General features: G+C 35.1%; 7 protein-coding genes across 11 annotated transcripts; 3 read left to right on the top strand and 4 right to left on the bottom strand.

Moving 5' to 3' along the window:
* The first annotated feature begins 34,900 nt into the window (after positions 1 to 34,900).
* Positions 34,901 to 37,807, top strand: LOC110672788 (glucan endo-1,3-beta-glucosidase 5). Of its 3 annotated transcripts, none has more exons than XM_021835662.2 (3): positions 34,901 to 35,257; positions 35,582 to 35,921; positions 36,585 to 37,807. In XM_021835662.2, the coding sequence occupies exons 2-3, from the start codon at positions 35,638 to 35,640 to the stop codon at positions 37,696 to 37,698; spliced, it is 1,398 nt and encodes a 465-aa protein (XP_021691354.1). In that variant the 5' UTR covers positions 34,901 to 35,257; positions 35,582 to 35,637; the 3' UTR covers positions 37,699 to 37,807. The 3 variants fall into 3 exon arrangements, with proteins under 3 accessions (XP_021691354.1, XP_021691353.1, XP_021691351.1); XM_021835661.2 differs by having other exon boundaries at positions 35,468 to 35,921; XM_021835659.2 differs by having other exon boundaries at positions 35,428 to 35,921.
* Positions 37,808 to 38,090: 283 nt separating this feature from the next.
* On the bottom strand, positions 38,091 to 49,238 carry LOC110672787 (DDB1- and CUL4-associated factor homolog 1). Its single transcript, XM_021835657.2, has 14 exons — positions 48,685 to 49,238; positions 47,606 to 47,687; positions 47,347 to 47,463; positions 47,075 to 47,253; positions 46,156 to 46,957; positions 45,951 to 46,048; positions 45,440 to 45,860; positions 44,731 to 45,333; positions 44,461 to 44,643; positions 43,751 to 44,287; positions 43,239 to 43,349; positions 41,283 to 41,401; positions 39,574 to 41,170; positions 38,091 to 39,027 (listed from the first exon to the last, which is right to left on the bottom strand). Exons 1-14 carry the CDS (start codon positions 48,945 to 48,947, stop codon positions 38,323 to 38,325), a joined length of 5,817 nt encoding a protein of 1,938 aa, XP_021691349.2. The 5' UTR covers positions 48,948 to 49,238; the 3' UTR covers positions 38,091 to 38,322.
* A 1,652-nt stretch (positions 49,239 to 50,890) lies between these two features.
* Positions 50,891 to 53,167, bottom strand: LOC110672785 (beta-amyrin 28-monooxygenase-like). The gene is made up of 3 exons (XM_021835656.2): positions 51,738 to 53,167; positions 51,443 to 51,630; positions 50,891 to 51,335 (listed from the first exon to the last, which is right to left on the bottom strand). The coding sequence occupies exons 1-3, from the start codon at positions 52,681 to 52,683 to the stop codon at positions 51,036 to 51,038; spliced, it is 1,434 nt and encodes a 477-aa protein (XP_021691348.2). The 5' UTR covers positions 52,684 to 53,167; the 3' UTR covers positions 50,891 to 51,035.
* A 670-nt stretch (positions 53,168 to 53,837) lies between these two features.
* LOC110672784 (uncharacterized) lies at positions 53,838 to 61,849 on the bottom strand. 2 transcript variants are annotated; one of them, XM_021835655.2, is made up of 4 exons: positions 61,613 to 61,849; positions 59,728 to 60,752; positions 55,058 to 55,341; positions 53,838 to 54,927 (listed from the first exon to the last, which is right to left on the bottom strand). In XM_021835655.2, the coding sequence occupies exons 2-4, from the start codon at positions 60,720 to 60,722 to the stop codon at positions 54,173 to 54,175; spliced, it is 2,034 nt and encodes a 677-aa protein (XP_021691347.2). In that variant the 5' UTR covers positions 60,723 to 60,752; positions 61,613 to 61,849; the 3' UTR covers positions 53,838 to 54,172. The 2 variants fall into 2 exon arrangements, with proteins under 2 accessions (XP_021691347.2, XP_021691346.2); XM_021835654.2 differs by having other exon boundaries at positions 59,728 to 60,742.
* A 4,851-nt stretch (positions 61,850 to 66,700) lies between these two features.
* LOC110672779 (uncharacterized) lies at positions 66,701 to 113,115 on the top strand. The gene is made up of 22 exons (XM_021835648.2): positions 66,701 to 66,993; positions 67,406 to 68,074; positions 68,160 to 68,581; positions 68,859 to 69,498; positions 69,755 to 69,841; positions 81,959 to 82,005; positions 88,277 to 88,386; positions 88,512 to 88,612; positions 89,046 to 89,138; positions 89,287 to 89,370; positions 89,562 to 89,645; positions 90,829 to 90,897; positions 91,631 to 91,690; positions 92,327 to 92,398; positions 97,211 to 97,318; positions 97,437 to 97,513; positions 98,203 to 98,286; positions 100,331 to 100,445; positions 100,543 to 100,632; positions 100,981 to 101,046; positions 101,133 to 101,228; positions 112,498 to 113,115. The coding sequence occupies exons 1-22, from the start codon at positions 66,892 to 66,894 to the stop codon at positions 112,618 to 112,620; spliced, it is 3,399 nt and encodes a 1,132-aa protein (XP_021691340.1). The 5' UTR covers positions 66,701 to 66,891; the 3' UTR covers positions 112,621 to 113,115.
* A 998-nt stretch (positions 113,116 to 114,113) lies between these two features.
* Positions 114,114 to 122,624, top strand: LOC110672783 (RNA-binding protein 208). 2 transcript variants are annotated; one of them, XM_021835653.2, is made up of 13 exons: positions 114,114 to 114,266; positions 114,426 to 114,580; positions 115,078 to 115,139; positions 115,394 to 115,496; positions 115,938 to 116,014; positions 116,471 to 116,532; positions 116,640 to 116,727; positions 117,558 to 117,633; positions 119,130 to 119,160; positions 119,256 to 119,375; positions 120,267 to 120,349; positions 121,489 to 121,662; positions 122,102 to 122,624. In XM_021835653.2, exons 2-13 carry the CDS (start codon positions 114,512 to 114,514, stop codon positions 122,411 to 122,413), a joined length of 1,257 nt encoding a protein of 418 aa, XP_021691345.1. In that variant the 5' UTR covers positions 114,114 to 114,266; positions 114,426 to 114,511; the 3' UTR covers positions 122,414 to 122,624. The 2 variants fall into 2 exon arrangements, with proteins under 2 accessions (XP_021691345.1, XP_021691344.1); XM_021835652.2 differs by having other exon boundaries at positions 120,264 to 120,349.
* Positions 122,625 to 123,667: 1,043 nt separating this feature from the next.
* Positions 123,668 to 127,650, bottom strand: LOC110672796 (U-box domain-containing protein 52-like). The gene is made up of 8 exons (XM_021835683.2): positions 127,276 to 127,650; positions 127,086 to 127,198; positions 126,420 to 126,541; positions 126,113 to 126,327; positions 125,542 to 126,005; positions 125,046 to 125,474; positions 124,189 to 124,947; positions 123,668 to 124,104 (listed from the first exon to the last, which is right to left on the bottom strand). Exons 1-8 carry the CDS (start codon positions 127,478 to 127,480, stop codon positions 124,039 to 124,041), a joined length of 2,373 nt encoding a protein of 790 aa, XP_021691375.1. The 5' UTR covers positions 127,481 to 127,650; the 3' UTR covers positions 123,668 to 124,038.
* Positions 127,651 to 140,105: the final 12,455 nt, after the last annotated feature.

The raw sequence follows: 140,105 nt of genomic DNA, 5'->3' as shown, positions 1-140,105 counted from the left end.
TAGTGAGATATGATTTTCTTCATGAAGAAGAACAAGAGTTGTCTACTCATGAAGAAGTAGATCATGGAGATGATCCACTTACCTATGAAGAAGCTATATCAGATATAGACTCTTCAAAATGGATTGATGCTATGAAATCCGAGATTGATTCCATGTATAAGAATCAAGTTTGGGATCTTGTTGACCCACCTGAAGGTATTGTACCTATAGGGAACAAATGGGTTTTCAAGAAGAAAATTGGTTCTTATGGAAAGGTAGAGACCTATAAGGTAAGGCTAGTAATGAAAGGGTTTCGCCAAAGGCAAGGAATCGACTATGAGGAGACTTTCTCGCCTGTTGCCATGCTTAAATCAATTAGGATTTTACTAGCAATAGTTGCATACTATGATTATGAGATTTGGCAGATAGATGTCAAAACAGCTTTTCTCAATGGATACATTGAAGAAAACATTTTCATGGAACAACCTAGGGGATTTGAATCCCAAGATGGTTCCAAGGTATGCAAGCTAAAGCGATCTATTTATGGGTTGAAACAAGCTTCGAGGAGTTGGAACATCCGTTTTTGATGAAGCCATTAAATCCTTTGGTTTTATCAAAAATGAGGATGAGCCATGTGTATATAAGAAGGTCAGTGACAGTGCTATCACTTTCCTTGTCTTATAGGTGGATGACATACTATTGATGGGTAATGACACAGGTATGTTGACGACTATAAAGGTATGGTTATCAAATACATTCTCCATGAAAGACTTAGGGGAGGCAACCTATATTCTTGGGATTCGCATCTATAGAGATAGAGCAAAAAGAATAATTGGTTTATCCCAAAGTCTATACTTGGAAAAAGGTGTTAAAGAGGTTTAACATGCTTGATTCCAAGAGAGGATTGTTACCAATGAGACATGGTATCCACCTTTCTAAAGAGATGTCTCCAAAGACACCTGAAGAAAGAGATAAGATGGCCAGGATTCCATATGCTTCGGCTATTGGAAGTTTAATGTATGCAATGTTGTGTACTAGGCCGGATATCGCATATGCTGTTAGTTTGACTAGCAGGTATCAATCCAATCCAGGTTTGGAACATCGATAGTATCAAGAATATCCTTAAGTACTTGAGAAGAACTAAGGATTTATTCTTGATTTATGGAGTGGAGACTTGCAATTGGATAGTTATACCGATTACGATTTCCAATCGGATATCGATGATAGAAAGTCTACCTCTGGATATGTGTTCATTTGTAATGGAGGTGCGATCGGTTGGAAGAGTTCCAAGCGAGCACAACCGCAGATTCCACTACAGGTGAGTATATTCTTGCATCGGATGTTGCAAAGGAAGTCATTTGGATAAAGAAGTTCGTGTGAGAACTTACAGTAGTTCCTTCCATTGAGTCAACAGTTCCACTACCTTTGTGACAATAATGGAGCGATCATCTGAGCTAAGGAACCAAGGTCTCACTAGAAATCCAAACACATAGAAAGGCGCTACCACATTATCAGAGAAATAGTTGGGCGAGGTGATGTAGCCATGCAGAAAATAGCATCAGCTGAAAATCCAGCTGATCCATTCACTAAGCCTATGTCACAGACTCAGTTAGACCGACATCTTGAGAAGATAGGTCTAAGATATTGTAATGAATGGCTCTAGTGCTAGTGGGAGATTGTTAGTAGTATGCCCTAGAGCATATCATTTAGTATGTATCTTGTACATATTTTTATTAATAAAAGGCATTTCCACTTTTCCGTTTACATAATATATTTATGTGTAATAGAAAAGGTCCATTAATATTTTGTTAGAAATATTATTCTTAAGTTGTTAAGAATATGAGTGACAATATTTCTAGCATGAAGTATCATAAATAGGTTCACAATCGAGGATACTTCATAATAAGGACATGACTTATCCAGAAAGATTGTATTCATGTTTGTTCCCAAGTTATTTATATGAGATATAAATAAGATGGAATGGTGAGTCTCATGCCATATAACAAACATGATAGGCACTTATAAATGATAAGTAGGCCGAACCAGTGACACTTATGACAAGCACATGGAGTTTACTCTTGTCAATATTTTGTCATAAATCATATCAGTGCATATAATCTTTAGACCTGAGATAGCACAGTTATCTTGTATATAGGTAGTTTGAGTTTGATACTGCTTTCATACTTGTACTGTGTATTGGTATATGGGCATGTGTTGGCTCCTACTAGTTATATATGGAGGTAGGTGTTGATCAAGATAGAATCTGTTCCTCTAAGTAAATAGAGATAAAATCTTATGTTCATTTAATTGTTCTTGATGTTTCAAGTTCCTGGCCAGGACAGATAGATTTATTCAGAAAAGAGTTTCTGATGAAAAAAATCTTTTTAATCAAGAACTGGAATTAAAAGAGAACATAATATTCATAGCAAATGGAGTTTGACATAAACCATGACTCTAGCTTGAGTTGGGATTTTGTAACAGAGAGATTCTAGTGCATGGTAACATATGATTATAGGTTCATTTAAGGTAAACCTTATTACTAATTGGGTGGCCATGGCATGCTATGCTAGGTGTTAACCATGGTCTATGAGGTTCATAAAATGATTTAGAGAAATCATTTATGGTAAGAAAGAGTTCTGATGATATTAAGAGTTGATATCATGTCTCATTGCCAATTAGTGATGAGCCTAGTAAGTCACACACATACACAAGTTATCACCTAATTAAATATGATTTAATTAATTAATTAAAGAGTTTAATTGATTAATTAAATAGGTTTGATTTGCAATTAGATTGCAAAGTCCCTAGCATGACTTGAAACCAAATCTAGATTATTGGATGTATAATATAAGTTAAATTTATATTTAAAGTGTTTAAATATGAATTTAATTAATGAGAAATTAATTAACACAGATTAATTAATTAATTTATATTTGATATAAATTAATTAGAAGAAGAAAAATAATTATTTTAGGTTGAGAACTTAAAATTAAGACACAAAGGCATTTTGGTCATTTTGCAGTGTGACACGTGGCACCATGAGATGGTGACACATGGCATAACACATAAGCTTGCCAAATATTTTTTTTTAATCATGTAAGATGATTAAAATCAAGATTAAATATAGGTTTGACACTTAGCACAATGTGATTGGGTCACTTAAACCTAGAGCTAATCAAAGAGTGACATGTGGCAAGGGTTTAATGTGTTAACCTAGCTATTTAAGTGTTGTTATGAGAAAATAAAATACAACCAGCAGCCACACTCCTTGGTCATGCCATTTTGCAGCCCTCCCTCTATTCTTCTTCATCTCTCATCAATTCAAAGAGATTAGCCATCAATCTCTTGAATTAAGAACACTAGAAATTGTTTCTAGTGTCCTGTTTACATCTTTAATCTCTTAAAAGGCAGAACTTGAATTTCTAATTAATAGAAAAGGCTTTAGAAGCTGTTCAAGGGCTGCCATAGGTGTTCTTGGTGTGGACAAGCTAGAGGGACAACATCTGGTGTCCTGAAGATGAATCTCAAAGGCGCAGACATTGCGATTGCATCAAGAGGTTAGTGTAATCGTTCTTGATTTAATCTCGGGTTCTAAAATTAATCTGATTAATTTTAAAATCTTAAATGGCAAATACAGATCCAAAAACATATTAAAAGAGTTTTAATATGTTGTTTATCATTGAAATCAAATAGATAAAAATAAATCTTGCATGATGCATGTGACCCTAGGTGAAAATTTTTGAATTCAATGGTATAAACTTGTGTTTTTCACGCTTCCGTTCCTTCAAGATAAACTTCGGGTAAGACAATTTCTATTATTTCTCTGTCTGTGGAGCATAAATACAGTGTTTCTTAAACAGGAAAAATTGGAGAAAAATTCTAAGAAAAATATATGATGAAAGTAAAATTATTTGGAGATATTCTATGGTGTTTGTTGAATTTTTGAGTGATTGTAGAATATTTTTGAAAAATATAGATGGATTTTAGTTAGATTTTTAGCATATGGGCATATAAGATTATTTGAAATTAAGATAATTAAATTTTATATAATTGGTTGAAGCTTGAGGATGGAGGTCTAAATATGTGAATATTGAATTGGGTTGAATTAAAAATATGTTAGCTGTTGGAAACTTATGGAATCGAGTAAAATTCTTGAATAAAATATTCATGGGTGACTAGAAAATTTCAATTCATTTTGCAATAGCCTTATAATATTATTAAGGACCGCGGGGCAAAATTTTAGAATTTTTAGAGCATGTTTGAGTGGATTTTTGAAAAATGTCAATTATAGGGACTAAAACGTAATTTTTAAGATTTTGAGTATTGTCTGATTTGGAGGGCCCAGGAGGGGCCATGTGATATTGATGAGATGTGATTGTGGAAATTGAGAATTTAGAAGTGTTATTTGAGCCTTTTTGCAGGTTGGGTAGGTCCCAGGTATAGGGGAAACTCTGCCGGATTTTCGGCATGAATTAGGCTGTCTATTGCCTCTTTAGAGTTTTATCTTAACTTAGTACTAATAAATTTATAATTTAATTATTAGGTGATCGAGGTCAGCTATTTTTCTGCATCCAGCAGCCACAATAGTCATCGGTGTACTGTGAGTAAAATATTAATTTTAATTGTAATTTCGATATTATTATATGTCCAAGCATGCCCATGCATCACTTATATGCATATATTTATGTAGTTAAACTCTAGGCACGATTTATGTTGCATTCATAACTGTTAAAAGTGCCATGGATGTTGTTGTGGTAATTTGGAGCAGTGTGCGTGCGTTGGCGTGCGTGTGATGTGGTGTGGACTATGGATAGGACGGGTAGTCACGGCTTGAGTTCTTCGCTGGGACCCGATCCTTCGAGAGGTACTCACGGCTTGAGTTCTTCGCTGGGACCCCCGATTTGGTTTATTAAGCGAAAGTCCGGCTTGAGTTCTTCGCTGGCACCAGGTTGGATTTAAGAGAGCTGTACAGGGGATCAGCTCCCATATATTATTATTGATATTACTGGGTGTGTGAGTGCTCCAAATTACCTTTTTGCTGTTATGATGTGAAAATATTGTTGATGTTGTATTTCACTCCACAGGGTGCATTAGTTTTAGATAGTTATAGAGATTATGGTTAAAATTAATATTTTACTCTCTGAGTCGAACGCTCACTCCTGTTCAATATTTTTTCCAGGCCACAGGAGGAGTTATTTTACATAGCAACCTGTTTTCTTCCTCGCAGGTTTAACATAGATTATTTAATTATTTTACTATCTTTTCAAAATTTAAAATCTAGAACTCCGCATGTGTTAGTAATAGTGTGGACCTTGATAGAAATTGTGTTAATTTAAATTTTTGAAATTAACAAATAAAGATTTGTATGGTATTTAAAATGTTTGTAAATGAGGTAACAGGGTTGAGCTGGGCTCCCCCGAATCTTAGTTTCTGAAAATTTCTGGGTTAAGTTGGCTCAAAATATAATTAGAACAGTTTAATTTAAATTATTTTATATGCATATTGGGCCTGGTTATGGATTTGAGGAATAGTTAGGTTTACTACAGGCCTCGGGGGCTTTAAGCTGGCCCAGGTCCTAGTGCCGGTCCGGCCCATAGGTTGGGTCGTGACATTTTCAAAGTATAATATCACTTATTTTTAGTGGACATTGAGGTCAAAAGTCAACTCTATGTGTCAATTGACCAAAATGCCCCTCTTCGGGTTGTATTCCTGATTTTTTGGTAACACCGATTTTTGTCTGTTTTTTGATTTTTTGTTATTTTCTTTATACTAATTTATTAATTTTCTTTGGCATTCTAATATCAATTACACCTCAATAAACCTTTAATTATGTCTCCAAATTTAATTTCGAGGGTTCCCTGCGGTCCTGGGGTTGGCAATTGCCTTCGCTGTAACTTCTCGGTGCGGTTACCCATCACTACAGTGCCAGCTCGTTTAACCTAGTTTCATTTTCTCTCTTTTATTTTTCTTTAATTTTTCTTGTATTTTCTTTTTATTCATTTCATCATTATATGTCTGTTCACTATCACCAAAGTGTAGTTCCAGACATCCTGACTTGCCCGGACTGACATTAGGTCACTGGAACAACAGAACATACAGAATACGTATAGGGAGGATGTTACAACTCTTTCCCTCTAAGTAAAAATTTCGTCTTCGAAATTTACCTAATGTGAAGAGCTGAGGGAACTGTTGCCTCATTGTCTCCTCGCTCTCCCATGTTGCCTCTTCCGTATTGTGGTGCCTCCATATGATTTTCACTAGTGAAATTGTCTTGTTCTGAGCTCTTTTACCTCTCGTGCCAAGATTTTAATTGGTTCTTCTTCATATGTCAGGTCAGGTTGTACAACAATTTCTTCAGTTGAGATGACATGTGAAGGATCTAATCTGTATCTTCTGAGCATCGAGACATGGAACACGTTATGTATCTTGTTAAGCTCAGGTGGTAAAGCTAATCTGTAGGCTATTGGTCCCACACGTTCAATTACTTCATATGGGCCAATGAACCTAGGGCTTAATTTTCCCTTTTTCCCGAATCTGAACACTTTTTTCCATGGTGATACTTTGACAAATACCTTCTCCCCAACTTCATACTCAATGTCCTTTCTTTTCAAGTCAGCATAAGATTTCTGTCGATCCGAGACAACTTTCAAATTGGCCTTTATCAGTTTCACCTTTTCCTCTGTCTGTTTTACCAGGTCTAGTCCCACTAGCTTATATTCACCCAATTCAATCCAACATACAGGTGTTCTGCATTTTCTCCCATACAGTGCTTCATACGGTGCCATTTGTATGCTAGCTTGATAGCTATTGTTGTATGCAAATTCTGCCAATGGAAGGTATCTGTCCCAGCTTCCCTCAAACTCAATAATACACAACTCCTCAGCATATCCTTGAGGACCTATCACATATGTTCGGTTATTATTATCATTATCAGTTCAATTTATTATTTGCAATAACTCAATGAGTTTCAAAAATTACCTGGATTATTCTTTGTGACTGTCCATCCATCTGAGGATGAAAAGTCATACTAAAATGGAGTTGTGTGCCCAAGGATTCTTGTAATTTCTTTCAAAATCTAGATGTAAACCTCGGGTCTCTATCAGATATAATGGAAAGCAGAATTCCATGTAATCTAACTATCTCACTAATGTACAACTCTGCTAGCTTTTCCAGTGAGTAGTCAATTCTGACTGGCAGAAAATGTACTGAATTAGTCAACCTATCCACAATTACCCATACTGCATCATGCTTCTTCTGAGTGAGAGGTAGACCATTAACAAAGTCTATAGTGACTCGGTCCCATTTCCATTCAGGTATGTTTATAGGTTGTAACAAACCTGATGAAACTTGATGTTTTTCTTTGACTTACTGACATGTCAAGCATCTAGTTACATAGTCAGCTATGTCCTTCTTCATACCCGACCACCAGTATCGAAGTTTTAGGTCATGGTACATTTTTGTGCTTCATGGGTGCATAGCATACATACTATTATGTCCTTCTCTCAAATTACTGGTTTTCAATTCTTTATCATCTGGTACACACACTCTTTCTTTATAGTATAGGCACCCGTTTTCTTTCACTTCATATTCAGTTTCCTTTCCCTCGGTGATTTTTCCCATAACAGCTATTAATTTCTCATATGTCTTCTGCCCATCTTGTATCTATTGTAACAGATTCGGCTTTACTTGCAACTCAGCCAAAATAACTCCGTCAGGAGTTAAAGACAGTCTGGCATTAAGAGATTTTAATGCTACAATAGATTTTTTGCTTAAGGCATCAGCGACTACGTTTGCCTTCCCAGAGTGGTAGTCAATCACACAATCATAATCTTTCAGGAATTCAACCCATTGCCTCTGTCTCAAATTAAGTTCCTTCTTGGTTGGCAGATACTTCAGACTCTTATGGTCTGTGTATATGTCGCATTTTTCTTTGTACAAGTAATGCCTCCATATCTTCAATGCGAAGATAATTGCTACTAACTCCAAATTATGAGTAGGGTAATTCTTTTTATGTAGCCTTAACTGCCTGGAAGCATATGCGACCACTTTCCCTTCTTGCATAAGTACACTCCCTAACCCATTATGTGAGGCATCACTGTAGACTACGAAGTCTTTTCCTGACACTGGCTATGTTAACACTGGTGCCTCTGTCAACATAGTCTTCAGCCTCTCAAAACTGGCTTGACACTTGTCATTCCAGTCATATTTCATATTCTTGTGTAGTAATTTGGTCATTGGAGCAGCTATCAGGGAAAATTCCCTTACAAATCTTCTATAATATCCAGCTAACCTCAAGAAACTTCTGATCTCAGTTGTATTTCTAGGAGGCTTCCATTGCATCACTGCTTTAATTTTCTTGGGATCCACTCTAATCCCTTCAGCTGATACTACATGTCTAAGGAATGCAATCTCATTCAACCAGAACTCACACTTGGACAATTTAGCATACGGTTTCTTCTTTTTTAGAGTCTGCAGAACAATTCTCAAATGTTCATCTTGTTCTGCTTTATCCTTGGAATACACCAGGATATCATCAATGAAGACCACTACGAACCGATCTAAGTATGGATGGAAGATACGGTTCATAAGGTCCATGAATGCTGCTGGAGCATTTGTTAACCCAAATGGCATCACCAGGAATTCATAATGCCCATACTAGGTTCTAAATGCAATCTTAGGCACATCTGCATCCCTAACCCTCAGCTGACGATACCTTGATCTGAGATCAACCTTAGAAAACACACCGGCTCTCTTCAACTGATCAAACAGATGCGGGCATGAGTGCGGGCATAAAGCCATGAGTGCAGGCATAAAACCTTTCGCAGTACTGCTAAAATAATACCTTATTAGCATGCCAATCTATCCAATCTGACACACGTGTCTAGGCAATACATGGGCACATAGTACTATTAAATGTTAATATATTGTATTTTATGACTTTATTATTTCATGACAAATTTCATAATTTACACATTCATTTGATAATTCATATGATCACAATTCTCATCAATAGTTCTCATGCACCATTGTACTTAAAACATTCTTCTATGTTTTAGGGTCACTCAAATTCAAAAATCACAATTCACTAATCATATTATATATTATCAATCATAATGGCTTCTTTAATTTCTTTTATTATTCTTTATATTTTTAGGGTTACTATTCACACATTACTATTCACTCAATTTGTTAACTTTTTCATAAATAATATATATACAAATTATAGATACATAATTATACCATATTTTGGGTTCTAGATTTGTTGGTATTGATTGCCAATACCATTTCAAAGCTTATTTTATTTTATTCAAAATTTTCAGATTTTATGCCTTAAGTTTACTATTCTATTGGTCATTATTACAGTAGAATTTTGACAAAACTTTTTTCATGAAAGTTGTTCCTTTATGTGTCTTCTTTAATTCCCTTTTTGAATCACTCCATTTGGAGTTTTGTAGCTTAAGTTATGGCCTAAATACCATAACTGGCCGGATTGATCTTGTCCAGAAATTCTGGACAGAATTTGGTTCTGCCAGATTTAGTGTCCTAATTTGGGCTAGAAATTTCAATTGGTTAGGTTCAAAATTTAAGTTTGTGTTCTTCATAAAAGTTTTTCTAAATTTTCTAAGCTTTCCATTGATATAAATTTCAGGTCAATTGGACATTTCTACAGTGAGTTATGACTAAATGAATGAATACTATTTATTTGGTCCTTTTGCCCAAGCAGAATGTGTGTTACCCGGATTTGGTCAATTTTTAGGGCATCCTAAGTTCATTTTCTGAATAGGATTCCTTCATCAAAGTTGTGCCATTATGTGCATAATTTCATATCCAATTAGCCTTACACCAATTGAACCTACATAACTCAAGTTATAACTGCCCAAATTTGCTGGACTCACATCCAGCCCTGCAGGTCACTCAAGGCAGCACACCCAACCTCAATTCCAAAGCCATAATTCACTTCATTTCCTCATCATACATAGCCAAATGGTCACTAATTGACCATTAAAACTTCTATTCACCAACACATAAGCAAACCCTAGGTTTTCCCCAAACCCTAACTCCAAAATTTCAATTTGCTCAAATAACAAACATTCAAGTGTTCTAATAATTAAAACCATGTTCAATGACATCAATACATAATTATAATTCACTTGAATCATGGAAACCCTATAGTACCTTAGGGTTGCCAAAATTTAGTGTAGCTATAACATGCATATTTTGCTTTCTTTTTCCAAAATTCTTAGTTGAATTTGATGTTTTAGCATGAAACAATAAGATGGAGAGAGAGATATAGCACTAACCTCTTGAGTTTAGAATTTTTCCAAGGTATAACTTCACTTTTTCCTCTTTAAATTGCTGCCCAAATATTGTGCTAATGGTAAGGATAAATTTTTGTGAAGGGATGATAGGATTTTATAGTGAAATGGTGGGTGAAATCAAGCTCACAAGGGAGCTTTAATGGAGGTCAAGAGAGAAAAGAGAGAGAAAATGAAGGCTACCGAAAATGGAGAAGAAAGTGAGCAAAATTTGTATTTCATTTTTGAATCATTTTACCCTTTTTAAATGAATTTAATGGTGTTATTAAATGGTGATTGGTGGAAAGCACACTAATGACATCATGTGATGTCATAATTCCAAATTTTCTTTCATTTTCTTTTCTTTTCTTTTCTACTCATTTTTAATTAAATTTTTAGCAATATTTATTCATATTTTATGTCACATAAATTATTTATTTAACTGGACAAGTTAGCCAAAAATTATTTCTAAAGACAAAATGACCAAAATGCCCTCCGTTTAGCTTATTGAGCCAAAATCATCTATATTAATCTAAAAATTTTTCTAAGCATTTTCTTGGCATTCTAATGCCATCAGAACCTCAATGACTCTTCTCTAGAATTCCTAAAATTATTTCTTGAATTTTCTCCTTGGTTTAGGGCTCCTAGCTTCGAAGACCGCAACTTCCCACTGAGTTACCCATCGCTAGGGCACCGGCTCATTTAACTTGGTTATATTTTATTTCTAGAATTTTTTCTAAATTTTTCTTACCATTATTTGAGTTATTTATGACTCCTCACTCTAGTCTAAATATTTTTTCAGACGTTCTAGCTGTCCAGACCGACACCGATCACCGAAATAGTAGAATATACGAAATTGCTACAGTGAGGGTGTTACAGGGATCATATTTGTTCTAAGTTTTTCATTTTCTAAGGGTATCCCAAAATCCCTAAACAAACTATTGAGAAGATGGGCATAGGGTAGTTTATAAGGTAGTTTCCACTTCATGATTTGTTTCAACATAAAGTAGGCAAGGTTAAACTCAATTTCATTTACAATATGTCATATTATGCAGAGATCAAGTGTGCTCAGATAATTAAGACTACCTGTTCTAGGGTTAATCACATAAACGACAAAACTATGCAGAATCTTGATGTGTTGGTGAGCATGTGTGATGCTAGTTTTTTCTTTGACTTCCCCTTTAAACACTTTATCCTCAAAATCTCTTCTATTGAAGCCTCCTACAGTAATCACTTCTTTGTGGAAACAAATTCTGTTACCACAATTTGGGATTCCTAAGGCTCTAGCCAACCTTTCCACTATTACTTCATAAACCTTTCCTCTCAACTTCACTTTAAATGAGTTATCATTTTCAGCATCTTCAACTCTTAAATTTGTATAGAACTCTTGAACTAAATCCACATAAATTCCTTCAGTATTTTAACATAACTTATCCCATTTTTAGTATTCAAATAGAGACTGTAAAGGGATTGAGTCTTCATTAAAAGCAAGCCAATGGATGTGCCTTGGTTCATGAAAGGCTCTTTCCATAAGCACAATAAGGCGTTTGAAAGTTTTTCTCTATTTAGCACTCTTCTCCTGAACAGGTTCACTGACCCTTTTCTTAGACTTTTCTGGTACTTTTTTAATGACCAGTGGTTTTTCTTTTTATGTAGGAGGTGAAGATGGAGGAGCATCCTCACTGTTAGAATCTGTAGTTGAATAATGGTAAGAGATTTTGCTTTCCCTTTCGACATAGCCATAGCCAACCAAACCAGAAATTATAGGACAACAGGGATGGATAGTGCTAGGATGACAAAAGATGCAATGTGAGCATCCAATAAAAGTATGAAGAACATCAGATATAAAGTAGGTTAAAAATCATATACCCATGTGAAAATTAAAAAAAACAACAACTATTTTAAAAAAAATTTTGAAACATTATCATGGATCATTCAATTTGCCAGATAGACAATAAAGAAAAGTTAGGGTTTTTGAGAATCAACAACAAATTCGTAACTTTGACGTGTAACACATATTGTTGTCATGAGAACACTAAGTATATGGAAACCCATTAAATTGATTTTAAAAAGAATCTAAGAAATATTATATAAGGCAAGAAAGTTCGTAAAACCGATATCTAGTATAGAGTAGGAAGAAATACCCGATACTATAGAATAGATAAAAATCGATGAAAACTAGAGAAAATGCGATGAACAACTAAAGCCAAAAAGAAATTACCTTGAGAAATTTCACTCCGAAATGAAAAATATCAAAACTCAGGCGAGAATGGTTTGAGGATGTTTTGTAAATGCAAAAAGATGGGTTTGTTGCAGAGAAAATGAACTTTGGCCATTTTTAAGAGAGATTAAGAGTGATGATGGTTGAGAGAGTTATAAATGAATCAGGTTAAGTGTGAGAGAAATAGACAAGGGTTTTGGTTTTGATCTTTTTAAGCAACATTCAGAGAGAGAGAGAGAGAGATGCATTGATTTAAAAAAAAATTGAAATTTAAACTTGAAAAGATAGAAATGGAGGCTTTGTAGAGAGATGGATTTCGTGTATCAGTAGAGAAACAGAAAAGATTGATGGTTCTGTAGGATTTTTGAGTCTCGTGCTAGTAATTATGTTCATTAATATACAAAAAGACTATTTTGCCCTTTAAACAAATAATAAAGCATATTTTTAAATAAAAAAGGTATTTTAGTAAATATGACTCTTAAAAATGCAAAGGAGGCGTTCAGGAAAGAAAAAATAATTTTAGAATTTTAGTACAATCAGACCTGAGTACCAGTATGCCAATGTAAAATTGGGAGCAGTGGCAAAGCACTTAGCAAATAAAGAAATTAGCAAATAGATTAGTATGCCATTGTGATTAAATTCTGCACAACACTGTTCACGTCAGTTCAGACCTAGAAAATTTCAAATTGCACTAGAACCTTGAAAATGCATTATCAGAAAAACAAATCAACACATATCACCCGATTAATCATTTAAACACATATAAATGCATCAAATATCAAGCAAGAACATCAGTCATTCCTATTTCTCTTCTTATTCTATAAAAGGTTTCCTCATTGAGTGGCTTTGTAAAGATATCAGCAAGTTGTTTTTCTGAAGGGACAAATTCAATTTGTATATCACCATTTTGCCAATGTAAAATTGGGAGCAGTAGCAAAGCACTTAGCAAATAAAAAAATTAGCAAATAAATTAGTATGCCACTGTGATTAAATTCTGCACAACACTGTTCACGTCAGTTCAGACCTAGAAAATTTCAAATTGCACTAGAACCTTGAAAATGCATTATCAGCAAAACAAATCAACACATATCACCCAATTAATCATTTAAACACATATGAATGCATCAAATATCAAGCAAGAACATAAGTCATTCATATTTGTCTTCTTATTCTATAAAAAGTTTCCTCATTGAGTGGCTTTGTAAATATAACAGCAAGCTATTTTTTTGAAGGGACGAATTCAATTTGTATATCACCATTTTGAACATGATCCCTTATGAAATGATGCCTTATCTCAATGTGCTTGCTTCTAGAGTGTTGGACAAGATTTTTTAACAGATTTATAGCACTAGTGTTGTCACATTTTATGAGACTGGGTTCAATTTTGATTTCAAAATCTTCAAGCTGTTGTTTTATCCAAAAAATCTGTGCAACACAACTTTCAGCTGTAATATATTCAGCTTCTGCTGTAGAAAGGGCAACGGAAGTTTGCTTTTTTACTATACCATGAAACTAATCCACGCCCTAAAAATTGATAAGTTCCAGATGTGCTTTTTATGTTTAATTTACTACCAGCAAAATTTGAATCATTATAACCAATAAGGTCAAATGATTCACATTTTGGATGCCATAAGCTAATGTTATGTGTGCCAATGAGGTATTTAAAAATGCTTTTTACAGCTACAAGATGAGATACTTTTAAACATAATTGAAATCTTGCACATAAGCAATCACTAAAATGAATATCCAGTCTAGATGCAATTAAATAGAGTAAAGAACCAATCATACCTTTATAAAGTTTTTGATCTACCTCTTTACCTTTTTCAGTTTTCTCCAATTTGATTGTTGAGCTCATGAGAGTTCCAATACTTTTCATATCTTCTATTTTGAATTTCTTTAGCATGTCTCTTATGTACTTGGACTGATTTATAAAAATTTCATCTTTCATTTACTTAATTTGCAATTCAAGGAAGAAAGTAAGTTCACTCATCATACTCATTTCAAATTCACTTCTCATCACGTTGGAAAATTTCTTACAAAGAAAATTGTTAGTTGCACCAAAAATAATGTCATCTACATAAATTTGCACAACAAGCATGTCTTCTCCTTGTTTCTTGATAAAAAGAGTAGTATCAACTTTTCCTCTTCTAAAACTATTTTTAAGCAAAAATTTATTAAGTCTCTCTTACCATGCTCTAGGAGCTTGCTTTAAACTATAGAGAGCTTTAGTAAGTTTATAAACATGATTTGGAAAATGTGGATCTTCCAAACCAAGGGTTTGTGTAACATAAACTTCTTCATCAATATAACCATTCAAGAATATACTTTTAATATCCATTTGATAAAGCATAGAATTTTTAAAACATGCAAATGCACACAATATTATAATAACTTCAATTCTAATAGCTAGAGCAAAAGTTTCATCAAAATCAATTCCTTCCTCATGGTTGTATCCTTGAGCTACTAGTCTAACTTTATTTTTCATTACATGCCCTTTTTCATCCATTTTATTCTCAAACACCCATTTAGTTCCAATGATAGAATGCTTTTTAGGTCTAGGAACAAGTATCCATACTTTATTTCTCTCAAATTGATTGAGTTCCTCTTACATATCAAGAAGCCAACTCTCATCATTTTGAGCATCATCATATGTTTTGGGTTCAAATTGAGATACAAAAGCAACATTACCAAAATATAGTTCTTCCACATTTGTTAGACTCTTCTTGAATTTCATCATTTGTAGAATAAGAAAGTTCTTATTCTTTGTCATTTTGGTCATTCTCTACTAAATGTTTTGGATCAAGCTCATCTTCATTTTTATTTTTGATGTCAAGTATCTGCTCATTTTCATCATCACAAAAATCTTTCCTTTGCAAGGAAGAGTCAGCATCATCAAAAAGTGTCACACCTTACCCCTCTATAAGGTATAACATGATCCCATAGTATACTTAATGATTCACCGAACTTCACCAACGATAACCCATTAAATACACTGCAAAAAATTTTAAAAACAATTTTATCTTCTTTGAAGGTGGTGAGTACTTTTGACAGGTATTAAAAACTTTTATTTTAAATATAAAAGCTAAGTAAAATTTTTTACCATTTTTATTTTTTCGCAAATTTTATAAAAATTTCAGCAGAGTGCCGTCTATAATTGAGAAAAACCAAAAATTTAAAACCTATAAAAAGCACTTCCAATAATATGCAATCTAAATCCCCAACCTCCAATATATCTCAACACAATCAATTTCACAATCTCAGTTCATAAAAAGACAACTCTCAAGATGAAGAAAATATTTGAGCATTTCATAAATTCAAACGTAAGGTTTATATTACAACCATTTTACATACAACATTTATGTACAACTACTCAAGACCAATTACAATATATACATACAGTCATATACATTAAAATCAATATGTACAAAAGGGGTATCTTTTAATACCCGATAAAAATCTCAAAATGTAGTATTGTTGGTCCTTAGCAGCTTACTTGGCTGCTTTACTAGTCTTTGTACCTGCGACAGCAACGAAAAGCTATCGCAGAGTACAAATACTCAGTGGTGCACAACATAATAAAATACCAATTTATGCAAGTATTAAATCACAATTATTCCAAATACAATACTGAAATTGTTAAACATATACAAAACACAATTTAACATTTTAGTCAAAGAAATTTTTACTTCAGAAGTCACAAAACAATTTTCATAAATTACACATTCATATCATGTCATCAATATTTTTTTTCATCTCAACAGCCAAAGGCTTATGAGGAATACCAAGGCTAGCTAGCTCAAATCTATGGGTACCCATTCAAATTTCTTCTCCTACTGGCACACACCTCAATACTTCAGCCAGAGAGGGAATACAAAACTATTTCCTCCCACTAGTCAAGCTAGTGAGGAATTCAAACCTTTGGTCATGATACTGTGGTTTTAAACTATTTTTAACAATTTTCTAAACATTAAAATGCCATCCATACACATACAATTTTATTTTCTCAACAATTTGTATCAATAGTACATTTTTTTTAATCAAAATTTTCAATACAAATAAAGTCATAATTTAATTTTGACAATTCATTCAATACAAATTGTAAAAGAAAATTCAAAGAAAGTTTATATGTTGTGGACAAACCTCTCACGAGTCGCCTCTTGACTTTGACTCAGTGTTTCTTTCTCCTTTTCAGTGTCTTTTCTAACTGAAACATATAATTTACAGTGTTTCAGTATCAAGTCTAATAATAATTCCAATAATTTATTGCATAATTATTTAATTATATCCCTACATAGGCTTAAAATGGCATTTTTCTAGACTTTGCATTTTAGAGTTACTATTTATGGTACTATTCAAGTCAAAATATTGACTTTCTCATGCTTAATAGGTATGTGAATTTCAATTACACCCACATACCACATTTTAAATCACATTTATGATGGCATTGATTGCCAATTGAATTTCTAAGCTCCTTAGGTAAAATTCTAAAAATTCACTTTTGGGTCACTTATTTCTACTGTTCCATTGGACCTTCTACAGTGCCAATTTAGTTGATTTCACTTCATCAAAGTTGTTCCTTAGTGTTCTAGCTTTAATTCCCTTTTTGAATCACTCCATTTGGAGTTTTTTAGCTCAAGTTATGACCAAAACAGTAGTTACTGTTCACGTGACTGTTCACATGACTCTTCCAGTTCTGTCAGATTTATTGATCCAACTTTGCTCAGCAATTTGATCAAGTTAAGTCCATAATTTGGCCTAAAGTTCTTCATATGAAATATTCTTCTATGTTTAAGGTTTCCACCGGTTTAAGAATCACCTAAATTGGAGTTTTATAGAGAGAGTTATGGCCTTAAAAAATTTACTGTTCACGTTAGCACACTGCAGACTCTAGGATTTTATCTTCAGATTCAAGCCAAATTTTAGGCAATTTCTGGGTAGTTTCTGATTTAGGTCTCTTCACAAAGATTCTAGCTCTATGTCTTAAGTTTCATTTCCAATTAGTTTCACACCAATTGGAGTCGTGTAGCTCAACTTATGGGCTGCCAAACACACTAGACTCAGTGTGTAAATTCTGCCTTAGGTTCAAATTTTAATTCCTTCAATTACTCTCACTAACTAACATAAATTATTCACATTTAACTCATCCCAAATGACTATAATTTAACATTAATACTTTTATAGTACTCATAGCACAAAAACTCCTAATTTTTCAAACCCCTAGTTTTTTCCAAATTGGCCAAAATCACTCCTCTTCATTCTTGCATGATTTTCATGCTTTCTCATTTAATTTTTCCCATAATCAACCTTAATTCAAAGCTTGTACAACTAATCTAGCATGAAAAGAAACTTATCTCAATTGTCCAATTTCAAATCTTTAATTTTCTCTTCCAAATTCCTTATTCTTCTTGCTTAAATCCTTCGATCAAAGAGCACTTTGAGTTTTTCTACTTTTTAGATAGAGAATCCATGTAAGAAAAGTGGGGAAATCAAGAGTGGAAGAAGGTTACAAATGGGGGAAATGAAAGAAAAGAGAGACAATGGGAAGAAAGTGGCGACAATGAGAAGAGGAAGAGAGAAAATGAGCTTTTAAAAAGTCACTTTCGGCTGCCGAAGCGCTCACTTTCGGCTGCCAAATTTCTCTCTGGACAAAATTGCTTTTAACGCTTAAAAACCATGATTGAAAGAATAAACTTCAGTAGCCGAACTTCCCACTTTCGGCTGCCTAAATGCTCTTTGGACAGAAAGTGCCAAAAGGGCACTTAGGCTTCAGAATTGCGTAACTTTTTTACTAGAACTTAAATTTTCGATCCTTTTGAACCATTGGAAAGGTAATTTGATTGTCACACCTTACCCCTCTGCAAGGCATAACATGATCCCGTAGAATACCTAATGAACTACCGAACTTCACCTACCGATAACTCATTAAGTACCCTATAAGGGATTTTAAAACAATTTTCTTATTTTTGATAAGTGGTGAGCATTTTCTAATAAGTATTTAAACATTTAGTTAAAATTTAAAACTAGTTAATATTTTTGGTCTATTTTAGTTTTTCGCAAATTTTATAAAAATTTTGACAGAGTTCTGTCTGTATTTTGAGAAACCAGTTCTTCAAATACCTGTAAAAAACACTTCTAAAAATTTTTCTCAACAACTGCTTCAATTTCATACTCAATCTCAATTAATTTCTCAACACATTTATCAACTTTTAAATTTCAAATCCACTATCCAATGATCATCAAAATACTAACAATCCTTTTCATTCAATTAAAATAAAATAGTTCTATTCATATTTCATTAGAGACAAAATAATTTAGATACATCATTATAAAATTTACATTAAAAGAATTTCAAACTACAATATATATTACAACTTTATACAAATTTTATACAAATTGCTCAAGACCCATTTTTACATGTCCATACATTTATGTGCAATATATACATCAAAAGAAATATTTACAATTAGGGTATAAATTATACCCGATGACTTTAAGCTAATATCTCCTCACACCTCAGCAGCTCAGTCTGCTGCTCCTCTAGTCTCTGTATCTGCGATAGCAATAGAAGCTATCGCTGAGTACTAGGACTCAGTGGTGCACAACATACTAAAATAATCTTTATGCAAAACTTAAATCACATTTATTCAAAAATTTGGCTGAACATGAGAATTAAGTACAAATCATGCATTATGAGATTTTAATCCCAAAAAATTTTATTTTGAAATATCAAATCACATTTCATAAAACCCACAGTTAGATCATGCCATTTGAAACAAATAGAATCTCAATAGCTAGATGCTAAAGAGAAATCACATCACAAGGCTAGCTAGCTCAAAAATATATCCATTCACATCTTTTCTACTGGCACACCTCAACACTTCTCCAGAGAAGGAATCAAAATTCGAAACTAATTACCCCCACTAATCATGCTAGCGAGGTGTTCAAATATATGTTCATGACACTGTGGTTTCAAAACTTATCTTAACAATTTGCTAAACATTGTCATTTCAATATACATAATAAATTTCAACAATTTAAATCAAAACAACATAAGAATGCCATAGTTCAATATTTCACATTATTCAAAACAGTATGCAAAAGATGATTATAAAAAGTATACATTGTGCACAAACCTCAAGCGAGTCGCCTCTTTGCCTCGACTCGGTTCCTCGGGTTCCTTCCCAGTATTCTTTTTAACTGAAACACAAAATTTTACAATGTTTCAGTACTAGAACTTAACATAAATCCAAAACAAACTTAGCCTCATTTTTACTTAGCTCTAACGTGCTAAACTCGATGTTCTCGAAATTTTGTGTTTCGGGTTACTATTCACTACACTATTCAACTCAAATTGTTGACTTTCTAAGGCTTACTAGGTATGGAAACTCCAAATTCATCCACATACCACATTTTGGTTACAAAACTTGTTGGTTTTAGTCATTTTCTCAAAACTTAGGTCTTTTAGGCAAAATTCTTAAATTTTCGGTTTTGGAGTCCTAAGTTGTATTGTTTCATTGGTCATTTTACTGTTAGAATTTGGCAAAACTTCCTTCATAGAAAATGTTTCCTATTGTCTTAAGTTTATTCTCCTTTTTGAATCACCCCAATTGGAGTTTTGTAGCTCAAGTTATAAGCAAAATTACATTTTTTGTTCATGCTGCAGAATTTTGGTTCTACAGATTTGTTGATCCAACTTTGTTTAGCAATTTGATCAAGTTAAGTCCATAATTTGGTCTAATTTTCTTCATATGAAATGTTATACTATGTCTTAGGTTTCCATCGGTTCAAGAATCGCCTAAATCGGAGTTTTCTAGAGAGAGTTATGGCCATTGAAACTTTACTATTCAAATGGCAAATCTGCAGTCTGCAGATTCAGTGACCCAGCTTGGCTCAGTAATTTGATTGGGTTAATGGCATAATTTGAGTTGGTGTTCTTCATGAAAGTTTTAGCTCTATATCTCATCTAACCACTGGTAAAATTTCAGGTCATTTTGACCTGCCTAGCTCGAGTTATGACTAAATAAATAAATACTATTCATTTGGTCAGGTTGTGCAGGGCAGCCTGCGATTTCTCAAATTCGGTCACTTTTTTCACTAGGTTTTAGTCACTTTTTGGGCAGGCTTCCGAAATAAAAATTATGTCATTTAGTGCCTATTTTCATTCCCAATTGGTCCCATATCCATTGGACTTGTAAAATTTCATTTTTGGTCCCTCAAAGGAAATTTTGGTCATGCTGCCAGCACATGACCTTATCCAATCCGAATTGGCTTTTAATTCCAACACTTCTAACACACCTCATTTGGTCACAAATGACTATTTTTCACTTCACATTAGGTCAAAGATATCATTTACAAGTTTTTCACATTTTTTGTCTCTAAACCCTAATGTCCAAACCCTAATTCACTAACCTCATGCATTTACTTGATTCCATGCCTCTAACCATAGTCATTCAACTAACTAAGGTTTATGTACCCAATTAAATCCATCAAACCATGCAAATATACTCCCATATACATGCTGGCTGAAAATCATTCATGGTCCCTCAACAAATTTTTATTTCATTTTAAGCATTTTTCTAAGTTAACTAAGTTATAAACACAAGTAATAAACTCATTTGCAACTTAAATCACTAACATTTGTGTAGTAACTTCTAACTCCCCTTTTCTCTAATTTTCTTTCTTCTTTTCTTCTTTCTTTGATGACCAATATTCTTCTCAAGTTGCCTAGACAAGCTTTAACTATGGTGACTTACTTTTCTATGGTGAAATCTTATAATATGCAAGCTCAAAATTGAGCTTTAATGGAGGTTTTGGTGTGGGAGAGGGAGAGTGACATTTTTTAAGAAGACTTTTGTGTTTTATTTATTTTTTCTTTTCTTTTATGTCTTAAGAAGACCAAAAATCAATTTAAGTAAATTTATTAATTATATTCTTTATGGCATCATGCATGATGTCATCTCCCTATACCTTTTTCATTTTCTTTTCTTTTTTTTTCTATTAGTTCTTTAATTTAATTCTCGATTACGAAATTTTCTTTTCTCCGATTTTATTTGACAATTAGGTCAGGAGTCAGCTCACGGGGTCAACTGACCAAATTGCCCCTCGCCGGTTCTTCCCGGTTTGCAATTAATTCAATATTTCTTCTGGCTCTTTGACCTAATTATTTGACTGGCTTAATAGTTCTTTTTCGTGATTTTCTCTTTTCCACTGTGTTCATAAGGGTCCTAAGGACCGCAGCGTCACATTTTACGGTTCGAAATTTGAGTTTAAATAGACTTCGCAGTTGTTCCCGAGAAGGTCACCCATCGTTGTGACTCTCAGCTCGTTTAACTTCTTATGTTCTATTTTTCTTGTTTATACTTAACTAATTGGACATTACTAATTATTTGTGTTTATAGCTTTCCTAGTTGTCTTAAGTGTGGTTCTAATCCCCTTAATTGTCCAGATCGACACTGGTCACCGGAACAGTGAAATCTACCAGGCTATGCAAACGGGGGTGTTACATCGATAAAGTTTTCAATGAAGACACTTTTAAAAACAAATTTTCACTTCTCAAATGTGAAAATTTCATTTTAGTCCCCCTTGATCAAGAAAAAGTTACAAGTAAAGACACTATTCAGAGCTCGGAGGTTCGGGGTGTTACAATTCTCCCCTCCTTAAAAATAAAATTTCATCCTAGAATTTTACCTGGTATCAGTCTCTGAACAGCTGTGGGTGTTGTTTCCTCATGTCCTCTTCTCGTTCCCAAGTAGTGTCCTAGCCTGAGTGATGGTTTTATAGCACTTTCACCAGTGGTATCTATTTATTTCTCAGCTGCTTCACCTCATGTGCCAGAATCTCTATAGGCTCTTCCTCATATGTGAGGTCTGGATTCACCTCAATCTCCTCAACAGGTAGAACATGAGATAGGTCTGATCTATACCTCCTCAACATAGATACATGGAAGACATTATGTGTCTTTTTCAACTCTGGAGGTAGTGTCAATCAGTATACCAGAGGACCCACTCTTTCCAGAACCTCATATGGTCCAATGAAACGAGGACTCAGTTTTCCTTTTCTATCAAATCTCATGATTTTCTTCCAAGGGGAAACCTTGAGGAATACCTTATCACCCACTGCATATTCAATATCTCTCCTATTCAGATCGATGTAAGACTTTTGACGGCCTGCTGTAGCCTTGAGTCGATCTCTAATTAGTCTGATTTCCTCCTCTGTTTGTTGAATAATCTCTGGCCCAATCATTTTTCTTTCACCTACTTCATCCCAATATAGGGGAGTTCTGCACTTTCTGCCATACAAAGCTTCATATGGAGGCATTCCAATGCTTGATTGATAGCTGTTATTGTAAGCAAACTCAACCAGAGGTAAGTGTGTATCCCAACTACCTTCAAACTCAATTACACAAGCCCGTAGCATATCCTCCAATATCTAAATCACCCTCTCAGACTGGCCATCTGTCTGTGGGTGGAATGCTGTACTGAAGTTCAATCTAGTTCCTAGGGCTTTTTGCAAACTACCCCAGAATCTAGAAGTGAACCTAGGATCTCTATCAGATACAATCGATACTGGCACTCCATGTAATCTCACAATCTCATCAAGGCACAGTTTGGCCAATCTCTCTCAGCTATAGTCCATCCGAACTAGCAGAAAATGAGCAGACTTGGTCAATCTATCCACTATAACCCATACTACATCGTGACTTTTCTATGTTCTCGAAAGCCCCATTACAAAATCCATAGTTATTCATTTCCATTTCCATTCAGGTACTGGCACTGGATGTAACAAACCAGCTGGGACTTGATGTTCTGCCTTCACTTGTTGACAAGTTAGGCATTTGCAGACAAAATCAGCTACATCACTTTTCATACCCATCCACTGGTAATGCTCTTTTGACCCTCTATACATCTTAGTGCCACCAGGGTGCATAGCAAAAGGAGACTCATGTGCTTCCTTCATAATGATCTGTTTCAAGTCAACATCATTAGGAATGTACATTCTACCCTGGTGTAGCAGTAAACCATCATCTCTCACTGAGAACTCAGGTTTCTTGCCCTGCCGGACTTCTCCCAATAGTTTCTGATATTTTTCATCATTCTGAGCAGCCATTCTAATCTGATCAGTCAACACTGGCTGTACATGCTATGCAATTACTGTCTGTCCCTCATCATTTACCTCCAAGCTGGCATGTAGTGCTTTCAACTCATGTACCATGGACAAAGGAGAAATTCTTAGACTTGCCATAGTCTTATGACTTAAGGCGTCAACCACCACATTAGCTTTTCCTGACTGATAGTCTATCAGACAATCATAGTCTTTAATTAATTCTAACCATCTCCTCTGTCTTAAATTTAACTCTTTCTGGGTGCCCAAGTATTTCAAACTCTTGTGATCTGTATAAATATAGCACTTCTCCCCATATAAATAGTGTCTCCAAATCTTAAGAGCAAATACAATGGCAGCAAGTTCCAAGTCATGTGTCGGATAATTCCTCTCATGTGGTTTCAGCTGGCGTGATGCATATGCAATGACATTTCGATCTTGCATTAGTACATAGCCTAACCCATTATGAGAAGCATCACTGTAAACAGTATACTCTTTACCCGGGGTAGGTAAAGTCAGGACTGGAGCTTCAGTCAAATACCTCTTCAACTCATCAAAACTCTGCTAGCATTTATCCGTCCACTGAAGTTTCACATCTTTTCGAAGCAGCTTGGTCAGTGGAGAAGCCAACATAGAGAACCCCTTCATAAATTGACGATAGTATCCAGCTAAACCCAGAAAACTACGAATTTTTGTGACATTCCTGGGTGGCTTCCAATTAAGGATAGCTTTAATTTTACTAGGATCTACCTTAATGCCCTCTGCCGATACTATGTGCCCCAAGAAAGAAATTTCTTTCAGCCAAAATTCACATATCGACAATTTGGCGTATAGTTATTTCTCCCAAAGTCTGTAGTACAATTCATAGATGTCTATCATGCTCCTCTTCACTCCTCGAATAGACCAATATATCATTAATAAATACCACCACAAACTGGTCAAGGTATGATCTGAAGATAATGTTCATCATATCCATAAATGCAGCTGGAGCATTGGTTAACCCGAATGGCATGACCAGGAACTCATAATGGCCATATTCGGTTCTAAAAGTAGTTTTAGGGATACTCTGCTCTTACACCTTCAACTGATAATAACCCGATCTCAGGTTAATTTTGGAGAACACAGCTGCACCCTTCAACTGATCAAACAGGTCATCAATGCGGGGCAATGGATATTTGTTCTTTATTGTCACCTTATTCAACTGCCGGTAATCAATACACAAGCAGAGAGTGCCATCTTTCTTCTTCACAAACAACATTGGCGCTCTCCAAGGTGACACACTAGGGCGAATAAAGCCCTTGTCAAGCAATTCTTGCAACTGCACCTTCAACTCCTTCAATTCAGCAGGTGCCATTCTATACAGTGTTATGGAGATTGAGTCCACACCAGGCATAACATCAATCTCAAACTGCATCTCTCTTTCCAAAGGTAGTCTTGGCAACTCATCAGGGAACACATCCGAAAAGTCACATACTGTAAGGATGTCCCTCCATTCTGGACTCCCCACATGGGTGTCTACCACATGGGCTAAATATGCTTCACACCCCTTTCTGATCATTTTTCTGGCTAGTGCAGTCAAAATTATGTTAGATGGCAATAATTGCCTCTCTCCATGTATTACCACATCATCATATTGAGGGAGACCAAAAGTGACTGTCTTCAGTCTATAATTAATCATCGCATGATGTCTGGCTAACCAATCCATGCCTAAGATGATATCATAATCTCTGAAGGGCATTTCAATCAAATCAGACAGAAAAATATTTCCTTGGATCACCAAAGGACAATCCCTATACACTCTGTTGACCCTAACTTCTTGTCCTAACGGACTAGTTACTAGCACCTCAAAACCCATTTTGACACACAGAATAGCAAGAGAACTAATGATGCTAGCTTTAACATACGAATGGGTAGAACCCGGATCAAATAGTACAAATATATCTTGATCAGAGATAGAGAAGGTACCGGCCACAATGTCAGAAATCTCAGCTTCTTCTCGCTGTCTCATCGTGTAGACTCTAACTGGAGCACTGCCTTGCTCTGACTGATTCACTGTGCCCTGGCTGCCTGAGGTACTACCCCTACCTCTGCCTCAGCTTCTGCTAGCTGGTTGTGAACCTCTAGTGGCAGGATTCTAAATAGACCCTTCTACAGTAGTAGGAGGTGGCCCAAATCTATGGGCACTGGTACAGTCTTTAGCGAGATGCCCCGTGCCCCCGCAGTTAAAACAGGCTCCTGAAGCTCAGTAACATATCCCATCATGGGTCTTGCCACATGTCTCATAAAAGCAGGGAGGGTGAGAACTTCTGGTTGTCTGCTGACCAGATAGAGGAGGTCTCTGTCTCGATAATCTTCCCCTACCAGACTTTTTACCCCTGCTTTGTCCCCTTAAAGTTCTTTCTCTTTCCAATATGGTCACTGGAACTTTGATCCACTGACTTTTCTCCTTTATCTTTTTTTGTCTTCTCTATTTTCTGTTTCTCTGGTGCCTCTTCTGCTTCAATCGTTTCTAGCTCTAATGCTTGAGAAATGAGTTTAAAAAAATTGTCATGTCAGAATCTGACCACTTGCATTCTTAAACTGAGCTTTAAGCCAGCTTCAAACCATTTACACCGGTCTCTGCTAGTTGTGAGTAGGCTCCCAGCATAGTGGCTCAGGCAGAAAAATCTCCTTTCATACTCTGCCACTGTTTTACTCCCTTGTTTCAGGGTTAAGAATTCCTGTAGCTTCATATCCACATAAGCATCTGGGATGTATTTCTATCGGAATTCCCTGAGGAAGTCGTCCCATGTCAGCACTGGGAGTTCTACCAGACTGTGGAGAATGGTTTTCCACCAGTTATACGCATCCCCCTGTAGAAATGAAACTGAGTACTCAAACTTCAGCTCATCGGTGCAGTGCAGCTTCTTAAAAACCTCTTTTCATTCTTTCCAACCACTGCTCTGCTTCTAACAGATCCACTGTCCCCTTAAACTCAATAGCCCCATATTTAATTAGCTTGCCATATTGCCTAGCTGAAAGCTGTGGTTGTACTGTTGGCGTTTGAATTGAGGCTTGGGTAGGCATGCTTCCAGCCATTTGTTGGAACATCGTAGCCATCTGCTGGGCAAATTGAGCAGGGAACTGCAGTATTTGAGAAGCTAAAGTGGCTGACCCACTCACATTTTGAAGAGCTGGGGCTTCCTCTTATGCCTCAGCCTCTACTGATTGTTCTACAGAATGATCCCTTTCTTCCATAGTCTATTAGAGGGTATTCTATCTCCTATACAAACAACACAGGGAGATTTCCCTCCGTTAGTTCATATTTATAATGTAATGCACTGTATGTATCAAATATTGACATTGAGCAATTGTACTTATCAAAGAAGCTGTGCAAATTCACAAGTCAAAACATACTTTAAAAACTTGCTCTGATACCACAAAAACATGTCACACCTTACCCCTCTGTAAGGCATAACATGATCTCGTAGTATACTTAATGAATCACCGAACTTCGCCTACCGATAACCCATTAAATACAGTATAAAGGATTTTAAAAACAATTTTATCTTCTTTGAAGGTGGTAAATACTTTTGACAGGTGTTAAAAACTTTTATTTGAAGTATAAAAGCTAAGTAAATTTTTTTACCATTTTTATTTTTTAGCAAATTTTGCAAAAATTTTGGCAGAGTACCGTCTATAATTGAGAAAAACCAAAAATTTAAAACTTGTAAAAAGCACTTCCAATAATATGCAATCTCAATCCCCAACCCCCAATATATCTCAACACAATCAATTTCACAATCTCAGTTCATAAAAAGACAACTCTCAAGATGAAGAAAATAGTTGAGCATTTCATAAATTCAAACATAAGGTTTATATTACAACCATTTTACATACAACATTTTTGTTCAACTGCTCAATACCAATTAAAAAATATACATACAGTTATATACATTAAAATCAATATGTACAAAAGGGGTATCTTTTAATACCTAACAAAAATCCCAAAATATAGTACTGTTGGTCCTTAGCAGCTTACTCAGCTGGTTTATCAGTCTCTGCACCTGCGACAACAACAAAAAGCCATTGCTGAGTATAAATACTCAGTGGTGCACATCATAACAAAATACCAATTTATGCAAGTATTAAATCACAATTATTCCAAATACAATACTGAAATTGTTAAACATATACAAAACACAATTTAACATTTTAGTCAAAGAAATTTTTACTTCAGTCACAAAACAATTTTTATAAATCAAACATTCATATCATGCCATCAATATTTTTTTTCATCTCAACAACCAAAGACTTATGAGGAATACCAAGGCTAGCTAGCTCAAATCTATGGTTACCCATTCAAATTTCTTCCCCTACTGGCACACACCTCAACACTTCAGCCAGAGAGAGAATACAAAACTATTTCCTTCCACTAGTCAAGTTAGTGAGGAATTCAAACCTTTGGTCATGATACTGTGGTTTCAAACTATTTTTAACAATTTTCTAAACATTAAAATGCCATCCATACACATACAATTTTATTTTCTCAATAGCTTGTGTCAATAGCACATTTTTCTTTTCAATCAAAATTTTTAATACAAATAAAGTCAATTTAATTTTCACAATTCATTCAATACAAATTGCAAAAGAAAATTCAAAGAAAGTTTATATGTTATCCACAAACCTCTCATGAGTCACCTCTTGGCCTTGACTCGGTGTTTCTTTCTCATTTTCAGTGTCTTTTCTAACTGAAACACACAATTTACAGTGTTTCGGTATCAAGTCTAATAATAATTCCAATAATTTATTACATATTTATTTAATTATATCCCTACATAGACTTAAAATGATATTTTTCTAGACTTTGCATTTTAGAGTTACTATTTATGGCACTATTCAAGTCAAAATATTGACTTTCTCATGCTTAATAGGTATGTGAATTTCAATTACACCCACATACCACATTTTAAATCACATTTATGTTGGCATTGGTTGCCAATTGAATTTCTAAGCTCCTTAGGTGAAATTCTAAAAATTCAGTTTTGGGTCACTTATTTCTACTGTTCCATTGGACCTTCTACAGTGAGAATTTAGCTGACTTCACTTATCAAAGTTGTTTCTTAGTGTTCTAGCTTTAATTCCTTTTTTGAATCACTCCATTTGGAGTTTTGTAACTCAAGTTATGATCAAAACAGTGGTTACTGTTCATGTGACTATTCACATGACTCTTCCAGTTCTGGCAGATTTATTGATCCAACTTCGCTCAGCAATTTGATCAAGTTAAGTCCATAATTTGGCTTAAAGTTCTTCATATGAAATGTTCTTCTATGTTTAAGGTTTCCATCGGTTTAAGAATCACCTAAATTGGAGTTTTCTAGAGAGAGTTATGGCCTTACAAAGTTTATTGTTCACGTCAGCACACTGCAGACTCCATGATTTCATCTTTAGATTCAAGCCAAATTTTAGGCAACTTCTGGGCAGTTTCTGATTTAGGTCTCTTCATGAAAATTCTACCTTATGTCTTAAGTTTCATTTTTAATTGGTTTCACACCAATTGGAGTCATGTAGCTCAACTTATGGGCTGCCAAACACACTGGACTTAGTATGTAAATTCTGCCTTAGGTTCAAATTTTAATTCCTTCAATTACTCTTACTAACCAACGTAAATTCATATTTAACTCACCCCAAATAACCATAATTTAACATTAATACTTTCATGGTACTCATAGCATAAAAACTCCAAATTTTTCAAATCCCTAGTTTTTCCCAAATTGGCCAAAATCACTCCTCTTCACTCTTGCATGATTTTCATGCTTTCTAATGTAATTTTTCTCATAATCAACCTTAATTCAAAGCTTGTACAAATAATCTAGCATGAAATTCTTACCTCAATTGTCCAACTTCAAATCTTCAATTTTCCCTTTCAAATTCCTTATTCTTCTTGCTTAAATCCTTCGATCAAAGAGCACTTTGATGTTTTCTACTTTTTAGATGGAGAATCCATGTAAGAAAAGTGGGGAAATCAAGAGTGGAGGAAGGTTACAAATGGGAGAAATGAAAGAAAAGAGAGAGAATGGGAAGAGAGTGGCGACAATGAGAAGAGGAAGAAAGAAAATGAGCTTTTAAAAAGTCACTTTCGGCTGTCGAAGTGCCCACTTTCGGCTACCGGATTCCTCTCTGGATAAAATGGCTTTTAAAGCTTAAAAACCATGATTTAAAGAATGAACTTCGGCAGCCGAACTTCCCACTTTCGGCTGCCTAAATGCTCTCTAGACAGAAAGTGTCAAAATGGCACTTAGGCTTCGGAATTGCGTAACTTTTCGACCGGAACTCGGATTTTCGATCCGTTTGAATCGTTGAAAATGTAATTTCATAAAGTTTTCAATGAAGACACTTTCAAAAATAAATTTGCATTTGTCAAATGTGAAAATTTCATTTTAATCCCCCCTGGTCAAGAAAAAGTTACAAGTAAAGGCACTGTTCAGAGCCCGGAGGTTCGGGGTGTTACAAAAAGTACATGCATTGATTTTTCTGTGGTCAAGGTTTTTCTATTAAAAATTCTATATGTTTTACCATTTATAGAATGACCAAGAAATATTCCTTCATAAGATTTAGCATCAAATTTCTTGAGATTACTATCTTTGTTATTCAAGATGTAACATTTACAACCAAAAACATAAAAATATGCAATGTTAGGTTTTCTTTCTTTTCAAAGCTCATAAAGAGTTTTCTTTAAAATTGCTCTTATGGAAACTCTGTTTAAAATATAGCATGCTGTATTCACAGCTTCTACCCAGAAATATTTTGATAAACTATTTTCATTCAGCATTGTTCTTGCTATTTCTTGCAAAGATCGATTTTTATTTTCTACAACCCTATTTTTTTGTGGAGTTCTAGGAGCAAAAAAAGTATGATAAATACTATTTTGGGAATAAAAATTTTCAAACAAATTATTTTCAAATTCCTTTCCATACTCACTTATCAAGGAAGTATTACAATATCCTTTTTCATTTTGAACTCTTTTACAAAAAGATTCAAACATATTAAAAGTTTAATCTTTATGAGCAAGAAAGAAAGTCCATGTAAATCTTGAAAAATCATCAACAATCACATGCTCAGTGGTAGTGACAATATTCTTAGATTTAAAAGATGATTTTGTATGCTTACCAAGTGCACATGCTTTGCATTGAAATTTTTTTTCAAAATTTAGCTTAGGAAGCCCTCTAACAAGATTTCTTCTAGAAAGTTTAGCAAGTGTGCTCATGCTAGCATGTCCTAATTTTCTATGTCATAACTGCGCACTATCATCAACAATCATAAAACAAGTTTCATAATTTTTTTCAAGACTCTTTAAATCAAGTGGGTAAATATTATCTACTCTAACACCAACAAACATAATATTATTTCCAAGAATTTCACAATGTGTAGGAGAAAAGATAACTTTAAAACCATTATTCAAAGTTGACTAACACTCAAAAGATTATATTTCAAACCTTGTACTAATGCAACTTTATCAATATAAGGATTCTTACCAATAGTTCCACATCCAATGATTTTAGCTTTACTTTTGTCACCAAATTTGACATGTCCTTCTTCTTTTATGGTAAGTGAGGAGAATTTGCTTTTGTGTTCAGTCATATGCCTAGAGCAGCCACTATCTATGTACTAAAGTTCTGTTTTTAGCATACTTCTTAGGCAGACCTATAATCAGTTAACTATTTTTAGGCACCCAAGCAACTTTGGGTCCTTGGGTGTTAGTAATATTAGGTAAGATTCATTTAGGCACCCAAACTTTCTTTGCCTTAAAGGTTCCTTTCCTAATAGGATAAGCATTAACTATATGACCTTTATGATTACAATAAAAACATGTAATACTCGGTTGAGAAGAAGATGAAGCTTTAACAAAATAATTTTTATATTTTCCATATTTCATAAACCCATCATAACCAATTTCAAATTTTTCATTTAAAAGTCTTTGATTTTCGAGAATAACATCAAGAGTTTCTTTACCTTTTGTAAATTTACCTAAATCTTTTGTTAAAGATTGAACTTTTGCTTCAAGAGCTTTGTTTTTCTCAAGAAGTTGCTCAAAACCTTCTTTTGACCTTTTAAGCTCATCGTTCACTTCATTAAACAACTTCATTTGTGATTTATAAAATTTAATTTCCTTTAAAATCATACTCAAAGAAATATTTTCTGATCTCAATTCACAATTTTCATATCTTAGAAGTTTGCATTTCTTTTTAAAAGATCTATATTTATCATATGTTTTCATAAATGTAAGTTCTAACTCATCAGCATTAGAGGGTTCAAGATTTACCTCATTATCACTATCTCCAATGTGAGAGCTTTCGGCTTTTTCTTCAATTGCCATCATACAAGTGTTTCTAGTATCTTTGTCACTTGTGTCATTATTTGATTAAGAGTCACTATCACTCCAAGTTGATGCCATTGCCTTTTTGATCTTATCCTTTCTAAATTTGTTCTTCTTTGGAGTAGGACACTTTGGCTTGATGTGACCTGGTTTGTTGCACTCATAACAAAAAATTTCACTTGAATCCTTTGGATATGGAGTCTTTGGAGTGTACTTCTTCATGAATATCTTATACTTGCTTCCACATTTCTTGATTGCTCTTTTGAATCTCTTGACTATCATAGCCATATCCTCATCATCATCACTTAACGCACTTGAATCATCACTTGAACTAGCTTTGAAAGCAACACCTTTCTTTTTCTCTTCAACTTTTTTCGGATTTGAAAGCTATGCCTTTCTTTTTCTTTTGATCACCTTCATTTTCATCTTTCCTGTAAATTATCTCATGTGCAATGAGAGAACCAATTAGCTCATCATAGGTGTATTTTCAAAAATCCTTGGTGTCTTAAATCACAGTAGTCTTTGCTTCCCATGATTTTGGAAATGATCTCCAGATTTTCTTCACAAGTTCTGGTTCTTTAAATTTCTTTCCAAGAGCTTTAAGAAGATTGACAAGATCTATAAATCTTGTACTCATTTCAGCTATTGTTTCACTAAGCTTCATTTCAAACAGCTCATAGTCACAGATGAGGAGGTTTGCCTTTGACTCTTTCACCACATCGGTTCCTTCATATGTCACTTCTAGTTTGTCCCATATCTCTTTAGCAATTTGACAACATGAAATACTATTATATTCATTAATATCAAGAGCACAGTGAAGAATATTAATAGCTTTAGCATTGACAGAAATTTTCTTTCAATCATTATCATCATATTCCACTTCAGCTTTAGATAATTGCACATTTCCTTTATCAGTTCTATAAGGAACGAAAGGACCATCCTTAATAATTCTCCAAGCATCAATGTCAAAAAATTGAATGAAGTTTCTCATTCTGGTTTTCTAAAAAGAGTAGTTTATGCTATTAAAAAGTGGTGGTCTACTAATGGAATAGCCTTCCGCTAAGGGAGTAGGTATGCTAGCAGAATTACTGAATGAACCAGTCATATGTATGGATCACTCTAAAGTGTTTAAGCCTCAAGCAAGAGAGATAAGCTCTGATACCAAATTGATGTCCCAAATATGTCTAGTGGGGGGGTGGGGGGTGTTGTGAATTGGACTAAAATAATTTTTTTGTTTTTGTTCAAAACCTTTTTGAAAATTGTGGCTTGGTTCAATAAAGTACTATAGTGTGAAGTGAGTGAATAAAATAACTCAAATAAACTATTGATACCCATTTAACACAAAGTATATTCATTATACTGATTATACAAAATATATCAGACTTAGTAAATAGAGCAGTAAACTGATTCAAGTCACAGTATAACAAACAGAGCAGTAAGCAGATTACATCAATGTTCAGCAGATAAATCAGTAAATCGTATCAGTTTCTAGCATAGCAAAGTTAACTCAACCAGAAAATAAATTGCATGAATTTAAAGAGTAAGGGTTGAGAAAATTGAACACTGAATTTTTATAGTGGTTCAGCCTAACTAGCCTACATCCACTCTCTCAAAGATCCCACTTTGAGTCTCCACTTCACTATTCTTTTCTTTTAAAGGCAAGAGACAAAAGTCTTTTACGAATCTTCACACCAAAGCTTTTACAAAGTAGCTTTCAACTTCTACCAAGTATTGTTCCAAATACTTTTACACCATTAAGCTTCAATAGGTGCTTGAAAAGACCTCTCATATATGCTAACAAGGTGTTTAAAACTCACTCTCACTTATTATGACAGAATCTAGAAAGAAGAGTTGAGTAGATATACCAATGATGAGCAATAAAAATAATTGGAGCACTTTAAATTAAAGCTTTAATAACTTCAAGAAGTTAGGAGCAGTAGAGCAACTTTCATTAAGTGCAAAATGAGAAAGAGTAAGTGTATTTATAGTCTTAAATCATTTTTTACCATTTGATAACTCATTTGAACGTTATAATTTCTAATTTCAAGAAAATAGTCGTTATTTTGTCATTTTCTATGATGTTGTATGATTGAGTCAATTAGCAAACCAGTTTGTTTACTAAGAAAAGTAGCAAACCAATTAGCATACCAGGAAAACTTTTTTGCTTAACTTCGAAAAATTAAAACTTTGCACCAAACCAAAATAAAATACTTTTAGGTCATTCAATGATTAAAAACAAGTTCTAAAAACTTAGAATAAAAATTTAAGAAAATAAAAAATGATTTCATTGGCTTTACTCCTCGATTCTTTTTACAAATATTCCTAAAATCTTTAAACTACACTCAAACTATATGTACTTTCAATTTAATCTTCAATGTAGCTTGAAATGTAACATTTTCTTTCTTTGTCTTTAATTTAATTCTTGTGTTATTTTAGAATGTCATCTTTTCTTTAAAGCACAAGTCCATCAACTCCATGAATCTTTTACTTTATTCTTAAAAAAATATAACACCTAGAGCAAGGTTAGTTTGATTCTAGTTGAGTTTTGCTATCATCAAAATTCATGTTCTTTTGAGCTCATAGGATCAACAATCTCGATTGTAAATTTATAAAAAAAAAATTAAAATCAATAAATCTAATAAATACAAATTAATTATAGATAAAAAAAAATTAGTAAACCCACAATAAAAAAAATCTCAAAAATCCATAATTTGTAAATTTAAAATTGAAATCAACAACTATTAAATAATGGAGGAAGAATCAAATCTCGATGACATAACAATACAATGATCAAAAGAAGAGCATTGGCTAATATATATTTACTCAAAAAATTTATATTCAATAAAAAATAGGAGGAGTAGATTGGCAAAAATACTTGAACAGTAAGTATGGGCGGGAACAAACTGTTGTTTATCGCCTCTAAATTGTACTTGCTCAGCTGTGCAAACTGCACAGCTTCAAAATAAAAATAAAGAAAAAAAAAACTCATTTATTGTTTTTACGCTATTCTTTTGAGTTCTGGTTGCAATTGCAATCGCCTTTTTTTCTTTAATTGTTTTAGACCAAAGAGACAACTTCGTGCTTTCTTATGTAAGCGGACATAAATTATGGATTTAATTAATCAATTCTCAAAATTATTAAAGAATTGATTGGCGTTTACGCCCAAAACGAAATTATTGTCTCAGGCTCAGCTTCCATTCATTTCCCTGTGTTTTGGATCTTTATTTTGCTCAATTTCACCAGTATTAAGGAAACATATCAGGCATCTTTCTTTGAGTCTCCTTGGCCCCTGTTCTTAATTATCTGGTAAGTGCTTTTTCTATTGGCTCTAATCGCCTTCGTTACTATCTGATTAGAGGTGTTGGTTTATAGCTTTAAACTCTACCTACTCTGTTTCTCTTTTCTTGTTCTTGTTGATTTTTATCTTATTAATTGGTTTCCAACTTCAATCCATATTTGAAACTTTTTCACCACAGCTACTGCTTCCGAGTTTAAAATCTTGAACCCTTGTTACAGTTTTCGGCAAGCTACTCTAGTAGCTCTATTCTCTTATTGCTTTAGTGGTGTTCATAAATAATTTAATACCAAGTAAAATCTTTGCCAATCGAGTACGTATGGGATCGATCCTAGGTTTGGTGTCTAGTGGGCATCTTGTTGCCTTGTGGTTGTTATGTATTCAAGTGAAGATGGGTTCAGTTGGTGGAATTGGTGTGAACTGGGGAACACAGGCAACGCACCCTTTGCCGCCTTCAACAGTGGTGGGAATGCTCAAGGACAATGGCTTTCAAAAGGTTAAGCTTTTTGATGCAGATTCGGATGCTTTGAATGCTCTCAGTAATACTGGGATTCAGGTGATGGTGGGCATTCCTAATGATCTGCTCAATACTCTGGCTAATAGTATGGAAGCTGCTGAGAATTGGGTTGCCAAGAATGTCTCCTCTCATATCTCCACCAATGGTGTAGACATCAGGTACTTCCTTTCTCCCCCTTTACAACTTGGTCCATTATTTATTTCAAGAATGATCTATTACTACCTTAGAATTCATGGAGAAAGATTTTTGCCTGTTAATTCAGTCTTTTCATTTTGATATTGTGGTGGATTAATCATTAATTGCCATACATGCTTCACTAATTAGGCTGCTTTTATTCTTGGAAAAATCATTTCTAAACTATGTGATTTATTCCAAAAAAATGTCTGGTTTGTTTATCATCTTTCCTTTCAAATACTCTACTGGCAAGGACCTAGACTCGCAGGATGATGAACTAAAAATAGCTGAACAGAAACAAAGAAAAATTTTCCTTTCTTAACATAAGTGAATAAACAAGCAAATGATTTTCAAAGTAAAGAAGAATGAAAGGAAGAGATTCCATTTAGACAGTCACAAGCAAACACTCGACTGGAAACCAATCTAGCCTCTCTTAGGATGGCGAATATGGTATTGCAAAGTGATGCTGGTTTTGATCTTTTGCAACCTTCAAACTTAACGCAGACATGCATCTTAACGCAGACATGCATCTTCTCTTAGTTCATATAAGTAGCATACAAATCATCTTCTTCTGTACATAATTAGAGTTGGCTTTTGGTTGTAATTCACTCTTCTACATCAAATTCACCAACTATCACTTTTGGTAGGTATGTTGCAGTTGGAAATGAACCATTCTTGTCTACATACAATGGAAGCTTTTTAGGAACAACTCTTCCTGCTCTTCAAAATATCCAAGCGGCTCTGATAAAAGCAGGATTAAGCACTCTGGTGAAAGTCACTGTTCCTCTCAATGCGGATGTATATGAGACTTCAACAGATCTGCCATCTGGTGGTGACTTCCGAGCAGATATCCACGACCTAATGTTATCAATCGTCAAGTTCTTGAGCGAAAATGGAGCTCCATTTACTGTGAACATCTATCCTTTTATAAGCCTATATGAGGATCCCAATTTCCCTATTGCCTATGCATTCTTCGACAGCAATTCATCTGCTATAAATGATGGTGGAACAATCTACAAGAATGTTTTTGATGCGAATCATGATACACTTGTGTGGGCATTACAGAAAAATGGATACGAAAACTTGTCCATTATCATTGGAGAAATCGGGTGGCCTACGGATGGAGACAAAAATGCCAACTTGAAGAATGCCCAGCAGTTCAACCAAGGATTTATGAACCGTATCATTGCCGGGCAGGGAACCCCACTGAGACCTGGTCCCCTGGATGCCTATTTATTTAGCCTCGTTGATGAAGATGCCAAGAGCATTCAACCAGGTAACTTTGAGCGCCATTGGGGATTATTTTACTTCGACGGACAGCCCAAGTACACACTAACTATGGGGACAACAAGTTCTAACAGTCTGGTACCAGCAAGGGGTGTACAATATTTAGCTCAACAATGGTGTATAATGTCGCCATCGGCAAGCCTTGATGACCCACAAGTTGAACCTAGTGTGAATTATGCTTGTGCTAATGCTGACTGCACTGCCTTAGGGTATGGGACTTCTTGTGGAAATCTGGATGCACGAGGGAATATCTCTTATGCATTTAACAGTTACTATCAACAGAACAATCAGCTTGAGAGTGCCTGCCAGTTCCCCAATGTCTCAGTTATCACTAATAAAGACCCATCTACTGGAGATTGCAAATTTAGGATCATGATCAAAACAGTGACCTCGGGAGTAGGTCTCAGATCAAAGCTTTTGATGCCTGCTGGTTTGGCGATGTCAGTGCCTGTGTTCCTATTCACGCTTGTGTGAATTTTTGGGATTGTGTATCGTTTGATTCTTTATCCCCACAATTTTCAAATGGTATGTGCAGGCTTGTTAGACTCAATCAAATTATATAGTTCGATTTGATTTCACTGAATTACTAGAAGGATAATAAAATTAAGAAAATCATAAACCATTATAAATATTGTTTATCGATTTATTTATTTTTATTTTATTACTATAATATTACATTAGTATGACTATTTTATTTTATACAACAATTATATCAAACCAGACATTAACCAAAAAATTCCTCATTGCAAATATAAATTAAAATTCATGTTAATATCAAATATGGTATTGAATTAGATCCGTCATTTGTTTGTCAAAACAACTGTTGCCGCCACGCATCTTTTTGTTTGGTATCATCCGTGCATTCGTCAAAGAAAATCTTGACCTGTAATCTCATTTCTTTCTGGTATTGGCAAAAAGATGAACAAAAAGGGACTGGAAAAAAATTCAGCTTCTAACTTAAATGGATCTCTCTCTCTCTCTCTCTCCCCAAACCAAAAAGCTAAAATAATTATAATTGCATTCGAAGGAGGAAAAATAAAATAATTACATCATCTGGACTCCTATTAGCACCAATATGAAGATTTCCAAAATGAACATTTAATAGTTAAAACCATTACCCACCAAGTCATCCTCCTCGCCACTGCTGTAAGATTCAACCACTTGACTGTCATCATCATCCTCATCACCCTCGGTCACAATCTCCAGTATCCCAGGCCCCCCATCAAAGTCTGCATCATCCATGATAAAGTCTCCGTCCTCTTCATCATCAAGCTCACTCAAACTATCATCATCATCCTCATTGCTCATATCATCAGTGTCACTCTCGCCATCCCCATCCAGGTCTGGACCCAGCATAGGATCTACATCACCATCATCTTCATCATCATCATCATCATCATCCTCAGTTTCAGCATCATCAGGATCAGAATCATCGTCAGTTGGCCTCCGCCGGCCAATCTCGTAGATCCTAGCAGACGAATACATCTCTTCTTGGTCATCCATTGTAATCAAACCAACAAAAGAATCAGTTGCCTCTGTTGCAAAATCAAGGACACAACGGTCTACTGGTATGGTGGCGATCTCTGAGTAATTGATGGCATCTACAGTGCGGAAAGCTGCAAATAGGGGGTGCTTAACTCGACGGGTGTGAACTGCTGACATTACATCGTCAAGATTTCTCCTCAAGATTGCATAAATGACATCACCACATGCATTAAATGTTATTGCTGTTTGGTCCAGTGAAGGTACACTTCGAAGGAGCCTAAATTTGCGGAGATCCCAAACCTCAGAGTTTATAATCACCTGTTATACAAAGAGAACTCTTCATGAAAGAAAACAGGCAAAAGTTTGGAGAAAAATATTATAAGCTTCTATCATACTTGGAAGAGCAACCTGTACAGAAGACAAGTGCAGAATTGTGGCGTTATCATTTGAAGACATTAGACCACTCAAGATGCATCTAAGAAAATATTTATACACAAAAGTAGCTCCAAAGGTAATTTATTCTATCAGCCAAAAACCTAGACCACATTTTACATCAAAATATTTATGCACTGGGTTTCTCTAAATTGTCTTTATCATAATTATGTCCTCCAAACAATCAATAAAAAAAAATTCCAAAAGCCCATGTCACAACCCTCATTTGAGAATTTCTCATCAGAAGTCGAGTGTATTAATAAACTAAATTTTAGTTTAATTTCACTCCAAACTTCTCCAGGTGTGCTGTTATCTTAGTCTTCAAATTGTAAACAAAGCAGATTTGCAAAGAACTAGGATTAACACTTGCATTCTGACCAAGTCAGCTTCAATTAGTATGAATTCACATGATAGTAACATGATTTTGCATACCTCATTCCCAGCAGGATGAAATCCCCCACCCCCATAATCCGTGAACTGATCAAAGCGGTGAACAGGACCAGACAGCCGCCTATCCCACAAGACCCCATTCCAAAGCAACATTGTGTCTGAAGGGCTGAAGTGTATAAGGGAATATACATGCCCCCGACCAGTAGAACTACCAATTGTATCTGACAGGGTTGATTCCACATGACAAGTTTGGACATCATAAAGGAGAATTTCTCGTCGAGCTATCTCAGTTGTCAAGGTGGCAAATATGCTCCCAGAATTACTAAACCTTGCAGCCTTGCATCCTTCAAGTGAATGCATAGGTCCACCTGAGATTGAAGAGGCATCCCACAAGCGCACATCCTGGGAGCTTGAAGAGAGCAGCAGTTGTGTTTCACCAGAAAGATATGACTGAATGAGTGTCAAAGGAGACTGGTGGCTTGTGCAGCTCTCCAGCACACTGTTGCTGTTGGAGTCAAAAATCTTAAGCTCTCCAGTATGACTGCCAACTGCAATATGAGAGGAATCCCCAAGAAAAGTTATGCATGTCAAAAGGGCATCAGCATCATCCCTGCAAGTTCTCAACAGCCTAAATCTGCTGTATATAAATTGACGATCCCGGCGATTTCCATGAACCCCACCATATATACTTCTGAATTCACGTGTACCAAGCCTAGCTGTTACATTTGATGGGGCATCGAGGCTCCTTTTTGGTTCAGGACATAAATGTGGGTGTAAGAGAGAGAGAGGAGGAAGAGTGGTTATGGGAGCTGGGCACTGGCGATGCTGGTGCTTCAGGTACTGAACAACAAGAGCATCAAGAGATAATCGCTCTGAGTTGCTTGGTTGGTGATCATTTGGAAGCCCGAGCTGGGTAGAGTTACCATATTGGTTGTCATCTCCATAATCTACAAAACTGCTTGATGTTGATCGACCATGTGAATCCCTCAAATTAGAACTAGGAGTTAAAAACCCAGCAGCATCGCCAAACAAACTGCTCTTACGCAAAGCATTGGGAGTCAAACAAACAGGAGACCGAAGTCCATGCTCACTAGTGTTGACTCGCTTCCCAGATGATGCCAATCCAACATCTTTCAGATCCAATAATTTCCGTTTCATTGGCAGTACAATTGGAGTTTTGCATAAAGACTCTGTATCAGGATTACTTTTTGGCAAGGATTCTGACGGTGCTTCTAACAAATTTCCAGGAGCGGCAGACTCTTTCGAACAACTTATGGTTTTCTTGGATAATGATTGATTAGAATCATGGAACTGAGAATGATTTCTTGACTGTAAACCAAAAGTTGGGGAGAAAACTAGTGGTTTCTTCTTTGAAGACAAAGCTGAATCACATTTCAAGCTGGAATCCTCATCACGTACACTTGCTTTTGATTTGTTGCAAAGAAATCCACAAGGTGATCGACCAGAGGGCCACTGAAGCTGCACTGCAGGAGTTTCTTGTGTGGAGGCTTGGTGCATGAGGGAAGATGCAGCCGCCAGTGAAGGCAAAGGTGTCAACTGAGCCTCTTTCAGCAGTGCAGCAGCAGTTTCAGCCAAACCAGAAGCCTGAAGGTGTTCATGTATGAGGAGCAGAAGTTCCCTGAGATTTTCCCACAAATGCAAATATAAAAGTTAATGCAAATCAACCAAGGTCAGGATAGAGCAATCACTGAATCCTATGAGTGCAATACTTCAAGGATTTACTAAAGTACCTAGAGTGATAAGAGATAGGTGTTGCAGCAGCAACTGCTGCTCTTTCTATGCGCCTAAGTGTAGGGGTAGCAGCATCAGTGGCAGCCAATGTACTGGCACGCCCTGAATTGGTCACAATCTGCAATATGAGTAAATGGTTGAACATAAATGTCACAGACTTAAAATATATATATATATATATATATATATATATATATATATATATATATATATAATTCTCAAGGAGAAAATTTTCTTTTCCAGCTCACAGTATTAAAGCAGCTTAGATTTGGCAAGTATAAGTTTTCTTTGTAACCAAAAGAAAACAGGTAAAAAATACAGCTGATGCAACAGACACTGTCCTTCTCAGAGAAACCTCACAAGATGACATTCAGAATTTATAATTATAAATATCTAATTTCTTCACTGCTTGTAACAAAACTAATATAGGTGCATGCAACACAATGCCACATATTGAATCAAATAAGAATAGTGTAGCAGAATATGTAAGCCCAATATCAAAAGACATGTTAAATGCAATGTGTGTCGCATACATCTCAAGTTATTTATATCATTTAATAAGAAAGCAAGCAAATTTATTGTCCTGAAATGTGAGCCTTCTTATCCTCATTGGTAGAATAAGAACATAGTATCTAGCAAAAGCACATCCAACCTTTTATCACTGGAGCCAAACCATACAAGCGTTGATAACACCATTGAGTTGCATGACCCAGATTACAAATGGCAAAAATGATAGATCCTCATATAAAATATCAAATAATATTAGGGTCCATTTTATACACGTGAATTTCAAATGATATTTGAATTTTACATTATGTTGAAATTTTACAATTTTTCACTTGAAACACAAATCCAAATTCTCATTCATTTCAAATGCACACATATCCAAATGGAGCCTTACTGAAGAGATACTAGTTTAGGCTTGATCAAATAAGATAACTCAACAAGGACACTCCAAACAGCACCTAAGATCCTCCAATCTGAGAAAGAATTGCCACTTCATTTTTATCCAACAGTTTAGAAAGAAAATAAAGTAATTGTATCAGTTCATTCCTCTGAAAAAAGAGATGCTGAAAGCTCTGGTCAAAATCTGTACAGTGTTGCTCAAAATCATTGCAACTGCCAGCACACTATGTACCTCTGAAGCACAGAAACACATCTGGAGCAGCTTTTCAATGCTTCTGATACATTTCCTAAATGGAAACTGTCAGACACATATGACACATTCCTAGGCCGTTTTTGAGATTTGTGAAAAAATGAAAATGCATTTTTGCATTGGCATCATCTGGTCGATCCCAATTCCCAACCCCAAACCCTGCTGAATGCAATGAGTTTTTGTTTTTTATCTATAACTGATTTCTGTTATTTCTTTTTCCTACTTTCTACTTTTGATCAGTTTGGTATTTGTATTTTCCCCTCTTTTTAAAGGATTATTGCTGTTTTTTTTTTTTTTCAACAAAAGAATTCTGATTAATTGATTTAATGATATTTGCATAATAATATTTACTTGAATATATGGTTTTTTAAAATTTTTATATAAAAAAAATTTATTTGCACAATTGATGACAATATTTACTTGAATAATTTTTTTTTTAATTTTTATTTAAAAATTTTATATTTGTAACTGCACCACTATATTTTTAATATTTGCACGTTTTTCCACATTTCCTTTTCCTATATTTTTGAGAAATGTTGTTTCCCATGTCCGTTTCAGCATATCAGCATTTCCATTTACATGCTAACTAGGTATGTACTATCAAACAAGTGCCACATTAAGTAAATTAAACCCATGAACACATACATCTAAAGGTTCAAACCATTCATTGACAGTTTCCACGTCAGCATGCTTTGCAGAGTGCGGAGGCCAAAGGCTATAGCATACACATAGAACAATTGCTGCAAAGGATATGATACAGATATTTAGTCTAAGCATGGTAGGAGAGAAGGATAAATACCGCAATTAGTTCAATTGCCACCTGAGCAAGTTCGGCTTGCCACCTGCCTTGGTCAGTTCCAGGTGTATGGCTACCCGAATCTCGAATTAGCTCTGACAACTTTTTTCCAACCTAAAAAAGGCAAATTGAACTTAGTGAGACAAATAACAAATTGTTTGAGATTTCCTGCATTTTCAGACAATATTTATCTTCTTAAACAATAAAATGGCACAAACAACATAGGACAAAATAACATGAAAGTAAAACTATTCTGCAAAAGGAACAAAACAAGTTTATCATAGGCCGGAAAAATTTCTGTATAAGTTAAACAATAAGGTTATCATAGGCTGGAAACAATTCCGCCTATGATAAACAAAAGGAACAAAAAAAAAAAAAAATTAACCTACATATGTCCCTGAAAAGAAAAATTAAAAGAAACAGCAAAAGCAGTGATATAAAGCTTTATCCAAATAAAATATACAATCTTTTCATACATGCAAAAAATTTGCTTATACAAGTAACTCAGTCTTTACCTGAAGTTTAGTCAATATGTGAGCAATTGTATCATCCCTAGCTAGACCAAGCAGTACTCGGCATGCAAGAGCTCGAATACAGTCAAGAGCAGCAGGAGGTGAATATATGCGTGGTTGTAGAAGGTGAAGAAGAACCTTTATGCCATTGTTGGCACGAACAGCCTCCCTTGCTTGACGATATCCTTGTTCCATTTGTGCAGCAAGGCCAGCACAACCTGCTCCAGTACCTAAAAATATTCTTCGATCTCCAACCAATCCTGAAGTTGCAGTAGGAACAGGTGTTTGTGAAGTGCTACTGATGGATCTAGAAGCAGAAACTGCTGCACTGCCTCGATCACCAACACTAGACTCTCCATTACGCTCTCTTAGTTCACTCTGGTTACGTTCTGTACTTCTATCTCTAGTTTCCATGGCAGAAGCATTTGCAAGTTGGCCAGAAACATTCTGCTGGCCTTGTGCAAGAACAGGGGGTTTGTTGCTAATTGAAGGGGGTGGACAAACAAGATTGATCAACACATTTAATGCTGGCTGTATAATCTGCAAATGTAGAGAAAATACTTATGTACATTTATGACTAAGTATGAGAGCCAAAAATAGTTAGATAGAGGTCTAATATTTTTCTTACAAATACATAAAAATATTATAATAGTTAGCATGATGACAATGGGATGGTAATAATAAAGGAAAAATATTAAAGAAAAGGTGTTTACCTCAGGGTCCACATAATTACCAGAAATATTTGCTGCATCCAAAATTACAGCTATACCAACACGATTATTACTTAATGTGGCATTTACAATCATTTTGCGGCTGTCATTTACCAACGTAACAATGTGCAGAACACCCAATGCATACTGAAGCAGGTCATGCAAATACCGCTCAACAGGTGGGGCCTACAAACATCAACAAATTCGATATAACTAAAGAAATGCATGCAGGCAATGGAAATGACAAATGAATTTGGAAATGAATAACCTAACCTGACACAATTCTAACATGGTAATGTGCCCATTAAAAGCCAGGAACTTGTCAACTGCTGGAAAACGAGTCTTCACAAATGCAGAACCCAGCTTTCTATCCTTCTGTAACTGCAGAAAGACTGCATCCATAGCCTCATTACTAATGTCAAGAGGCTTGTATGCAGCCCTTACACTTGGAATGCTTCGAGCCACACTCCGATTGTTTTTATTGGGACGAATGGAATCCAAGAGCAAAAGAAGATGTGCTCTGAAATACTGTCGTAAAGCCACACAGGTGTGATAAGCTATCTGCTTCTCTGATGATGTCAGTACATCAGCTGATGAGCGATCATTACGAAGAGCTGCTGAACCAGACATGTTTAATGCACCAGAATTAACACCAGATCTCACTGAGGCAGCATCGTTTAAAAGGGCCAGTAACTTCTGTAAACCATCCTGACCATCAAAAGCATCAATAACAGCTCTGAAGACAAATGCAGCACCAAAAAATAAGGCCGCATTTTTGCGGGCTTGATCCTGAGGGCAATCAAGAAGTTGAATAGCTAACTCGACCACTTGGTAGACAACATCTGAAGGTAGTGCACATACACGTTCCATTATCACCTGCAACAATATTAAAAATTTATAGATACACTAGATGTTACCTTACAAGAAAAAGCAAAAGCAATGTTCTAATATAAAAATTAAAAAAAAAAAGGTTTGTAATTACCTGAAGAGAACCAATAGTAAATAAGCATGAAGATAGACCAAAGAATGTTTGTTCTACCCTAGAGACAGCAAGCAATTTCTGCATTCCACTGCGATCCACAAATAAAGCAGCAAATTTCCGATGAGCAGCCAAAGCACAGATGAGCTTCATCACATCAGGCAAGAGCGTTGCTCCCTTTGATGCCTCCTTATGTTTAGAACTGCGCTGTAATAATGCAAGGCACACGTCTACTCCCTTTTCAAGCAGGACAGGCCCAAGAACTTCTACATATTCCCCTAATATCTCAAGGCACTGGATGCAGTATTTTTCCCTAATCTGTGCAAGTGATTCAGAATCAGGGATGAAATATTCTTCAGCATCCTCAGGTCCTTCTGTTTCTGTACCACGAAGAGCCACTGAGTCATCATTGCTGCTACTGTTCCTGTCAATAGCCCACAACATACATCAGCTATTGCACTAATTAACAATTCAAAATCTAAAAGGGACAAAACATTAATATGAAACAACCAACCGAGAAACTTCAATTGCATTAGCAGCATCAATAACAGTAGATGCAGCTCTGGAAGCAGCTAAAACTGCAGCTTCTTCTTTGTTGGAAGATTTAAATTCCTGAGTATATAAGTTAAATATAATTACGAAGTTACACAACTTCATATAATAGAAAGTTCACCTATTATAAAAAGAATAAAAGATAAGAGAAAAATAATGTTGGGCACCTCTAAGGCTGCACTCTTGACAACTTCAGCAGCAGCATCACCAACAGCTTTGATGGCTTCAGCAGGTGCATTTGCAGCTCTAGCTTCAGCTTCAGCAGCTCTAACTGCTTTCTTGACCAGATCAGATATGTCTTTTGTTCCAATTCTGCATTCCTGAAAGCAATCATCAGAATCCTCTCGTTCCAAATTTAAACCATCAGGATTGGAATTTCCTGCACACTTTCTTGCATCTTGTCCTCTTCTCAAATCTAAATTTTTCATCAAATTCCTATCTCTAGAACTTCGTCCCTGTCCTGATCGGCTACCAGATCCTGGAGATGCCAAAACCTGCTCATTATCAAAAGCAGATTCATTAGCTCTTCCCTTCCCTCTAGGCCTTGGCCATCCACGTGAAGGCCTGCGTCTCGATGAGTCATCTCTTCCACTCTCATCAAAATCTCCAAATTTTATTTTTCCATCTCGTGGGTCTCGACCATGCAATTTGTCCCCACCATCAGCATCAATCATATCTGCCCCTTGAGGCAACCTATCAAGTGGTTCTCCACCGACTTGATCATCCAGAGCCCTCTCATCTGTTACCCTCAGATTATCTACATGAGATGCCTCCAGAACCTGCCGCACCCTACCCCTACCTTCTTCTCTGCCTCTAACACAAGTAACAGCAGATGCACTCTTGCTCTCCGTTAAATAAGTAGCATCTTTCTGGTTTTCACTCGTCTCCCCAAGGACACGAATGCGAAGAAAGTGCATAAGCTTTCCAGACAATCCAGATGTCAATACATCCTCAACTATTTGACCACCACTGCACTTCCTCAGGATGGTGAAGAAAAATTAGGTCCAACATCAAACAAACCATGTATACAACATATGTATAAAGAAAGAGAAAATTAAGCCACTAATGTTAGCTGTAAAAGCATACCCTGCCAAACATACTGAAAGAAGTCCAGTTGAATAGGTCTTCAACATTTCAGAATCTGAGGCCTCCTTTTTCCCCATTTCATGCTTCCAGTAGCGATCCTCACCAGAAAATCTAGCAGTCTCATCCATCACCCAGCTTTTTATGTTTTCCAATACAGGTTCTTCAAAAACATGTGGATACTGTAACCAATTTACAAATCATGATTCATGAAGCTAACAAATGCCCTATGTTAAAGGTAAAAATTAAAGTAAATTAAAAGGGAGAGAACATACAATCCAAGTTAGAGAACAGTTCATGAGAAGCCTTGAAGCAGCTGCCTGAATGGAGGCTGAATATCTAGTTTCAGAAAGAAACTTTGAAGATATCAATTCAAAAAATTCATCATTCTCCTGTGAAGTAAATCAGGGGAAATCTTTAGAATGAAGACTGCCAAAATATATGATCACAATGGATCAATGATAGGCTAAGCAAAAACACAATCATGCAATAATTTAGAAATAAAGCCTGAAAATACAAAGCGAAGTTTATTACCCGCACTAAGTTCCCAAGCCGACCAATAGTATGAGAAGCACGACTATTATTAAAAGATGAATGACCATTCCCTTCCACGTACCTGCACATAAATTATTTATATATTCACACGTTTATGAGTTCAAAAAACTTATAAAAAAAGTGATTTAGTATCACAACATCTAAAAAATATTTAGGCTGTAACTATTATCAGATGGACAAAAATGGGCCCAATTAGTTTGCAATTCAAACTTGGATTAGCTAAAAGCCACTGGACTCAAAACAAGCATCAACATTGTTGTGCTTGAATATCATACAGCTTAACAATGGCTAGATGGTAAGATGAAGGACAATGCAATACTATCGTCTAATCTGAATAGGAGAGAAGGATTTGTGTAGCCAGGCCAACTAGTTTGTAAGTAACAATTTTTTAGTTGAGCTGCAGGAATCAAAATGACGAGATAGAGATAGAACGTAATGGAGAATTTCCAGCACTATTTGGAAACAACTTATGCTAAAAGTTAAAACAAAGCAACCTACAGTCTACAAATTGAATACAGGAAAAAGCTCCTTCGCACCAACAAACATAATTATTCTTACAATAAGTGTTCCAAATCAATCCATTGCCAGAAAAATTCAGCATTATCATACCTGAGTTTAAATTGCTTATCTAGATCTATTACCATAAGTACAAAGTTGACATGATAGTTAAACTGAAGTATACATGCTGTAAGAGGTTCAATGAATTAAACGCGGCAACAATTAAAGGATGGATTCATCTTTCATAGTCAACTCTAGACATTTCACTTCAATTCAAGGTGCAATACATGTATCAGATAGTGTTCCTCTTTACTCGGTCTTTAAGAAAAGGGCGCTTGGGGAGGAGGGACAAGAAAAAGAGAGGGAAGCATTAGAATTGAAATGACTGCGTGACAAATACATAACAATTGTAGTAAATAAATAAAATGTAGGAATGGAAATTAAATGGAATCGGTTACAGACACATCACATAATCTAGACAGATTATAAAATGTGATACTATCAAATGATAATTATATATAAAAGCTATTGACAGAAAAAGGAGAAGACAAAGTTCATACAGAGACTCCTGAGCTTCGAGGAGAGAGGAAAGGGCGTGGAGGACGGTAGGATTAGGGTTATCCGGGGAAGATGTGATCTTATCCATCAATTTCTGTGCCTTGTCCAGCAATTCTTCCTCTTCCTTGGTAGTTCCATCTTCCTCGTCTTCCCCGACTCCTCTTTCCTGCTGCGATTGCGATTGGGATGTCGAGTGAGTATTCACTGTAAGAGAAGAAGGAGCACCAGCAGCGTGGCCTTGGGCCTCGCTCGATGATTCGTCCATGGAGGAGTACGTTTACTGTCAAAGTATCTATATATATATATATATATATCCAAGGAGAGAGATAAAGAAGCGGAATATGTACAAGTCTATATATCAATCAATTCGATTGGGTCTAAAGCCTTTAGAAGAATCAACGCAGAATAATGGTGTTTCAAAGCCCCGTTATGCGAAAACTGGAGAAGAAAAACAGAGCCCGGAGCGCGTCGCGCTTGTCTTTATAATGATAAGTATAGGCTCGGGCGCAAATGGAGCAGAGCGGAAAGTTCCCGATCAGTCCGACCCGGCCCTGCTAACCCTAGGACCCAACCCTTTTTTATTATATATTAGTCTATACCCGTCACGACTGACCCAAAAACTGTGCCGTTTTCATGAAGGTTTTATTTTAATTATGTATTAAAACTTTTTTTTTTCAATTTTATTACTAAGAATTGAAATCATACATTAAAAGTTAAAATTCAAAACCCCATAATCCTGAAAACATATATTTTTTAAGAAAATTCTTAATTATATAAAGATGTATAAATAATTTTTACACCTAATCAATCATAAATTAAGAATTTATATTTTATAACATGTAAAATCTTTTATTATTTTAATTATATGTTAATTATTAATTGGATAAATATATACACAAACAACAAAATTTCTTTTTTATATTTTGTAATTATGAAAATATACATTTATTTTATTAATCAAATTTCAATGAACTTTTAACTTAATGTTGTATCTATTGCCATTAAATTAAAGCTCATTAATAAAAATAATAATTTTTATATAGTAATATATAGATTTGTAATTCTTAAATAGTTTCAATTCTATCAAAATTAAAATTTTACTTGTTTACATAAAAAAAATAATGTTTTAGTGTTCAAGCCCATATTTAATTAAATTAAATTTTTATAAATTAATAATTATATATTTATTATAACGAGTAAAAATTTATAAATTATGTTTTTATTAAACAATAATTAGCATTTGTTATTTTTTATAAATCATATATTTTATTAATTTTAAATAAAAGAAACTTAACAAAAAAATGTTCATACTACACTCAATGAACATACTCATCCATATGCCCATCTTAATAAAATGTTAAATAAAAAAAAAAATATGACGCGAACTTCCTCTGAATTTAAAGTTAAAACAAGAATAATCAATTATATCGTATGAGTATTGAATTTATTGTTCAATTTTATAATTGAGAGTCAATCGCAATATTGAAATTTTCAACTTAGTAATAATTTTCTATTGAATACAGTTAAATTGTGATTGAAAATTTTAATTTAATTTTTAAGAGTTTAAGTATGCATAAAGATATTTTTAAATTAATTAATGTTTTAATATAATAATTTATAATTATTATAATAAATAGTAACTGAAAATTTTGACTGTGTAGGGATAAAATTAATAGAGATAAATTTTTATGTCAAAAAAATTAAAATTTTAACTTTAATATTTTATCTGTTTTATGATTAGTGGTAAAACTATTTGTAAATATTAAATTTGATAACATTATTATTGATAATGAATTATTAAGATTTTCAATAATTTAAATATAAAATGATTAAAACTTTATATCTATTTTTTTCAAATGAACTCGTTACTTCACGTGAACATGTGATATAGAATTGCAAGCCAAGTGTAAATAATTAATTCATACACGAATGTAGTTATTAATTTTCTTAAAAAGAAAATAACTGTTTGCTAGTTATAGTTATTGGAACTCACCTTTACATATTTATATATTATTTGTTGGTTATTCCATCTAAATAGGTTACCTTACATAGAATATTTAACGTAGTGTACAATATTTCCACCATAAGCGTGTGTGTGTCTGCCTGGCTTCAACTACAACAATAATTTGCAAGTTTTTTTCATATATATATATATAATGTAATGGTAGACAAATTAAAATCTAAAATGCAAGATGTGTCCCACATACATTTCATATATTAAGATAAGAAAAGATGGGTAAAAGCATAATTCATGGATCTAAGTAAATAAGTAGCAATTTTGACATCCACGAGCAGAATAAAAGAAAATCCAAGAAATTGTAGAAGTACAGTAATAATTTAGTGTGTGTAATATTTAAGGGTTGTGAGGATGGAGGCAGATAGGGAGGCCTTTAGCGGGGATTGGAAGAGGATCAACAATGATGTTCTCTTGAGGAAGGAGCTTCTCCCATTTAAACTTTTTCACAACGTTGTGCATGAAAACCAGAATTTCCAACCTAGCATATTCTTTACCAGGACACATCCTAGGTCCTCCTCCAAATGGAACAAACGTGTAAGGGGCCGGCCCGTTCCCATCAAACCTTGACGGCTCAAATTTTTCTGGTTCTGGGAAACATTCAGGGTTTCTGTGTGTGGAATTGGCACTCCAGTACAACTGCAAGCCGTCCAAATATATATGCACCAATTAATTAAAATAGAACAAAAAAAGCATGAACTCAGTACGAAGCTTAATTAATTAATTAATTAATTAAAAGAACTCACCTTCCAACCCTTAGGTATTGTGTAATCAGCATAGGTGAAGTCGGTCATGGCCTCTCGGAAAGCTCCTTGGAGAGGAGGAGCAAGTCTCATTACCTCGCATGCTACGTTCCACGAGTATTTCATCTTTTGTATGTCCTCCCAATTCAACAGCTCTCCTGGTGCTTTTGCTTTTGCGATTTCCTTTTGTTCTGTATATATTATATGTAACCATAAATTTAGTTAATTCGTGTTATATATATATATATATATATATATATATATATATATATATAGTTAGAGGAATTTTTTTTTATACCCTCTAAAACCTTGTTGTAGACTTGAGGCAACTCCGCAAGATATTTGACAACAAATGTTATGGCAGCACTGGCTGTGTCGTGGCCTCCAATAAGCAAACCAAGAATCCTATTTGCTATGTCCATTTCATTCATGCACTGCCCGTTCTCGTCTGCCGTGGTTAGCATGTGAGACAATATATCTTGTGTTGGAGATGCCTTGTTCTCCGCTAGATCAATCTTCCTTTGCTTGATAATCTTTGCCAGCTCCTTTCTCACCAAATTTGATGCTCTGATCCCGCGGTTGAAGGGTGTCCCTGGAAAATCAATAGGAATTGCTATAATCGCTGAGGCCAAAACCTCGAATGGCTTGGCAAACTTTTCCAATTGCTCGCGATCTTCCATGCTTAGGAACAAGCGACAAGCTATCGAGAAAGTGTACATTTTAGCTAATGGGAAAACAGTCACTTGTTGTTTGTTATCCCAGTCGAATGCAAAATGCCTTTGCGCAATAGCATCCATGGTGCTAATGTATCTTTGAAGTGCTTCTGGCTTCAGAAATTGCGGAAGAAGCTTTCTCATTCTCTTCGATTCCTCCTGCGAAGAGGTTTGGTTAGAGGAAGGGAAGATTTTGTTGACAGAGTTGGGCCACCATGCAGTGACCAGCTTGTTCTCATTGGAGAACAAGAATTTGTTCCCCGCTGCCCCACAAAACACTGCAGCTGGTTCGCAAAACAACGAGGTCTTGAAGACCTTGCTTGAAAACTTTGTCATTCGATCGAATATGAACTTCTCTGGCTGACCCTTTCTCCCGGTGCTTAAGAACTCTATGCTCTCGCCGATGAGCGGCCAGCCCGTATTGCCAGGGGGAAGATCCTTAACTTCGGAGGCATTGGATTTTTGTTTGAACATGATGAATAAGAATGGAAGAGTGATGAGGAAGAAGGCAAAGGGAATAAGAATGTCCATGTTTCTTCTTCTTCTTCTTCCTGTCTGTCTGTTTGTTTAACTCGACAAGAAAGGAGGAGTATGGTGGGTGGAAATTTGACCAGGGCATTTGGTTTATATAGGATTATAATCAGTAAAAGAAAGCCAAACTAGCAAGACAAAAGTTAAGAAGTGGCATCCAATCTATAATAATATTAATATTAACTACATACATATATTAAGCCGGCTGGGAATGCTTATACCGCATATTAAAGTTTTCCTTTTGTATTGCTTACTTTGATGCTGATGCTGTGGTTAAAACCAACTCGTTTCCTTAGCTAAATTATTTATTTCTTTATTTATCTCTAGATATCACATTTTGGTTGCTAGCCATATTCTTAATTTGATGGTTGACTTCATACTTAGTGATGTAATGGAATTAAATGATACAAATTTGGCATGCATATGCAACATGTTATATCTGATCACATTTAAAAATGTAAATGTAAGATATTTGAAATTTCATTTTAACAGATCTTCTCTCAATGAGATCAATTAAAATTAGAATACTTAATCTTTAATTTTATATATATATATATATATATATATATATATATATATATATATAGTTTCATTAATTTTCATGATTACTAATTTGCTTTAAGTAATTAAAAATTATAAGAATAAATTTTTTATACAATTAATTTTGACTAAATTTTAATTATACCTCAATTAATAATTCAAATAAACCTCAATTCTTAATCTCAAATGGCAATATCAAATTATTAATTCTCAAAATTAAAACAAAAACCAAATAAATACCATTAACTATTAGAACTAATCTCATTAACTAACAACCTAAAACCTGAATTTATTTCAAATCATCAACAATCAAAACAATAATCCTAACATATACAAATTACTAAATTAATATATATTGATATAAGATTAACATAATAATTAAAGTTTTTGCTAATATTAGAAAAAAATAAATAATTTAATTGATTAAAATTAACTTGATTTGTATTAATTAAAATAAAAAATTTTAAAGTATTACCACACAACATACAAGTGAATTACTAATTAGTATATTGTTAAATCCAATTATCAATAATATAATTTTAATTAGCCATTTTAAATTAAATAGTTTGGATATGAAAGCTATTTAGTACAATTAAATAAAAGCAATTGCAAGATTGCTCTAAAAAGTCTTTGGGTGCTCCATTGGTTGTCTGCGATAGAAAGTCCATGACAAATAAAATGATGACCAGGAACCCTACACTAATTATCTTGACCTTTCCACCCGGGGATCTGGTTTTAAATGATTACAACACCCTTGCTCCAATGCTCGCAAATAGCGTTATCCTAAATCAAAAGTTCAACTCGCATGATATCCAAGTTTACTGCTACATATCCAAGTTGTCATTTACAGAGTCCAGAAAAAGTTCAATCAAAGCTGGGCGAAAAGCAGTTGTTTTGGTGCTGCATTTTTCCACTTGACAACTAAATGGTGAGAACATGGCAAGAGATTTTACCTCGTAGCAGCTCTTGCACTCATGGATGAATGGTAGTTAGTGCTTCGTTGTTTCCTATAAGATTTGTAAACATCATCGTATTGACTTGCCTCATTAGGGTCAGCCACTGCCCCAAGCCCCAACCTTCCCGTGCCCGTAGATCCTGGTTTCCGCTCCACACTCCCATCAGCGTAAGCCCCAGTCTCTGGGTCAACATGTAAGTTAGGGGGTGGAGGGATGCAAGCTCCTCCTTTACGAATGGGAGTATCTCTCTCATGCTCATCCTCCTCATCTTTCGAATGAGACTTTATAACTCCCTCAAATGGGTTAATCTCTCCAATCTCTTTAAAGAATTTTGACACTCTCTCTAAAATTTCTGATGGGGATACGCTAGATGGGGGTATAACTGTTGGGATGTCCAAAGGACTCAAAGGAGAGTAGGGAACCCCGCTGCCAATCTGCATCTTTTTAACCATGCCAGGAATAAGACCAGGCGGGAACAATGGATATGGCGGTAACTTTTCACCAGCATTAGCAGGAGGTGTCTGCAAATGTGGTGCAGGCTGTTGATTGGCTGGTTGAACGGAAGAATTTACTGGCAAGGACCCTGGAAAAGTTCCAGCAGGGACTGAATTTGGCATAAATTGTTGGTTTCCTAGGGATTGTGGAATAGCTAAGGCCACTTGTTTATCATGATGATCCTGTTCTGCTACACTTTGCCTATCAGGCTGCCATTGTGGAGCATTATAGTTTGTTGGTTCATATGTAAAGCCTGCATGGGAAAAAAAATGAAGATAAATTTTTAAGCCACAGAGTTCAAACACCCAATAGTTTAATCTCAGGCCAACTTGCACTCAGTACAACTATTGGCTTGCAACAATTTATAGAGAGGAACAAGTTACCTGTAGCAGCCAAGGAATCCGCTGAAGCATTAGTTAATTCTTTTGGAGGCCCAGGAAAAGAATTTGCTGGTAGTCCACCCACCATCTCAACTTTAAGTACATAAATATTTTCTTGATCATAAACTTCCTTGGAAGCCCAGAAATGCAGAATTTTCTGTAACCGTAGCTGATTTTCATCCTTATTTTGAGGGTTGTGATAGACTCTCGCAAGCATGGGACCCAGAACTGGCTTAAATGAAAGGGCCTCATTATCAAGTTCATGGAGGTTGACCCTCCTCTGCAAACTTCAGGGTATGAATAGCAAAGAAGTCATAGAAAATTGAAATCAAATAACCGAAACTAAATGGCAATGTACATGATGCACCTCAGAGACATTAAGAAGCAAAGAATGGAAGCCACATGCAACTGAGCAAAAAAGGAAATCTAAAGGCGCTTACATTAAAAACCAAGCTCTATTTAGCCATAATCATCCTAGACAACTAAAAATTTCCTTTCTTCCTCTTATTGAATATTCATACTATCCAAGCAATTAGGCAATGAAAAAAAAAATCCCCCAACTATCCTCAGCAGATAGATGATCCAAACCAGAACACAGTAAAGCCAAAAGATGATGAAATATAAGACAAAAGGTGAAAGTAGAAATGACAACATCTCAGAAAATAACATGACAACATCTCAGAAAATAACATGACATTGTGCTGGCCTCACCCTCTTTTGAGGGTGACTCTCTTTTTATAAAGTAGGTATTTGCTAGTATTAGGTCGTATGCCATAGCAAAATCCAGGATACTTTTTCCCTCCTCATTTCGACTGCCAAAACCAAAACCTCCATGAACATTCTCCAAAGGTTTTGGTTTTGGCAGTCGAAATGAGGAGGGAAAAAGCATCCTGGATTTTGCTATGGCATACGACCTAATACTAGCAAATACCTACTTTATAAAAAGAGAGTCACATTTAGTAACTTTCAAAAGTGGGCAACATATAAGCCAAATCGACTTCCTCTTAACCAGGAAGATCAATAGAGCTCTATGCAAGGATTGCAAGGTCATTCCAGGAGAGACTTTAACAAGTCAACATCGGTTGGTGGTTTTGGATGTCAAGTTTAGGAACAATTCAAGTAAGGTCAGAAGAAATAGTGTAGCTCGAACAAAGTGGTGGCAGTTCAAAGGAGTAAAGCAAGTAAAGTTAAAAAATGAGCTTCTCGAGTCCGAAGTATGGAAGTTGGATATGGAGACCAATGATATGTGGATACAGATGGCATCAAAGATTAGAGAAGTAGCTAGAAAAGTACTTGGAGAGTCTAAAGGACATGGACCACCCTCAAAAGAGAGATGGTGGTGGAATGAGGAAGTACAAAAGGCAGTGAAGAGAAAAAGGGAATGGTATAAGAAATTATCTAAATGTGATAATAATGAGGCATATGAATAGTACAAGATAGTAAAGAAAGAGGCAAAAAAGGCAATTAGTTAAGCAAAAGCACAGGATTTTGAAAAGTTATATGAGAAACTTGAAACTAAAGAAGGGGAGAAAGATATTTATAGATTAGCAAGGAGGAGAGAAAAGAAATATCAAGATCTCAATCAAGTTAGGTGCATTAAGGATAGAGAAGGAAAAGTGTTGGTGAAAGATGAAGACATTAAAGAAAGATGGAGATATTATTTTAATGATCTCTTTAATAATAGTCAAAATGGTAATAGCGTGAATATAGATTATAGAACAATAGAAAAGAATGTGAATTATACTAGTATGATTAGATCTTTAGAAGTAAAGGAAGCATTTAAGAGAATGAAAGTGCGTAAAGCCTGTGAACCCGATGAAATACCAATTGAAGTGCGGAAATGTTTGGGAGATATGGGAGTGGTATGGTTAACTAAATTATTTAATAATATTCTAAACTCAAAGAAAATGCCTGATGAATGGAGGAGGAGTATTTTAGTACCTATTTTTAAAAATAAGAGAGACATATAGAGTTGCTCAAACTATAGGGGAATTAAACTCATGAGCCATACTATGAAGTTGTGGGAGAGAGTTGTGGAGCATCGACTACGTCATGATACTTCTATCTCTCTCAATCAATTTGGTTTCATACTCGGTCGTTCAACTATGGAAGCGATCTTTCTCATTAGAAGCTTGATGGAGAAATATAGAGATGTGAAGAAAGATCTACACATGGTTTTTATTGATTTAGAGAAGGCTTATGATAGCATTCCAAGAGATGTCTTATGGAATGTGTTAGAACAAAAGAGGGCATCTATTAGGTACATACAAGTGTTAAAAAATATGTATGAAGGAGCAATTACTATTGTGCGCATAGTGGGAGGGGACAAAAGAGATTTTCCGATCTCAATTCGATTACACCAAGGATCAGCCATAAGCCCTTACCTTTTTACATTAGTTTTAGATGAATTGACGAAACATATACAAGAGAGTATTCCTTGGTGCATGATGTTTGCAGATGATATTGTTCTGATAAATGAGACACGAGAATGAGTCAATAGAAAACTAGAACTTTGAAGAAGTACTCTAGAGTCAAAGGATTTTAAGTTAAGTAGAACGAAGACAGAATACATGCATTGCAAGTTCAGTGAAGGCCAAACTAGTGATAGGGAAATAGTTAGTTTGAATCTAGGTTGCACGGAAACGGGAGGCGGGAGCGTTTCCCCGTTCCGGAAACGTTTCCTTGCCGGAAACGTTAGGACACGGCGAGGAAACGTCTCCGGGCCGTTTCCGTAATTCCTTGAAATCGGAAACGCGTTTCCTTCGCCGGACACGCGTTTCTTTAAAAAAAAAACAAAAAAAGTCGCACCTCCGAGAAGAAAGGAGAAGGCAAAGAAAAAAGAAGAAGAAGAAGAAGAAGAAGAAGAAGAAGAAGAAGAGGAAGAGCAGAAGGAGGAGGAGTACCTGGTGGTGCAGCAGCGTGCCGGCGTCTGCGATGGGAGGTGACTGGTCTCTGCTTCCTTCCCCATCCGATCTTTGCTAATCGGCCTCCCTTCTTTGTGCTCCTTCTTCATGTCTCTGCTCCTTGCCCGAATCTCCTATTTGATTTTTTTTTAATCATTTTTTTTTTCAATTTTCACTATATTAAAACTCTCAACCTCATTTTAATATTAATTTTATTATTCTATATATTTATTATTTCAATTATTTATAATTATAAATATATAAATAATCTAATTAATTAATTAATTTCATTATTTTTTTCTTATTTTAATATTTAAATTTATTATAACTAAAACTTTCAAATATATATATATATATATATATATTATTTATTTATAAATATATCCCTATATTTTTTATATTTACGCGTTTCCCCCACGTTTCCGTTTCCTATATTTTTGAAAATGCCGTTTCCCCGTGTCCGTTTCCGCGTTTCCCCGTGTCCGCGTTTCCGTTTCCGTGCTACATAGGTTTGAATGGAGTGGTATTGTCCCAAAGTAATCATTTTAAATATTTAGGCTCAATCCTTCAAGTAGATGGGGGATGTGAGGAGAATGTTAGTCATAGGATTAAAACCGGATGGTTGAAGTGGAAACGTGCCACGGGAGTTTTATGTGATCGTAAGATTCCCAATAAGTTGAAAGGAAAATTTTACCATATAGCCATACGACCGGCTATATTATATGGTAGTGAGTGTTGGGCACTGAAAGAGTCGTATGCATCTAAGATAAGAGTTGCAGAGATGAGAATGTTAAGGTGGATGAGTGGCTATACTATATTAGATAAAGTCCGTAATGAGAGTATTAGAGAAAAGGTAGGAGTGGTGCCAATTGAAGATAAGTTGAGAGAAGGGAGATTGAGGTGGTTTGGTCATGTAAAGCGTAGACATACGGAGGCTCCAGTTAGACAAGTAGAGCATATTAGGTTAGAAGATAGAAAGAAAAAAATGGGTAGACCTAAATTGACTTGGAGGAGAGTAGTACAACATGACCTAGAAGTATTACACATTCCTGAGGATTTAACCAAAAATCGTTTAGAGTGGAGAAAGCGAATCCATATAGCCGACCCCAAATTTTTGGGATAAAGGCTTAGTTGAGTTGAGTTGAGTTGAGTATAGTATGGTAAGATGGTGCTTGGCCTATATACAATTATACAATCTTAAGTGTCCTACATTTACATAGCACGTTTGCTCCCAGTTAATGATATGGATAACCCACTCAAACCATAGCACATTTTATGATGAGTAAAGTTCCACAATCCACATTCCCTTTTTATTCCATAAAACCGAACAACCTGTGCTCCAGGTAAATTTTCATTGTGCACTAAAACTAGTAATTTAAGCATTCTCAGGAACAAGACAGAGGCCAGAGATTGAGGTAACATTTAGCAAGGAAGCTCTATCTTATACTTGATGCAATATTAAATTGGATGGTCCTTTCAGAAAGTTACCCTACAAACACAATTCTAAAAATATATTACAGTAAAAAATATTCATGCACAACAAAGAAACAACATAAACTGTCTTGGATCCATCATGATTCATGAGAATGATGAAAGCTTGTGAGAAAGGCATCTAGACAATGAATGAGGAAAAAAAAAGAAAAAGAAAAGCAAACGAAAAGGAGAAAAATATGATGACAAAGCATTGGAGCTGACAGTATAATTTAGTTTAAGAATAAGCAATCAGGCTTTGATGTACCAAAACAGCAAAGTGCAGTCCTAGATATGTACCTGTCAAAAAGAATATCATTAGCGAGATAAATAATATGCAGTTGCCTTTCAGAATCATCTAGAGCAAAAACCCTGTCCCTTAGTGCCTCAGCAAGAGCAGGTGCAAATGGAGACCTTTGCATAAACCAAATTTTGGCACCTTTAATAGACTCCTTGGTTCCATTGAGACTGTTAAGAACATTACTCAGCTCCAGTGCAACATCAGGAGGAAGTGGATCAGAAAGACCTTTAAAGGACTTGGATGGCTGATCAAAATGTAGACGTCCACGAGCCCCAAAGGCCTGAGAATGCTGATGTTGATGCTGCTGTGTATCATAAAAAGGAGGAAAAGGAGGTTGGTGCATTGGAGTACCCACCATTGAGGCTGAAGGCCCAACAGCGGGATTCATCATTGGGTTTGGCGGGGGATGCATCATTGGCATAGAAGAAGGAGGGAAAGGAGGGTTGAATGGCCCAGCTGGGGGATGTGTAGATAACCAAAGCTTGTAACGATAGTAGTTATGGCCCTCACCACCAAAGAGGAAACTATAAGCAGGATTATCCTGCTGCTTTTCACGGATCATGGCTTCAAATTCAGGGCCATTCTTGGTGGCATACTCAACAAGTTTGTCGATACGTTTTTGGAGCTCTGTATCAGATGGAGGAGCAGCTGGAGGTGGAGTGGAGTCGTAATGGCCATGGAAAGGAGAAGGATAGAGTTGAGGGGGTACATGGGGAGGGAAAGGATGGGGAGGATGTTGTTGATGAAGAAGGTGTGGATGGGGAGGAGTGTGAGGATGGAGCTGAGGTTGCTGCTGCTGCACGTGGTGTGGGTAAGGGAATTGTTGCATGGAATGATGCGGAGACATAAATGGAGGTGGAGAAAACTGCTGATGTTGAGAATGAAATCCAAATTGTGGCTGTTGCGGTTGAATATTGGCAGTTAGACATTGCTGCTGGGCAAATGCCATAGCTGGGGCTGCTGCTGTTGCATAATCATGAGCTTGTCGGTCCATCAACGTAATATGATATCCAACTGTTTGTCACTTTTCAATAAACATATCATGGAGTACCATAAGATTATTAATATCACAACCCCATTTACATGTCAGATTATATTATTACCGCAATGAGAAAGCCTGTATATATAATTTAGTAGAAACCAGAAGATTAAAGAATAGAAAAAAAAAATAATAAGGAACACACATTTTAGTCAATTTTCAAAGGCTTCAATTTGGCTGTTTTCTGACATTTGCAATAAAAGATAAGCAAAAAATGGAAAACAGTAATTGATAAAATAAATGCATTAAACTTGATGTTGAAAAACATGAGATCATATATATAATATTATATTTATATATAAGTGAATATTTCCCACACTTTGAATATACTGGTTGTTTAAAAGCAGTTAATTAGATTATCCTAAAGGATTATTGCAGACATAATTCATGACTGTTCAAACACTATAAATAAGGGATTTATGTATCTTTTACAATCCTTCAACCTTATTTACTGCAGAATGTGTGATTAATACCCTCATAGGATAACACACAAAAACTTAATGTTCTTCTTTTATTCAGGAATTATATTGTGCAACATTTATGCAAGTTGTAACCTAAACACTTGAATAAACATGCGTATTTAAAGTAATTTTGATATCCTATTTGAAATCCAAAGAGAAATCTAGACACACTGCATTTCTTAACATACTGAGCAAGAAAGAATAATCTGAGCTAATGAAAGAGTTTGCATGTCTATAGATTGAGAGCAATCAGCCAGTCAATCCATCAATCAATCAAATTATCCTACAGGCGAGGTTTGCACAGAGAGGGAGATGGCGATTTACAAAAGCTAAAGAAAGTAAGATTACTGAAAGGAAAGAAAGAAAGAAAGAAGTTAAGGTAACCTGGAATGCTATTAGAAGAAGATATCCTATTGCTGTGCTTCAGTTTTGTTGAACAGCCAATTGATTCGAGTGGTGGAGCAAATGACTAGTTAAAGAAGCACCGATTAATTAAGTGCTGAGTCCATTGAAAGTTGAAAAGCCATGCTTCCTCCGAAACAAGACGAAGGAACTCGCTCTCTTTGGGGGAAATAGGACAAGCTTCCCTTACGGAGGGTTGAGGCGTCGCTTTATATATATATAAATCTCACCTAATTATTATGTTCGATTAACAGCTTTTATATTGTTTAGTAGGTGTGCTAGTATATTGTAGTGAAAGGATTAGAGTAAAAAAAAATATATTACTGTTTTATTTTTAATGATTAATTTAAATTTATTTTTAATCACTAATAATATAGTTAAAATTATTAAAATACTTAATAATCAATAAAATAGTTAATATTATTAAAGAAATCATTAATTGTAAAAGTAAAAAAATAGAAAAAAAACGGAAGTTTATAATGGAATTAAACTTAAAAATTAACCAACGGTGACTAACTTTAATAATTTATTTTTAATTTAAAAATCAAATTTTAGTGTTTAGTAATAACAATAAGGATAAATTATAAATTAATATTTCAAGTTTTATAAAATTTATAATTAAAATTTATATTTTTAAAATGAAATATTATCTAATTTAGTTTTGATACTTATTAAAAAAAGTTTAATTTAACTTATTTTTTACTTTGAATCAAATTAGCTATTAAAAATTTCATCAAAACTCAAATTGACACAAAATTGGTATACATGAAATTCACACCTTTGGAGATGGTGAGTTTTTTTTTTATTTTAATTTATATTTTTAATTTATTATGAATTTCAATTTGCATTTAAATTTTGAATATTATATAAAATATAAAAAGGTGTTTTTTAATTTATAATTCTAATTAATTATAATTAAAATTATTTTCAATTTTCTAATTTTAGTTAATTATATGAAAATATAAAAATAATATTTTTTTATTTTATTTTAGTTAATTATAAATAATTATAAATTTGAATATTTAATAAATGTTTAATTTTAAGTAATTATATGAAAATATGAAACTTATATTTTCATATTTTTAATTTTAGTTAATTAACACTTATTATAATTTTTGAATTTTAATTAGTTATATGAAAATATAAATATAATATTTTTATTCTTTTTAATTTTATTTATTTATAAATGTAATATTTTCAATTTTAATTTCATAAATTTACTTAATTATATGAGAGTATAAAAATAGCATTTTTATTTTTAATTGTAATTAATTATTTTTAAAATAATATTTTATTATGACAAATAAAAATATATATTAAATATTTATCTATATGGTGTATGTGTCTCACTTGCATATCATTAGACTATTATGAGTTTTAATGAAAACTTTAGGGTTAATTTGGCTCAAAAGTAATAAATGAATTAAATTAAAACTAATAAGTATAAGGAGTAAATTGGACATTAATCATTTTCAAAATCAAATAATTTAATCTTCGACTACTAAAATTTTAGATAAATTATCATTAATTTTAATAAAAATAACTAAAATAACTTAACACTATTTTTAATCTAAAAACAATTTATTATATGATATTTCATTTTTTTGGTAATTTAATTCATGAGATTTGATTTGTCACGACCCAACCTATAGGCCGGACCGGCACTATGACCTGGGCCAGCCTAAAGCCCCCGAGGCCCGTAGTAAGCCTAACTATTCACTAACCCAACTCTAAGGCCCATTTGGGCCCAATTTCAAGAAATCAACCGGACAGAGTCCGGCCATAAAATGAACCTATCAACGGGGAGTTTTTGACTCACCCGACCTGTAAACACAGTAAATACTCAATTGGGGAGCTCAGCTCACCATTCACATACTTATATCATCATAAAACATATGGGAGCTCAGCTCCCTCATCCAGTCCATCAAACATACATATCATTATACATTTACAGGTCTAACATGATAATATTATTACAGACCAAAATTAAATAAATACTTCTAACATATGCGAAAATTATAGGAGTAAATAAAATTACACAAATATTGATAAACAACCTGCGAATGAGAAAAGCAGGTTAACCACAATAAAATCCTCTTATAACCTGAAAATATATTGAACAGGAGTGAGCGTTCGACTCATAGAGTAAAATATCAAATTTAACCATAATCTCTATAACTATCTAAAACTAATGCACCCTGTGGAGTGAAATGCAACACTAGAAATAATTTCACATCATAACATCAAAAAGGTAATTTGGAGCACTCACGCACCCGGTAATATCAATCATAATATATATGGGAGCTGATCCCTTATACAGCTCTCTTAATTCCAACTGTGCCAGCGAAGAACTCAGCTCGGACTTCCACTTAATAACCAAATCGAGATCCCAGCGAAGAACTCAAGCCGTGTCTACCCCGAAGGACCGAGTCCCAGCGAAGATCTCAAGTCGTGTCTACCCGTCCTATCCATAGTCCACACCACATCACACGCACGCCAACGCACGCACACTGCTCCAAATTACCACAACAACATACATGGCACTTTCACAGTTATGAATGCAACATAAATCGTGCCTAAAGTTTATCTACATAGATATATGCATATAAGTGATGCATGGGCATGCTTGAACATATAATAATAATGAAATTACAATTAAAATTAATATTTTACTCACAGACTTGACAACGATCATTGTGGCGGCTGGGCGGAGGAAGAAGGCTGTCCCGGCTCACCTGACAATTACATTACAATTATTTAATACAAATGACTCAATACAAATCAAGAAAATACCAAATACGTCATAAGTCGAGCCGAAAATCTAGCAGAGTCTCCCCTATACCTAGGACCTACCCAACCTGCAAAAGGGCTCAAAACACACTTCTAAATCCACAATCCATATATCCACAATTCAATCACATCACACAGCCCCTCCTGGGCCCATTAAATCAGTCATCCATCACAGTATGTAAAATTTCAATTTAGTCCTTATAATTGATCATTTTTGCAAAAACTGCCCAAATAAGCTCTAAAAATTCTAAAACTTTGCCCCGCGGTCTTTAGCAATATTACTAGGCTATTGCAAAAAGAATCATAATTTTCTGAGCTACCACGAATATTTTATGGATTTTTAATCCTATTTAAGCACTAGAAAATTACGAAAGCAAGGTTCGGGTTTACTTTTGCCGATTCCGACTCCAGAGACGCGCTCGGGACGTCTGACAATGGGGGGGTAGCCAAAACCTCGGTCCAATTCGGAGACTTTTCCGTGAACGTGCATTCGGCGGAAATTCACAGCACTGTCAATCGCCGAATTCCCGAGAATTGAGGATACCTACACGAAGCCCACAACACGGGGGTTAGTACATAAATTTTTCAGAATTTTCTAAGCTCATTTAATGCTCGGAAAGACACTGCGAAGTTCCGTGGGACCCACCGAAAAACGGTGTCGGAAAAATTCGAAATTTATGTCGCTGCGAAGCTCTTGACGAGTGGAGCGCTCTGGTACTCTCGGTTTTCTCATGGGATTCACGGTTTGCGAGAAATCTAGCCCGAAAATCAAAATGGGCTAAAACTTCCCGGACAAAAATTGGACAAACCGTTCAATGGATTTCTGTGTTCTTGGTGTCTATGGAAAGCTCTCGACGAGTAGATGAGTTTAGACACAAGACTCGGTCCGATTGGTGGCCGGATCGGCAGGATTTTGACCGGAAAGTCGAACGGTCGCGCGCGCTTTTCGGACGCCGTTTTTCGGCGTTCCAGGCGGCGACCTGTCGTGGGGGAGGGGTGAGGCGGCACGCCGGCGAGCTGGGGTGGCAGGGGAGGCGGCGGCGCGGCAAGGAGAGGAGGGAGGAGAGAGAAAAAGAGAGAGAAAGGGAGAGGGGTCGGACGCGCGCGGGGAGGGGGAAGAAAAAGAAGAAGACCGGTCCGATTCGATTGGTCTGATCCGGCCTGGTTCGATTCAAGATACAAAATTTTAAATTTTTACTCTGCCTCGGGACCGAAAACGAGGTCCAAAAATTTCGAAAAAATTCCAGAAAACTCAGAAAAATTCATAGACTCCAAATATATTTTTAGTTTTGCCACGTGGTCTTTAAATAAATTTTTAAAAATCATCAAAATTTATATTTTCGAAAAATTGAACCCGATTTTTAAAATCCGAAAAATCTCAAATAATTTCTTAAAATTTAAATAAAATTAAATTATCAATAATACTCATAAAATAATAAAATTTAAAATTTTGGGGTGTTACATGATTAAACATATATATTAGTCCCTATAATTTTAAAATTAAGTAATTTAATATTTAACATTTTAATAAACTCATAAGTTAATTATGATTAATTTTTCATTAAATTTAATAAAAATATCAAAATGCTTTTAACTCTATTTTTAATTTAAAATAATTTAATGTTTTAAATTTTATTTTAATAATAATTTGTATTAATATTATTTTTTTATATATGATAATATAATATAATATAATATATGAAAATATTATAAATTGATAAATATATATATAATTATTTATATATTATTAAAATAATAATAATATAAATAGAATTTTATAAAATTATAAAGATTTATTTATAAATAGTTATAATATTTAAAAATTAATTTATAAAATATATATATGATTTTGTAATTAATTAAAATTTTTAAAGACTTTAAAGTGATTAATTTATATTTTAATAATTTAAATTTAAAATATTTTAATTAAATGAGATTTTCATTTTAAAAATATAAAAATTAAATTATTAATAAAATAAAAATTTAAAAATTAAATTATTTTTAAATTAAAAATAAAAATAAATATATTTTTATTAAAATTAACTATAATTTAATAGAATAAATTTTATCAAAATTTATAAATTAAATTACTTAACTTTTAAAATATAAAAATTATATTATAAATTTTATTAAATTTTAGAGGTTAAATTACAGTTTATCTTGATAATAATATTAAAAATTATGGGCTGGTTGGGTTGGTTTGCCTCCGGGCCTAATATGGATCCGACCCTTTTATCCACATAAGTTGAGCTGTCATTGTCAACTGAACAAAACCCCTAAAGCCTCTGCTAATTGCTAAACCCTGTCCCTCTTCATTTTTCTCCACCGCCTGCAAAGCTCTAAGCGATGTTCTCCTCTCCATTCTGGCCAAAATCTATTACATCCACAAAATTTAGAGCTTTGTCGATCTCGGAAGGCCAAAGGATAGAAAAACAAAAGAAAATACGTTGCAAGCAAATGAATGAGAGGCGATGAGTCAAATGCCAAGGAGCTTTTTATTGGTTTCCAATTTTCCCTCGTCCTTCTTCTGTAAAACTTCTTCTTCACCGTCGTGTCTTCCTTTTATGGCCAAGGTGTCTTTTACTCTTTCTCTCTCACACACAGACGCGCACACACGTAGCACACATACAATGCTTAAATTTTGTTCTCTCTTAATCGTCATTCGTTTCCTTAGTAACCTCTCTTTGATTTGATATTGTTTTTGACCGTTGCTGAATTCTCTGCGTATGTAGAAATGGAAATCATTTTGTACGAAAAAGACTGGCAATTAGATTTTTCAAAATTTCATTTGTTTTTTCATCCCCCTATTCGCTTTTCTCAGCTGCTGTTCGATTATATGCTTAAAATTCATTTCTGGGTTCTCTGTTATGTGATTATGAATGCCTGAACGGTGCATAACGTATTTCCTCAGTCTTCTTTTTTTTCGTCTTTATGTTCATTTTATATTTCTTTTTCGTGATTCAAAGTTATGGCCTTGGTTTGCAGTTGCAGTGCCGAGCACTTCAGAATCATTCAGCCTTTCATTTTCTTTCTTCACCATTTGGTACGTGTCACGAATACGGACAATGCTCTCAGCTTCGATTGAGAAATCCCAGAGTGTCATCCGTGATCTCTATCAACTACTCAAAGGTTCCACTGTGCCTCGTCGATGGGTCTGTGAGTGTATCAGCTGTTCACTCATGTTTAAGAGCTGGATGTCTTAGTTCGTCTTTGAACAAGGTTATCGCTCTGAGTTCACGTAATTATGGAGCTTTTGCCAGGCGACATTTTTCTCAAGTCTCTAGGGTAAAAAATCAGAATCAAGATGGTCAGTTTGGCAAATTTTTTAAGCAGGCAAAGCTTTTGACTTCTCATGTCAAAAAGAAAGCTATTAATTCTGGAATTTCAGCTTCCAATGATGTCAATGCCATGGCATCGGCTGAAGAGATGGTTGGAGATGTGAAGCTGGGATCCTCTTTTTCCACTTCTACTTTAAGCAATAATAACCCCAAATCCAAAGTTAGGGGAAGACAGAAGAAGCAATCAAGAGCTAATACAGAAAAGGAACAACCTTCTGGCATCATGGCCTCAGATGAAGCTGCTGTCATGGATTCTTCTCAACTAAAGAGTTCCAGCACCATAAAAAGTAGCCAGAGTCCCAACGAGGGTTTAGAGGTTAGTAGCTATTAATTGGTGGAAGAGTCAAGATTTAGTGCTTTACTCAGTTGCAAAATTTTAATTAACACCATTTTTTTTTCAGAAGAAATCAAATATGAAGACACCCAAGGATTTGCTTGATGGTTCTGCATCATCAAAAAACCAGTCCAACAAGAAAAACAGAAACTCTAGTGGAAAGGGTAAGTCTGTGAAAGCAGTTAATGAATCAGGAGTGAAACTGAAACCTCAAGCAATGGACAAACTGAAACCTTTGATTCAAGAGGCGCTAAAGCCACTATATCCTCCTACTGGGAAATCTGTTGTGGTGGTTGAGTCCATTACAAAGGCGAAGGTCATTCAACGGTACCTTGGTGATATGTTTGAAGTTTTACCTAGTTATGGTCATGTAAGGGACTTGGCTGCAAGGTCTGGTTCTGTGCGACCTGATGAAGACTTTAGTATGGTATGGGAGGTTCCTGCTGCTGCTTGGACTCATCTTAAGAGCATCAAGGTTGCTCTAAGCGAGTATGCTGCTTTACTTAAAATTTTCATTATTACCAATGTTTATTGAGGGTCTAAGTTGGGCTGAAAATAATATACTGCCGTGTGCTCTTTCCTGTCAATCTAAGGTTTAACTTTCATGGTGAGGGGAGGTTTTAATTTCCATTTTGATCATCATATTTAAGTTATACAAATTGCAACTAATTCAATGTGACTTTTCTTCTTGTGGTACTTGCCTACCCTTTTGTGTACTTCTGTTATATATCTCCAAATTCTCTCATCCTTTTGCATTGTTTCACAGAGCAAAAAATCTTATACTTGCATCAGATCCTGATCGTGAAGGAGAGGCAATTGCTTGGCATATTATTGAGATGTTGCAACAACAGGATGCTTTACGTCAAGGGATTACTCTGGCCAGAGTTGTCTTTCATGAAATAACTGAGGAATCCATAAAACATGCCTTGCAAGCTCCTAGAGAAATTGATTTGAACTTGGTTCATGCTTACCTTGCACGGCGTGCTCTTGATTATTTAATTGGCTTCAACATTTCACCATTGTTATGGAGGAAATTACCAGGTTGCCAGTCAGCTGGACGTGTCCAATCTGCTGCATTGTCTCTTATATGTGACAGGGAAATGGAAATTGATGAATTTAAGCCACAAGAGTACTGGACTATTGAAGTTGAATTATACAAAAACAATCCCGGTTCTTTGGTGAATACTCACCTGACCCATTTTGACTCCAATAAGTTGAATCAGCTTTCAATTAGCTCACATACAGGGGCAAAGGATATTGAACTGAAGATAAAGGATGCACTTTTTCAAGTTGCTGGTGTTAAAGAAAGCAAAATGAGGAGAAATCCTCCCACACCTTATATAACGTCAACACTTCAGCAAGATGCAGCAAACAAATTACATTTTCCTTCAATGTATACAATGAAGGTTTGAGTGCATTTCTCCATTTCATTTCTTTACAACAGGAATTAGATTTTACATATTTACACTACCTTTTAGCTGGTTCATGTCTTATTGGACCACATAGCTTATTATTCCTGTTGTTCTCTCTAGCTAGTAGCTAGACTTTATATTGAAACTTGATATTCCTTATCCTTCCTCATTATTTTCCTTGATGTTTTCCTGGTTTTCAATTTTTATTATGTTCCTTTCTTTCTTACTTATTTTAATCATGTGGATGTAGCTTGCGCAAAAACTTTATGAAGGGATTCAGTTATCAGATGGGAAGGCAACGGGTTTGATAACATACATCAGAACAGATGGACTGCATGTGAGTGTCATTTTGCCTGCATGGATATTCCCTTTTCAGCCACACTTGATGAGGTGTCTTGTGGTCTGCAAGTGCCAGATGTTGGCCAGATGTGTTACATATCTTCGTTGTCTTTAATCTTTTTCTCATTTAATTATCTATATTTGCTATAGCTTTTTCTGTGAAGTTGGTAGTCATGACTCGTGACTGTATTCTTCTGTCTGACTGGCCCGCATAAAAAAATAGTTGTCTGGACATTTTTCTCAGTTTTAGGCTGGTATCTAAAAAATTTTCTGCATTCATGCTGCATATACACTCATTCAAGTTGCAACTTTTTGATTTTTTCACATGGGACAGCTTTATTGCTTTTCCCTAGGCAGGAAGTGGAAGTAATTTTAGGGTTAAGAGTTTATAGAGTAAATGGTTCAGGGTTTGTTGTTTGGTTATAAAGTATAACTGGATTAACTAATGCTACTGTGGAAAATAATAAGGGTTTCGGAACTGTAGAAGATAACTGAAAAGGGTTTGATTTGGTGTGCATATTAGAAACAAAGGAATACTGACTGGTGTATGGTGTGCATATTTAAGATGTGGCTGTCCATTTAAAGTGCCTTAGTGTAATAAATTGAACAGGAAGAAGATAGTTGTTTTCTTGTTATACAATTAAGGTTTTAAGTAAATACCTTGATGTATTGAGGTTGCAAAAGTTTTAGTTATAGTCGGAGAATTAATTACTGATATAAATGCAAGGAATGGTTAATTCGCATCATCAGATTTAAGCATGGAATTTTAACTAAAAGGATAACACTCACATGTTCACAGATACTTTTGCAAATCAACTCTTATATCTCCGTTCTTGCCTCTTGGTTATGTGAATGCGTGATTTGCTACTAATTTATCCTTGGGATATGTTACATACTATAGAAGAAAGTATAATAGTAATAGGAAGGGGAATATTGGCGGGAAAGGAAGCTAGAGTGTATTACTGATTTTGTAACAGAATTGGTAACTGCCAATTTTGACTTTAGAGAAAGTAGTTACTGAGTTGACATATAAATTCTCAAAGAAGCTAATCTTATAATTTGTAGAAAGGGATGATTCTCCTTAATTTCAATTAATCTGTACATGGGTATAAATATACAATTGATTTATATAATTGTGTTCTACTAATTAGGAAGAAATCCTAAATAAGAAATCCTAAATAGGAATACAGAATACAGAATATACAAAGAAATAATATAGTGATTGACTTTCCATAACATTCTCCCTCAAGTTGGAGCATAGATGTTAATCATGCCCAACTTGTTACAAATGTAGTCAATCCTAGCTCCATTCAGAGCTTTTGTGAAAATATCTCCTAACTGCTCTCCAGTTTTGATGTGTCCTATTGAGATGATCTGTTATTGAATCTTTTCACGAACAAAGTGACAATCAATCTCAATATGTTTAGTCCGCTCATAAAACACTGGATTAGAAGCAATATGGAGAGCAACTTGATTATCACACCACAATTTCGCAAGCAGGGAGGTCTTAAAACCTGTCTCATCTAGTAATTGAAGTATCCACATTACCTCACATATTGATTATGCCATGGCTCTGTATTCTGATTCAGCACTTGATCGAGAAACTACACTCTGCTTCTTACTTCTCCAAGACACCAAATTTCCTCCAACAAAAACGCAATATCCAGTAGTTGACTTCCTGTCAACCTTAGATCCAGCCCAGTCGGCATCTGAAAAACATTCAATATTCAAATGTCCATGATTATCATATAACAAACCTCTTCCTGGAGCGCCCTTCAAATAATACAAGATTTGTCCCAAGGCTTCCCAATGAGCAACAGTTGGGGAAGACATAAATTGACTTACCACACTAACGGCATAAGCAATGTCAGGACGAGTAACTGTAAGGTAGTTCAATTTTTTTACTAATCTCCTGTATCTCTCTGGATCTTCAAACAACTCACTATCCCCTGCTAACAGTTGTAAATTTGGAATCATTAGTGCACTGCAAGGCTTAGCACCTAATTTTCCTGTCTCTGTCAATAGATCGAGGACATATTTTCTTTGAGATAAGAAAATACCCTTCTTGCTTCTCATAACTTCAATACCTAAGAAATACTTTAACAATCCCAAGTCTTTGGTCTGAAACTGGGTTTGGAGGAAGGTTTTAACAGATGAAATACCTGCAGAGTCACTCCCAGTGATGACAATATCATTCACATAGACTATCGGGAGAATTAGACTAGCCTCAAATTGCCTATAAAATATTGAGTGATCACACTTACTTTTTGCATACCAAATTCCTGTACTGCTTCACTGAATCTCCCAAACCAGGCCCTAGGACTTTATTTTAAGCCATAAAAAGACTTTTGAAGCCTACAAACTTTACCCAACTCCCCCTGAGCAACAAATCCAGTTGGTTGCTCCATATACACCTCCTCCTGAAGATCACCATGAAGGAAAGCATTCTTGATATCCAATTGGTGCAGGGGCCAATCATATGTAGCTGCTAAAGAGATAAACAAGCGAATATAAGTAAGTTTAGCTATAGGAGAAAAAATGTCAGAGTAATCAACCCTATATGTCTGAGCATATCCTTTTGCCACAAGGTGTGCTTTTAACCTAGCCATAGAACCATCAGGATTTACTTTTACTGTAAATATCCATTTACAACCAATAGCTTTCTTACCAGTGGGCAAAAGCAATAGTTTTCATGTACCATTAGCATCTAAAGCCTCCATTTCCTCTTTTATAGCAGCATATCAGCCAGGATGAGACAGTGCCTTACCAACAATATTAGGGATAGAAACAGAGTCTAAAGAAGTAACAAAACACTGAGAACAAGAAGACAATTGATTATAAGAAACAAAAGAAGAGATAGGGTAAATGCATAAACGCTTACCTTTACGAAGAGCAATGGGTAAGTCTAGGTTAGAATCATGATCAGTATGAGGTACAGGATCTCCCAACGAAGTAGCTGGTGGAGGATCTGAGTCAGGAATCTCCAATCTCCTGGAATAAATATGAACAACGGGAGGTTGAGTAGGTCTAGAGATAGAAGGAACAGGATGTGAGAGAGGACTAGACATTGGTTGGACAGTATATATTAAGAGATCATCCTCCCCCCCCTGACTCTCATATACAGATGATTGAGGAAAGAATGGAGTGGACTAAAAAAATGTGACATCTGCAGAAGCAAAATAACGATTAAGAGTAGGAGAGAAACAGCGGTACCTTTTTTAGAGCCGGGAGTACCCAAGGAAGACACATTTGAGAGACTTCGGATCTAATTTAGTAACCTGTGGACGGACATCACGTACAAAACAGGTACAACAAAAAATACGGGATTCAACAGGGAACAAAGATTTAGTAGGAAACAAAGCAGTATAAGGAATATTCCCATGAAGGCAGAAGACGGCATACGATTGATAAAAAAGTATGCCGTAGAAACTGCATCCGTCCAAAAGTGTTTAGGAACTTTCATATGAAAAAGAAGAGCACAAGTTACCTCAAGAAGATGTCGATTTTTTTTTTCAGCCATGCCATTTTGGGATGGGGTATCAACACAGGAAGACTGATGAAAAATGCCATTTTGTGTCATATAAGAATGAAATTGTGCTGAAAAATATTTTTTTGCATTGTCACTTTTTAATATGTGTACAGAAATATTAAATTGAATTTTAATTTCATTACAAAAGGCACAAAAGATAGAAAACAATTCAGAACGATTTTTTATTAAATATAACTAGGTAACACGAGAGTAATCATCAACAAAAGTAACGAAATAACGAAATTCAATTTTAGAAGTAACAGAACAAGGATCCTAAACATCAGAATGAACTAGCTCAAAAGGGGATGAAGCCCATTTATTGACTCTAGACACATAAGGCAAACGATGATATTTTGCAAACTGACACGACTCACATTTTAGTACTGATAAAAACTGAAATTGAGGACACAGCTTCTTCATAATAGACAAAGAAGGATGGCCCAATTTACAACATAGTTATTAAAGGCGCGCAGTGCGCCTCGAATCAGAACTCACGGGCTCGGTCCTAGCGCTCATGCGGGAGAAAGCGAGCAACATTCACCAGGCTCTCTCCTTATGCATCTAGGCGTGGGCTTTGTTCCAGGCGCAAGGCTAGAAAGGCGCGCCTTTTTTATTTCTACATTCGGCGAGTACTTCCATTGACAAAAAGCACTACCACCCAACTCGAAATTTGTTGATCTAGAAGTTTTCAAAATTAGTATCGTTGGTGATAACTAGTTACCAAAATCTCATCAAACTAACATACTCAGGATTACAAACATCTCATATTTTCATTTTTAACACTACCACTCATTATCTTTTTCAAAAAAAAAAAGTTAATACTCCTTTAGAAGATGAATAATAAGAGGATGAAGGTGTAGAAAAAGATGAAGAAGATATAGTTACTTTCTAATTTCTTAATTTTAGTTATGAAAGATTAAAAGACTATTAAAATTTTAATAATTTAGCACTTGAATGCTTATATGTTATTATTATTTTTAGTTTTATGTTATTTGAAGTTTGATGGAATATTCATATTTATTTATTTATTTTTTTTGCGTCTCATCTCGCTCAGGCGTGCGCCTTCGCCTTGCGCCTAGGCTCCAGGACCCCTTGGCGCCTTAGTGCGCCTTGAGCTTTTAATAACTATGATTTACAATGAGCTTCATGAGGTGTTTAGGTACTGGAGCAAATAAGTGACTACGGTACATGATTTTTCAGAATGTAGAGACTAACTAACTCAGGTTCTCTACTAATAATCTGCTTCGTTGTACGATCCTGAAACAAACACTGGTCAGAAAAAAATGAAACAGAATAATTAAAGGTACGAGTAAGTTTACTAACAGAAAGTAGATTAAAGAGAATTTTGGTAAACACAAAACAGATGACAAAGAAATTGACGAAGTGGAGTTCGCAGTTCCAGAATTCATGACACAAGAAATAGAACCATCAGCTAAAGTAACAGTAGAGGAAGTGAGATTAGACTGAAAAGCAGATAGAAGACTAGAATTACCTGTCATGTGATTTGTCGCACCAGAATCAATAACTCATTTGGATGAGGAAGACACAAGGCATGTAGTGGATTTACCTGACTCAGCGATCGCAGTGACAGGGAAACTGGTAGACTTTAGAGATGTCTGATACTGGGAAAACTGTACAAAATCCTCTGCAGATATCAAAACAGTTTTCTCAAAGGAAGATACTGTAGAATCCTTTGCTGCCATATTTGCCATTTGTGATCGCTGATTTTTCCTCTGAAGTTGCGGACAATTATATTTTGTATGGCTAGGCTCATGGCAATAACAACAAATGACTCATCTTGAGTTTTGATTAGAACTAGCCATCCCATTACGCTGATTAACTCTGTTTTCTGTAATTTTTCCTCTACTTTCTCCTCTATTACTCTGTTGTCCATTTGGATTACGGCTAATAAAAGCACTACTGGCAGGCTGTGAAGATTGAGTACTCTCTGTACGAAGGACCCGTGTGAATGTTTCATGCAAAGGAAAAATCTCAGAACTGAAGAGAATATGAGATTTAGCAGTCTCATACTTTGAAGGAAGGCCTGCAAGAAAACTCATAACAGCTAGTTGTTCCCGTTAGGCCTGCTGAGCTTTCACATCAGAACTAAAAGGCAACAATACATTAAGTTCCTCATATACCCGTTTAAAATTCATAAAATAAGCCGTAAGAGACTTATCCTCTTTCTCAGCACGTTAGAATGCCTTACAAACATTATAAATACGGGAGATATTCCCTTTACCAGAATACAGAAAATCTAAGTAATGCATCAATTCCTTAACAAATTCACAGTGATTAATTAAACTAAGTACCTCACTGTGAATCAAGTTTCGAAGCTGCAAAAACAACCGAGCATCTTCCCTTAGCCAAGTTTGCTGTGTATCATCAGTAGGTGGGTCTTTAGTAAGGTGATCATCCTTATCAATGCTATGCAAATAGACCCTAACAGTCTTACTCCACTCCAGGTAATTCGAACCATTAAGTTTGTGTTCCGTGATCTTAGTCATCACCGGAATCACATTAGAAATAACATTCTTATTGTCTGCCATTTGTTGAGATAAAGAAAATTAACCGAAACGCTAATCCAAAGTGCTTACAGCCGCAAAATAACCCAAAATCATAAATCAAGTAAATACCGAAATAGGATCTGAGAGCCAAACCTCAGAAGTCCTTTAGTGGTGTACTGGATCAGGCAACAGCACACAGTGATGGAATGAGGGGGTTGAGGCGACGCCGACGATGCTGATCGGAGTCGAAATCGTTGGCGAACATGCCTCCACGCGCCGGCGAGTGAAGAAACGGTGAGAATCTGAGTTGGGTGCGTGAGCCTCACGCACTTGGATTCCGGCAACTGGATCAGAGGAGACGGCTGGTTGGCGGCCAAGGTCTCTCTTGAGCTGGGTGGTGAGAACAAATAGTCACCCTAGATAGATGACCTGCTCTGATACCATGTAGAACGAGATGATTCTCCTTAATTTCAATTAATCTGTACATGGGTATATATATACAATTGATTCGTATAATTGTGTTCTACTAATTAGGAAGAAATCCTAAATAAGAAATTCTAAATAGGAATACAGAATACAGAATATACAGAGAAATAATATAGTGATTGACTTTCCATAACATAATTCATTCAAGAATTATCAAAGAAATAATACTTCTCAATTCTCTCTCAATTTTTTCTCTGTTCTCTCTCTCTCTCTCTTCTCTAATTTTTCCCTATTTTTCTTATAATTCTCTGTTAGGGTTCCTTAACCTTAACATTTGGTATTAGAGCAATCAGATCCAAGAATCAGTGGGTAATTGGTTCCTGGAAGTCAGAAATGTAACTAGATTAGTTGTGGTGAGTCCTGAGATGGTGAAGATTGTTGAGCTGGAAGAACAAGTGGGGAATTTGCTGGAAGTTTCTTAGAATCTTCAAGCAGTGGCTTCAAGAATTGTTGGAGATCTTAAGGAATTAAAGAAGATATGATGAAGAAAACCGAGGCTCAGAATGTCATCTTGGAAGAATTGCGAGCCTACATGAGTGCTGGAAGGAGTAAGGAAGTTAGTAATTCTGGGGAAGGTGGAAGTAGATCTGAAAATTTGGATCTCAGTCAGTTTTGGGAAATGGCATGGGTTTATTACCTAACCCTACAAGGATTCAGAATTTACAGAATATAGGTAACCTTAATAACAACCTTGGAAAATTTTCTTTTATGGAAGGTATGCCACAGATTTTGCCCAATATAGAGTTGGTTACTTTTGATAGGAAAGAACCTAGGGCTTGGTTGAGAAGGTGTGAAAAATATTTTGAGATCTATAAGGTTCCTATTGGTCAAAAGGTACCAATAGTGAGCCTGTTTTTGGTGGATAGGCCTGATGCATGGTTCCATAATTGGAACAGGGGTGGAGTACATTCTTGGGAATATTTTGAGAAGGGAATTTGCAGTAGATTTGGGGATGAAGGGCTAGAGGATTTAGTAGAGAGTTTTATGAAACTGAGGCAGGAGGGATCTTTAGAGGAAAATCAAAGATGAATTTGAGGAATTGAGAATAAGAATGGAGAGATTAATGCCTGAATTAGGTGAATCCTATTTTCTGTCTGCTTTTATGGGGGTTTTAAAGGATGAAATTAGGTTGGTTGTTAGAATGATAAAGCCTGTTTCCTTATCTCAGTCTATAGACGTAGCTAGGCTTCAAGAACAAGTGTTGGAAGTCAGTAAAAAGCCTAAGAATGCCAGTAATTTTTCCAAACCTTTTAGAAGCCAATTTACTGTTCCTTCAACTCCATATCAAACTAATTACCCAAACCAGTATGCCAAGCCATATCAGACCTATCAAAACCCTCCAAGACCACCAAATTTTGACAAACCCAGTCCTACAACAATTAAAACTCAGTCTAGTACCAACTCACCCAATCCACTGCCTGTTTCTACTTCATCTTCAGTACATAAACCAACAAATTCTTCTTCAAACTCTGTTAAGAATCAGCCTAAATCATGTTACAGATGAGGGGACAAGTATTTTCTAGGGCACCAATGTAAGCAGAAATCATTAAATGCAATTTGTGCCGAGGATAAAGATGATGATGGAGGTGAAGAGGAGTGGTTTGAAGCAGGAATGGAGATGGAGGAAAGGAGAAATATGGAATACAATACTCTGTCAGTTCATGCACTAGAAGGTAGTCATGGTATTGATACAATAAGGATGTTGGGGCTTCATAAAAACAGGTAATTGGTGATATTAATTGACAGTGGTAGTACCACCAGTTTCCTCGACAAAAGAATAGCTAAAGAATTGAAATTGGAGTTGGTTTCAACACCATACACTGCTATTACAGTGGCAGATGGGAGGAAATTAGGGTGTGATTTACAGTGTCAGCAATTTAAATGGAAAATGGACACTAATGAGTTTAATTTTGATTTGAAGATTTTGGATTTAGGGGTTTTTGATGTGATATTAGAAGTGGATTGGTGAAAGAAGCGTAATACAATACTGTTTGACTTTGAGGCATCAACAATTACTATTACTATGGAAGGAAAATCAGTAGTTTTGCATGGCATTGGAGAGGGTAAGCTGTAGTCTAGGCTTTGGTATTCTGCCAATATATTGAGGAAAGATGGTAAGGATTTTTAGACTCCTTTGTTTTGTTTTATGCATTCTGACCATTCCTTGCTATCAGCTACTTCCAATTTTGGGTGTGATGAGAGACTGCAACAATTACTCCAGAAATATAGTAGCATTTTTGAAGAGCCTTTAGGGTTACCATTTTTTAGAAGTCACAATTATGCTATTCCTCTATAGCATGATGCTCAGCCTGTTAATATTAGGCCTTACAGATACCCCTATTACCAGAAGATAGAGATTGAAACATTGGTAAAAGATATGCTCTCCTCTTCCATCATTCAACCTAGCACTAGCCCCTATTCTTCTCCTGTTCTTTTAGTGAAGAAGAAAGATGGGACATGGAGGTTTTGTGTTGATTATAGGAGACTCAATGACTTGACAGTTAAGGATAAGTTTCCAATCCCTATTATTGATGATTTGTTGGATGAATTGCATGGGGCTGTGATCTTTAGATTTGAGGGCTGGTTACCATCAAATAAGGATGAAGGTGGATGATATTCCTAAGACTGCTTTTAGGACACACCATGGGCATTTTGAATTTAAAGTGATGCCTTTTGGGCTTACTAATGCTCCTGCTACATTTCAGGCCTTAATGAATCACATTTTCCAACATTTTTTAAGGAAATTTGTACTGGTATTTTTTGATGATATATTGGTTTATAGTAGGGATATGGAGAGTCATTTGGAGCATTTGGAACAAGTGTTTGAGGTGCTGCTGGCTCAACATCTTTTTGCTAAACGATCTGACTGTTTCTTTGGGCAAACTGAAATTGAATATCTTGGGCATATCATCTCAAGACAGGGGGTTGCTACTGATCCAAAAAAGGTTGCTATTATGGTAAACTGGCTTGTTCCTACTTCAGTCAAAGATCTTAAGAGTTTTTTGGGACTTACAGACTATTATAGGAAATTTATAAAAAATTATGGGGTTATTTGTCAGCCTCTAATTGATCTATTAAAGAAGGATTCATTTCACTGGGATGCTACTGCTCAAAAGGCTTTTGAGAAGCTTAGGGAATTAATGTCTACAACTCCAGTTTTCGCTCTACCAAATTTTTCTAAGCCGTTTGTAATTGAGACAGATGCTAGTAATTCGGGAATGGGAGCAGTGTTGCAACAATAAGGGCATCTTATTGCCTTCATTTCTAAGGCTTTTGGGCCTAGGAGTAAGGGTTTATCTGTGTATGAGAAGGAATTGCTAGCTATCACTTTTGCAGTGAGTAAATGGAGACATTACCTAGAACAGGGTTAGTTCTTTATTAAAACTGATCATGAAAGTATAAAATACTTACTTGAGCAGAGGTTACATACTAATTTGTGGTAGAGGGGTATTTCTAAATTGTTGGGGTTGGACTATAAGATACTGTATAGGAAGGGAATTGAAAATAAACTGGCAGATGCTTTGTCAAGAAGGCCTGCAGACTTCCATTCTCGTGTTATTCAATCTATGGTAGTTCCTGCTTGGATGCAGCAAATGGTGGAAAGTTATGAAAGGGATGATAAAGTCAGAGAGTTAATTCAGAAGCTCTCTTTGGACCCTAATGCTATTGCAGGCTATTAGTTGAATAATGGTGTCCTATATTACAACCATAGGCTGTATGTAGGGAATTCTACAACTTTGAAGCATACCTTATTGCAAACTTATCACAATTCTGCTGTGGGAGGCCATTCAGGGGTTAATGTCACTTATTTGAGATTGAAAAGGTATTTCTTTTGGCCTGGTATGTTGAAAGAAGTGATTGAATGGATAAAGTCTTGTGATGTATGTGCAAAATGTAAGGGTGAAACATGCCCTTATCTAGGAAAATTGCAGCTTCTTCCCATTCCTTCCCAAGCTTGGCAGGAAATTTCTATGGATTTTATTGAGGGTCTCCCAAAGTTAAGAGGTAAAGACACTATTCTGGTGGTAGTTTGTAGATTGACAAAGGTGGCACACTTTATCTCTGTCACATCCTTATACAGTAGCATCGGTAGCCCATGTTTTTTTGGATACTGTTTTTAAACTTCATGGGGTTCCTCAAGTAATTACTTCAGACAGATATAAAGTCTTCACAAGTCTATTTTGGCAGGAATTATTCAAGTGTTTGGGGGTTAAATTGGCTATGAGTTCAGCTTATCACCCTCAATCAGATGGCCAAACTGAAATGGTGAACCAGTGTATTGAAGCTTATTTAAGATGTATGGTTCACTTGAAAGCTGCAACATGGGTGGACTGGTTATCTCTAGCAGAGTGGTGGTATAATTCTTCATTTCATAGTGCCATTCGAATGTCACCTTTTGAGGCTCTATATGGGTATGCCCCTCAATTCTTGCCTATGTTTCCTTTTGATTGTGTGAAGGTAGGAGCTGTAGATACCTTTATCCATGACAGGCAGCAGCTTTGTTCTCTTCTCCAGGCCAATTTGTAACAGGCTCAGAACAGGATGAAGCAGCAAGCTGACAAGGGCAGATCTGAAAGGGAATTTTCTTTTGGAGATTGGGTATGTTTGAGATTGCAACCTTATAGGCAAACCTCAGTGGCGCTGAGGCAGAATTTGAAATTATCTACTAAGTTTTATGGGCCATTTCAAGTAATTGCTAGGGTGGGCAAGGTGGCTTACAAGTTACAATTGCCATCTTCTTTTACAATTCATCCTGTTTTTCATGTTTCAATGTTCAAAAAGAGGATTGGTGAGGGGATTACTTCAGTTTCTAAATTGCCTATTGTGCAAGAAGATCAGTTTGTAGTTTTTCCTGAGAAGGTATTACAGACTAGAGTGGTTTCCAGGAGAGATCAGAAGGTAGAACAAGGACTTATTAAGTGGTTTCAATTGCCTAAAGAGGATGCCACCTGGGAAGATAGATGTTTTTATTACTGCTTAATTTCTAGAACAACCACTTTCTTGGGGAAAAGAAAGTGCTGAAGGAGGGGGTATTGTTACATATTATAGAAGAAAGTATAATAGTAATAGGAAGGGGAATATTGGCGGGAAAGGAAGCTAGAGTGTATAACTGATTTTGTAACAGAATTGGTAACTGCTATGTTTGACTTTAGAGAAAGTAATTACTGAGTTGAGATATAAATTCTCAAACAAGCTAATCTTGTAATTCATTCAAGAATTATCAAAGAAATAATACTTCTCAATTCTCTCTCAATTATTTCTTTGTTCTCTTTCTCTCTCTTCTCTAATTTTTCCCTACTTCTCTTATAATTCTTTGTTAGGGTTCCTTAGGATATATTGTTCCTCTAGAGGACTAGCATTGGCATGACTGTAAAGTTGCTTCACAAGTTTAAACCACAGAAAGAGTCTCCTTGTGAATGCATAGGGAAGGTTGTGTGCATCTAAGTCTAACCCTTATGAAACTGATAATGCAGGATGTCTACTGCAATAGGATGCCCTTTTGATATAAAATGTTTCTAAAAGTTCAATGCTGGCTTTTTATTCCTGTTATATTTCTAACACTTATTATTATTATTTTTTTTTTGGCTCTCAGATTTCGGATGAAGCAGTCAAGGGAATACGTTCCTTGGTGATTGAAAGGTGAATAGCATAGGTTTCTACTACTTATTCATTTTGATTTTTAATATATTGCTGTATTCAGTGTTCACTGTCATCTCTTGAAATTGATTTGTCGTTTAATGTTTGTTTAGAGACCCTAATTGATTTGTTAGTTGCAAAGTGTCTACAAATCAACATATTTTCTTTATACTCCCACCTCTACTCCTATGGGAAGTGTATAATAGTGGAACTTTCTGGGAAGGAGGAGTTTTTGGGTAATTTGTTACTATCCTTTTGATCTGGTGGTTTCACAAAGTCTGCAGTATGAGATTTATTGTCATTGAGGATGGTGTTATATACCATTTTGTCCCCTTCTCTTGGTTATGTTTGTCCTCTTTCTTGGCTTTTTATCACTCATTTGCATTCTAGATTGCTATTCTCATTGTTCTTATTGCCTTTTTCTCTATGTTATGAAAAGAGAAAGGTAAGTGTTGAGATTAGAGAGAATTGAAGAATTTCTTGATGTATTTTAATGTGTTACAATGATTCAAATTTATACATAAAAGCTAGAGCCTTAATAGGAAAGAAAATAAAAGCTAATAAATACAAATATCCCTAATATCACTAATTTATATTCTAATTTATAGCTAATGCACTAATTAAGAGATTCTAACACTCTCCCTCAAGTGGTTCATGCATGTTGAACATGCCCAACTTGTAAACTAGAGTATGCAACACCTTACAACTTAACCCCTTAGTGAACACATCAGCTAACTAATCTTTCGAACCTACGTAAGAGACACTTAAGGAACCATCCACAATTTTTTCTTTTATGAAGTGTCTGTCAATCTCTATATGCTTAGTCCGATCATGCTGAACTGGATTATGAACTATACTGATGGCAGCTTTGTTATCACAAAAGAAAAACAAACCATTAGTTTCAAACAATTTTAATTCTTCCATCAACTTCCATAACAACAATAACTCACAGATACCTTGAGCCATTGCCCTGAATTCGGCTTCTGCACTGGATCTAGTTGTCACATTTTGCTTTTTACTTCTCCAGTTGACTAGATTACAAGCAACAAAAGTATAGTATCCTAATGTCGATCTCCTATCATCAAGAGACTCAGCCTAATATGCATCTGTAAAGACTTTAATCTGAAGGCGTCCATGCTTTGAGAAAAGAAGTCCTTTCCCAGGTGTAGATTTTAGGTATCGCAAGATGCGAAAAATAACCTCCAAATGAGATTCACGAGAATCATGCACATACTGGCTCACTAGACCAACTGCATATGCTATGTCCGGTCTAATGTGCGAAAGATAAATTAATATGCCAACCAACCTCTGATATCTCCGTAAATCCACTGATTTTCCAACTTCAGCTTGCAATTTATGATTGGCCTCAATAGGAGACTTTTCCGGTTTACAGCCCAGCATTCTTGTTTCTTCCAACAGATCCAAGATATACTTTCTTTGAGAAATAAAGATTCCCTTATCTGATTTGGCAATCTCTATTCTAAGAAAGTATTTGAGCCTTCCAAAATTTTTGATTTCAAACTCCTGTGCTAGGCACTCCTTTAAAAGAGTCATTTCTTCCTTATCATCACGAGTTACTACAATATCATCCACATAGACAATAAGTAGTGTGATTTTACCTCTACGATGCCTCATAAATAAGGTATGATCAGCATTGCTTTGGCAGTAACCAAAGGAGATCATCGCTTTACTGAACTTATTAAACCATACTTTAGGTGACTGTTTTAGACTATACAAAGCCTTTTTCAATCTGCAAACTTTTCCTCTGGTCTTTTCATCCTCAAACCCTGAAGGAATTTTCATATGCACTTCTTTCAAGTTACTATGTAGAAAAGCATTTTTAACATTAAACTGCTGCAAGTCCCACTCAAAATTCGCTACATATGACAACAGAATTCTGATAGTATTCATTTTAGCAACAAGAGCAAAGGTCTCTTGGTAATCTACTCCGTACGTCTGTGTGAAGCCTTTTGCTATCAGTCTAGCCTTGTACCTCTCAATTGAACCATCTGCTCTATGTTTCACAATGAACACCCACTTGGATCCAATTGGCTTCTTTTCCAGGGGGAGAGTAACTAGTTCCCATGTTTTATTCCTTGCCAAAGCTTTCATCTCCTCCACCATAGCTACCCTCCATTTTGGATCGAGGCAAGCTTTCTTCCAATCTTGTGGGATAGAGACAAAGGAAACAGACAGTAGAAAGGCTTTGTAGGAAAGAGACAGAGAATTATAGGAGATGAAATAAAAAATGGGATGTTTAGTGCAGGTCCTAACACCTTTTCGAAGAGCAATAGGAATATCAAGATCATTATCAGAAGAAGGAAGAACAGACTGAGAATCAAAATTAGACTCATCAGGAGCCAAAGGATACTCATCACATACCTCAAGATTTCCAGGAATTGAATCCAGGGATTTCGGTTAATCAGCAGTCTCCTGCTCGATGGCTATATCTGTTTTGTTTCGCTGAGTATATGTTCTCAAATTTGGCCTTTTTAGTCTTTCTTGAGATTTAGGTGACTCTCCCTAAATATTATTGTTAGGTATAGGCTCTAAACCCAGATTCTCTCCCTGAAATTGAAGGTTGGGAGAGGATGAGGATGAGGATGAAGGAAAATACACCTCTTCCTTCCTGCGCTCCCCCTGAAGAGGTGGATGGAAATAAGATTCAGATTTCCTGAAGGTAACGTCCATACTCACAAAATATTTCTGCAAAGGAGGATGATAACACCTATATCCCTTCTAAGTACTAGAACAACCAATAAAAACACATTTCTGGGCTCGAGGTTCTAATTTCCCACTATTAAGCTTATGAACAAAGCAAACACAACCAAATACCTTTGGAGGAACGGTATATGAATTTTTATCCTGCAAAACCTCTAAAGAACTCTTAAACTCCAATGTCCGAAGAGGCATCCTGTTAATAGGATATGCAGCAGAAAAAATAGTATCCCCCAATAAGGTTTTGGAATATTCATGGTAAACATAAGAAACCTAGCAACCTCATGTAAGTGTCTATTTTTTCTCTTAGATACCCCATTTTGTGAACTAGTATTAACACAATAAGTTTGATGTAAAATCCCATGTATCTTCAAACTCTTGAAAGACTCCATTAATATATTCTGTACCATTATCATTTCTCAATATTTTAACATGAGCATCAAACTATGTACTAATCATTTTATGGAACTGCTAGAAACAAGAGAAAACTTCATTTTTTCCTTTGATCAAATATATACAAGTTAACCTACTGCAACAATCAATAAAGGTCACAAACCATCTGTAACCCGATAAAGACACAGTTAGAGTAGGGCCTCATACATCAGAATGGATAATTATAAAAGGAACTAAAGCCTTATTATTTATTGCAGGATAAGATTGTCTAGTATGTTTAGCAAATTCACAAGCATCACATACTAACAATTTAGTTTTGCATTGTTTAACCAGAAAAGATAAAGTTTTTCTAACACAGTAAATGAAGGATGTCCTAGTCTCCTATGCCACATGATAATTTGTTCCTCAGCACTCATAGATTGCCCCAACATGGCCTAGCCATCATAATCATTCAAGAGATATAGCCCATCTTACAGTCTGCCACTGCCAATCGTTCTCCTTGTCAATTCCTGAAATACACAGTAAATTGGAAAAAAAATCAATTTTGCAGCTTAGAGCTTTTATGATTGAACTGACAGACAAGAGATTAATAGGAAAGCTAGGCACATGTAAAGCAGAACTAATATTTATATTAGGAGTGTATTTAACAGAACTTGTTTCAAAAAGTAGATAAGGATTCATTTGCAGTGCGGACTTTTTCTTTTCCAGAACATGGAGAATAGGATTTGAATTTATTTGAAGAGCTTGTTATATGCTTGTTTGCTCCAGAATCTATAAACTAAAAAGAATTATTAATATTGGCAAGAAAAGCATTACCTAAGTTGACGAAGCTAGAAGAGGTAACTATGGTGGATTGCGATTCAAGTTGTGATAGCAAACGCTTTAGAGTCTGTACCTCTCCATTGAAAAACATTCCAGTGGTGGTAGTATCTTCAGACAGATTCACAGTCTCGGATACATTAGCTTGTGGTCTATTAGGACCCATCCTTTTTCCTCCACGCCCTTTAGTAGGGCATCCATGCAGTTTTCAACAGTGTTCCTTAGTATGCCAATTTTTTTCCACTATAGTCACAATATAGTTGATCCTTATCTGATGAACCATGTGACTGTTCACGTGAGGAATTAGCAACTAGCCCTGCCTTATCAACAGACATAGAATAAATCATTGCACTCCTCCTGCTCTCTTCCTGCTGAACATTAGAGTATGTTTGTCTTAAGGTTTAAGGTAGGTAAAGGATCCTTCCAAAGCACTTGGACCCTAATTTGATCATATTCCACATTTAACCCAGCAAGAAAATCATAGATCCGCTCTTTCTCAACCAACTTATGAAATTTAACTGCATCATCAGGACATGAAACCTGAAAGTCCTGGTAAAAATTCAGTTCTTGTCATAGGCCACTCAATTCTGCACAATATTGAGTAATAGTTAGCTCACCCTGTTTCATACCATGAACCTTGTTTTGAAGCTCATACATTTGTGCATCGTTCTCAACTTGAGAATAGGTCTGAGAAACTGTACTCCAAATGGCAGCTGCACTATTCAACAGTAAATACCTACGAACTATATATGGTTGTATGGAATTGATAAGCCATGACATGATAAGAGAATTTTCTGACTTCCACTGACTGTAAGTAGAGCAAACTTTTCTGGTTTTTGCTTATCTCCCGTAAGATAACTCTGCAACCCTTTAGCTTGAATAAAAAGGAGACGCGATCTAGACCATGCAAGGTAATTTGTCCCATCAAGCTATACGGGGCTAATAATTAACGAGGGATTTTCAGTTATAGTAGTCTTTTTCCCTTCAACTACTGTATTTTTTGCATTAGACATGATTTAGAGAATTGATTAAAAGAAGCTGTAAGCAAAAAAACAAATACCCAAAAACAGAATTGCAAACCAAGAGATAGGAATGGGTTAGGCAGAGGTGCGGTACACTAGGGATGTTGTCGGAAAAAAGTGTGACCGAAAAAAATTGACTAGGAATAGGCTCACGAGCTGGTGCGTGTACATGAGGCAGAAACCTTCTGTCGGCACGTGGGATCACGCGCCGAACCGGATGGCGGCGAGATTCTAAGGGAGGATCGGCGACGAGGTTCTCTTCCTTCTTAGAGGGCGGTGACAACTACCTCTCTCGACAGACCCGCTTTTAAGGCTTATCCACACAAATCCTAACTATTTCTCATTGTTCTCTCTCTGCGGAAAAAAAAATTGCCAGATAAAATGGCTAAGGCTCTGATACAATGTTGAGATTAGAGAAAATTGAAGAATTTCTTGATGTATTTCAATGTGTTACAATGATTCGAATTTATACACAAAGGCTAGAGTTTTAATAAGAAGAAAATAAAAGCTAATAAATACAAATATCCTTGATATCACTAATTTACATTCTAATTTACAGCTAATGCACAAATTAAGGGATTCTAATAGTAGGGTGGTAGGGAAATGATGCAAATGATAAAGGAACTTCATATGGGAATTAGATTAGTGATTTTGGCAGATCAGTAGGCAGTCCAGTCATGTGCTTAGGCATTTTTTGTAACCAGGGGCATTTAGGTATTCTTGTTTTCTTGCTGGAATGGAATGGGAATCATGGGATATAGTGCTTTGAGTCTTAAAAAAGTCTAGTAGGTGGTTATATTATTGTTTTTGGATTCCAAGTCCTATGAGGATTAGGAGTTCCAGTAGGTAAGCTTAGGATTTCTCTAGAGTCTGTAAATACCAAAGCTTGTAATGCTTTATTATTCAGTTTTACAGTGTTTATGCTTTTGCTTTTGAATTGTGTGATGCAATTCTAGCCCAAGAACTTTTGATGCTTTCTTGATAGGAGAGTTTCCTAGATCCTGCTAGTATGAGGCTAGAAAATTATTTTGTTTGCTCAACTTTTTTCTTTGTTTTCTGAGAAAAAAGGATCTGGCACCCATCTTTCAATCCTAACTCTCAAGTTCTACAAACCCTGAACTTGAGTTCTTAAAGATAAAGATTTCCCTAAGATGTTCTACCTTAGGGAGGTCTTGTAAACCTTTTTCCAATATATCTTCTAGAAAAAGGGGGACTTTCACTTTGTTGTTAATTTTTGCTTTCCCTCTTCTTTTCTTTGGTTACACTTTTATGCTATTTTTTCATTCATGGTTGTTTACAAACAGAAAGTACTTACTTTACAGGTACGGCCAAGATTTTGCATCTGGGGGCCCACTCAGATATTTTAAGAAGGTGAAGAATGCTCAAGAGGCCCATGAAGCAATTAGACCAACCAATATTTGGATGTTACCATGTAAAATCACAAATTTTGCAAGCAATATGATGCGTAACATTTATCTTTTCTAATTTAAATGTGGTGCATTTTCTATACAACTAGCACAGCCAAATAACTAGGGAATCTTTCTTATTGACTTGTAGCAATGCTTGTTGATGTACTTGATGAAGATTCCTTGAAGTTGTACACTCTTATTTGGTCTCGAACAGTGGCATGCCAAATGGAACCTGTTACTATCAACCAGGTTAGAATGTAAATCTTTTAGGATACTTTTATATGGTATACTTCTCTTAGTTGAATATACTTTTGTTGTGGTTTGTTTGCTTTGTTTCTTGTGATTTTAGCATTTTTGCAATAACTATGAGATGTTTCTGATATTGTGTGCATCAAAACTGAATGTTGCACAATGACAATGATTTAGTATATAATCTGTAGATTGTAATGGAAATAAAATTGAAACGCCACTTACCTCAGTATTCACTTTAGGCCCAATCACAATGGTGGTATGTGTTTGCCTAGCATCACCTCTCCTGATAGGAGGGGTTGGGGCTGAGAATGTATGCAGCCAAGCAAACATGCCTCATTATTCTGTTTGTCAATTCATATTTCCTATTATAATGTGTTAGATTTGATTTGTGCCTTCTACACTTTGCATGACACTCTTCTGATCTAACCAGATCCAAATTGACTTTGGGAATGCTGATATGTCAATCGCTCTGAGATCTTCATGCTCAGAAATTGGGTTTCTTGGATACCAGGCAGTTTATGAGGTATAAAAATATTCCATCATGAGGGCTGTCTGTAAATTCTATTCGTTGAAAATGCGTCATTTCTTATTTCTCTTTAACAAGTAGAATTGCAAGTGCTTAGTAAGAGATCAGTTTGATTTGGAGCTGGCATGATTCTATTTGTTTATAGGATATTGAGGCTAGAGCAGTAAGATACAAGGAAAATGAGGTGCCTGATCGTCAGGAAGCCTTTGCAAGTCTCAAGTCACTTAAGGTGATAATTCTTGTTTGCATAATATATAATGTTCCAAAAATTATGTCAATATACTATTACATTTCAGGTCTATTTCTGTCTTGTTTTCAACTTTTTCAAAATAGCTCTTATTATTATTATTTTAAATATAATGTGGAAATTACTCATAGATGTTTTATAAAGTATGCCTGCTCTAACTTCCATGCATATAGCCAGGGGATCATTTGAATCTTGGTGAAGTAAAAATCAAGCAGCACTTTACCCAGCCTCCACCTCGCTACTCTGAAGGATCATTGGTACAATATTGTAATCTATATTTAACACCAGAAGCATTTACAGACAAATTCTCTTCTCTCTTGTTTCTTTTAATGATGCATCCTCTTTTACCTGTTCAAAGAGTGGCTCCCTTATTTTTTTTTGGTCCCTTGCTAAAACAAGTTGAAATATAAGGGTATAGATTTCTTTCCAAGTTAAATTTAGCAGAGATGTCTCTTTAGTGTTCATGTTGTATCTTTATCTTATTTGTGGTTTGAATGAAAAACTGCCATAAAAGGTGTCCTTACTCCTTGCACTTTAGAATTCAGATGAAGTTACATATGACTAGATACATATTTATATCGATAAACTAAGTTCAACACTGATGCGTACTGTTCTGTATAGAGATGCTTATAACTATACGTAGTGAAGTGGTTATATGGCTGGGGGATAATATCCAGGAATGTAGTAAAGTGGATTATATGGATGCTATTCTAGAAATTTATAAGTGTTGTCAAAAGCGCTAGGTGCCCTTAAGGCGAGAAGGTCCTTCATCACCCGAGGCGCTAGGTGTGCGCCCGAGTGAAGTGAGGCGCTAATTTATTCTATAAATAGTTAAATATACAATGTAAAAAAGTCTTTAACATATTATACAATTAATAAATTGCCAAATTTCATATTTATTTTTCATAATATATTATATGTTTTAAGCTTTAAGATTAAAATCATTCCTCTAATAACACAAAATGTTAAAGCAAAAACCATAAAGCATGTAATATAATTTAAAATTCTAGATGTATTATTCAATTTCATTCATTATGTCATGCAAACTCAAAATCCTAGTTCTCTAGTAATTGTGTGGATGCCAAAAGGCGAAAACAAATTAAATCAGCTTTTCTCTTTCTCAACTTTTCCCCTTCTTTTTTTTTTTTTTTTTTTTTTTTTTTTTTTTTTTAATGGCAACGCCTAGTTGAAGGCGCCTCACCTGGAGGGTTCCTAGGCGAGGTGCCTGGATTTCGCCTTGCCTAGGCGGCTAGTCGAGCGCTCGGGTGCTTCTTGACAACACTGAAATTTATATATACAAATAATGTTAGTGATTTAACATAATTGTTCTTCCAATCTCATTCATTCATATGTACATTACCTATGAGACCAGTAACTTCTGACTCATTTAAGCCTCTTTTGTTCTTGGCCCTCTTACCTTTGTGATTTGGCATGTTACAGGTAAAGAAGCTGGAGGAACTTGGCATTGGAAGACCTTCAACATATGCAAGCACTTTGAAAGTGTTGCAGGTAATTGATATGTGCAAATGGATTCTTTCAGCCTTTCATTTTGGGCTACTAGGCATATAAGCTCACAATATGGTATTTATGTCATGAAATGGATTCAAACTACAAGGGATGGTGTAGTAAAGGGTAAAAGGCAAGTGTCAATGCCAATGAATGGTTATTGTTGATTTGGCAGTAACAGATTAGGGAAGATATGGGACTTTAAAATTTCCAAGTCTGTAAGACAATATAATTAAGCACAGCAAAAAAGCTATGGAGCTAAAAGCACAAATTCTTGGAATGTGAGAATATAAAAAAATACTAATTTGTGAATGTTGGGATTTGTGGCAGATGAAGAATTGGGCCAAGGATAAGGATTTTCAAAATATGGTCACTTGTTGTATGACTTGTGAGGTTGAATAATGATTGAACGTCTTGCTTTACTGGCTAAAAATGCATCTTGTTTTACATTGTAAAGACATTTTTAGGCCACATCTAAGGTTAAATGACTAAAAAATTTTTGTCGATGTAAATGAGGACTTCTTTTGCCATATTATCCATAACTTGAATTTGTGTTTAGTAAAGCTAGGAAGTAGCAATTGTGAGCTGTTGGGCATTGGTCACTAGAGATTCATGTCATAATTTTTTTTTAAATGGCATCTGCTCCTTGAAATTATGACAAAATTATTGTAATATTTCTATTCTAGCTTTTGTATTTGATGCAGTCATGTTGACATATTTTGGTTTGTGGCATCAGGATAGGAAATATGTGACAGTGAAAAGCCGTGTGCTGTATCCAGAATTTCGTGGTCGCATGGTATGTTATGGGTTCTCTTACTGAACTACCCTGTATTTACAATTCTTCCAAGTACCTTATCTGATAATATAGTTGCCTATGATTGATTTTCTCTTAAAGATAAGAATCCAGATGGTTCTGTTACATGGAAATTTACAATGGTTCTACTTTTTCCCTAGATAAAAGTTTCATGCCAGTTGTCTAGCATGTCTTTGTTGGTTGGATCTGGATATCAATTTAAATATGAAGTTGGTGTAAATAAAACTATTTCAAACCCATGAAATCCAATGCGATGTGGGATAAATTCTTTAGTTAACAAATTTCTAAAATGCCATAATTAGAAAGTATATATATAGAGATTGTAGTAAATCTGAAATGAACAAGAGTTCAGCAACGTAAAGCCCCAAAATTGTGATGGTTTCATGTGAACTCATAATTGCCACTAGAAGTCCAAACGTGTCAGCCTGCCATTTATGATTCTTGGACATACACCTACTTTTTTACGCACTCTGATTGTGTTGTTATTAGTCAATCAACTCTGCTTGTACTCCATGCATGATTTTTCCTGCCCCTCCCTCTGACCCAGCTGGTTGCTGCAGCGTCAATTATATAATTTGAGGCAACCCATTTAATGGCATTTCTTTTGAATGATAATAGGTGTCAGCATTTCTCTCTCACCACTTTACTGAGGTCACAGACTACAGCTTTACTGCTGATATGGAAACTGAGGTGATTTCATTAAGTTGCATTGAAAAGTCTGTCTTGTTCACAAGGCTATATATTTGTTTAGATGCTACTGTTTGAAATTTGATATTGTTTTGCTTGCTTTCCCAGTAACCATGTTTTACTTGTGTGTGCCTGTGTGTGTCTTTTTAACTTAGATAGAAGCACTAAAGAGTGCCAAACCAAGCTCAAAAAAGAGATGTGTGCAAGACAAGTGAATTTGCAAAATGTATAGAATAAAAGAACTGTTATCTATACAACAAACGTAGGGTTCTAAGCCAAGTTTCAGTTAAGGTACATTTGGCACTTCCCCATCTTTCTTCTGTTAAGTTCTTTCAAAGCCTGTCAAAGAATGATTAGAGGTATACAAGGCTAACCTTTTTTCTTTACAAAACTATATACCCTTACAAGACCGTGCTTCTTGTGAACCAACCTTGAGACAACCTAGGGAATAGCCACCAAATAGATTGTTTTTTGCACAATTCACTAGATGATGTAACAAGTGATTCAATGTTTGATCATTTTTTACGATGAAGGCTAGTCGTCAAAATGACCTTTTATGTAGATCTTAAGAAGTGAAGTTGATTTGCATATTGCCTATGACAGGATGTTGTTCTACCATTTTCTAAACTCTGAAGTTTCTTTTGAAATTGCCTTATCCACTATTGGCTCGTATAACGAAAGAACTTGGAATTTTTTTTTTTTAATTTTCATTCTTGAGTGTTCCTCTAAAAAAGTTACTAATTCATGTTACCCAAAGATAATTGCTCATGAGAGCGTAGAAAGATGTCCATTTTTCCTAGCCAACAAATATAGCTTAAGGGATAGACACCGTATTTGAGCAGATTCACAATTCTTTACATGACATCAAAAGTCAAAACACACAAGGCCTTTATGATGGATTGGCAAATACCTAAGTGTCCATTATCACCCTTTTGAGCCCTCTGTTATTGATATTTTGGTTTTTTTTTTTTTTAATTGCAATTCTAGTATAAAATTTTGATAATTCTATTACTTGAGTATCCATCACAACCCTTTTGGCCCCCCTTTGATCTTTCTTTGTTTAGAGATTGTTTAATAGCTCTAACCTCACCGTGATATTTGAATTGAATTGTTCTAAACTTCTACCTCCACTACCCTATATCCTCTAAAAGATGCCCACGCAGGGGTTGGGGGGGGTGGAATTTGACGGCCCTTTTTTTTTAATGTCCTCTTGTAACTAAACAATGAGAATAGAGAATGCAGAAAATAATAAATTAGATCAAGAAACTAGAAATAGTACTCTTTAATAGCTGTAAGAATTTTATCTTTGAAAGATATTTTATCTTTGAAAGATATTTTATGTACCATCCAACTAACTTGCGTAGTTACACTTAACTTCACTATAATTAAGATGATCAAATTATTTTTGCCTTTGAATTTAACTCCTAAAGGAGGTCCTAGATAGGATATGAATAATCCCACCTTGGACCAAAAAATGCTTGCAGAAGATCTCCCCATCGATATAAATTATGGTCACATCCACAATCGTGGTTACTGATAGGGCATATTTGGTTCAACAATTGTGGTAAGTGGTTGAAAGGATAAAAGTTGGTAGCCAGAAATCCCAACTTTCAACATCACAATTATGTTTTTGAACAATTAACTTTTGAAAAGTTGCTCCAAAAGTTATGTTTGTCAAACACCCCAAGTTAGTGATTGGAAGCCTTAAAGCCAAAAGCTGACTCTCAAAAGTTCAACCAAACAGATACAAAGTAAAAATTTCGTGTTTGGGTGATAGAATTGATTTATGTCGAAAGAAAGGGGAAATTTTCTTTCAACAAAAGTAGGACAAGGGCTAGGTTGGCAAAGAAAAAAAAAGAAGGCTTTTTACACTTGGTAATAACTATCACCATAATGTAATGGCCAGTTTGGCCATTACAACTGCAATTTGTTATGCGTGTTGCTATGGGCCTTAAGGGTTATAATCCCTTAATTTTCCATTATATAGGGGCTATTGCATTACTTAGTGGGTATTATTTGAAACCATTCTTACATTAGACCATTTGTTGTATCAATGCACAAATCAAAACTTTAGCATCATCGTCAAATAAAAAATGAGAAATAGACACTTTCTCCTTATTTCTTTTACCCACAGGGAATCTATTCAAAAGCTTTGTGTCCACATCCTTAGAGAACAATTTACTTTCCAAAGACACTTGGAAGAAAGGGGAAAACAAAGCTAGGGTAACCATGAATTGGAATAAAGAACATAGGTTCCTCCATAAAAATATGTTAGGGAAAACTCCTAACCAGCTTGATCGTGATTCGTGAACTTTCTTTGTATCAAGATTTCAGGTCATTGCCTTCATCCCGTGCTTTTACTAGTCTCCACTTGTTAACAATCAAAGTTGCCCCAAGATTTTGCATCTCCTTCGCAAAAGGATTATGATAATACCGAACAATATTGCCAATGCTAAATCACAAACAACCTTTTTCAATTTCATTGTCAATGTCTTAGAGATCAATCTATACTAATTCTCTACAAAGTTAATGGCTAGAAGTGTGATGTGATCTAATTAACACTAGCAATGCACTAGTCATGTTCAAGGAATAAAGTAGTGAGAAAGAGCATCGTCCCACAAGGATCAAAATTGTTATTTGTAATTAAACCAATACTACCCTAATGTTATTTGGGAAATCGTGAGTTTAATTAAAATAAAATTGACAAGAAAAGTAAAAGCAAGCAAGTAAACTGAGGAAATTTCTTATAATAAAAAGCGTTAGGATCATATTTCACTTTCACCTATGTATGACAACCCATCCAATGCAAAATTTATATCATAAGCTAGTAGGATTTAATATTGTCAATTGCCATTTTTAGGTAGAATACTCATCCAAATTAATGGTCCCTATTCGGGTAGCAATATCTTGATGCATAAAGAACAGAAATCCCTTATCGTTAATTTGTCCTATTCGGTTAGTAATTAAACGGATTACACACTATTTGTAGGGTCTTTATTTAGGTAGCGTAGTCCTAATATGCATTGCAAGTTCAGTGAAGGCCGAACTGGTGATAGGGAAGAAGTTAGTTTGGATGGAGTGGTACTGTCCCAAAGTAATCACTTTAAATATCTCGGCTTAGTCCTTCAAGTAGATAGGGGATGTGAGGAGGATGTTAGTCATAAGATTAAAGCCGGATGGTTGAAGTGTAGACGTGCCACGAGAGTTTTATGTGATCGCAAGATTTCCAATAAGTTGAAAGGAAAATTTTACCGTACAGCCATACGACCAGTTATGTTATATGGTAGTGAGTGTTGGCCACTGAAGGAGTCGTATGTGTCTAAGATAAGAGTTGCGGAGATGAGAATGTTAAGATGGATGAGTGACCATACTAGACTAGATAAAGTCCGTAATGAGAGTATTAGAGAAAAGGTAGGAATGGTGCCAATTGATGATAAGTTGAGAGAAGGGAGATTAAGGTGGTTTGGTTATGTGAAGCGTAGATATACGGAGGCTCCAATTAGACAAGTAGAGCACATTAGGTTAGAGGATAGAAAGAAAAGAAGAGATGGACCTAAACTGACTTGGAGGAGAGTAGTATAACATGACTTAGAAGCATTATACATTTCCGAAGATTTAACTCAAAATCGTTTAGAGTGGAAAAAGAGAATCAATATAGCCATCTCCAAATGTTTGGGATAAAGACTTAGTTGAGTTGAGTAGAGTTGAGTCCTAATATGATATGCAATATCTTTTCTGTAAATCAATTATGCATCCAAAAGAGAGGCAAACTCTAGTTTCTCTTTTCAAACCTCACTAGAACAATTATTCAATTAACAAACACAAAGCATTAAAACCAGATATTACGTAATCTCATGAAAATACAGTAATTGCATTGAATTAAAAATCATCATAAAATATGTTTAGAATCCATCTTTCCTTAACAAAAGAGTCTACTTCATCCTAGAGATGGATGAACACATGATAGAAAAATACATCATTAAAGCTTAAAAGGAAATTTAGAAAATCAAATTCTGGTCTGGATAGGACTTCAAGCTTCAATGCGTAGAAAACCTTGTTCTTGCTTCTCCTCAAATTATGTAGCTAGGGTCCTCCCCTTGATTCTTGATTTTTCCTAAATATATATCTTGATTCTTGATTTTTTGTTCTATTTTTTTGATCCCCTGGAATTCTGCTATTCTTTTCCTAAATAGACTTCCTTTTATTGTAAAAGTCTCTTATTTTCAGTTGAGGCGAGAAGTCCTAGTTGAACAAGGATTCTGCCTAAAATTCGTCCTTGCACATGGGCATGCTTTTGTGTGACTCCCAACTAAGCAAAGCAGACTCCTATGCAAATCCTTCTTGCTCTTTCCTTATCTCTTAACATATTCTCCTTGATTATCAGATCACAACAGGATTTTATCCTAACCAAATCAAGAAACCAAGATAAATATTCTAAAATAAATAAAAAAAAACCACAATTACCTACTAAAATAAAATACGGAAAAAGATTAAATAGCTAAACGAAAACTAAATAACATAACCTAAAAATGCAAATAAAACACAAAATAAATACTAAATTACAGCAAAGTGTTTAATAATAGTAGGCTCATCTTTTAAGGTATTGGGCAACATATAACCAATTCTAAATATTGATAAAATCCCTCTCTTATGGAACTGTTGAAAAGGTTTTTAACACATCATGCCTGCCATCTTCTAAGGCTATCATTTTCACTTATACATGTATTTTTGTTTTTGTTTTAACTTTAAAGTTTGACACTTCCCCTTTTCTCTTCATGGTGCCTATTAATTTCTTGTCTTTCATCATTTGTACAGCTTGATAATGTTTCTGCTGGCTTAACCGAATGGAAAGGCCTTCTCAGAGACTATTGGACACGATTTAGCTCATACTGCAATCGTGCTGAAAGCATCCATATTCATCAGGTATTCTCAGTTTTTTTGTTAAAGGTTCCAACAATGTTGTCCCTCGAGAATTTTAAGATTTTTTTCCCAGTATTACTCAGAAATTTCAGTAATTATTTCAATTTTAATTTATCTGCAGGTGGAGAAGATGCTAGAGAAAACATTTGGTGATTTTTTGTTTGGTTTGCTACCTAATAACAGCAAGGCATGCCCTAGGTAGTATATGGTACCATTTTTCTGCTGTTAGTTATGGAATGCAAAAATTGTGAAGATGATACTATTTGTAATTTGTAGATAAATGCTGGACACTTCTCTAGATTGTGGAGGAATTTTACTTTTTGGAGCCCTGATTAGATTATATTTCACAAGGAATCTTTTAAAACTTGAATAGTTTGTTACATCTTAGTGAATTTATTGTCATTTTAAGCATAATTCAAATATATTCCATGCTAATTTCCTTAAATTTTGCTTGAGGAAGTAGAAAGAGTGCAAATACACGTGCAAACTTTTTTAAACAATCTAAATCTTAACAGAATGAGATTATACAAGCAAAAGTTTCCCATTCAGTGATAATCTACATTTACTTTGAAGTTATGAAATGGATGGAAAGGTCTTTATTTCCAAGCATTGAAACCAACGTAATGTCAATTTCAAGGCAACTCAGAAGGTTCTCAAAATCTTTCGCTTAACTAATGTCTTGCCATGACCATCATTGGTTTTAAGTCTTGGAATACAGAATTTTTGCATTGAGTGGTACATCTTAGGTTACAAAACTGTGTAGAGTTGCGCTGTTCCTTTATCATGATCTCTTTGTTCCATAAGAGAACCTTCTTTTGTGTTTTTGGGCTGACTTATTTTGATACTATAATTCTGTTTTCTCTAATCATTGTTTAAACTTGTTGCAGTTGTCTGGAGGGCACTTTGATCTTCAAAGTAAGTAGGTATGGTGCTGGCTATTTCGTAGGTTGTGATCAACACCCAAAGTGCAAGTGAGTATGAAACAGTTTGATATAAATCTAGTTATTATTGTGGCTTATGTTCATTTACGTGCACGTGCCTATGGAAGCAAGGCTTGTAATTCCTTGCGTGCTTATGTCCAAGGTAATCAATGGTAAAAGATAATGAAGCTGATTGAAAGATAATTTTCCCTACCTGTGGCAAAAAAATTTTGTACTATTTAGGTATTTGTTTGTGTTGGAATTCATGGGATTTTCCCTTAATTCATGGATAGTTCTCATATTGAAGAATCTCATAATTATGAGAAAATCATATACTTGATCAGCAAAATGAATGGCTTAGGAGTGATTTATGATTATTGATATCATTGCCATATGTATATATATATATATATATATATATATATATATATATTGTATCTTCAAATATAAATATAGACTTTTATGTATCATGAAATAGACACAAGTGAATAAAATATAACCCTTTGAGGTTGTGTTTGTAGACTTAGGCTCTCAATAGCCGAACGCATAATTCCTTCTCTTGTTTTTTGCTTCTACCTTTTCTATCATTCTAAATTTCAACATGGTATTAGAGCATAGGTTTTGGATCATAAAGTTATTTTTTCCCATATTCTTTTTCTTCTTTTTGTTCTTCATTTTAGTCTAGGATTTGAGTCCTAAAATTAATTTCCCCCATTTTCTCCTTATTCTTCATTTTAGCTAAGGGTTTGAGTCCCAAAGCAATTTTCTCCCAAATTCTCCTTCAATGATTAGAGATGGGTATTGAGTCCTTCTCTGAAATTCTCTTTCCTATTTTTCTTCTATTTTTCTCCTCTATTTCTTAAAAAAAAAGATTAAAAGAAAAAGAAGCTTGATGGTGGATTCATAGCTTCAACAAAAATCTCATCAAGGGGAAATGTTGGAATTGATGAGATTTTCTCTTAATTCATAGGATATATCTCATGTTGAAGAATCTCATAATTATGAGAGAATCATGTATTTGATTAGCAAAATTAAAGGCTTAAGAGTGATTTATGGTTTATTGATATCATGCCATATGTGTCTTATGTCTTCCATTATAAATATGGACTCTTATGTATTATGAAATAGACACAAGTGATGAAATGTAACCCACCCTTTGAGGTTTGGTGTGCATGGACGTAGGCTTCGATGGCTGAACTAGTAAATCCTTGTCTTATTATTTTCTTCTATCTTTTCTATCATTCAAAATTTCAATAGTTTGCAAATGGTGATTTTAGAAAGTCTTATAGTTCCTCCCTTGGCTGTGAATATTGACATCCTACTTTCTTTTAGAAAAGAAATTATTAGTTAAACCTTTTGTGGGATCAAACTATTGAACTTGCATAAATTGCATGCCTGGTCTAGCATATTCAGGCCACACTTTGTCAAAAGCAAGTAGGCAGGACTGGACTCAGAACAGAAGTATTCTATTTAAGTCCAATAATGCTATTATTCATTACTTGATGCATTGAAATGGTCATAATTCTTAATTTCAGTCAGACAATGTTATGGTCTTGGTGCCGCCTTTTCTTTACCCTTATTGTAATTTCAGAAGAGAAAATATGAAAAGAGTAGGAAGGAGAAGAATATTCATTGACAAAGCAGAGAAGTGAGCTTGGAGTATCAACACCCAATTTATTTTTTATTTTTTATTTATTTATTTTTTCTGTTAGTGACTTTAACTGTATGTTCTGTGACAAAAATTCTGGAGATTGTTTTGATAATTAATTGTGTCTGTTAAAAAAATAGCTTGCTAGGTAAATTGAATGTAGTTATTCATGCTTGTTTAAGATGGTATGTACAGCCTAAAGTGTTATGATGTGCATATAAATAATTATGACTCAAATATCCAATCAGCTCAATCCGAGTTCATATAAAGCTAAATGCAAAATTTTGGGCCAAACAATTCACCTTTTGAATTAGCCTGACCTAGTCTAGAATCCTAGTTGTGATTGTGGAATTAGTTTGTTGAGATAACAGCCTTATTTTTTCATTTATTTGTTTATTTATTTTTTTTAGTAGATGCAGATGGTTGACTTGTTAGGATCTTGTGTAGGTATATTGCTAAGACTTTATATGGTGAAGAAGAAGAAGAAGAAGAAGAAACTCCTCAAAACAAGTCTGTGGAGGAACCAAAGTTGCTTGGTGTTCATCCAGTATCTAATGAAAAGGTATGCTTTGAATCGAGCTCTTTTTATTTGTTAGTCTAAGCCTTAGTCCTGTTTGAAATTATCATGACATTTTTTGAACAAACAAATTTCCATTCAGGTTCTCTTGAAGAATGGTCCATATGGATTCTATGTACAGCTTGGTGAAGACAGGAAGGGTTTCACACCAAAAAGAGCCTCTGTTTCTCATGTAATGAATGATCCTTGTTTTGCTTGATTCAAATCTTTCGTGTCCAAATCTGAGTTTTTCTTTCTTATGGCAATTTGGACATTCATATTTCACATTGCAATACAGCCAAAAGCACACTATTGATTGTCTTGCACGTTTTCTTCATTAATGTTTCATGACAAATTTTTTTTCTTTTATTTATGTCCTGGTTGATCGGCTCTCTAAAATGCTTATGTGTCCTGGGGTGTGTGTGACATATTCTCCGTTCTGTCCTGGCTTTGGAAATATATTCCCATCCCAGACTGCGAGTCTTTCAATTTGAATAAATGAACCATGTAATAAAAATGGATGATATTGCTCTTTCTTTAGATAAAGGATGTGGATGGTATTACATTGGAGGATGCTCTGGGGTTACTGCGTTATCCTGTGACATTGGTATGTTCACCAATCTGATTAGAGATTGTGCTTTCATTCTGCACTTTTAATGATCCGTGAGCTAAATTATGCCAACTTCTTGTTAGGGTAACCATCCAAAGGATGGGCATCCTGTGATATTAAAGCATGCAAAGGTTGGATTTTCTGTTAGACATCGACGGACAATTGCTTCAGTTCCCAAGGTATGCCTCATCTAGCTTCTCTTTCTTCTTATTTTTCATTTTTTTTAATGATTAGATGTGCAGATGATCAATCACCGATTTCCATTCTTCCTTAACAATGATAACTAGAAGTGAGTGTTCGAAACCAAACCTAAAAGCCAAAAATCAAATTATCAAAATTATGAGAACCTGTAGAAAGAGATGATTCTCCTTGTTTTCAATTAATCTGTAAATGGGTGTATATATATATATATAATTGATTCCTATAATTGTGTTCTACTAATTAGGAAGAAATCCTAAATAAGAAATCCTAAATAGGAATACAGAATACAGAATATACAGAAAAATAATATAGTGATTGACTTTCCATAACACTCCCCCTCAAGTTGGAGTATAGATGTTAATCATGTCCAACTTGTTACAAATGCAACCAATCCTAGCTCCATTCAGAGCTTTTGTGAAAATATCTCCTAACTGCTTTCCAGTTTTAATGTGTCCTGTTGAGATGATCTGTTGTTGAATCTTTTCACGAACAAAGTGACAATCAATCTCAATATGTTTGGTCCGCTCATGAAACACCGGATTAGAAGCAATATGGATAGCAGCTTGATTATCACACCATAATTTCGCAGGCTGGGAGGCTTTAAAACCTGTCTCATCTAGTAATTGAAGTATCCACATTACCTCACATACTGATTGTGCCATGGCTCTGTATTCCGATTCAGCACTTGATCGAGAAATTACACTCTGCTTCTTGCTTCTCCAAGACACTAAATTTCCTCCAACAAAAACGCAATATCCAGTAGTTGACCTCCTGTCAACCTTAGATCCAGCCCAATCGGCATCTAAAAAACATTCAACATTCAAATGCCTATGATTACCATATAACAAACTTCTTCCTGGAGCGCCTTTCAGATAACACAAGATTTGTCTCAAGGCTTCCCAATGAGCAACAGTTGGGGAAGACATAAACTGACTTACCACACTAACGGCATAAGCAATGTCAGGACGAGTGACTGTAAGGTAGTTCAATTTTTCTACTAATCTCCTGTATCTCTCTGGATCTTCGAACAACTCACTATCTCCTGCTAACAGTTGTAAATTTAGAGTCATTGGTGCACTGTAAGGCTTAGCACCTAGTGTTCCTGTCTTTGTCAATAGATCGAGGACATATTTTTTTTGAGATAAGAAAATACCCTTCTTACTTCTCATAACTTCAATACCCAAGAAATACTTTAACAATCCCAAGTCTTTGGTCTGAAACTAAGTTTGGAGGAAGGTTTTAAGAGATAAAATACCTGCAGAGTCACTCCCAGTGATGACAATGTCATCACATATACTACCAGGAGAATTAGACCAGTCTTAGATTGTCTATAAAATACTGAGTGATCACACTTACTCTTTTGCATACCAAATTCCTGTACTGCTTCACTGAATCTCCCAAACCAGGCCTTAGGAACTTTACCCAACTCCCCCTGAGCAACAAACCCAGGTGGTTGCTCTATATATAGCTCCTCTTGAAGATTACCATGAAGGAAAGCATTCTTGATATCCAATTGGTGCAGGGGCCAATCATATGTAGCTGCTAAAGAGATAAACAAGCGAACATAAGTAAGTTTAGCTACAAGAGAAAAAGTGTCAGAGTAATCAACCCTATATGTCTGAGCATATCCTTTTGCCATAAAGCGTGCTTTTAACCTAGCCACAAAACTATCAGAATTTACATTTATTGTAAATACTCATTTGCAACCAATAGCTTTCTTACTAGTGGGCAAAGGCAATAGTTTCCATGTACCATTAGCATCTAAAGCCTTCATTTCCTCTTTTATAGCAGCACACCAGCCAGGATGAGGCAGTGCCTCACCAACAGTATTAGGGATAGGAACAGAGTCTAAAGAAGTAACAAAACACTGAAAACAAGAAGACAATTGATTATAAGAAACAAAAAAAGAGATAGGGTAAGTGCATGAACGCTTACTTTTACGAAGAGCAATGGGTAAGTCTAGTTTAGAATCATGATCACTATGAGGTACAGGATCTCCTAACGAAGTAGCTGGTGGAGGATCTGAGTTAGGAATCTTCAATCTCCTGGAATAAACATGAACAATGGGAGGTCGAGTAGGTCTAGAGACAGAAGGAATAGGCTGTGGGAGAGGACTAGACATTGGTTGGATAGTATATATTAAGAGATCATCCTCCTCTCCCTGATTCTAATACACAGATGATTGAGGAAAGAATGGAGTGGACTCAAAAAATGTGACATCAGATAACGATTAAGAGTAGGATAGAAACAGCGGTACCCTTTTTGGAGCCGGGAGTACTCAAGGAAGACACATTTGAGAGACTTCGGATCCAATTTAGTAACCTGTAGACGAACATCACGCACAAAACAGGTACAACAAAAAATACGGGGTTAACAGGGAACAAAGATTTTGTAGGAAACAAAGCAGTATAAGGAATATTCTCATTAAGGACAGAAGACGACATACGATTGATCAAAAAACATGTCGTAGAAACTGCATTCGCCCAAAAGTGTTTAGGAACTTTCATATGAAAAAGAAGAGCACGAGTTACCTCAAGAAGATGTCGATTTTTTCTTTCAGTCACGCCATTTTGGGATGGGGTATCAACACAGGAAGACTTATGAAGAATGTTATTTTGTATCATATAAGACTGAAATTGTGCTGAAAAATGTTTTTTGGCATTGTCACTTAATATGCGCACAGAAATATTAAATTGAGTTTTGATTTCATTACAAAAGGCACAAAAAATAGAAAACAACTCAGAACGATTCTTCATTAAGTATATTCAAGTAACACGAGAGTAATCATCAACAAAAGTAACAAAATAATGAAATCCAGTTTTAGAAGTAACAGAACAAGGACCCCAAACATCAGAATGAACTAACTCAAAAGGGGATGAAGCCTGTTTATTGACTCTAGACACAGAAGGCAAACGATAATGTTTTACAAACTGACACGACTCACATTTTAGTACTGATAAAAACTGAAACTGAGGACACAACTTCTTCATGGTAGACAAAGAAGGATGACCCAATCTATAATGAGTTTTAAGAAGTCTTAAGGTACTGGAGCAAACAAGCGACCGCGGTGCATGATTTTCCAAAATGTAGAGACCACCTGACTCACGTCCTCTACCAATAATCTGCTTCGTCGTAAGATCCTGAAGCAAACACAGGTCAGGAAAAAAGGAAACAGAACAATTTAAGGTACGAGTAAGTTTACTAACAGAAAGTAGATTAAAAGAGAATTTTGGTAGACACAAAACAGATGACAAAGAAATTGACGAAGTCGGGTTCGCAGTTCCAGAACCCATGACACAAGAAGTAGAACCATCAGCTAAAGTAACTGTAGAGGAAGTGAGATTAGATTGAAACGCAGATAGAAGACTAGAATTACCTGTCATGTGATCTGTCGCATCAGAATCAATAACCCATTTGGATGAGGAAGATACAAGGCATGTAGTGGATTTACCTGACTCAGCGATTGCAGTGACAAGGGAACTGGTAGGCTTTAGAGATGTTTGATACTGAGAAAATTGTGCAAAATCTTCTGCAGATACCAAAACAGTTTTCTTAGAGTAAGATACTGTAGAGTCCTTTGCTGCCATATTTGCCATCTGTGATTGCTGATTTTTCCTCTGAAGTTGTGGACAATTATATTTTGCATGGCTAGGCTAATGGCAATAATAACAAATGACTCCCTCTTGAGTCCTGATTAGAACTAGCCTCCCCATTACGCTGATTACCTCTGTTGCCTGTAATTCCTCTACTTTCTTTTCTATTACCCTGTTGTCCATTTGGATTACGGCTAATAAGAGCACTACTGGCAGGCTGTGAAGATTGAGTACTCTCTGTACGAAGGACCCGTGTTAACGTTTCATGCAAAGAGGAAATCTCAGAACTGGAGAGAATATGAGATTTGACAGTCTCATACTTTGAAGGAAGGCTTGCAAAAAAACTCATAACAGGCAGTTGCTCCCGTTGGGCTTGCTGTACTTTCACATCAGAACTAAAAGGCAATAATACATTAAGTTTCGCATATACCCGTTTAAAATCCATAAAATAAGCCTTGAGAGACTTATCCTCTTTCTCAACACGGTAGAATGCCTTACAAACATCATAAATACGGGAGATATTCCATTTACCAGAATACAGAAAATCTAAGTAATCCATCAATTCCTTAACAAATTCACAATGATTAATTAAACTAATTACCTCACTGTGAATCGAGTTCCGAAGCTGCAAAAATAACCGAGCATCCTCCCTTAACCAAATTTGCCGTGTATCATCGGTAAGTGGGTCTTTAGTAAGGTGATCATCCTTATCAATGCTACGCAAATAGACCCTAATAGTCTTACTCTACTCCAGGTAATTCAAACTATTAAGTTTGTGTTCCGTGATCTTAGTCATCACCGGAATCACATCAGAAATAACATTCTTATTGTCTGTCATTTGTTGAGATAAGCACGCAAAATAACCCAAAATCACAAATCAAGTAAATACCGAAATAGGATCTGAGAGCCAAACCTCAGAAGTCTTTTAATGGTGTACTGGATAAGGCAACAACACACAGTGGTGGAATGAGGGGGTTGAGGCTACGCTGGTGATGCTGAATGGAGTCGAAACCGTCGGCGGACACGCCTCCACGCACCCGCGAGTGAAGAAACGGCGAGAACCTGAGTTGGGCGCATGAGCCTCACGCGCTTGGATTCCGACGACTGGATTAGAGGGAACGGCCGGTCGGCGGCCAAGGTCTCTCCTGAGCTGGGTGGTGAGAACAAATAGTCACCCTAGATAGATGACCTGTTCTGATACCATGTAGAAAGAGATGATTCTCCTTGATTTCAATTAATCTGTACATGGGTATATATATATACAATTGATTTCTATAATTGTGTTCTACTAATCAGGAAGAAATCCTAAATAGGAATACAAAATACAGAATAGACAGAGAAATAATATAGTGATTGACTTTCCATAACATGAAGTACAAAAGAAATCAAATCAAACCGAACCAAAAATTTTCTGTTTGATTTGGTTTGGTTCATCCGTTTTCTGCTTTCTTTCTCTAAATCTCAATAAAACAACACTTCTTAGTCTTAAGAAACAGAGCACAAGAAATGAATTATACATTCAACAAAAAAAAAAAAATCAACAACCAATTACTAAATATTGATTTCCTCTGCCCCTCAGAAACATACAAGGATGGATTTACCGTTTACATATTCAATCTAAAATAATAATAATAATAATAATAATAATAATAATAATAATAATAATAAAAAAATATTTTATATGGCGCAAGAATGAAGAAAAGGTTATGAGAAAAGAAAAAGAAATATTACCTTTACAACCAGAGATTGATTATTGCCTACTTCAAACAAAAAGGATGAGAATCTTGGGCTTCCTTAGTTTTCCTCGTGCAAAAGTTGGAAGGCCGTGATTCCAAGTAGAAAAGTTATGGTCATCAACTAGGGCTGTGTACAATCCTTGGGGATTTCAAACCGAACGGAAGAACAATACTATATCGACAAAAAAATACTGAAGCATACTTATTTTAATACTATGGTTCGATTATGGTTCTTCATTAAGAAATGAACTGGAACTGTGTCTAAACCGAACCAAAAATAGAATTTATATATATATATATATATATATATATATATATATATTTTTTTTGTATAAATTTTTTTTAATATTATATAATTAAAATATAATTACATATACATATATATGTATGTATAATTATAGACTATTATACTATTATATATGCTTAATTCATAATTATATTTTTATCTTGTATTTAAATATTATATAATTAATAAATAGCTAAAAAGTATATTATATGATATACTTGTACTGCTATATTATATAATTTGCTTAATCTTAAATTATATATATACCTTATAGTTAAAGATTATATAATTTAGAAATAGCTAAATTATTTATTTTATTACATGTTATATATTAATAACCTATTTTAAAACTTAAATTGCTAATTCAAGTATGACTTTTTAAAAAAATAGTTGTGTAAAATTGTTTTAAGAATCGAGAACCGAATCAAAACCGAATTGAAATTTTGATTTAGTTACTATGCAAAAGCCGAATTGGAATTGGAGCTACACATCCCTATCATCAACATAGAATGGGATGATGTTTTAAGAAACAGGGAATACAGAGAAAGGGAGAATGTATATATTAGAAACTTTGATAGGAAAAATTGGGGATTGACAGAGAAGGAGAAGAAGGGGGGATTGAGCACAAAGAGGTAGTCATAGCAAGGAGAGAGGAAAAGAAAAGAGAGGCAATAGATCTAGGGTTAGTTTTTCAACTAAGAAGAATATAACTAAGATAAAAAAGAAAAAAATGCATAACTTAGATTCGAACTCTAGGCTGCAACGAAGGCTTATAAGTAGTGTTATTCAACTCGGACTGAATTGACGAGTCAACTCAGAGAACTGGTGAAGTGGACCTAAAACCGATTCCGGTTAGCTTTTGAACCGTTAAGGAAGAGAACTGGAAAGAATCGTTTAACCAACCTTAAACCACTCGATCCGCACTAACTCGCTTGATTCGGACTAATTCAGTTATTAAGCCAAAAATGATGCATTGTTTGTTTTTTGCAAGCTCTTCCATTTTCATCTGAAACCTTTTTTTTTAAATATTAATAGATTTCATTAATATATATATATATATATATATTTTTTTTTTTTCTCTTAACGCCCCTATTGAATTTTATTTAATGTTTCTATTGAAAATTTCCCCCTAGTCTATATAAGATTTGATATATGGGAGTCAAAATTTGAAGAATATATTAAAGTTTAGTAATTATTTAATTATTTGTTGAAGAAATAACTTGAAAATCTTTATTGAGATTCTTACATGTAACAATTACCTAATTATAGTGTATGAACTAAAGTATAAAATATATATATATATATATATATATATATATATATATATATATATATATATATATATATATATATATTTAATATGAATAAATTACATATATATTTTAATTGATTAATAATTAATTGCTAATATTTGTATTTAATATAATTAAAAAATATATAAAATAAATATATTATTTTTATCTTTTTTTATGAAATATAATGAATAATATAATTGAATATTGTACATTCATCTCGAAATAAAGTTTAATAAATTAAAATTTTGACATATTTTGTTAAAAATATATTTATTTATTTGCTAATGACCTAATATTTTGTAAACAAAAAAATATTTTTATTCAAATATTTTATAAATACATGAAGATAAAATTTTTGCCCCCACTGACCAAAAATTTTGGCTCCGTTACCATTTGCACACATCCAATGATCTTTCTTGTAGGCATAAAGCTTTTTCCATATCCAAAGTTTTTTGAGACCAAAAACTTCTTTTAGTTTCTTGTTGATACAAAGCTTTTCTAACTGATTCAAAGTTGCCGTTGGAAGTGTAATATTTCACCGAAAATTGGCGAGGAAGTTTAGTTTTGTGAATTATCTTGACGAGGAATAAAGGTGTGGAATAACAAAAAAAAAAAAGCTATTGAAATTCTTAACCAATTAAATAGATAAAAAGTCCATTATGTTTCAATCAATTCAAATGATAACGCATATATTTCATAGGCTATGCCAAGAATGAATAATCAAAAAGCATAGTTAGGTAATATAAAATTATACAACATTTATCTTTTTTTTTAACTCAATTTTATTTTATGTTTTTTTGTAGCAATTAGAGTGACAAAATGAAGTCTATTATAAATAAGTTGGGTCTTGATTTTAGAACTTAATTATAAATTAATTTGGCTTGTATTACTATTTTAATATCTTTTATTTTATGTTGGATCATATTTATGAGTCTCTAATTAAATTGAAAATTATTCATAATTATTTTAAATTAGTAATATTTAATTAATATATATTTAATATTTTTGTGACCAATTAATCTATCGGTTGAATCAGTGATCCATCTATCCGGTCCTTTTGCTGGTTCAATGTCCGAAGTGGGTTTATTAACATAGCTTATGAGCCTTAAGCCACTGATCCATGAGGTGCCTTATATTGTTTCGGATTAGTTTAATCAAAATTTTTTTTTTTTGCTCAAAACCAAAACAAGCATTCAGGAGACTAAATGGGTAGGAGAGAAAAAGCAAAGAAGTGGGTAATTCAGGGTACAAACTGTGGTTTACCGGAAAGCAGAGGAACAGGAACGGAGTGGGCATAATCATAGACAGGACATTGAAAGATGCTGTAATAGCTGTGAAAAGAGTAAGAGATAGAATTATACTAGTAAAGCTAGTATTAGAAGGAGAAATAATAAATGTAGTTAGTGCTTATACCCTACGAATAGGACTAGATAATGAGAGTAAATAAAGGTTTTGAGAAGATTTGGATGATCTAATGCAAAGCATACCAAATGAAGAGAATGTTTTCATCGGTAGAGATTTGAATGGACATGTAGGAAGTGATAGGCAAGGTTATGAGAATGTTCATGGAGGTTTTGGTTTTGGCAACCGAAATGAGGAAGAAAAAAACATCCTGGATTTTGCTATGGCATACGACCTAATACTGACAAATAACTACTTTACAAAAAGAGAGTCATATTTAGTGACTTTCAAAAGTTGGCATCAAAGATTAGAGAAGTAGCTAGAAAAATACTTGGAGAGTCTAGAGGACATGGACCACCCTCAAAAGAGAGATGGTGGTGGAATGAGGAAGTACAAAAGGTAGTGAAGAGAAAGAGAATAGTATAAGAAATTACCTAAGTGTGATAATAATGAGGCATATGAACAGTATAAGATAGCAAAGAAAGAGACAAAAAAGGCAATTAGTCAAACAAGAGCACAGGCCTTTGAAAAGTTATATGAGAAACTTGGAACTAAAAGAATGAGAGAAAGATATGTGTAGATTAGCAAGGAGGAGAGAAAAGAAATATCAAGATCTCAATCAAGTTAGGTGCATCGAGTATAAAGAAGAAAAAGTGTTAGTGAAATATGAGGACATTAAAGAAAAATGAAAAAATTATTTTGATGATTTTTTTAATAATAGTCAAAATGGTAATAGCGTGAATATAGGCTACAGAGCAATAGAAAATAATGTGAATTATAGTAAAAGGATTTAATCTTTAGAAGTAAAGGAAGCACTTAAGAGAATGAAAGTAGATAAAGCCTGTGCACCCGATGGAATACCAATTGAAGTGTGGAAGTGTTTGGGAGATATGGGAGTGGCATGGTTAACTAAATTATTTAATAAGATTCTAAACTCAAAGAAAATGCCTGATGTATGGAGGAGTAGTATTTTAGTACTCATTTTTAAAAATAAGGGAGACATACAGAATTGTTAAACTATAGGAGAATTAAACTCATGAGCCATACTATGAAGTTGTGGGAGAGAGTTGTGGAACATCGATTACGTCATGACACTTATATCTCTCTCAATCAATTTGGCTTCATGTCCAGTCGTTCAACTATGGAAGCGATCTTTCTCATTAGAAGCTTGATGGAGAAATATAGAGATATAAAGAAAGATCTACATTGTTTTTATCGATTTGGAGAAAACTTATGATAGTGTTTCAAGAGATGTCTTATGGAGAGTGTTAGAACAAAAGAGGGTATCTATTAGGTACATACAAGTGTTGAAAGATATGTATGAAGGAGCAACTACTATTATGCGCACAGTGGGAGGGGACACGAGATTTTTCTATCTCAGTTGGATTACACCAAGGTTCAGCCGTAAGCCCTTACCTTTTTACATTAGTTTTAGATGAATTGACGAAACATATACAAGAGAGTATCCCTTGGTGCATAATGTTTGCAGATGATATAGTTCTGATAGATGAGACTCAAGAATGAGTTAATAAAAAGTTAGAGCTTTGGAGAAGTACTCTAGAGTCAAAGGGCTTTAAGTTAAGTAGAACGAACACAGAATACATGCATTGCAAGTTCAGTGAAGGTCGAACTGGTGATAGGAAAGGAGTTAGTTTAGATGGAGTGGTACTGTCCTAAAGTAATCACTTTAAATATTTCGGCTCAGTCCTTCAAGTAGATGGGAGATGTGAGGAGGATGTTAGTACTAGGATTAAAGCCGGATGGCTGAAGTGGAGATGTGCCACGGGAGTTTTATGTGATCGCAAGATTCCCAATAAGTTGAAAAGAAAATTTTACTGTACAGCCATACGACCGGCTATGTTATATGGTAATGAGTGTTGGCCACTGAAGGAGTCGTATGTGTCTAAGATAAGAGTTGCGGAGATGAGAATATTAAGGTGAATGAGTGGCCATACTAGACTAGATAAAGTCCGTAATGAGAGTATTAGAGAAAAGATAGAAGTGATGCCAATTAAGGATAAGTTGAGAGAAGAGAGATTGAGGTGGTTTAGTCATGTGAAGCGTAGACATACAGAGGCTCCAGTTAGATAAGTAGAGCACATTAGGTTAGATGATAGAAAGAAAAGAAGGGATAGACCTAAATTGACTTGGAGGAGAGTGGTACAACATGACTTAGAAGCATTACACATTTCCGAAGATTTAACTCAAAATCGTTTAGAGTGGAAAAAGAGAATTCATATAACCGACCCCAAATTTTTGGAATAAAGGCTTAGTTGAGTTGAGTTGAGTTGCTCAAAACCAAAACAAACCAATTAAATCAATTTTTTCAATAATTAAAACTGAATCTAACCAAATTGTCTAATAAACCAAACTGAATTTTTAATTTGGTTCGGTTTGATTAGTTATTTTGGTTTAAACCAAATTCTGTTTACTCTAATGATAACATAAGTGTAGTTGAATGCATTGTTAGTAATTTGGCTAGCTTGTTGGAGCGAATTGGAGGAATGACATAGCCCCAAATTGAAAATGGCATGAATTTATAGGAAATGCTAGTGGGATTAGAACAGGAACAAGTTGCATTGTGAAGTTGGTGTGAAACTGAGGTCAAATGAGAATGATTATGTACCAGCTGCAATGCATCTTTCTGTTAGCAATTTTGCTCCTTTTGTTTCCTGTTGCCACTACCTTGTTGTGGAAAAGGAAGTCCGGAGACAGGACTATCCCTCATTATCTTTGGCATGAAGTGGACCAATTTAAGTGGTTGTTTAATGGCCTCAAACCTTAACTTTCTCGATTGTGAGATTTTGCCCACCAGACAAGCCCTTATGGTTCCTTCGTTTTTGCATCAACAAATTTCCTTTGGTAGATCCACTTTATACTTGGTTTTGTAGTAGAACTGTACTACATGCTGATGCATTACTTCAATCTATGTGCAGAATATGAAGCCAGATGATGTGACCTTGGAGAAGGCATTGGAGCTTTTATCAGGTGCTAATGTCAGGCACCTCGGTCGACCTAAGAGGAAAACAAAGGTTGAGGAAATCGTGGAGGCTGTGTAGCCTTGGCAAATGGCAATTACAAGCCGGCTGTTCTGATGTACAGTCACTTGTTCAAGGCAACTTTTCAACAACACAAATCATGTGCTTGCCAAGATGCATCTCATCTCCCGCATGGGTGTCAAGGGATTCGATTAATGGAGAGAGTTGTTCTGAATGATGACAACCAATTGTTATAATGTCATCTACTAACCCTTTTGTTTGTTATCATATTCTTTTGGGGTCATATTCACAGGGGATCGCATTAGTTATTTGAGGTAAACGTGAATTTCGAGTGTTGTATTTGATTCTTCGGACAATGCATTCAGATGGAATCTTCATTGCAACTATTCTTTTGGTTTAAACTACCTGGACATTGTAATAACATAGTGGTGAAAATGGGGAAAAGTTGCTGCAGTCGAAACCAGCAATTTTGAAATTTCGGTTTTCTTTGTAAGATTCCTGGTTATGGAAGTCTTTAAATTTACGGCAAAAGCCTTCCGGATGATACTCTTTTAATACCGTTCCATGTGCATTTGTAATATGGCTGAGACCCGTCCTTATTCCAACACACAGAATAATTAACCAGAATTAATTGCCATTTATGTACAATAAAAAAAAAATAAAAAGGGTAATTAATCAGTGAATAGGAAGCCATTCGGGTTATCAAATTATTATTATAAATAGGATTTGCTTATTATAAAGTCAACCATATATAAGAATAGGTTTACCAATTGTAAAATTAAATATTTATTACATATAATTTTGTGTGTTTATTATATGCATTTTAATTGACTTTGTATATTTCTTAATATGAATATTTAATATAATGATTATTAAATTCATTCTTATATCAAATTAAGTTTATATTAGATTCACTCTCATAAACAATATGTTAATTTTAATTATGCTTATTATTGAACAATATCAATTTTCTATTTTCACCAGAAAGAATTTTTCATTAAGAACAGTTTATAAAAAAATAAATATTATTTTCTTTTTATTAAAGACAATTTAATAGAAAAGGCTAAACATTTTCTCTTATGGGTAATTATATTAAAATGTTATAATTTTTTAGCACATATTTCAAATTTTAAAATTAAAAGTAATTATATTTAAATCTCAAAATTAATTTTGAAAAATTTAAACTTTATCGAATTAGATTGATTTTTAAAGTTTTATACTAAATTCAAAAATATAGTCCGGAAGTAATTAATCGGTAAGAGGAAATTTTGTCTAAATATATTTTAAAATTTAAATATAATTACCCACAATTTTAAAGTTTTGAATAAATAATTCAAAATTACATTTAAAAATATTTTTTAAATAACAAAAAAACTTTTTATATTCAATTAGCCTTATATTAATGAATTAAATGATGATTATATAATATAAAGAGAGATTTTTTTTTATCATAATATTATGATGGTAAAAAAGTGACTAATCAGGATATTCTTCATTGATTATAAGTATTTTTTTACCAATTAAAGTATAACAAAAAATAAACTGAAAACAATAATAATAATAATAATAATAGGATATATAATAATAAATAAAATAAAATAAAGGCAATCTCGAGAGTCGAGACAGCGGTAGCGGAGTTTCTACTTCCGGGCCGGGACTGGCAGAGAGACGAAGAGAGTTCCAGTCGTCGAATTGTATCGATCAAGGTCTCTGATTCTCTGAATTTTATTTTTTATGGGCGCGAATGGATAATTCAGATTCCGTTTTTATATTTTTGGCCAGAAATCGTAGAATATTAGATTATGTTAATTAAGAGATTTTGATTGGGAATAGGTTGTGATCTCTCTTTGTTTTTGTTTGTGTAGAGGAAAACAGAGGAGGAGAAGAAAAGGATTAAAATAGCATTGATTTGCACTTGTTATCGAACCAACAACGATAACAGCAAGCCCTTATGCAGCAAGCTTTGCTTCAACAGCATCACATGTACCACCCAGGCGTACTTGCTGCTGCCATGTCTCAGGTTCTCCTTTATACTCCCTTTTCCCATTTTTTGGATTCGGAATTTTCGATTCTGTTCGATCACAATTTGAACCTATTACTCAAACAAATGTGAATTGATAAATGATAATGTTATGTATTCAATAATAATAATAAAAAAAAGTTATCCATTATTACAATAAAGGGTGACCCATGAAGCATCCCACACATTCTGGGCGGGATTGGTGAAAGCAGCCTTACCGCTATTTGCAGAGAGGCTGTTTCCGTTATCCATTTACAATCCAGGGATTTTTTTTTTTTTTAAAATAAAGGAGTTTTTAATGGCTTCCCCAAAAACCGCATCTTTTTGTATTTTAATGCCGCTTATAGAAGAGATAACAATTGAATGATTGCTTTCTAAATTTCCGTCTGAAATGTATGCCCCTTTCGTGTTTCTTTTTCTTCTTCGTTCCTAAGATACAAGCATGCCAGAGGATATTCTCTCAATTTTAGGGCTTTCTCTTTAACTTCTAATTTCAGGTGGAGCCGATCCCTAGTGGAAATCTTCCTCCTGGTTTTGATTCGTCTACTTGCCGCAGTGTGTAAGCATAACTTATCTTTTCCCCAACCTTTTGGTTGCTTTTTGTGTTTTTCATATTTATTTATGCGTCTTGAATGGTAGACTTCTACAGCTTTCCGTCATCAAAGAGTGCAAAGGTTCTTTTCTGGATGCATCAAAGCTGTGGCAGTGAAATGCTGCAGTGATGTTGTATACGTTAGCATATTATAGATATTATGCATTTCTTTGTTTTACATGCTTTGATGCTTATTAATCTGATAGCTTGATGACTTTTAGTTATGTAGGAAATATTCATGTAAATGTCACTGAGAAACTTCTTGCTGAAGTTTTCCAGACTGCTGGTCCTCTTGCAGGATGCAAGCTCATCAGAAAGGATAAGGTTTGATTACTACTCAAATTCATTCCAACTTCTCTTATTGACTTAATCTTTGTTTTGTAATTCTATTACTAGCTTGTCTCCAATACTTCATTATTTCTTTCAGACTTTCAGGTTTCTTTTTTATTTATTGTAAATATGTAATTGTTGATATGCCATTTGCTTTGTTAAACATGGCTGTCGGTTATGGTCTGTGGGTGACTATAAATGTAAGAATTGTTTGTAAATACCTAATTCCTTGCGAATATAAAATGTCAGGATACATATTAAGGTAGATGCAATTGATATAAACTAATCCATTCATTGAATTGCATCCTCATGAGTAGACAATTAATAAAAATTAATGCACTTTTATAAACCTTTATGCTATAAATTAATAAACCTTTATGTTAGATACTTGCCCATGAGTAATGCACTGGTTCATTTCGTTGCTTTTAATTTCAGTCATCATATGGTTTTTTGGACTACCATGATCGATCATCTGCAGCGCTCGCAATAATGACACTCCATGGACGGCAACTGTAAGTATGTGTTTTAAATTAAACCTTAAGTGATTAGTTTGGGAGACAGTGTAGAAGTTCTACTGTCAGAAAAGGAAATGAATGCTCATAATTATTTGCTACACTTGATCTTTTTTTCTTTACTTTCAGGCATTCTTTTGCTAACTAGCAAATTCAGTAATGGCAGAACTGGTCTTTTGAATGTTGCCTATTTAGCAATTTAGGTTTCAGATAACCAACATGCCTCCATTTGCTTGTAAAACAATCATATGAATCGCCACTTTTTAGCATAACGTCTTTTTCTTTTCCTTGGTGACATGACAAGTCTTTTTATATCATCTTCATCCATCTCTCTCTCTCTATCCCTCAACCCAACACACACCCCCCCCCCCCCCCCCCTCCTTTCCAATTTAGGTCAGGGGTGCTAATAATTAATTGAATTTTATTCTTTTATTCTGTATCAATATACTCTACTAGGTACGGTCAGGCACTTAAGGTGAATTGGGCATATGCAAATAGCCAAAGGGAGGATACATCAGGTTACTTTTAGGCTTCATTCCTTTTCTCCTGCTGTTCTTTGTGTTGGTTGCTTCTTTGTTGCATTTTTTTAGTTTATTGTTTTAATGGGCTCCTTTGCTCTTGTCAGGCCACTTCCATATATTTGTTGGTGATTTGAGTCCAGAGGTTACTGATGCAACTTTATTTGCATGCTTCTCGGTCTATGATAGTTGCTCGTAAGTTCTTTGGATATTTGTCAAGTGATATTTGAAATGAATTTGTGACTCATTTTTTTGTGGGGAGGGTGGGGGCATTGTTTTTAACATGGTGATGCAGTATGGGAAGATATAATTTAGAAATTATAGTCCATGTAAAATTAGGAAGTTTAAATTTCTATTATTTAGGAAGTTTATTTTATCTAGTATTCCTTATTAATTAAAATTAGGACTAGTTATCTCACTATAAATACCTATGTCTAGGTATTTTATTGTTACATTTTTATTATGATTATTATTGACATTTGAGAATTAATAAAATTTTGAAAATTAGTTTCTCTAGAGAATTGGCATCTCTTGATCCCTTTGTGCAATGGCGTTTTTCTTCTCTGCTCTGTTTTGCAAAGCTTTCTTTCTTTTCTTTTTTTTTTTTTCTTTTTTTCAAATAGTAACCAAGGCAGAAATTTTGGAGGCTAGAACACAGGTTGGATGTTTGGATTATAATACCAAATTGATGTAGAATAGGAAGAACAAAGGGATCAAGCAACACAAATTCTCTTTGCACTAATCCGGAATCCTATGTAAACCTAAAATTGGTATTTATTTCAAAATATTACCCATCCCAATTTATTTATGAATACTCAAATTATATATAATCAGCATGGGTGGGATATTAGGATCACGTATCTGAAGAAACATAACTCGTTGCCATCCCTATGTTATTGTTGTTGTTCCTGTTCATTAACCTCTTGATGCATTTCTACCAAACAAAAGAGGTTTATATAAAAACCTTGTTCATGAAGATCATGATGTTTCTTTTATATGGTAGTTTTATCATTTGCACTTTGCAGTGATGCAAGGGTGATGTGGGATCATAAAAGTGGCCGCACAAAAGGATATGGCTTTGTTTCCTTCCGTAATCAACAGGTATTGCCTGTTTTGTTATTAGTGGCTACGCGATGAAAAACTTTCTTAATTTAATAGAAGCCCAAAATGATGAATAGAGTAAGGCCTAAGATACGGAGGTAGATGCACACATGCACTTATGTATTGGACGCATAGCTCCTGAATTGCCTCCATAACATAGTTCCCGAGACCATAGTTGTCAAATCGAGATTTGAATCAAGAATCGAAATCTTCATTTTGTGAATCGCAAATCAAGAATCGAATTGTATCGTATGATTCGATAAAAATTCTCAAAATTAATTAAAAATGATATATGTTTTAAAATAATAAGTAAAAAAAAATTATTACAATGACATATGTTGATAAATGTAGCATTACCATTTTGCTAATGATAATAGATATAGAACAATATATCCTTATTATGTTATGTGGTTTAGTGTTATAAATTATGAACTATTGAATTATAGATCATGATTATCATTGTGCATGTGCTGAAACTCCATTTAAATTTGAACGAATAATTAAATAATAAAAAAAAGGATATTGGAAAAATTAAAAGGTCTGAATAATATTAATATAAAATGTCATGATTTGACAATTCTAATTAGAGAAGTATATTAAAAAAAAAAACGAAAGAAGAGGGAGAGAGAAAAGAATGGCTAGTGAAAGAAAAATAGCTAAAGAAAGGTCTTATGTGCACTTTCACAGTAAAAGATGAACTGAAATATTTAAGTTTCAAGTTATAAGGTCTAACAACCTTTTAAAAATGGAATCAACCAAATCGGCAGGTTCATATTGATTCATCCTATTCATCATCGAATTGTAAGATTTGGTCAAGATTCAAGTACCTTTGAGATTCACCCTATAGATTCGAATCATTAGGATGGAAAATCGAATCAAATCATGAGATTCAAGCGGGAATCGTAAGATTCTAACAACAGTGCCCTAGACTCATTTCATGACAAGATTGAGTTAGGGATGTAAGGGATTTGGTTGAGGATTCCAAAAAGGAATCATTTATCATTCATCCTTTCTTCTGCCATCTAATGCTAACTCGCAAGTCACAGATTTTAGAGAAGTAGATTTATTGCAAGTAATTTTTCTTTTCCACTCATATTTCTGAACATGGTGAAATACTTGCATGATAGTTGCTCAAGGAAGAAGTAACTTTATGCACATCAGTGATTGCTTGAAACTTTCAAATACTGCAGGCCCCTGAGTGAATTCTCTCTTGTTCACGTTATTATAGTTTTGGGAACCATAGATTTCTGTCAAAATTCTTTATTTTTAATTTTTTTTAATTTTGCTCTTCTTGATAAAAGAATAGTTGGGATTTTTTTTATTTGGAAAAGCAAAACAAGATGGAGGCCAAATCTTTTAGCACAATTTGTGACATGGTCAGTGTCTGATTGAGAATTTTCAGCCCTGGATGTTGACAAAGCTGTTTTTTTTTAAAAAAAAAAAGAATTAGCTAAAGCCATAGACTGATTTCAGTGCTTTATGATGCTTTTTTGCAGGATGCACAGAGTGCTATCAATGACTTGACTGGTTTGGCATTTGAGAACTTCTCTTCCTTCATCATTCTGCACTATCTGGAAAGTATTAGCACAGATGAATGATGCGTGTTACACTCTGAATTGTAGGTAAATGGCTAGGGAATAGGCAAATAAGATGCAACTGGGCAACTAAAGGCTCTGGGTCCAGTGAAGACAAGCAAATTGGTGATAACCAAAATGCAGTTGTACTTACCAGTGGATCTTCAGGTGTAATGAGTCTCTTTTCTAAGGATGCGTTTGGTACAAGGTTAAAAAAATTAAAAGTTAAATGTTACTCCTGTAAGTTTTAACCTCTAAAGAGGATAATTGTTAACCTAACAGCCACCCTCCCCCTGGGGTTAACATTTAACTCCTAAAGAGAGGATAGATATTAACTAGATTAAAGATTAAGCTAATCTCTTTAAGTATCCAAACAACATTAACAAGGGTAATAATTACCCCTTTTAATTACCCCTTTTAATCTTGTACCAAACACCCCATAAGAGTAATTTCTTTCATGCTTGTTATAGCAAAATCTACAGTTAGAGGCTTCGTGCCTGGAAATTTATGTTGACTCAGTTTGGTGTTTGGGTCACAACTTCCACAATAATCTGCTGATTTGTGGAGCATGTAATAATGGCATACAATGCATCATGATGTGGAGCACTCTTGTCATTTAGCATATAATTGGGGTGTTTGATTAATTTTCCTTTCTGATTCAGTTAAATGCTTTGGTGATTTAGACAATTATACTTAGTAATTACAAGTGAGTTTTTTCATAGATCATTGACTATCGGATCTCAGAAAGTGCAGATAAGTGTGACTATAGGGAGGATTCATGTAGACAACTCCAAGGCTTGTGAATGAGCCTTTCTTGGGTTTGATTAAATTCTAGTTTAGCATGCTGTATGGTTTCTTTATGCTTCATTTAACTAAAATATATTTTGGTGGCAATCGATACTCTATTTCTTATTTTTCTACTTCCAAGTTCTGGTTTTCAGTTGTACCATTGCCTGTTGTAATTTAGCCTACTGAAGATATCTTTCACAAGAGATCTAGTGGAAATTGGAATATTGGATCTTGATAAATTTTTCATTATGCATCTTTGTCGTTCAGAAGGAGGTCAAGAAAATACTAATGAGGATGCTCCTGAAAACAATCCTGCATACACTACTGTCTATGTTGGTAATCTTTCCCATGAGGTAATTGAAGAATGTAGAATAAAGGAATCTATATGGTTATGCTACTGCTTTGTGCTTTGCACATACATTTAATGATAAGAGCGAACTTTGATTTCCATATCGGTTTCCAAGATGAATGGTAGGTTAGTAACCTCTTATAAGACCATAGGATTATGCTATCTGTTTGTATTTTTTTCAAATTTTAAATCATAATTAAAGTATTTTAGAAGAAAATTTTTCAATAATGAGTTCCCCTTAAATGTAAACGCGTAGTGGGCTTTTTTGTTAATAAAATTTCTGTAATATTTTCTGTTGTTTTTTTGAGATATAGTCGTAGTTGGATCAAATGTCTCAACTAGTGAACTGTGAGTCAGTTCTCATTGGTATAACTATTTGCGAAATTAAGTCAAGAAACATCCTTAAGAGCTCTGATGGGAGCTTTCTTTATTGGATGCTCCACTGAAATTGACGCAGCGGGAAGCTTAAGGAAAGAACTCACACTCGCACACAAGAGTGAGATATCCTCTGCTGGATTTTTACCATCTGAAAACTAAACTAAATTACATAGAATTTTAGGGGTATTTATGGAGTATTTAAGCCTCCTAAACTAAATAGGAATATATACCTACTGTTTAGGAAATTTAGATAAGCTAAAATACATTAGGAATCCTAAACTAAATGGGAAAGAATTAAATCCTAATTAAAATAGGAGGAAACAAATCCTAACTAGAATAGGAGAATATATTAAAATCCTAAATAGAACAGGAAACTAAGTCCTAGATGGAATAGTAAACTAAAACAAGAAACCTAATTAAAATAGGAAGCATAGAAACTGAATAGGAAAAATTAATAAAAAAAAAAAAAGCTTCCACATGAACATGCTTTGCATCAGAAATGACCTTGAGGCCGTTCGCAATTTCTGCAGATGCATGCAAGTGCTCACTATTTAGCAACTTCTCATTTTGTTTCTGATAGGTTTTCTTGGTCTTCTTTTTAATCTATGACAATTCCTGTAATGTTTTCATAAAATTTATGAATTCTGTTTCATGTTGTCTTGCCACTCTGGAACTATGTTTACTTGTGATCATCTTCACCATTTCAGAGCAAACAATGATGTTAACTCTTTAATTTTTCCTTGACAATTTGGTTTGTGCAATAAGGTAACTCAAGCTGAGCTTCATTGTCAATTTCATGCCCTTGGGACTGGGGTAATTGAAGAGGTGCGAGTACAGAGAGATAAAGGTTTTGGATTTATAAGATATAATGCTCATGAAGAAGCAGCCTCTGCCATTCAGATGGCAAATGGGAAAATAATTCGCGGGAAGCCCATGAAGGTCAGGTTGATGGAAGTTATTTATCATTTTTTTCTTTAGATATGTTGCTTAGTTAGATCTCATTGATGTTCTTTCATTGCTCTGGCAGAGGAGCCTTTGCAACTTGCAAGGCCATAATAAGATCTAAAATAGACAGTTCAGATTTTACCCCATCTTACCACTATTGCAAACCTTGGCATGCCTGCATACCTGTCATTCCCATTCACATTGATGGTATGGTGATAACCACCATGTTTGCATGCCTATCATGCATGTCATGTGCTCAGATCTTGAATGATGATCATTTTTATTTCCTCTTACCCAGAGGCCGACAATTACCTTGTAGTGTCTTGCTTGCTGTTATGGAAAATTTTGAACTTGCATTGTTATGGTATGACATTGCAATCATGGAAAACTTGTTACACCTTTTGATTTTGATTTGCTCATGCATTTTGTGCAGTGTTCATGGGGTAGCAAGCCAACGCCCCCTGGGACAGCTTCAAATCCATTACCACCTCCAACTCAACATTATCAGATGCTTCCATCTGGCATTAACCAAGGTTACTCTGCGACTGATTTGTTGGTCTACCAGCGCCAACTTGCGCTGAGCCAGGCTGCTGCATCTGGCTTATCAGGTCAAGCGCTGGTACAGCTGACTGGACAACATGGTCTTGCTGCCGCTTCCATGGGTTTGAACTCTGGTGGGTCCCATGCCCTGTATGATGGATATCCCAACAGTTCTTCAGGTCAACAGCTCATGTATTATCGTTGAGCAGTCACTTTCAACTTAATTTTAATTTTTCTGGTGCCATGGGTACTCTCTCTCATACTGGGACTTTTGTCTTTGGTTTTTCTATTTTAATTTTGAAGTATGGGTTCTCCGAGATGTGAGTTGTTCAGGTTATGTTTATAATGCTATATGTGATGAGCATGTGTTGGGTTATCTATTTCATTAGGTAAATGATGTTCTCTCTATTTGATTAGTTCTCTTTATTCCATTGTTTCTAAATGATCTTACATGAAGACGAGTAATAGAGGTTGGTAAAGCATGATATTTGGCAAATCTAACCTGGTGCCAAGGGGACAAGAAGAAATGCCAAAGCCAACAATGAACTATGAGCTATACCATGGTTACGTCACATCTGAGCGCAAACGAGAAATCCTGTGGTGAATTCCATAAAAATTGTAATGTACGCATTCATCAAGATACCATCACAAGTGGAAGCTGGAGGATAATATTTGGGACTGGTGGTGGATGACGCAAATCTTCCCCATCCAAAACCCTAGATTCTCTACATTTCTAAACCCTACTAACTTTATCCCAATTCATAAATCTAAAGAAGGTACCAATTAACTTTTCGGTTTTTCCTTTCCAAAGATGATTTGAGTATTGTTTATAGAAATGAAGCAAAAGCGTGGTTGCCAAAAAAATCCACTCTGGTGAATGCTGATGAGGAGATTTTCTGAACTTCGTTGGGAAAAATGTCAATGAAAATTCTATGCCAGATTGACCTAATGGTCATGGGTTCATTCAGGCAAAAAGATGGGTGCTCTCTCGAGGGTGAAAAGACCAGCTATTAGATACTAGTTTTCATAGCATCTTTACGTTCAAGGTTTCAGTTTTTGTCAAGCAAAGTTCAAGCATAATAGAGAATCTGGCTGATAATGGAGGTCTAATAGGAACAGTAACACCATGCATTTTTTAATTAAAATAAATCAAAATTAAGATATAAGAGACTTGATAGACCTACTTAAATGTTAAAGATTAAATTGATTTTTGATCTAAATATGATGGGCTTCTTTGACTATTATTTCTTATGCAGAAATACCCAATGCTCCACAGTTAAAAGTACAAATATATTTGTGATATTGTACAAAAATCTCAAACAGTTTTATGATGGCATCTGAAATCATATATGATAATGATTTCAAATCGAATACACTTCCACTTTTATAGTCAAATTCAACTTAATTTTAATTTGATTTTGCCAATTGATAAGTGAATAGAATCTGATAACATATGTCTAAATTTCTAATATGCCATACCACCGAAGTGGATCTTCATGCCTGTTTGCTACCTATTACTAGAAATGTAAAGAGTTTGTATCAATATACAAATTGAAACTCTTTGCCAGCCTCTTCCTTGGAGTACTTATCTTCTATGTTGGTGAAGACAAGAAAAAATTGGCAATTCAAAGAGTTTGGCTAATTTATAACAAGGACCATAATTAAAAATTACAAAATTATTTAACAAAAGGATGTATGTCCATGCTGAGGAAACTTGGGACCTCCTCTTGATTCTCTGTACACGTTCGAAAGTAGAAAGCTTCGCATATACAGCTTATTCATGATTCAGAGAAATCATGAACACATTTTCTCCCCTTTTTGCTGGTAAATTCATGTCTGTGATTCAACAATATTTGAAGGATTTCTTGAGCTTACATTAGACAAATTTGCATCACTCTGCCAAGAAAACAACCAACCAATAAGCTGTTAATGGACACAGCTAATGAAGTTTTATTAATTGCTTTGGCATTATGGACTTACTAGCTGTACAGAAACTTGGCTTGGGCTGCGGGAGTGGCCAGGACTGTTGGTGGGTAATGCCAGATGCATGGTTTCTTCTGCAAGCGCTCTCAACCTGTTGAGTGTTGGCAATATAACCTTGCCAAGATCTGGTCTGTCTTTCCGTCTTAACTCTGCACACTTGAGTGCCAGCTTTGCAAAGCACTTGGCCTCTTCAATCGGCCAATCAGGGACTGCAGGATCTAGCATCTGAGCAAGTGTATCTTTTTCAAGGGCGCGTTCCACATGGTGCGTTAAACCCATCGGGGGTTTTGCAGTTAATATCTGCAGAAACATGATTCCCAGGGAGTATATGTCTGACTTTATACCCAGCATGCCTGTTTGCTGATACTCTGGATCTATATAGCAAAAAGTCCCTGCGGTGGACGTCATGCGATATTGTGTCACGTTGTCAGCCACCGATGGTGGCACTAGCCTCGCCAACCCAACGTCACTAATCTTGCTCACAAAGTTGCGGTCAAGCAAGATGTTGGCAGGCTTCAGATCGCGATGCACCAGTGGTTCTGGTTTTGTTTGGTGTAGGAACATCAATCCAGTTCCTATTTCAGCTGCAATTCGGAACCTCAGCTGCCAGGAAAGAACAGGAGTGTTTCCTCGTCGGAAGAGCCGGTCTTCTAAGCTACCATTGGCCATGTACTCATATACTAAGCATCCATATTCTGGACAGGCTCCTAGGAGAAGGACCATGTTGGGGTGTCTTATGCAACAAAGCACCTCAACCTGCAAATGGTCATGATCATAAGGGTCAATAGAAGAGGCATTCACCCTAGAAAATCTTTCTAAGAACCTGATGCACCAGCAGGTTGCAGACAACATACCTCTTGCTGAAACTGTGACCTTCCTTGAGCTGCATCTGGACGTAAAACCTTAATTGCCACAGGCGTATGATCAAGATAACACTTGTACACAGGTCCATAACCTCCCTCCCCAATCTTGCGAGTTTCTGAAAAGAATTCTGTTGCAGCTTCAATCTCCTCTATAGTATATTTCCTGTATCTGATATCTGAATTTGCGAGAGCATCAAGTGCCTTTCTCTTCTCTTCTGATTCTTTATGTGCTTTCATTTCTGCATTAACCCTTTTTTGTGCTTCGATTTCTGCAATCCTCTGAGCTGCCTCGGCAGCCTCCATGGCTGCTTTGGATTTGGCCTTCTCCTTTTCTGCTATTGCCAATGCAGCCTCCTCAGCTAGTCGTGCCTCTTCCAATCTCCGCTCTTCTTCCAATTTCCAGAGCTGGAGCTCTCTTGCCTGGAACGCAATTATTGGTTTGTCATAAATTATGCTGAAGGAGAAGCAGTGAAAAGTTAGACAATACCTTCTGTTTTGCTGTGAGAGCCTCTTTGCAGGCTGTACTGTACATTTCCATGGTTTGCTTGAGCTCAAGCTTTAGCCTTCGCATTTCAGCTTCCACGTCATCCATCGACTGTGATGCCGTGGAGAGCCTGTCGCTGTCGTAAGACATTGATGACAACTCAGGTGGAGAGCCAAAGTCTATTGATTTCCTTCCATACTGCATGGACTCAAAGCTATAGCTGCTGTCCATGTCAGAAACGTTGGAAAGGCGGTTGGTGGTGCGGCCTACTTCTAGGACATCATAGAAGGCAGGAAACATGCGGTCAACACTTGGTCTGCCAGAACTGACAAAAGAAATATCAGTATCTGGAACGGAGAGCTCCCCATGTGATTTGGCATTTATGCCCTTCCTATTGAAGGGAGACCTGAAGGACTCCGAGTCATCACTGGATCTTCGAGGTTGCTCCAATGGGGGCTTGTCAATAGCTGATGATGAAATCATATTGCATGGATATATAAGCATTTAATAAGCAGGAGATCGAGATCAATAGAAATGGCAAGTGAAGAGTCCTAGCTAGCAGCTAATTTATAACCTTTTTTATTATTACATGGAGTCTGGGGGACGGCCTCCACAGGAGCTGGTTTTATGTTGGCTTGATTAACAAGTTGGGTATGCAAAGGGGAGATAGCAGGAGCAGGGCGGGAGGCAGATCGTGTGGATTGAATCTTCCCTTTGGATATGACATACACAGTAGAAAAATCGGGTGCTCCTTTTAAAATACTGCCTGGCACATCTGTGACCTTGAATCTTCTGAGCAGAAACTTTAGCTAGATAAGGAAAAGGAATTTTCTGTTGTGTGATTTCGTGAATGGAGGAATATTATTCAAGAGGATACGTACCTGAGAAAGCCTGTTTTGTTGGAAGCACCAATAATTAAAGTCTCAATTGCTGTGTGAGTAGCGTATTCAATTATAGCTTTTGCTACTTCTGTGTCTTCGAGCACCACATCTTTGCATTGAATCTAGTGTCAAAGGATTGAGTTCAAATTAACAATTTTCATTCCGTCTTTTTTATAAAAAAAAAATGCAGTGAAATCACACGTAGTCAAGTAAGAGAAACTATAATGGAACTTTTTTTTTTATTTAAATTTAATTTATTATAATTTTAAAATATAAAAAATATAATAAAATTTATTTATTAAATATATAAATCTTACCTGATAATATCTTAAATTTATAATGAAGTCGATTTAGATAAGAATTTCTCAACTATAACAATACCTCAAGTATTTCAACTTGAATTCTTATTTGGTATTGACATATTAAAATATTAACAAGCGAATTTTTTTTTTTTAAACAGAATAAAAAAAAGTGGAATTGTTTTAAAAAAAATTTAAAAGAAAAAATGTTAGTGGTGATGACATGCAGAAACTGAAATAGGAAACTACTTAAACATAGCCTATTATTATTATTATTATTTTGAAAATAAATCCACATGGTATGATTTAATTGGCCGGTTGTACTAATTGGTACATCCGTTTCAACATGTTATTTTCCATCACGTACATCTTTACGTGTACAAAAGCAGCGGAACGGAAGGAACAGCTCCCTGGTCTGTGGATCTGGATCCCTACACACCAACATACTCTCTGCATTGGCATCTGCAATCTGGTTTACCCCTGAAACCCAAAACACAAGAATTATGAAAAAGATTTTCAATGTCTGAATAACCATGTGTCTGAGAGGGATTGCATACACGGGGTAGAAAGGGGATACGAGGAACCGTAAGACGAGGACTTGACTTTGACGTGGATCAGAATGACTGTCTGGCCTCGCTGCAGAATATGGTCGATTGCCCATTTCAGGGCATTTTGGCTGCTTTTGTCCTTGTCTATTGCCACAGCCACTAATCCATTTCCAGATCCTTCCCTTTTCTCTGTTTGGGATCTTGCCATCCACATCCTCAATCTTGCTTTCTATGACTAGCCACTGCTGATTTCCTTATTTCTTGTTTTTGCTTTTAAATATAAATAATAAAAAAAAAGTTAAGAAAACCAAAACACCTTTAGGATCTCTTCTTTCTCTCCCAAGACTAGTAGGACGAGAAAGAGAGAATCCCTAGTATGCGTGATTCAGTTCTGTTTAGTCATTTGTTTTTAGTTCATCTACCTGTCAACAGAGCCTTGGTTGTATCTTTCCAAAATTAGGGGACCTGATCTCTTTTTTTAATTGTTTTTGAAATTTTCAAAGCACCCATTTCCTCAAATGTCTCCACACCTCCTTTATTATGCAATGCCGTTAAAGAACGCCCACCATCGGCATTAGTCAGGTCAGGTGCTTTAATTTGACCTTGGAAACTCAAAAATATACTACTACGTAATTAATTCTGTTAGCAACAAACTATGTTGCAATGCTCCTTTAATTAATTTGGTGGTGCAATGCTTACAATAATTAGTGTTGACACCATAGTCTGTCTGATCAATAAAAACTTTTTTGTAGATATAATATTTTATCTGGAGTTATAAAATTTTAAAAAATTAATTAAAATTAAATTAATTAAAAAAAAATATATATATATATATATATATACAAAAATCTAATTTTATTAATTGGGTTGTTATATTCACTTTTACATTAATTCTAATTTAATTTTTAATTTTATTTATATTTTGACTTTAGTTTTAATTTAATTTTTTTTATGAGATTCCACTTTCATTTTAACTTTAATTTGTAATTTAATTTTAGTTTCTTAAAAATATAATAATGAAAAATTTTTTTATCATTGATTTTATTAAGATTTATTTTCAACCATTATATTGAAATTAGTCTAAACTTTTTTACCTTTTAATCCTAACACTTATTGTTATATATATATATATATATATATATATATATATGTATATATATATATATATATATATATGTATATATATATATGTATGTATAAGGCTAATTTCTCGCCCCTTGGATCAAAAGGTAATAAAATAAAATAGTCCCAAATTAATTTTAGTCATTAAATATTTTGAGGATTAATTTTAGACTATTAGATTAGGAGTTTGTAAAAGAAATAAAGACAAATTTTAGTATTATTCAATCTTAACCTTAAATTTTTTTTTTATCTATTTTGTTTTGAACCCTTAGATTAAAAAGTAATAAAAACAAATTTTAGTATCATCAAATCCTAGCCCTTAATTTGTTTTTAGAGTTTAAATTTCCACCATTGGATTGAGTTAGTTAAAGTACTTTAGTATTTTTTAATATGTATCATTGATTTAATTTGTAAGGATGAATTTTTTACCCTTTGAAACATCTCTAATTTTTAAATTAATTATTTTATGGATAGATATTAATATTTTATTTTGTTTAAATTTTAGGAAATTATTTGAAATTTTTCGGATTTTAGAAATCAGGTTTGATTTTTCGAAAATATAAAACTTTGATAATTTTTAAAAATTAATTTAAAGACCATGTGGCAAAACTAAAAATATATTTGAACTCTACGAATTTTTTTGAGTTTTCTAGAATTTTTTCAAAATTTTTGGGCCTCATTTTTTATCCCAAGGCGAAGTAAAAATTTAAAATTTTGTATCATAAATTGGATCGGCAGAATCGAACCGAATTGGATCGGACCAGTCGAATCGAACTGACCAATTTCCTTTTCTTCTTCCTCCACGCGCACCTGACACACACACACACACACACACTCTCTCTCTCTCTCTCTCTCTCTCTCTCTCTCTCTCTCTCCTCCTCTCGCTGCCCCACCACAGCCCCAACCTTCCCAGCTCGCTGGCGCGCCACCCCAACCTGTCCCCCTCGTCTGCTGTCGCCTGAGGCGTCGGGACAACGCGCCCGAAGATGCCCCAACGAGCAGCGTGCCGATTCGGCTTCTCGGGCTGATCCGGCTACCAATCGGACCGAGTCTTGTGTCAAAATCCATTTACACCTCGAGAGCTTTCTATAGACACCAAGAACACCAAAATCCATAGAGTGGTTTAACCAATTTTTGTCCGAAAAATTTTAGCCCATTTCGATTTTTGGACTAAATTTCTCGTAAACCGTGAATCCCATGAGAAAACCGAGAGTACCAGAGTCTGCACTCGTTGAGAGCTTCGCGACAATACTAATTTCAAAATTTTCTGACACTGTTTTTCGGTGGATCCCGTGAAATTTCATAGTGTTTTTTTTAGCACTAAATGAGCTTAGAAAATTTGGTAAAAATTATATACTAACCCCCGTGTTGTGAGCTTCGAGTAGGTACCTTCAATTAGCATAAATTCAATGGTTGCCCGGGTCTGTAAATTTCAGGCCGGACAGACATGCTACCAAAAAAGTCTTGGAATTGAGTCTAGATTTTGGCTACCCCACTATTGTCGGACATCCCGAGCGCGTTTTCGAGGTCAGAATCGGCATAGGTAAACCCGAACCTTACTTTTTCTTAATTATCTAGTGCTTGAATTTGATTAAAAATTTATAAAATATTCATGGTAGCTTAGAAAATTATAATTCCTTTTGCATTAGCTTAGTAATAATGCTAAGGACCGCGGGGTAAAATTTTAAAATTTTTAGAGTTCATCTGGGTAGTTTTTTGCAAAAAGGGTTAATTATAAAGACTAAACTGTAATTTTTCACATTGTGATTGTTGACTATTTGGATGGGCTCATGAGGGGCTATGTGATGTGATTAAGTTGTGGATGTGTGATTTGTGGATATAGAAGTGCATTTTGAGCCCTTTTGCAGGTTGAGTAGGTCCTAGGTATAGAGGAGACTCTGCCGAATTTTTAGTGCGACTTAGGACATCTTTGGTCTTTTCTTAGTTTGTATTGAGTCAAATGTATTAAATAATTGTAATAAAATTGTCAGGTGAGCCGGGACAGCCTTCCTCCTCCGCCCAGCCACCACAGTGACTTCAGTTAAGTCTGTGAGTAAAATATTAATTTTAATTGTAATTTCGATATTATTATATGTTCAAGCATGCCCATGCATCACTTATAAAAATTTATCTATGTAGTTAAATACTAGGAACATTTTATATTGCATTCATAATTGTTGAAGTGCCATGGATGTTATTTGTGGTAATTTAGAGCAGTGCGTGTGTGTGGTATACGTGTGGTATGGTATTGGATATGGACAAGATGGGTAGACACGGCTTGAGAGACACTCGTTGGGACCCAGTCCTTCGGGGTAGACACGGTTTGAAAGACACTCGCTGGGACTCCGCATTTGGTTTATTAAGCGAAAGTTCGGCTTGAGAGACACTTGCTGGCAGAGGTTCGATTAAGAGGGCTGTATAGGGGATCAACTCAAATATATATATTGTTTGACAGTGTTGAGTGTGTAAGTGCTCCAAATTGCCTTTTTGCTGTTATGATATGAAAATTATGATAATGTTGCATTTCACTCCTCAGGTTGCATTAGCTTTAGATAGCTATAGAGATTATGGTTAAAATTAATATTTTACTCTTTTAGTCGAACGCTCACTCCTGTTCATCTATTTTTCCAGGCTACAGTAGGATTATTTGTTGTGGCTAATCTGCTCTTCTTTTTCACAGGTCCATTAATGGTATTTAATATATTTTGTACAATTGAGTTAAATTTTAGACTCTGCATGTATTAGAAGCACTTATTTTTATTTTAGGCCTGTATTATAAAAGTTATATTGGACCTGTAAAATTATTAATTGTATGCATGATGGGATTGGATGAGGGAGCTGAGCTCCCATTTGAGTTATGATATTTTAATTATGTGGAGAGTGAGCTGAGCTCCCTAATTTGTTATATATTGTGTTTACAGGTCGGGCGAGTCAAAAACTCCCCGTTAAATAGTTTATTTTATGGCCGGACTCTGTTCAGTTGAATTCTTGAAATTAGGCCCAAATGGGCTTTAGAGTTTGGTTGAGGAATAGTTAGGCTTACTACGGGCCTCGGGGGCTTTACGCTGGCCCAGGTCCTAGTGCCAGTCCGGCCCATAAGTTAGGTCATGACAAATGCGATATCAGAGCTTAGGCTTTAGATTCATAGGGAATATTTATCTAAAGTGTTGGGAAGAATCTAATAGAAGTCACATGCGAAGAATAGGGTCCACATTCGTCTTGGATTGTCATTTTTGCTTCTAGTTTCTGCTTTATATAATTATGTGTAAATATAAGTTTATAGAGCTGTGTAACATGCCATTTTAAAATTTTGTGGGCTAATGCTGCTGAATTTTGGGAAAATACGTAGAAGCAGAAGAGCTGCCACTACACCAGAACCGGATGTGCCTGACGAGGTGTCGGCACAGGATGAGGCGCCTGCCCCAAGGAGGAAGGGTAGGAGGTCTAAAGCTGCTCAAGTAGAAGAGCAGTTGCCACCAGTTCAAGATCAGTCTTTTATGGCTCAGGGTCCCATGGACCCAATGGTAGCTACCTTAGCCAGATTACAGAGAACCATCGATATGATAGCACAGTATATGGTCCACCCTCCCCAACAGCAGCAGTATACCGCGCCAAGAGGGGAACCTCACAAATAAATAATTTATTTCAAAAAGTTGGTGCCTAGTACTTATGATGTGTCAGATGATGCCTATCGGTTTTTGGATTCCTACAAACAGGCAGGAATAGAGTTGCAGTTGACTAATAGGAAGCTTATAGAGTGTGTGCAGCATGTCATGGGGCCTATGCCTAGGCAATGGATGAATGACTACATATTACCTCGGATTGAAGGTTTGTCTTGGACTCAGTTTATGGAATTGTTTATCAACAAGTTTGTGCCAGAAAGCTTCAGAGATCAAAAGCAGTGGGCCTTTGAGGCCTTAAGGCAGAATGGCAGATCTGTAGATGAATATGCTATAAAATTTCTAGAACTGAGCAGGTATGCCCCTACAGAAGTGGTATACAAAATATGAAGGTAAAGAGGTTCCTAAAGGAGCTGGACAGGAGGTATGCAAACTTGGCCATGATGTCTGATCAGTCTTTTGATATAGTAGTTGATCAAGCCTGTCACACCTTACCCCTCTGTAAGGCATAACATGATCCCATAGAATACCTAATGAATTACCGAACTTCACCTACCGATAATTCATTAAGTACCCTACAAGGGATTTTAAAACAATTTTTTTATCTTTGACAAGTGGTGAGCATTTCTAATAAGTATTAAAAACATTTAGTTGAAATTAAAACTAGTTAATATTTTGGTCCATTTTAGTTTTCCGCAAATTCTATGAAAATTTTGACAGAGTTTCCTCTGTATTTTGAGAAAACCGTTCTTCAAATACCTGTAAAAAGCACTTCTAAAAATTTTCTCAACCACTACTTCAAGTTTCACAATCAAACTCAATAAATTTCTCAAGTTCAAAATTTAATAATTCTCAGCATACTAGCAATACATTTCATTAGTGGCAACACAATTTATATACATTCTTACAAAATTTACATCAAAGAAATACAACTAAACTTTATTACAAACTTCATACAAATTTTTGTACAAGCTGTTCAAGACCCATTTTTACATGTCCATACATTTATGTGCAATATATACATCAAAAGAAATATTTACAATTAGGGTATAAATTATACCCGAAGATTTTAAGCTAATAGCTCCTCACACCTCAGCAGCTCAGTCTGCTGCTCCTCTAGTCTCTGTATCTGCGACAGCAATAGAAGCCATCGCTGAGTACTAGGACTCAATGGTGCACAACATACTAAAATAATCTTTATGCAAAAATAAAATCACATTTATTCAAAAATTTGACTAAACATAAGCATTAAACACAAAAACATGAATTATGAGATTTTAATGCAAACCACGTTCATTTCGAAGTATCAAAACACATTTCATAAAACCCACAGTTAGATCATGCCATTCGAAACAAATAAAATCTCAATAGCCAGAGGCTAAAGAGAAATCACATCACAAGGCTAGCTAGCTCAAATATATGGATATCCATTCACATCCTCTTCTACTGGCACACCTCAACACTTCTCCAGAGAAGGAATCAAAATTCGAAACTAATTACCCCCACTAGTCGTGCTAGTGAGGTGTTCAAATTGGTTTCAAAACTTATCTTAACAATTTGCTAAACATTGCTATTTCAAATATACACAATAACTTTCACAGTTTAAATCAAAACATCATAAATAATATCACAAATAAACTTTCAACAATTCCAAAGCACAAGTAAAATACATATTTCGTTCACTTTATCAATGAATTTTAAAGCATGGAGATGTTGTGCACAAACCTCAAGCGAGTCGTCCCTTAGCCTCAACTCGGTTCCTCGGGTTCCTTCCCGATATTCTTTTCAACTGAAACACACAATTTTACAATGTTTCAGTACTAGAACTTAACACAAATCCAAAATAAATTTAGCTTCACATTTACCTAGTTCTAACGTGTTAAATTCGACGTTCTCGAAATTTTTGTGTTTCGAGTTACTATTCACTACACTATTCAACTCAAATAGTTGACTTTCTAAGGCTTAATAGGTATGGGAACTCCAACTTCACCCACATACCACATTTTGGTCATTAAATTTGTTGGTTTTGGTCATTTTCTCAAAGCTTAAATCCTTTTGGCCAAATTGTCAAATTTTCAGTTTTGGTTCTCCGAAGTTGCACTATTCCATTGGTCGATCTACTGTTGAAATTTAACAAAACTTCCTTCATAGAAAATGTTCCTTATTATCTTAAGTTTATTCTCATTTTTGGATCACCTCAATCGGAGTTTTGTAGCTCAAGTTATGGCCAAAATAAGTTTACTGTTCACTTGCACTGTTCATGCTGCAATTTTGGGTTCTGGCAGATTTTGATCCAACTTTGGTCAATAATTTGATCAAGCTAAATTCATAATTTGGTCTCACTTTCTTCATATGAAATGTTCTACTATGTCTTAGGTTTCCATCGGTTCAAGAATCGCCTAAATCCGAGTTTTCTAGAGGGAATTATAGCCATCCAAACATTGCTGCTCACTGAAAATTCTGCAGAGTTGCAGGTTTAGTAACCTAACTTTGCTCAATAATTTGAATGGGTTAATGGCATAATTTGGGGTGATGTTCTTCATGAAAGTTTTTGATCTATATGCCCTCTAACCCCTGGCCAAATTTCAGGTCAATTTGACCTGTCTAACTCGAGTTATGACCAAATGAACAGTTACTGTTCATTTGGTCAGTTTAGTGCAGTGGCAGCCTGCAATCAATTCACTTTGGTCAATTGTTTCACCAAGTTTTGGTCAGTTTTTGGCCATGGTTCCTTAATGAAAATTGTGCTCTTTTATGTCTATTTTCATCTCCCATTGGTGGCATATCAATGGGACTTGTAAAATTTGAGTTTTGGTCCTTCAAAGTGGGTTTGGTCATGCTGCCAGCAGCATGACCATTGACCTACGAATTTGGTTTAATTTCCTACCATTCCCACACAACTTATTTGGTCATAATTGACCATTATTTCATGTCACAATAGGTTAAACATGCTATTTATGCATTTCTCCAAATTTTGGTTCATAAACCCTAGCATTGAAACCCTAATCTCACTAACTCTTGCATTTAACTACTTCTAATGATTTTAATATTAATCATTTAACTAAGTAAAGTTTCTAAACTCACTCAATTGCATCATATTCATGCAAACCACACTCCTCTCAAGCTGCCCGAAAATTCAGTTTAATTCTTCCCCCATATTTGTTTCATTTAAATCAAGTTCTAAGCTCACTTAATTACCTAAACATGCATTTGAATGGAAAAATAGTAAGTTAGCATACTAACCTCAACTATTTTGCCAATTCTCCAATTTCTCTCCTTCTTTCTTCTTTCTTTCTTGTGCTTAAGTTGAGATTGCAAGGTCTAACAAGGTTTTTAGGGGAGTTATGTAAATTGGGTGGAGGAATTTAAGCTTAGATAAAAAAATTTTCATGGGAGTTATGGAGGAAGATGGGGCGGCAAGATGGAAGGAAGAAGAAGTGATTTTTACTTTTTTTTTTCTTTTCTTTTATTTATTTATTTTAGTTATGGAAGACCACAAAATTTCCAATTAATTAATTAAATTAATTAGTTTAGTTATGGCATCATGCATGAGGTCATGCATGATGTCATCACCTTTTTACTTTTTGATTTTTCCTTTTTTTTTCTATTTTTCTATTAGTTCTTTAATTTAATTCTCGATTCTGAAATTTTCTTTTCTCTAATTTTATTTGACAGTTAGGTCAGGAGTCAGCTCTCGGGGTCAATTGACCAAATTGCCCCTCGCCGGTTCATCCCGGTTTGCAAATAATCAAATATTTCTTCTGGCTCCCTGACCTAATTATTTAACTGGCTTAACAGTTCTTTTTCGTGATTTTCTCTTTTCCACTGTGTTCATAAGGGTCCTAAGGACCGCAGCGTCACTTTTTACGGTTCGAAATTTGAGTTTAAAATGACTTCGCAGTCATTCCCGAGACAGTCACCCATCGTTGTGACTCTCGGCTCGTTTAACTTCTTATGTTCTGTTTTTCTTATTTATACTTAACTAATTAAACATTACTAATTATTTGTGTTTATGGCTTATCTAGTTGTCTTAAGTGTGGCTCTAATCTCCTTAATTGTCCGGACCGACACCGGTCACCTGAACAGTGAAATATACTAGGCTATGCAACGGGGTGTTACAATTCTCCCCCCCTTAAAATAAATTTCGTCTCGAAATTTTACCTGGTATCAATCTCTGAACAGCTGTGGGTGCTGTCTCCTCATGTCCTCTTCTCGTTCCCAAGTAGCCTCCTGGCCCGAATGATGGTTCCACAGCACTTTTACCAACGGTATCTACTTGTTTCGTAGCTGCTTCACCTCATAAGCCAGAATCTCTATGGGTTCTTCTTCATATGTGAGGTCTGGATTTACTTCAATTTCCTCTACTGGTAGTACATGTGATGGGTCTGATCGATACCTCCTCAACATAGACACATGGAAGACATTATGTATCTCTTCCAACTCTGGAGGTAGTGCCAACCGATATGCTAAAGGACCCACTCTTTCCAGAACCTCATATGGCCCAATGAAACGAGGACTCAGTTTCCCCTTTCTGCCGAATCTCATAATTCTCTTCCAAGGAGAAACCTTGAGGAAAACTTTCTCACCCACTGCATGTAACACCCCGAAGTTCGGTAGTGCGTTCTACTGCTCTGGTGACTAGTGTTGTCCGGACAGCTAGGATGCCTAGAACTACACTTTGACATGAGGGAGGAGACATAAAATAATGAAATACAAGAAAAGAAAATACAAGAAAAACAAAGGAAAAATAATAGCAAAGAAATGTAACCAAGTTAAGCGAGCCGGGAACCCTAGCGATAGGGGACCGCACCGGGAAGTCACGGCGTGGACCTTTGACTAGCCCTGGACTGCGGGGAACCCTGGAAAACATTTTTAGGACTTAAATAGACCCTTATTGAAGAATAAATATCATTAGAAAGATCAAAGAAAAATTAAATAATTAGTACAAAGAAAAGTGAGAAATCGAAAAACGGACAAAACACGGTGATACCGAAAAATTGAGAATGCAATCCGAACAGGGGCATTATGATCATTTGACTTCCCGAATTGTCTTTTGACCTAAATGTCCATTAAAAATAAATAACATTACACTTAGAAAATAAAATGAAAAATTAGTTTAGTGGTTCCTAATACAAATAGCTAAAATCATGGGTTAATGTGGAATAAATGAACAATTAGCTTATTATATGATTATTTGGAGTTAGTGGACCATTAATGGATTAATTAAACACTAAATGGGGCTGATGTAAGTCCACTAACCAGCTGAACTTCATCTTCCTCAAGGTTCTCTCAACATTGCCGACTTGAAGGTGAGAGGAAACCTCCATTGGCGTGTGCATGCAAGCTCATCTAATCCTTCCATTTCAACTCCAATCCCTTAAGTAGCTTCATGAAAAATTGTCTACACATCACAAGGAAGAGTTTGATACCAATCTTAAGAAGTTTAATCAAGGTTTGGCAAGTTTCAACCATAAGGTAAGTTAGTATTTTTGAAGATAGCTTTGTTAAGTTTTGTGTGCATGTTATGGGTGTTGGATTTGTGAAGAAAATTTTTGAGTTTGAAGAGTTATTGTTGTGTTCATTTTGGACAGCCATGGAGTCATGTAATTGATGAAATAATTGTGCATATATTTGATGAGAAATGATGTTGATCATGATGATTTAATAACCTAGTGAATTACTTCACATGTATATGGTGAATTTTGCACTTGGAATGGGATTTAATGAATTGTAGGACACTTTGGTGTTGAAGGACAATTTCGGCAGCCTTGAAACTCTTGGATAAGTGTATGTGTTCATGAAGATATGGGCAGAATTGTGGCATTAAGGATTGAAGGATATGAGTATGAAATTGTTGTGTAAAGTGTATGTAAAAACTAGTGATGTTTATGTGTATGTGTAATGGTATTTGAACTTTGGGAATTAGAGTTATATTTGGTATGTTGAGGATAATTGTAATCTGCCCAAAGTGATGTTAATGTAAAGTAATATATAGTTTTGGTAATGTACCGAAACAAATTTGGTAGGGAAGTAAACATATTGCAAGGTAAATGTGTGTAATTGATGTGTGTTAAGCAAAGTAACCAAGGGCAGTGTACATTTTAGCCAATAAGTTTAAATGTGTAACCTCAATTGGTATGAGACCAATTGGAGGTGGAACTAGGCACAAAATGTGCCAACTTTCATTGAGAAAACATACCAAAATTCTGCTTGCAAGGTGACCTAAGAAAATGACCAATTCGGATTAGGTGCAATTAGGACCTGAAAAATGACCAATTGGGCAGCAGTGAGTGTTTAGGCCATAACTCACTCAAAACAGGTCCAATTGACCTGAAATTTTAACCATGAATAGTTAAGACCCATACCTACAAGTCTTATGAAGACACCAAAACCCAGAAATGACCAGAAGCAAGTCAAAAAGCTTGCACAAGTTCGGGTCCAAAAACTGGCCGAACCAAAGTTGACCAAATTGACCTAAAATTGACCTAATTTGATGCCATTTGACCAGCAATAGTATAATGACCATAACTTGGTCTACTTAACTCGGATTGACCTAAAATTTTGCCCTGCGTACAATAAGACATAGATCTACAAGTTTGTAGTTTTGACCAAAACCCGAAAACCGAGAGAACTAGGTCGTCCGGCTAGGTCAAACTAGTATCCCGAAATCCAGCAATTTGCAATGAAATGCAAGAAAACGCAAATATACATAGAATTGAGTTTGGTAACACGTACCAACCCTAAAACCCTATCGAATGTGACATATTAATGACACTAAAACCTAAATTACCTAGAACACATCGATGGTCGGTATATTAGGTGATTAAGCAAATAATAGCTTTCAGTGAATTATTTGTCAAACATTATCGATAGAGACAGTTTAATTTAGTACTGAAACACTTCAAATTGTGTTTCTCAGTTAGTAAAGACTCAGGGAAAGGGAAGGAAACACTGAGTCCAGACCAGGAGACAGTCATCAGAGGTTTGTGCACAACTAGTTTTTAACTGATTTTGTTCTAAATATTTTATATGATTAAATGACATATTTTCTTATGAACTATGTTTAACAGGCATTGGATTTAATTCAATTATTATTGAAATTGCTATAGTATGTATGATTTTAGCTTTGTGAAATGGTATTTCCACAAGTATTAAGCATTGTTATGGATTGAACAAAATATGTTTTGGAAAATTGTGATAGTACATGTTTTGAATTGTGATGGTAATTTTCATGGAAAAATGCAAATTTATGATTTGAATTGTGACGAGCATAAAAATTATTGGATATTAGAATTGACTTTGAATCGAATTATATTGTGATTTATGCTCACTAAATGGATTGTAATATTGTTTTATATCTCACTATAGATGCTTGACTAGGTTATTACCCGTCTCTCTCATTTGTTGAGAAGACAATAGAGTTAGTTGTGTTTTGATTACCATGGTACATGCACAGGCTTAGATTTTCCTCTGATGTGAGGTTAGATCTAAGTTTATTTTATCGTTATGGCCCTTGCGGAAGATTCATTATTGTGATGGTACTGTGCACGATGATTCGACCTCCCCGACCATAGCGAGTTAGAATCTGATTCGACCTCCCCGACCATAGGGAGTTAGAATCACATCGAAGATGGCCCTTTCGGATTAGTCTTGCATAGTTAGTGAGATAAAGAATAATTTTTGAGATACAGAATGGCTTTTGAATGGTAAGGAATTGTGATTTCAATTATGGTTTATGTATAATTAATTTTGTTGGAATTACTTAAATGGTTAGTCAAGATTTGATAAATTGAATTTTGTTATCAAAGTCATTTATACAAATGATTTACATTATTGGAAACGAATATTTTGAGTTTTGAAATTTGATGAGTATTCAGATTCCCAATTTATTTATCAGAAATTTTGTCAATGTATATTGTACTATGTTTTAAATTATAGTTGTGCACCATCGAGTTCACCACTCAATGATAGCTTTGTATCTGTCGCAGTAAGAAGAGCATAGAGCGATAAGTAAATTTCCTTGAAGATATATTCAGGATCACTCGGGTATATCATAGGTATACCCATGTACATAGGTTTTGATGTATGCATGTAATA

This window comes from Hevea brasiliensis, chromosome 4 (assembly GCF_030052815.1).
Source record: "Hevea brasiliensis isolate MT/VB/25A 57/8 chromosome 4, ASM3005281v1, whole genome shotgun sequence".
NCBI lineage: Eukaryota > Viridiplantae > Streptophyta > Magnoliopsida > Malpighiales > Euphorbiaceae > Hevea > Hevea brasiliensis.
Note: the sequence above shows the minus strand (reverse complement) of the source record. Positions and strands in the feature narration are given on the sequence as shown.

Excerpts from the sequence above, each read along its gene's own strand:
- LOC110672788 (XM_021835661.2), top strand. The coding sequence starts at position 35,566 with ATGGGATCGATCCTAGGTTTGGTGTCTAGTGGGCATCTTGTTGCCTTG. Across the intron at positions 35,922-36,584 it reads ACCAATGGTGTAGACATCAG|GTATGTTGCAGTTGGAAATG; the intron begins GTACTTCCTTTC and ends CACTTTTGGTAG.
- LOC110672783 (XM_021835652.2), top strand. The coding sequence starts at position 114,512 with ATGCAGCAAGCTTTGCTTCAACAGCATCACATGTACCACCCAGGCGTA. Across the intron at positions 115,140-115,393 it reads TCGTCTACTTGCCGCAGTGT|TTATGTAGGAAATATTCATG; the intron begins GTAAGCATAACT and ends GATGACTTTTAG. Across the intron at positions 115,497-115,937 it reads AGCTCATCAGAAAGGATAAG|TCATCATATGGTTTTTTGGA; the intron begins GTTTGATTACTA and ends TTTTAATTTCAG.
- LOC110672785 (XM_021835656.2), bottom strand. The coding sequence starts at position 52,683 with ATGGACATTCTTATTCCCTTTGCCTTCTTCCTCATCACTCTTCCATTC. Across the intron at positions 51,631-51,737 it reads CTACAACAAGGTTTTAGAGG|AACAAAAGGAAATCGCAAAA; the intron begins GTATAAAAAAAA and ends TAATATATACAG. Across the intron at positions 51,336-51,442 it reads CAATACCTAAGGGTTGGAAG|TTGTACTGGAGTGCCAATTC; the intron begins GTGAGTTCTTTT and ends GACGGCTTGCAG.
- LOC110672796 (XM_021835683.2), bottom strand. The coding sequence starts at position 127,480 with ATGTGGATGGCAAGATCCCAAACAGAGAAAAGGGAAGGATCTGGAAAT. Across the intron at positions 126,328-126,419 it reads AACAAAACAGGCTTTCTCAG|ATTCAAGGTCACAGATGTGC; the intron begins GTACGTATCCTC and ends TCTGCTCAGAAG. Across the intron at positions 125,475-125,541 it reads CTCTCACAGCAAAACAGAAG|GCAAGAGAGCTCCAGCTCTG; the intron begins GTATTGTCTAAC and ends ATTGCGTTCCAG.
- LOC110672784 (XM_021835655.2), bottom strand. The coding sequence starts at position 60,722 with ATGGACCGACAAGCTCATGATTATGCAACAGCAGCAGCCCCAGCTATG. Across the intron at positions 55,342-59,727 it reads AATGATATTCTTTTTGACAG|TTTGCAGAGGAGGGTCAACC; the intron begins GTACATATCTAG and ends CATACCCTGAAG. Across the intron at positions 54,928-55,057 it reads GGATTCCTTGGCTGCTACAG|GCTTTACATATGAACCAACA; the intron begins GTAACTTGTTCC and ends TTTCCCATGCAG.
- LOC110672787 (XM_021835657.2), bottom strand. The coding sequence starts at position 48,947 with ATGGACGAATCATCGAGCGAGGCCCAAGGCCACGCTGCTGGTGCTCCT. Across the intron at positions 46,958-47,074 it reads CTTTCAGTATGTTTGGCAGG|TGGTGGTCAAATAGTTGAGG; the intron begins GTATGCTTTTAC and ends GAGGAAGTGCAG. Across the intron at positions 44,644-44,730 it reads CCATGTTAGAATTGTGTCAG|GCCCCACCTGTTGAGCGGTA; the intron begins GTTAGGTTATTC and ends TGATGTTTGTAG.
- LOC110672779 (XM_021835648.2), top strand. The coding sequence starts at position 66,892 with ATGAGTCAAATGCCAAGGAGCTTTTTATTGGTTTCCAATTTTCCCTCG. Across the intron at positions 97,319-97,436 it reads AAAGCATCCATATTCATCAG|GTGGAGAAGATGCTAGAGAA; the intron begins GTATTCTCAGTT and ends ATTTATCTGCAG. Across the intron at positions 101,047-101,132 it reads TGCGTTATCCTGTGACATTG|GGTAACCATCCAAAGGATGG; the intron begins GTATGTTCACCA and ends ACTTCTTGTTAG.